Source organism: Oreochromis aureus, linkage group 19 (assembly GCF_013358895.1).
Source record: "Oreochromis aureus strain Israel breed Guangdong linkage group 19, ZZ_aureus, whole genome shotgun sequence".
In the NCBI taxonomy this organism is placed as follows: domain Eukaryota; kingdom Metazoa; phylum Chordata; class Actinopteri; order Cichliformes; family Cichlidae; genus Oreochromis; species Oreochromis aureus.
This window is the reverse complement of record NC_052960.1, coordinates 410,395-554,573: the sequence shown is the minus strand read 5'-3', so window position 1 is coordinate 554,573 and position 144,179 is coordinate 410,395. Positions and strand designations below refer to the sequence as shown.

General features: G+C 41.6%; 8 protein-coding genes across 11 annotated transcripts; 3 read left to right on the top strand and 5 right to left on the bottom strand.

Moving 5' to 3' along the window:
- Window positions 1-25,115: 25,115 nt before the first annotated feature.
- Window positions 25,116-26,759, bottom strand: LOC120434943 (interferon-inducible GTPase 5-like; the record flags this gene model as incomplete). The annotated part of the gene is made up of 2 exons (XM_039603614.1): window positions 25,116-26,202; window positions 26,312-26,759. Coding segments are annotated over 2 exons (1,062 nt in total), but the record flags the coding sequence as incomplete, so codon positions are not given.
- Window positions 26,760-36,712: 9,953 nt separating this feature from the next.
- On the bottom strand, window positions 36,713-41,976 carry LOC116334370. Of its 4 annotated transcripts, none has more exons than XR_005609316.1 (4): window positions 40,732-41,976; window positions 39,200-39,345; window positions 37,351-37,387; window positions 36,713-36,883 (listed from the first exon to the last, which is right to left on the bottom strand). XR_005609316.1 is itself a non-coding variant. In XM_039603051.1 (4 exons), the coding sequence occupies exons 1-4, from the start codon at window positions 41,957-41,959 to the stop codon at window positions 36,807-36,809; spliced, it is 723 nt and encodes a 240-aa protein (XP_039458985.1). In that variant the 5' UTR covers window positions 41,960-41,976; the 3' UTR covers window positions 36,713-36,806. The 4 variants fall into 4 exon arrangements, 2 of the variants coding, with proteins under 2 accessions (XP_039458985.1, XP_039458986.1); XM_039603051.1 differs by having other exon boundaries at window positions 39,282-39,345; window positions 41,415-41,976; XR_005609315.1 differs by having other exon boundaries at window positions 39,200-41,976.
- Window positions 41,977-56,317: 14,341 nt separating this feature from the next.
- Window positions 56,318-67,140, bottom strand: LOC116319564 (interferon-inducible GTPase 5-like). Its single transcript, XM_031738942.2, has 3 exons — window positions 67,033-67,140; window positions 57,604-58,169; window positions 56,318-57,521 (listed from the first exon to the last, which is right to left on the bottom strand). The coding sequence occupies exons 2-3, from the start codon at window positions 58,160-58,162 to the stop codon at window positions 56,899-56,901; spliced, it is 1,182 nt and encodes a 393-aa protein (XP_031594802.1). The 5' UTR covers window positions 58,163-58,169; window positions 67,033-67,140; the 3' UTR covers window positions 56,318-56,898.
- A 2,398-nt stretch (window positions 67,141-69,538) lies between these two features.
- On the top strand, window positions 69,539-77,264 carry LOC116319563 (interferon-inducible GTPase 5-like). The gene is made up of 3 exons (XM_031738941.2): window positions 69,539-69,645; window positions 71,038-71,585; window positions 73,313-77,264. Exons 2-3 carry the CDS (start codon window positions 71,039-71,041, stop codon window positions 73,939-73,941), a joined length of 1,176 nt encoding a protein of 391 aa, XP_031594801.1. The 5' UTR covers window positions 69,539-69,645; window position 71,038; the 3' UTR covers window positions 73,942-77,264.
- An 888-nt stretch (window positions 77,265-78,152) lies between these two features.
- Window positions 78,153-82,222, bottom strand: LOC116319562 (interferon-inducible GTPase 5-like). The gene is made up of 3 exons (XM_031738940.2): window positions 82,116-82,222; window positions 79,399-79,963; window positions 78,153-79,271 (listed from the first exon to the last, which is right to left on the bottom strand). The coding sequence occupies exons 2-3, from the start codon at window positions 79,955-79,957 to the stop codon at window positions 78,646-78,648; spliced, it is 1,185 nt and encodes a 394-aa protein (XP_031594800.2). The 5' UTR covers window positions 79,958-79,963; window positions 82,116-82,222; the 3' UTR covers window positions 78,153-78,645.
- Window positions 82,223-86,349: 4,127 nt separating this feature from the next.
- LOC116319561 (interferon-inducible GTPase 5-like) lies at window positions 86,350-91,454 on the bottom strand. Its single transcript, XM_031738939.2, has 4 exons — window positions 90,681-91,454; window positions 90,241-90,431; window positions 88,589-89,159; window positions 86,350-87,264 (listed from the first exon to the last, which is right to left on the bottom strand). Exons 1-4 carry the CDS (start codon window positions 91,195-91,197, stop codon window positions 86,627-86,629), a joined length of 1,917 nt encoding a protein of 638 aa, XP_031594799.2. The 5' UTR covers window positions 91,198-91,454; the 3' UTR covers window positions 86,350-86,626.
- A 7,322-nt stretch (window positions 91,455-98,776) lies between these two features.
- On the top strand, window positions 98,777-125,693 carry LOC120434700. Its single transcript, XM_039603005.1, has 5 exons — window positions 98,777-99,773; window positions 116,686-116,818; window positions 122,503-123,727; window positions 124,926-125,161; window positions 125,317-125,693. Exons 1-3 carry the CDS (start codon window positions 99,412-99,414, stop codon window positions 122,989-122,991), a joined length of 984 nt encoding a protein of 327 aa, XP_039458939.1. The 5' UTR covers window positions 98,777-99,411; the 3' UTR covers window positions 122,992-123,727; window positions 124,926-125,161; window positions 125,317-125,693.
- A 312-nt stretch (window positions 125,694-126,005) lies between these two features.
- On the top strand, window positions 126,006-131,036 carry LOC116334931 (interferon-induced very large GTPase 1-like). The gene is made up of 2 exons (XM_039602957.1): window positions 126,006-126,786; window positions 126,877-131,036. Exons 1-2 carry the CDS (start codon window positions 126,082-126,084, stop codon window positions 129,625-129,627), a joined length of 3,456 nt encoding a protein of 1,151 aa, XP_039458891.1. The 5' UTR covers window positions 126,006-126,081; the 3' UTR covers window positions 129,628-131,036.
- Window positions 131,037-144,179: the final 13,143 nt, after the last annotated feature.

Here is a 144,179-nt window from a genome sequence, read left to right as displayed (position 1 = left end):
ATATAAATTGAAATAAACTTTTCCCACAAGGCATGCACCCTGTATGTCTGGCCATACTGAACGTTACACAAGCACAAGTTTAACTAAGCACATTTATACTGGTTTAACACATTTTCACCCATAAACACGGAGCCCCCACAGAAGCACGGTCCCGAGTCAGGCGCGCAGGAAGCGCGCTTAGACACACAGGCGCGCCGCGCGCCCTGTGCACTCATGCGCTGTCATGCGCTGACCCACCACCAGATGGCATTCTTTAGGGAAAAAAAAGGAAAAAGTTTTTAATGGATTAAAAAAAAAAGAATGCTATTTGATATAAAACTTTTCTAAAATAAGCAATTAGTTCTTATTTTTGGGGGAAGAAAAGCAATGAACTAGCATATTTTGGATGAATATCATATTTTTATGAAAATCATAATTTTTATGAATATCATAATTTAATTATTATCATAATTTAATTATTATCATAATTTAATTACTTCCTGAGCTCATGAATAATTCATAGAACCTAACACTCAAAAAGCTCATGAATATTTTGACAGAAGGGGTCTATTATCACTCTCTAATGTCACTTGATCAAGGAGCAGATCTGCATCAGATGAGATCAGCTGACTTTGCGTGTGCGTGCGCTGTGCACAGCGGTGTGTACTCTGTGTGTTAACAAGAAAAACGCATATAAGAAAGTGGTGCGCAAAAGCAGGGTAGTGACAGAATTGATGCGCATTATTGATATTTGAAGCATGTGTACCTGCACATGCATGCTTATTAACTGTGTGCGGGTACTGTGGAATATAGTTTTACTCACCTAAAGCGCTCGTGCTCTCGTCCACTCCCCGCAAAAAAAAAAAATTAGCAGCTGTGCGGCGTCTGTGGCATCGGTGCTCTCATCGCATGCGATGGAGTAAAAATCAAAAGCACAGCTTTATCAGACAGTTGCAGTTTAATGTTGGCTGACAGTCTTCAGTGCGTGGCACAACTGTATTTCTGGACATGCTGACGTTGTTGAAGTCCTGCACTGTTTCCGCGCACATTATTTCGGTGACTTTAACGAGGCCGTGTTTTATGAGGTCTCCATCTGAAAAAGGCTTGCCATGTCTTGCGATGAGTTGGGCGACCTCATAGCTGCTATTGTAGCCTTTTCCTGGACAATTTGAGCACGAAATTGTCCAGGAAAGCTAGCTCCCCTGACCCCGCAGGAGAGCTAGCATTTGCTTTCATTTCTGCTCTCGCTCAGCACCAGTGTAGGATGCATAGGCCTGATGTTTGGTTTCATAATGACGTCGTACATTATACTCTTTCATAACTGCCACAGTTTCAGTGCAGATCAAACAGACACTTCCCCTTTAATTCTTTGAAGAAATATTCACTCTCCCACCGTGTCTGAAATTTTCTGCACTCACTTTCTACCTTTCGCTTCTTTGGTTCTGCCATGTTTGGTAACTTGGGGGTAAATTTCTTCTGTGATTGTCCTTTTTGGTGGAGCAACTGCCTTGATCAACAGCAGCTCCCCCTGGTGTTAAAACTAAGAAGTGCACTCAAGCAAAACTTGAAGTGCGGGCCATATTCTATTCTATTTATAAAATTACTTGAGGGCCAATTAAAAAATGGACATGGTCGCACTTTTGGACACCCTGCTGTATTCTCTCCGCTGGCTCACCACCATAGGGCATGTGAGTGAAGTTGCCCCCCCCACCTTCTTCAAATCCAACAAAAGTGGTATCAAACGTTTGTGCTACGTTTGTGCTGGTTTGTGCTGCTAAAATTGTTGTTTGTGCTGCTTCTGTTTTAAAGATATTAATGAAAATGTAAAGGTCAAAAGGTCAACCAGCCCCCCCACATTACCCAAATCCAACAAAAGTGGTATCAAACGTTTGTGCTACGTTTGTGCTGGTTTGTGCTGCAAAAATTTTCATTTGTGCTGCTATCATTTTAAAGATATTAATAAAAATTTCTACAGGTCATCAAAGGTCAACCAGCCCCCCCATATTAATGGAATCAAACAAAATTGGTGTCAATCAGTTGTGCTAAGTTTGTGCTGGTTTGTGCTGCTAAAATTGTCATTTGTGCTGCTTCTGTTTCAGAGATATTAATGAAAATGTAAAGGTCAAAAGGTCAACCAGCCCCCCCACATTACCCAAATCAAACAAAATGGATTGTTTGGACAAAACAATCAACCCAAATCAAAATGGTCACATTTGCGACCAAATTGGTCGCACTCTAGAGCCCTGTAGAGAGATATATATATATATATATTTATATTTATATCTTTTGTTTTAATTATTTATCGCTTTTATAGCCGTGGTCTCTCATCTTGATTACACAAAGTAATTTACTATTACTACTCTAAAATATGAATTACATCTTACATAATCAAATACATGAAATAGAATGATTAATAATACATTTCCCTTTTTTTGGGAAATGACCTGTATGTATCTGTATGAAATCAATAAAGAATCAAATACTGCATTATCTTTAGTTACATTGATAATATTTATTTATGGAAAAACAGTGGAGAAATATCGCTGTTGCTGTCATATAAATGCAGCGGACATACCTGAGTGGCAGCGATCTAATCCTGTTTACATAAAGTAAGCCTGCTCCCCGAGCAGGTTTACGCCACGGATCTGTTGCTATGACAGCAAGTCCCAGATGAGCTTGGAGAACTGAGCGATCCAAGATCACGTGAAATCGTCAACAATCAAATCCAATCCAGCTAACTTACTTAGCGAGGTACGAAGAACGGACCCCAGGTGTGGAGGACAGTCCCAAACATCACCAACTACAAACCCAGAACCAACGGCGTGGATGGCGATGCTACACTTGTAGAGAAGTTGAACTGCTTCTATGCCTGCTTCGAACAGAAAACACCAGAAGTGGCTACATCACATCCACCAGCCACATCTTAACTGTTGGGGAGGACGGTTTAAGGCATGTACTAAGTAGAGTTGGATGTCTCGAGACCGGTCTTGGTCTCGAGACCACTTTTACGTGGTCTTGGTCTCGTCTTGGTCTCGACTGACTTTGGTCTCGGTCTTGCGTTCTCAAATCAACATAGTGTTCGGGAGATTTGGAGTCAACCATCTACGGAGCGGGGGGGGGGGGCTTACTGGGCTTAAGCCCGGGTCATTTTTTCAGAAACATGGGGTCTTTTGGAGTGTAATTTGTTAGTTAGATGCCTGGCTGACAACTGTATAAAACAAAAACAACACACGAAGCGCAGAGCGCACCGTTGTAAATTCCCCCTAATTTTGGTATGATCCGAGCTCAGGCACTGGGCCACTGAGCGCAGCACCCATGTAAGCGAGGGGGGAGAAGCTGCTGCCTGCAAGTTTGCTGCAGACAAAGGAGAGCTTAAGTTTGACCAGGTACCAAAGCAAATCATTCGTACTGTACAAATAATGTAAATATGACGGTGTATCACAAAAGATGGATATCAAACTGATCAGTTGGTTGCGTTACTTGCTCTTCGAGTGAATCAACAAATGGATCAATAAAAAGCCGAACAACAACAATGCTGATTTTTTAGAGACTCTTAGCTTACATTTCATATTTTCAGTTGTTTCCCTCCACGGCTAAACAAACTCTCTAAATCGGTTTCAATTGTGTACTGATGAACACAACAATGGACATAAGGAGCTTCTTTCAAAGAAAAAACTCAGGTAGATGTTATTTTATATATTATGCTTTGTATGTTGTTCAGTATATTTCTATGCAAAACAAGAGGAATTCCAATACACAGCAGTATATTCACAGATGAAACCAGATATTTACACTTTAGGGAGAAAACAAACTTTTTTTTTACTGTTAAACATCAATTTAGAGTAAACTTGTTTTGTTTTAGATAAATAAATGTTGAAATATCTTTTGAATTAGTTAAATGTCAGAATAAAAAGAGGGAGCTGTCTATTTTAATCACTTTCATGGGCCACTCTGAGCCACTGAGAGCCAAACATGGACTCAAGCAACCTCAACTCCATCCATAATAACTGAAAAACATAAAAGCGAGTCATCTGGAATAAGGCCAGGGCTGACGAGGTGGATATGCTCATAAATCAGCCTGATGCTGTGACTCCTGACCATGAGACACGCTCACCCGTTTTCAGCGGAGGCAACTCCTCAAGATCCATGGAAATTTCTACATGAAGCTATGCATGCAGTATGGCCCTTATCCTGCCCCCTGGTGAGTCGCTGCCCATGCATGCACTGCTGGTAATCAGCCCACACGTGGCTGCAGCTGCATTTTATACAGTACATGCGTCTGTTAGAAGCAAAAGCAGTGGAAAAGAAAAAGGAGCCGTCATTTCTACATGTGCTCCATCTTTCTGATAATGGCATGACCGAAATAGATGAGTATTTCTCTGCAATTACAGACTCTGTCGTAAACAATGTTGAGTAGCCAAATTAAAAGCTAACAGCTTTCTTTAGAAGTGTAAACATTACAGCCAGATGTTACTGTGTCAAAATTTGCAGCAGCTGGAGCAAAGAGGAAAGCAAAAATATTTTGTATCACCTAATTTGTTTGTATATTGTTAACTAGGCGCTAAAACTACAAATACTGCTACCGATGGACAGCCAACTCCAGAAAAACCAAGGAATCTATGAACATCATCTGCTGCAAACACAGAAATGTCACGGTTTAATGAGGACACACGGCGATTGTGATTTAAAAGAAATGATTTAGAAATGATTTAACTTTATTTACAGGCACAAAAATGTTTGTGGTTTGAATATTTTCTGAAGAATTACCCTCACACTCAGTATGATGGGATGGTTGACGTTGTGCCCACTGATGACTAAATAGACTGGACCTGAGGCCCGTAACCCGAAACTTCTATTGGCTGATTTACATGAGCTCACAGTGAAATTACGGTAACATCACTGAGTTTCGTCAATCCCACCAAATCAAAAGTTGGAAGGTGAAATACATATGTGGCCTTAAATTTCGACGACTAAAGTCTAACCAGGCAGGCTAGAAAGCGGCTGTGCGTCATTATTGTCAAAGAACAAGTGTTCAAGAGAAGGGGCAGTAGCCTTTAGAAGATGGAATCCTGGCCTTGGAAAGTCTCACTTCATGTATTGTAGTTTATCGAGCAGTGAAACATGTTTGTGAGTCACCACTTTGAGGTTCAGTGACTAATTTTGGTCGGGCGTGATGGGAAAACCTGCAGTTTTGGGATCTCACGAGATCTCTGTTTGATAGTCGTAGAAATGTTTTTATGAGCTTTATTTGAGATTCAGGGTTTTGTGGATCCACACATGGCTGTATTTCTGTAACAGGTAACACAGACCCAGTCACCCGTTGTCACCAGATCTAACAAACAAAGCCTCGATGTACTTATTGGGTGTGACCGCATAGGGGATGTAAAAACCTTAGGTAAAACCGTAACAGTAATAATACAACAGTATTGCTAGTGCACATTGCCTGTACTGGAGTAATGTGTGTTCATAGTTCATGCTGATGCAGCAGCTTCCAGCAGAGTGCTGCCATTGTTAAAGTGTGGACTGATCTGTTATCGAGGGTTTCTGGAGCAGTGACTGACAGTCTGGAGTTTTCAGTTTAGGGCCAGCTAGCGTTTGAGTGGTTTTATGTCTGAGGTACAGCTGTTCAAACCACACACAGATCTAACACTTTGCATTCTTTTGCAGAAGGTTTTTGGACATTTTTCTGGTCAGTACAGCAGCTTTGTCACTCCTTTTTTTATCTACTATGGAAACTTTGCAGAGGAACTACAAACCCAGCTCAGAGTTTGATTGGAAACTAATTTAGTGTATTAGAGACACAGTTTCCTGCTCCAGTGATCATAATGTCTCCATTAATGAACAGTTTCATATATTATGTTCCTGTCCTGAAGGTCTTTCATGCACACGAACAATGACATCTGAGGTACAACATGAACTCACACATCAGTGCTCAATAAAACTAACTTTTGTGCTTCCAAAAGTCTGACCTCATGAGGGTCACTGACCTCCACAGTAAAGCTGCAGGAGCATGGAAACAGGTAACTTAATTTGAGGCTGCCTGAAGTAATCAGCAGTGTGTGTGTGTGTGTGTGTGTGTGTGTGTGTGTGTGTGTGTGTGTGTGTGTGTGTGTGTGTGTGTGGCCATTTCTTACATAGATCTAAAATACTAATAACCCAACATTTCTGTGTTCCTGAAATCCCTCCATCCAAACCTGCTGGGACGTGGCTCCATCGATCCTGCTGCCTGATAAGACTCAGCCACATCGAGGAGTCTATCTGTGCTCATGTCTCTACTCCTGTGACACCTCTGCTTATCAGCACATCTGAGAAAGTCATTGTTGGCAACGCACAGCAGTGTCACAATCTGCTGCCACACTTCTCCCTTTCACTGTTAATCTGATCAAGATCCTGGTTTTCCCACCTTCCTGTTCCATAGCCAGCCCAGTTTCCCAAGCTGCTTAAAGGCGTTCCCCAGGAGCCTACTGTGCTCAAGCCCGCTGCTCTGCTCAGGTTGCCACTTCTCCTCGAGACTTGATACTCAGAACTGATGATCTCTATCCACAGAGAACCCACGCAGATTAATATCTTAAAATACATTTTAGTCCAGCAAACTTTTAGCATCCAGTCAAATTAATAATTAATATTGATTAAAACCTCTGATATTTTCTTACAGTTTTATTCAAATAATGCACAAAAACACAGATCTACAAGTACCCAAATAACCAAAAGCAGCAGAGACTGCGATGTACATGCAGGGTCAAGAAAAGAAGATGAGAGTTCAAGTGACAGTTACGGGAAGATCCAGAAAATAAGGAAGTTTAACTTCTTATCTTTAAAACAACAGCAATTTAATCATCATACTACAAAAAAGAAGCTCCTGCTGGCGACACGAGAACAAGGAATAAGCGCCCTCGACTGTAATACAAAATGTTCCAACAAGAGCTTCGGTTCTCAGACTGCAGGATTATGTGTTTACATGTTCATGTCACAAAAGCTTTGGAAATCAGAAAACCGATACTAGATGCCTATGACATCCAAACCTGCCCGTTATAAAAGTTAGAGATGCAATCTCTAGCATCAAACTTCATTAGCAAAAGAGTACCAGTTAGCAACCTGCATGACACAGTTATACAAATCACCCAAGAACAATCACAGTGAAGTCAAAGTGTGAGATTCTGCTGCTGTGCTTATAGTTTTAACAAGCTACTGGCTGATCACCTGTGTTTCACCATGGACAAGAGTGTTGGACTTGCCACACACCTATGAATAAGAAAATGTCCAGTTTGTGTCTAATATAAACTGGATGCAGTTAGATGAGAACATCTCCACAGTCTCTATTATTAAAGCACAGTTTCACAGCAAAAGCTTGAGATGAGCACGGACGGATTTCCTTCATAGCTCAAGTGTTACGCACTGGAATGGCGACGTATTGTTGGAGCCTTCCGACGACTTCAGCCTGACATGCAGATCTCCGGACGTGCCACGCGTGGCAGGTGAGCGGTAGTAAATGCCTTTTGCTGAAGCACAACAGAGGTCCAGCATGATCTGGCGAGTAGTTCTAGACTTGACCCGACGAAAGGCGTAAGGGGAGGATTGAGACAGCAGTGCAGGTATGCGACAGTCCTGCGGATGATGTTGAGAAATTTGAGTTTAAGGTTCTCTGCATTCACGCTCCTCTGTGAACAGAGACACAGCGTGTGGATCAGCAGGGTCGTTATGCACGGAAGATGGCGAACAATGAAGATACCAACAACCGCCAGCACCACCGGACGGCCTTGCGCCACTGGTTTGCTCTGCGCCCTCAGCAGCGTGTAGATGATGGAGGAGCAGCAGAGATGCCATCACGCAGCAACGGCAGGAAATAGCGACCATCTGGAGGCTGGAGTACCAGAAGCTTCACGAGCGCGCGGTTTCAGTCTGGTTGAGCTGATGAGCGTGGGCAGGATGCGCCCTGCAAACACCCAAACAACGAGGTAGATCAGCCCGGCTGTAGACAGAGAACGCAGCAACGCACCGCAAAAGCCGCGTCTCGCCCGAACAATCATGATGTACCGATCACGCAGCTGATACGAGCGAAGCAGCAGCGGCGTACTGCCGCTGTGGAGGTTAATACTGTGGGGCGACCGGAGCACTTACAGGCCGCCTACCCATCGACCAATCGTGCTGCTTTCGTTGGCGTAATATGGCCGAGCGGGCGTAGCCCACGAAGATCAGGTGCGACACAGCAACTGATTGAAGGTGTAGACGTCCGTCATGGTCTTTAGTTCTCTTGTAGAGATGTAAGTCACCATCACGCAGGGGCGTTGCCAATCAGGGCCAGATCCACGGATGATAGAGGTGGATCAAAAGTCACAGGCGATATGACCTCACTGGGGTCGGATCCGCTGATGCAGGAAGGCGTCATCGATATATGTCTCAGCATCGTTGCCATAGTCACCGAATGTCGCGTTTGCAGGACTCTCAAGTCATGTTTGGGACATGCAGAAGAAAAGAAACATGATGAGTGGCTTACCAGGCTGGAGACATTTCAAGAAGGACCTGAAGAGCGTGCTGCTATTAATGTGAAGGTTTGATCGTTTGATGTTATTCGGGTTCAGCGAGGATCTCCGGCCTCCATTGTTCTCTGTAGATCTGATGTGTTATTTAATGCTCCATCAACTCAGAGAAACCAGAAGTTGTACACTGTAAGCAGCTTGTTTATAAATAATTCAAAACACAAGAAATGGTGAATTTTTCCTAAAGCTGTCCTGCTGCTGCGCTGCCTGGGTTCCTGTCCGGAAGGCTGCCGTCCTGGAGCTGACCTTTCTGGGTAATCTTCGGGTCAGTCATGTTTACATCGAGGATCTCTCCAGGCGTGAAGTGTCTGACGTGCTACATGAGCTGAAGCTTGTGGCGTCTGCTTCCACCAGTCAGTGAAGGTCTACGCCAGTCCACATGTGGGAGTTTGGGTCAAGGAACCTCCCTAACAGCTTCCTGTTTCTGCCATGTTTCCATAGACATACCACAGCTCCGACCTTAAACTTCAACTGATGTCTTTGGTGGTTTTTGTGTTTCTCCTGGCATTATATTTGAGATCAAGCGGGTGCGTGACGTGACCTGAACACTTTCTGACACCTTAGTAGTTAATGCCTCATTTGACCTTTTTGATAACAATTAAATCATCTGAGACTTCAAGCGTCACTCCTTAAACCACGTGACTCAGAACTATTTCAGTTTTCGTTGAGCGATATAAACGACCAAAGCGGTGGGAGCAGTGTGAGGAAGGCAGAGGGAGGGATGTCGAGGGAGGGAGAGATGGAGGCAACGTACAGGCAGACCCTAACCCCATATAAAAAGCAGAGACTGCATAAGTGTGAGATTTAAATGTCTCATGTTGATGTATTGATGAGCGATGAGTCTGTACAGGATCCGTCTGCAGGCTTTGAAACAGCTTCCCACAGGCATCGTTCAACGTGTCTTTGAACAACGTGTGATTGCAAAGCTGCTAAAAGCACAGATAATTAAACAGGAAATTTAGTTATTGGTTTTGTCCTGACAGTTAAATACTGTAACAAAATAAGCCCGTACTACTACCTGCTAATAATTGTGTGTAATACAAAAAATCCCAGAAATTACATGAAGTAAAACTAAAATTAAAACTTATAAATGAGCAACTAAATCAAAAAAACCTCTCCAGTTTAATTTAACTAAAAAATTCAACAATAATAATTCTGTTTACATTCTGATATTTTATAGTAGCGGAAACAGCCGAAGACCTTCAAAGTAAAAGCTTCAACCAGATAAACAAACTGTTAGGCTTCAGACTTCCAGTTCGTTTATTTAAGATGTATTAAGCATTAATAATTAATATTATTGTTTTCTTTGTTAATCACATTAGATTCATTGATCTGAGAGACCCACAGCACAGCGTCTCCACATTATGATCACCTGGAATGGCAGCTCCTATATTCACATTTCATATTTCGCTTCCATCATTAAAATGCTCTATGCTGCATGAAGCTTTACATGGACATGATAATAATAATAATATTTAGTGTAGAGGTGCTGTGGTTTCCTCCTGCAGGCCACAGGTTTGTTGAGTTAGTGGTGATTGTAAGTGCTGGGTGTTCGTCATAATCTGAGGTCCAACTCTGCTTTTACTTCATGTGTTTATAGAATTGGACTTTTAACCGTTTCTGTAGCTGTTAATAATGAAGCCTCTGCAAGCGTCATTAGTCTGACTGACGTAATGCGATCTCGGCCTTCTAATGTGTGGTTTGCGATGCAAGACAGTTTTGGTGCATTGTTGAGGTTTGAAACGAGTTTGGGGTTTGAGATTTGAGTCTACCTTGAGTTGTGGAAAAACCATCAAAGCAGATAGAAAGCGGATGGAACGAGTTTGGGCGGCGAGAAAAGCGTCAGTTATTTCACGCGTAAGTCAGAAGCGGCGTCTGATGGACCCGTCTGAAACATCGGACGGCTTCATATTCCAGTCATTTGTCCTCGTTTCCTTTTTCTCCACACAACATTAATTAGCTTCTTATAATTATGACAGATGACACAGAAGAAGTAGGGTCCGGCTCTCCCACCCAGACCCCCTCCCAATCTTTTTTTTAGGTACATTAACTCTAGTATTTTACAATGAAGCATTATTATTATTATTATTATTATTATTATTGTTTTGAGTGAAACATTGCGCTTCATGCTGTGGATATTTTCTGAGTTGGGTCACGAAATCCACAGCAGGTGGGTTCAGATTTAAATAAAAAAATTCCAGCATTGTTTTTAACAATTTCAGATCCATCAGTGTTCATAAGTCTTAAGCGCTAGAAAAAACACGGTGAAGCTCTGTTTAAAACTAAAGTGTTGGAGCCACAGGCCAGAGCTGAACAGTTTCCCCGACGGGCCCATGAGCGTCAGCATAAATGACTGCAGCAGTTTATGACACAGAGGAGCGAAACCAACATCGGTGTCCTGATGTTTGACCTGTTCTGATAAATCACAGTGCATTCACGAGGTGAAGCCTTTGAGGGCTCGTGATAGCATGTGGAACGGGTAGCAGTCAGATTAATCTGTATTTGACCCGATGGTCTGTTAAGTGATTACCTGGACCAGCCTGATATGCCATTTATTATTGTGCTATCTACTCTAAGCCGTCACCAGCCTTGGCGATGGGGGCGTCCTTTCTTTACCTGCACAAAGGTCACGTCTGACTACGAGGATTTCTACTCTTTTGTAGAAACTAACATTTTGATTAGCTGAGCTGTATTTGGCAAATGATAATTTGTTGCCTTAGAAACAGAGCAAACAGCAACTTTAGAGTTATGAGATACATTAGCTAAATAAGCAGTGGCCTGGAGTGTGATTTGGAAGGAGAACCCACAATATTTGCGTTTGGTGTCACTCTCACATCTGTGTGCCCCATACACGCACTGTTACAGTAACTTTTATTGACAGTGGTTTGTTGCAATAATAGTGAGAATAGAAATACACCGTTTCACTCTATTCTGAGGTTTTTACATATCAGATTATTGGAATTACAGGGATTGTACATAACCATCATCTTATCATTTACATTAATAATTATCATTTCATCCAAAACCCCATTTATTGAGCTGTTGGCATTATGTTATAATTTGTATTACTGGGGGTTATCATAATCAAATATTAACATGTTTATGACGAATGCAGTTATAACCACTTTAAAATGATTGGGTTGTCTATATATCAAACTCATGTGCTGAGTATATTATTTACAGGCATAGTAGCTGAGCAAAGGCCTGGATGTATTCAACTTCTTGTTGCGTTTGAGTTTACTAGATTACAGGTGACAGAAGGAGGTCAGTCCATGGTGACCTCAAGGCCTGAGATCATCGCCATATTTGAAAGAGGATGCCAGAAGGGGAACTACTGTGTCTGCATTTGACTGCTTAAATGATCATTGTCTGTGCAAAGGCGAATGTTCTAAGATGCAAACTATGTTAACATAAGCACATAAGGGGCGATGCATACCCTATTAAAAGCAATCCCAGAAGTATATTTTTGGGCGAGTTTCTTCGATGGTTCCAGTGTCGTCTCCCCGCAGCTCGTGTGATCATTAAATCAATTGTTTGATTGACCTCTCTTGGACCATCATTGTTTACTCTCGTCTCAATTTCGGTTCATGTTTATTTGAATTGCTGCATTGGCCGAGGTTGAGATAGAGAGTTGGAGGTTGAGACCGAGGAAGATCGCTCGACGAGCAGACTGCGAGTCAGTGGTGGTGAGTGGACATAAACGACCTTATTCAAGGTAAAGGCACTACCATTGAATTATTCCAAATAGTGCAGTTAATTTATAGCGAAATTAAAATCCTCACTGAAATTACTAGTAAGGTCTGTTTTGATTTTGGTGAAAAATCATGAGAAGTGAAGTTGATAATGATAATGAAAGCATTGAATTTATTGTGTGGTTGGCGATTTGATTGGAATTAGAGGCATTTAAGTACAATTGAAACTGGCCAAACTACTTAACTCTGCAGTTAGTTTCATAGGTACTACTGCAAACATTCTGACTGAATCAAGTGTGTTTAAGAGGCATGATTATATTTATTAGAGAGGTTATAAATAAAGTTTTGAGTTGCTGTGGTGGATCGTATGGTAAAGTGACTGAATTTTGATGAAAGTGTATATATTTGAGCCATAAAGGCTGTGTGTTTTAACTCAGTTATGTGTGTGTGGTGAGAAGCTGTGTGTGAGGCGATGAGAGGTTTTCAGTTTTTCTTTCTTTTCTTTTTGACTTGCTCTTTCTGATTATGGAAGGCATGTCCAAGATACTCATATAAAGCGTATCTTGAGTGAGTTTAACCGTATGAATGCCTGTCAGTATTTGATTTGAATGTCTCTGCATGATTTGTCTGAGTGAGTGAGGGAGAGTTTGAGAAAAAGGCAGTGTGTGTGTGAGGGCGAGTCATGGCGTCTGAAAAGAGGTTAGAACATTTAAAAAGTGTGTATGAAATATATTTCTTTTGTGATGTAAAATGGGATGTTTTACAAGTTTAAGTGCTTTTAATTCAAGAAATGCATGGTGATGTTATGAGAGGTTGAGTTTATTTTTATGTTTGAAGAGCTCTATCTAAAGGGTGTTGGAGTGAAATGAGGTGTATTGTTTTTAGATCAAGATTTAGTAGAATTAAAGGGTTTTTAGACTATAAAATACAAAGAGAGACAGACTCTGCAGAGAACAGGAAATAGTGAACAGGAACTTTGCATGCCCATAAAAAGGAACTGAGTGTGTGAAAAAGAACACAGAGACAGACGGAGTCAAACTCGGGGAGATGAAGCAAAATGGAGGTCTTAAGATGAAAAATGAATATGATACTAATTATATGCTTTAGTGTGCCAATACAGGTGGACTTCTCTCAACATTGGAACCTTGAGGTGCAGCGCATAACAATAGATTAACAGAATTGGAGAAGATAAGCCAGTCTTTGTGCTCCGAAATTGTCGTGACCGATCTCTCGCTTTTGTCCCTGAAACTGAAGAAACTCAAAGGACAGTCAAGGGACAGTCAATTTCCTGATGATCGACAGAACATACGTGGACTTGAAGAATTAACTGAAGCTAAAGCAGGTGCAAGTGAAAGCAGTAACACTGACGAAGAATGATGAGTCCAGCAGTATGAAAGATGCAACATGCATGCTGGTGAGAACAGCTGATGTGTCTGCTGAAGAGCACTGACTCTCATATTGCCATGAATGGAGAAGAAAAACAGAGCAAATGAAAAGTCAGACTGAGGCACTGAATGTGATGTTTGCCATGCTGGGACTTAACCTAAAAGAAAAGACTGTAAAGAAACAGAAGAAGACAACAGCGTGAGTTGAGAACTGTGTTTGCTGGAGCTGAAGCCGAACAGGACAACGGAATGAAAAAGGGACCAGTGAGAGATGAAGCTGGACGAGTTTGACTCTTGAGATATAGGATATGGTTGGATAAAACGAGACCCGGAACTCCCATGATTGTTTAGGGATGTCCACCACATCACAACAAAGAGGTAAAACAATACAAGGTAAAATAATCGAGAGAAATAACGACAACTATATTAATGAATTGAAAACACACATACACAAGTTGTTACATGTGAGATTATTTTTGAAATGAATCAAGAGGTGAGATAGTTTGAATCTAAACCTCAGTGGAAAAATGCACATGAAGTAAAAGCGGTTATAATTTAAGATACAATGAAGAAACAGCTTACGTAGAGGACATTAACATGAATACATAGAAATGCAGAAGAACTCAATGAATTAATTCAATGAAGAAGCGGCTTACATTCAATTAACATAAAATGCAAGGGAAAACAAACAGCTTACATGCATGGCATAGTGTAGTGTTCTGATCAGAGATAGAAATGGGTTATTAAGCACTTGTGATAATAATGAAAATGTCTTAGTTTTTATTATTTTCAGGAGTAAAAGCAGACTTGGACCAACTCTCCAGAGCGCACCAGTCGGAAGAAATTGTGGAGTTAACAGCAATGGATGAAAGTTAAAAGGCAAGTTTCTGGTTGAATTGTTGACAGAATCATGTGTCCATGAACCTGGAAAACAGGCTAAAAACTCCTGGCAGAAGACTAGAAAGTGCTTTATTTAAGGTGGGAAATCAAAACAGAGGGTTAGTAATGGTCGGGAAGGAAAACTGACTGTTTAACTGGAGGTTGGAAAAGGTGTCTGACAGGCTGCGAAGCCATAGATGCAAAATACCACACACAAACCAGAAAATGTATTAACGGACAAAGATCAAGCTCATGAAAGCTTGTCTAATCAAAATGCAATGCATAGAGAGCATTGATTGAAAACCTGACTAAGAACACAAGCATATGCAATGAAGATCTGCTGGCTGCTTGTATGGTGAAGAAGAATGGTGTACATGTTTAATAAAATAAATGGAAAACAAAGAAAGTGATTAAAGTAGTGTTTAAAGAGGTGACTTAGAATTGCTCTCGTACTGAGTGATTAAAACCAGTGATTAGTATAGAAAGAAAATGAAAATAATTCAATAGTGTGTTAAGGGTTTAAACATGTATTTCTCTTGTCAAGTTGGCTGTTGAGCTATGACTTGGTATGCAAATTAGCTGGGCAGAGACACTTCCTGTGTGCTGTGTCTCGGAGGCTTTCAGTTCAAGAGGAAAGCGGTGGCTGTTGAAGATTATTTGGCGAAAATATATAATGGTAAAGCATCAGGATATTTGATTACGGTGGTCAGGTCTGTTCAGAGGCTGAATTTGGACAGGAAATTTATAATGTAGTGATGACACGTTGTCAAAATCGGGTTTTATATCATATGCTGAATAGAAAACATGTGCAAAGTGGGAAGGGTGACATTGTACTAGCGGTCTTTGATCTTGTGAGGTTTTCGATTGTGTTGAAGGGTGAGACTGAGATTGTTTTTGATTTGGGGCTGTTGTTTCATTTTGAATAGAGGAGTTTTGATAAACATGGACATGTCTAAAAGGGCCCATAGTTTTATCAACAGTGCATAGACCTATCCAGTGATTTTGTTTTGTACTTTGATGAGCTAATAATCAGCTCTTTTTCTCATTTTTGCTCTAAGCAGGCCTGGAAAGGAGAGTGAACTGGCGGTAGCGGACAAATTACCAAGTAAGGATTGCAGCGAGTCAATCCAGTCAAAAGTATGAGAACTATTTTTCTAAAAAGGAAAAGCGAGATAAAACAAATGATTGAGCTCATTTTTGCTGATGTGGAGCATCTGATGCGACGAGAGGCTGCAGTAATCAGTATATCATAATAATGAATGCATGTAGGTGAATCTGAGTGATCGGACCAAGAGGAAATAAATAAAGGTTGACAAACAGGAGGTGGAAGACTTAATTCTGGGGATGTTGATGTTTTGTTTTTGAGAAAAGGTATTTCACTGAGGGTTGGATTATGTTATTACATTATAGAATGCTAAATGCTAAAAAGGAAACATTGTTTGAGGTAACTCAAGTTACCATCAACTGTGAGGTAACACTATGATTAATAACTGTTCTCGATGTGAGATTTATTTTGACATGTTTCTAACACGGGATTGGATCATAGAGTGGGGAAATTGATTGTAAATGCAGCAGAGTTCCTGGTTAACACACAGGTGTTTCTAGGGCGTTCCAAGGATGCTGAGGCTGTGGATGGAGCCAAGAGAAAGGATTTGACATGATGATTGTGGTTTCATTCCTTAAAAACAGGTTTGAAGGTCCGGGCATGTGAGACTCATGTGATATGACTAACCTTTTTAATGCCCTAACCTGAGTGGAAGGATTTGGGTTTGTAACACATGAGATGTGTCACAAAAGAGTTACCGCGATTTGGGGTTTAGTTGAAAGGGTTTTAGGATTGCGAGTGATGTTTGGGTTTTTGATAATTTAGGTATCGGTAAAACTGAGGCAAGAAAGTGTTATTTTCAGGTTATTTTTGATTTCTAGAATGAAAGTTTATAATTTAAGCGTGCACATACAGACTATGTCAAAGAGAAAGGTGTGTATATGTGATTAGCTACATGATATGTGCTCTTCTAGTTACTAAGCTTAAATGTCTACGTGATGACTACCCTAATGACTTTTGTGATGATAAACTTGTTTACCGACTAGCAGCTTGCTCTCTTCTAGAACATACAGACTTGGGAGGGAACCTCAGCTCTGAGTTCTGAGAGCCAACTGTAAGTTGACTAGGAAACGTCGAGACAGCCACATAAGGCAAATGTGTTGAAACATAATTAAATGTGGGCTTGAAAAGAAGGCTAAATTTGGTACAGGACATTACATGGATGATCAGATGAAAGAAAGGAAGGTCAGGAATAGTTTAAGATTAAGATGAGAAAATTAGATTGGGTGAAAGGGGGGTGTATGCTTGATAGATTCAGGGCAACTCACAGCACGGTACGTAAGCATAAAGTGCTATCACTCAACAAGTATTTGTTTGATTTGTTTGTGACCGTAATAAGGAAACAATATAATGGATAGAGCCTAGAACATGATATTGTGAACCAACTTTGAATAATGACAGGAACCTGAGATGAACACAGTAAGTTAGTAAGGTGTAGCAGAGAAAGGTTGTTTGTTTTCTGTCCCTTACAGGAGAAGATTTCCACTAGAGAGGGACCTAGAAAAGGAGCAGAGACCACTTAAGCATGAAGTGTTTTCAAGTGGGAGCTGGTGTTTTATTGCTGGACCACCTAGAGGACATGAGGTTGTTGTCTGATTTGCTGAGTCAGGGGGCCGCTAGAGAGGGTCAGAGCGAAGGTAGTGGACCTGGGAATAGTGTAGTGACGTCTCTGGAAGACGTCAAGAGAGGGAATTGTGGAATTACAGGGATTATTTTACATAACCATCATCTTATCATTGCATTAATTATCATTTCATCAAAGCATTTATTGAAGCTGTTGGCATTATGTTATAATTTGTATTACAGGGGTTATCATAATCAAATATTAACATGTTTATGACAGGTGCAGTTATAACCACTTTAAAATGATTGAGTTAAATATATATATCAAAACTCATATGCTGAGTATATTGTTACAGTAAAATAGTAGCTGAGCAAAGGCCTGAATGTATTCAGCTTCTTGTTGCATTTGAGTTTGCCTAGTTACAGGTGACAGAAGGAGAGGTCCAGTCCATGGTGACCTCATAGGCCTGAGATCATCACCATATTTGAAAGAGGATGCCAGAAAGGGGAACTTCTGTGTCTGCATTTATTTCTTAGAATAGATCATTGTCTGTACAAGGGGCAAAGAATGTTCCTAAGATGCAAACTATGTGCTTGTAAACGCAAGAGGGGGCGTCATAATACCCTGATGTTATAAAAGCAATCTGAAGTGTATTTTTGGGCGGGGATTTACAACTGATGGTTTCCAGTGTACGTCTCCCCACGCTGCGTGTATTCATTAAAATCAATTGTTTGATTGACCTCTTCTGGACCATCATTGTTTTACTCTCGTCCTCAATTTCGGACCCGTAACACAGGGAATCATGAAATGAATCCTTTATCAAACACAGCAAGAACGAAATTCAGCGTGGAGATGTTTGCAGCACCAGGCCTGGTGATTTGGGCCCCTTGCAGTCGCCGAGTGAGTCAGTCACGCACGCGGTCCGGCTGGTGCATCTCCATCTGAACACCCCCGGTGCCGTGGCACAGGCATCTCAGATGGTCAGCAGTCCCCGGTGGCATCTCCTCTCTCCACGCTGGTCCTCGGAGATTCCATCGTCAGGAACGTGCGGATGAGGGGGCGCCACGCTGTCGCTCCCCGGAGCCACCGTTGTCGACATAGTGGACAGAATTCCCAACATCCTGGCGCCCCACCCGCAGGCCAACCGCTCATCATCCACATCGGCACCAATGACATCCCCAAACAGCAATCTGAGCTGCTGAAGCTGGACTTCCTCCAACTCTTCAGCCTCCTTGGTCAGTTGCAGGTGAGTGCTTTTATCTCCGGGCCCACCCCACCTGCGGCAGAGGATAGGCCGTTTCAGCCGGCTGCTCAGCCTTAACACTTGGCTTTCCTCCGCCTGTGTCTCCCACGGCGTGGGTTTTATTAACAATTTTGATGCCTTCTGGGAGAGGAGACATCTTTTGGGGCAGACGGACTCCACCTCAACGCCTGGGGACGCCGCTTGCTGTCCGCCAATTTGGTATTTGGCGACAGCACTCCCAAGACACGGCCCTGTCATTACCCCAAACCGACACTACCCGCTGATCTGTCCTCCACTGACTGATGTCCCGTGGTCCCAGCTCCTACATTTGTTCCACTTTTAACAGTAATACACAAAACTCTGGACTCGGACCCTCTCTCCCACAGTCAACACAATACCCGTCATAATCACAAACAGAGAGCAACACAATTATCATAAATCCAGTAACTCCAAAAACATTAATAACCTCCGGCCTCTTCAAAAATCTCAGACTTCATTGAACTCTACTGTCAAAAATCCACCAGTCTCAATTAGTATGGCACTTTTTAAATGTCCGCTCTCTGTTGAATAAGTCTTTTATTATTAATGATTTAATTTTAGATAATAAACTTGATTGTTTATTTTTAACTGAAACATGGCTGGGTTCGGATGCACCAGTTGTTCTCACTGAGGCCTCCCCACCAAATTTTAATTTCTCTTTTTCCTTTAGAAGTGGTAAGAGAGGTGGTGGGACTGCATCTTTAACCAACAACACACTCACCACCAAACACATTTTATTTGATCATTTTACCACTTTCGAATTCCACGCTATTGTTTTTAGCAGCCCTCCAGTTTTATCTGTCACATTTATAGACCACCTAAAGACAGTGCTGCTTTTATCAAGGAATTCTCAGAATTTTTAACAAACATACATTCAAAATATAACATGATAATTCTAACCGGTGATTTTAACCTGCACATAGATAATCCTTCTGACTCTGCATCAAAAGAATTCTTAAACATTCTTCACTGTATGGATTTTACCCAACACGTCACGCAGCCGACTCACAACAGAGGACACACTCTGGACCTGGTCATCACCCATGGGCTGTCCACCAGTGTGTCCTCTGTTGTTGACTTAGCTGTCTCTGACCACTACTGTGTGTTTTTTAACATCACCGGTTTTATTCAGCAGGAGACCTCGGTGCGAACTGTGAGGAGGCGCTATCTAACCTCTGAAGTGGCTGCAAATTTTACCAGGGTTTTAGACCAATGCCCCCCTGTGATTCTACCTGCACCCTGTGATTTTATTTTTAATCATTTTAACAGCAAACTGAAGAAAAGCCTTGACTCCGTTGCTCCACTCACCACCAAAAAGATTAACGTAAAACGTGTATCACCCTGGAGAAACGAAGAAGTCAAAAAACTCAAAAGAAATTGCAGGGCAGCAGAAAGGAGATGGAGGAAAAATAAAAATGCAATCAACCATCAAATACTTTGCGAGCAACTTAAAATTTACAATAGTACACTCAGGAATTCAAGAAATTCATACTTCGCCAAAATAATCAGTAATAACAAAAATAATCCCAAGGTCCTCTTCTCCACCATAGATCACTTATTTAACCCTGATTTTAACAGCTCCCAAAGAACCCCACAGACTCGCTCTGTGAGCAGTTTGCAGACCACTTCAGGGGAAAAATCAACACCATCAGATGTGATATTTTATCTTCTCGTGATATGATTTTAAACACATCTGAGGGCTCGACTGTACCTGAGGAGACACTGGACAGCTTTGTCCTGGTTAATGCTGAGAACCTTAAGTTTTCTCCACAGTGAGACCCACCACATGTCTTTTAGATCCAATCCCTCTTCACTTTTTAAAACACTTTATGGATTTTTGAAGCTGAGCTTTTATACATGATGAATTGCTCTCTTCAGTCGGTGTCTTCCTGCTGCCTTTAAACGGCGGTGGTGAGGCCCCTTCTGAAGAAGAGCAATTTGGATTGCAATAATTTTAATAACCACAGACCTGTATCCAACTTACCATTTTTAAGTAAAATTTTAGAAAAACTTGTTTTTACTCAGATTAATGATTTTCTGAATGATAAACAGATCCTAGAAATATTTCAGTCTGGATTTCGGGTGAACCACAGCACAGAGACCGCTCTCCTAAAGGTTTTAAATGATATTAGATGTAACTGGGATTCCCAAAAGCTCTCAGTCCTGGTGCTACTGGATCTAAGTGCAGCCTTTGATACAGTAGACCACGCTATACTTTTAAACAGACTGAAACACATGGTGGGCCTCTCTGGTGCTCTACACAACTGGTTCACTTCCTATCTCTCAGACAGAACTTTTATGGTGTGTATGGATACATGCTCCTCTAAGATCCATAAAATGACATGTGGTGTGCCTCAAGGGTCGGTTTTAGGCCCTGTACTTTTTAATTTGTATATGCTCCCTCTTGGCGGTGTCATCAGGAGGCATGGAGTGAACTAACACAGTTACGCTGATGATACTCAGCTGTATATCTCCGTGTCTCCTGATGACACCAGACCAATGGATGCCCTTTTTAACTGTATTTTAGATATAAAATCTTGGATGGCAGAAAACTTTTTACAGCTTAACCAGGACAAAACTGAAGTTTTAATCATCGGTCCTGAGGCTCAGAGAGAGAAACTCTTGTCTAAATTACAGGCATTTTCACTATGTCCTTCACTACAAGTGAAAAACCTGGGTGTTATTCTTGACTCTGAGCTTGGTTTTATCCCACATATTAAACATGTAACCAAAATTGGATTTTATCATCTAAACAATATAGCCAGAGTCCGCCCTATTCTCTCTCGGGCCAACACGGAGATGCTGATGCATGCTTTTATTACCAGTCGCATTGATTATTGTAATGCCCTGCTCTCTGGTCTCCCAAAAGAATATTTCACCTTTGCAACTTTTGCAAAACTCTGCAGCTCGTGTGCTGACGAAGACCAGAGGGCGGGCCCACATTACAATCGGGTTTTATAATCGCTGCATTGGCTCCCCGTGTGTTTCAGGATCGATTTTAAAGTTCTTTATTGGTTTTAAATGTCTTAATGGTCTTGGGCCTTCTTATCTTTCAGATCTGCTTTTACCATACGAACCCTGGCGGACCCTGAGGTCCTCTGGTACTGGCCTTTGATTGTCCCTAAAGTCAGGACACATACTCACGGAGAGGCAGCTTTTCAGTGGTATGGTCCTCGACTGTGGAACAGCCTGCCGGAGGAGCTCAGGGCCGCAGAGAGAACGTTCATGTTTTTAAAAACAGGCTCAAGACCCACCTTTTAATTTAGCTTTTAACTAACGCTTATTTATTTAATGCTTATTTATTCTATCCTGTTATTCTATTTATATTAATTTAGTTTACCTAATACCTATTGATTGTATTCTTATTCATTTTTATCTTCTTACTCTGTTTATACTTATATTTATATTATATCCCACTCTTATTTATTTTATCTTTTATCCTGTTTATATTCTTATTAGGTCATATCTCCAGTGTTTCCTCGGAGGGGCTCTCTGCACCGGGCTGTGATCGACCGTGGCTGCTGGGGCTCTGTGGGTCCTCTCAGCCTGGCTGGGGGGCTTCTTTGCCTCCCTCCTGCTGTGTGCCCAGCCTGGAGGCTGCGGTCTGTGACTGGCTCCCGGTGCAGACGGCTCCCTGCGATAGTGTTTCCTCACTTGGCTAATGCGTACCCAGCCCAATTTTACTCTTTAGGTGTGTGTGTGTGTATGTGTGTGTGTGTGGGGGGGAGATGTGTGTATCATGACCGCTTCTGTTAATGACAGTGTGGGGAATGAGTGGGAGGGTGGGGTGGGCTGCTTTTAACCATGTAAAGCACTTTGTGCTACAGTTTGTATGAAAAGTGCTTTATAAATAAAGATTGATTGATTGATTGATTGATTGATAAATCCTGTTTACATCAAAGTATTCTTTACTCATCTGTGAGGTCGTCTGTTCCACAGCTACAACTGGGACCACACTGGGACCAAACTGGGACCACACTGGGACCAAACTGGGACCAAGCAATCAACAGAACAATGATCCCACACACAGGAAATCTAAAAAGCATTTCTAGGATTTTTACTAGTTTTTTATTAACAGCATTATTAGTGGAAAACAGGTAAATGTACAAATAAATACTGGATACCAAATCAAACATCCAGAAGAATCCAAGTTTCTTTCTTTCTGTATTTTTAATACAATTTTATATAATATAACATATTATACTTTATTTAATAAAATAAATTTCATTCAAAATAACAGTTAATAAGTAAATAAACTTGAAAACATTTGAGGTTTTTACAGGAAGTTTGCCTCCATCTCTGTTGTTTTCTAACTTTGAACAGAAACTGATGATGTCAAACGTCAGCTGCAGGTTTTCTGAGAGCAAAGCTGAACTTCTGTATTTACAGGATAATATCTGAGACAAAATCAGTGATTGCTCCACAAAGCACCAGGTTCACCAAACTCTAACTTTCAACTCTGAGTTTCCAGTTTCACAGAAACGCATGTAGGTGACAGGACAGATTCACCATGGCAACGGGTAAACAACGAGCAGAGCTTCAGGGAACTGAGGAAGATGAAGATGATCAATGTGGGGCATGGAGTGTATCTTTAAAATTCATCATCATCATCATCACTTAGTCACCATCTGGCCAACTTGTAGATTATAGATAAAACTGCAGTTCTGCCAAATTTCACATCTGAGTTTTAAATCCAATGATTCAGCTTCACGGACATGAAGAGCAGGTGGACAAAACTGGAGATAATAATATGAATCAAACAGATGAGACCCAGTTTACTGACAGACCTGTGAGATAAATGTCAGTCTCATCTTCACTAAGATATTCAGATCATCTCCACCTCTGATTATTTTCCATCCCTGTAACTGATCACAGCCCCGTAAACGATTGATCCCTGATCAGCGTGTGCTCCGTGTTTAGATTTCTCCTTCTCTGTGTGAATGTTCACTGCAGTGCGTCTCCTGTTTCCTCTCCTGCTGCTGTTTGTGGCTCCAAAACAAACTGACAGTATTTGGTAGTGAAATGGCGCCACCTCGTGTCTCTATGCGATGCATTTCACTGACGTCACAGCCAGTTAAAGTTAATCCTTCCTGTCTTTGTTACAGGTGATGAGGCTGTCATTGAAGGCCTCGGGACAGATCTGATGGCTGCAGTCTGTTCTGTTATCTCCTAGATGCGTTAGTATTCTCCACCATTAATCCTTATTCTGTTTTGTGCATAACGTAAATCTACATCACAGAGTCAGGGTATCTAATATTGTGTCCACATCTTATGCAGAAGGTGCACTCTGAAACAGACAGGAGACTGTAAGGTGGAGTCAGGGGAGAGTGTAGGTGGTCAGGTGGAAGCTGAAGAAGGAGGAGACAGTCTCTGGGTGGTAGAGTACCAGATGACTGAAGTGCTGAGGTAAGTTATAAATGATATAGTGGTGCATAAACACGCAGAGAGATGCTAACCTGCACACTAACACTGATGTTTATTTATCAACAACATTTTATTAATAATAAACAGGTGTGATGGTGATAAGTAATCAGTGTTGGGAAGGTTACTTTTAAAATGTATTCCATTACAGAATACTGAATACATGCCCCAAAATGTATCCTGTAACGTATTCCGTTACGTTACTCAATGAGAGTAACGTATTCTGAATACTTTGGAATACTTAATATATTATCATGCTGTTTACAACTACATGAATGTACTATTGCTGTGATTTATTACTGTTACTGAAGGTACGTAGTACGAAACGTAGTAAAGGGACCTCTGGCTAATACGTCCGGTTCCGTGTCGGGCTGGTAGCCGAAAACTAGCTTTACTTTGTTGTCTGGGTCAACTTTGATTGCGGGAGACAGAGAGAGGCGTTGAAAGGCTGCTCCAACGGAACTTATTTTTTCCGGAGGAAAACACGAACACAGTGTACAGTTGAGTCTTAATAGCTTACTTATAACTGGGCTCGTCAGGCACTCTTCTTGGCTGCGGTGGTTATTATTATATTTACATGCTTCCAGCTCCCGTTTTTGCTCCGTGACAGCTCGGACTTTTCCTTTCTCTCCCTCCCTCGCTCACAGACACATAACGGGTATGGTAGTCCATTCTCCCTGCAGCACGGACTACACTGCCCATCAGGCTACATGCTTTAGAGCTATGCCTGTAGCATTCTGCCTTTTAGCTTAGCACAACAACAACAACAACAAAAAAGCGCTCTCTCACCCAGGAAACACGCAGAGAGAGAGCGCGTCACCCTGTAACCATGGCAACCGTGACGCTGCCGCCTGGAACAACAGAACATAGCTGTCAAACAAACCCAAACAGTCCTGACCCGCTACAATATGAAACAGGAAAGTACCGCCGTGTATTCCATGTATTTCAACAAAGTAACTGTATTCTGAATACCACCTTTTTAAACGGTAACTGTAACGGAATACAGTTACTCATATTTTGTATTCTGAATACGTAACGGCGGTACATGTATTCCGTTACTCCCCAACACTGTAAGTAATATAATTCATATCGTTATTATTTGTATTGTAGTTTCTCACTTTGACCACCAGAGGGCAGTGAACACTCATCACAATCACAGTCAGCTGCAAGTAAAAACAGAACAACCTCTGATTCTCACATTACATCAGTCTGTTTAACTCAGTGTTTCTGATGCTGGAAGCTATGATGTGAAAATATAATACAGCAAAACAACCAGTTTCATCACAATTTATTCAAACAACAAGACACGTTTGAGTAAAGGTAGAAACAGCTCAGATAAATTAGGTTCAGTTAAGTCCCTACAAATCAGAGAAAAGCCCAACAATCAGACATCACTCTGTGACCAAAGACCTGGTGACAGAGGGAAGGAAAAACTGCCTTTAACAGGAAGGAGACCCAGGAAGTGCAGCCATCTGCCGCAACTAGTTGAAGGTGGGTCATCGTATCTCCTGATGACTGTCCTGAGGAAGCACTTACACAAAGGAAAAAACATGACAATGACTCAGACTTCTACACTTTACACAGTTCATATCTGAATAATATGATGATGTTTGTTTCTGTATTTATGTGATGATGAGAAAAGCTTGAGTGTGTGAAGCTGACCAGCTGTACAAGGAGACTGGTTTAATGAGTTTCATGTGTGAATCCCAGTTTCACTGAGTTTCATTGCCTTTTACTTCCACGCTCAGACCAGAGCCTTCTTTAACACCTTCTGAGCGTCTTCAGCGAGCTGGTTGAGGATAAAGTTCAGAACTCTGTAGGTCGTGACGAAGGAGAGGCTCATGGCTACCGGGATTCCCACTATGGGAATGAATCTGGACACTTCCTCTGCTCCAATTAATCCAGCTGCTCCTCCAAGTTGGGCGAACACCTTCAGGAAGAGCTCTTTAGTAATTTCCTTCGCAGCCACTGGTGAAATGATGACATCACGCAGCTCAGTGTATGACACAGCTGTTCTGATAGCGAGTCTCTTCAGAGATTGGACATCGAGACCAAACGCATGTACAAAATGTGTGACAGCACCAATCAGCACAGCAACATCAACAGCAACAGAAAGCCCGGGAACGGGAACAGCTGCAGCAGCTGCAGACAGAGTGGCCAAGAGATATAAGTGTACCTTTAAAGCTTTTTTCTTCTTGCTGATGACGTCGGGGTTGACGTTGGGCATGACATACAGCAGGGTGTCCCTCTTATCTTTGGGAAGCTCTCTCTCTAAGGTCTCTTGTAAGAGAGAGAAGTCGAACTTGTGGAGCTGAAAACTCGACATGAGGAAGACTCGTGGAGACTCGATGCCTAAATCTTTGAGTAATGCGTCACAGAGGAAACATGTCAACACGATCAGGTTCATAAAAATAAAAAACGATTAAAAACTAGATTTAAATGATTTTGAAAACTCGACCTCACTCACGCTGAATGCAGTCGTCTCTGATTTTTGTGAGAGTTTTCTCTTTGCTGGAGTCTGAAACACTTTCCTCGGCTCGGATATCGTTGTCGATCTTTGAGCGAACAAAGTAGAAATTTTTCTTCATCTTCTTAATCTTCTGAGCGAGTTTCACGTCGTTTTCTCTGAAGCGAGTGTCTGAGATGATGAGGAAGAAGTCATACTTGTCAAACCCAACAAGCTTCAGGTATTTCCTTGCTGGGAAGTCTTTGGTTCCGATTCCAGGAAGATCCCATAAAGTGACGTTGGGATTATCTGGATGGGGGTACGGTGTGACCTCTGACGTAGTTTCTGTGACACCAGTAGGAGCAGCTCCCTCGTCTCTGTTCTTTATCCCCCTGAAGGCATTAATAAAGGTGGATTTACCTGCACCACTTTCTCCTGTGATGGCGATATTTAACGAGACATTGGTTTGTTTTCTAAATATTCTTTAATCCTTTTGCTGCTCCGCCGTGTCGTTGTTCTTCAGGGCTTCTTTAACTCCAGGAATTTCTTCTGGGCACGAATCATCTGGATCCTCCATGCTGATCCTGACAGAAAGAAAAACATAAAGACTTTTATTCTGGAATGCAGACACATACTATTGATTATCAGTAATGTTCCTGACGGCACACGGACACAGCACATGTGGGCAGTAAGTCATTACAGGTAAAACGGTAAATGTCGGTAAAAGACGTGTTTATATGAGAAAACACTGAGCCCACCAAAGTCTCTTCCTGGGGTTTGTTGAGTATTTTTACATCCAATATTAACATTAATTTACAAATAATATCTTTCTATAAACCTGAAAGTTTGCCTTTTCCTTGACTTGAAAAACTAATTTGTGCTTATTCTCATTCTTGTTCTGATAGGACAGCAAACCTGTCACTTAGTTTAAGGTAACAGCAGGTACTCACTGGATTCCTCGTACTGTTGACACACACACAGCTGGATCAGCAACAACTGCGATCGGTGCTTCAGTTTGTTCTCACCGGGGGGATGTTCTTCGTACCTCGCTTACTACATCCAAGATCAAATGACACATCCAAGATCAAATCATCGCGCTAACCGTGAGCTCGCTAATTCGGTTCTCCGAACGCACCTGTTGTTGACGATTAGTACAGCTGGATGAAGTAATCTGAGATCACTGGGTGACTTAAAAGGGGCTACGCATCGATAGTAGAAACATTGATCGGCAACCCTGTGATTGGTCGGCGAAGATGTGGAAGGAGCGCACTCAGTGTATTACGGCAGCAGAGCAAGAACTCTTGATTTTGGGATATCAGAAGTTTCAGAGTTTAATTAAAACGCAGGGGAACACTGCAAAGGCTGCAAAAGCAAGGAGAGAGGGCTGGCAGAAAGTTGCTGACAAATTACACTCGTAAGTGATCCATGATATTACATTATATCATGTGATATTATATTATACCACATTATATTATATTACACCATATCCTCTTCCACATTAGAACCACAACAGGACCCACTAACATGGGAACAAGTAAAAGTGAAATATAGGAATATTCTACAGTATGGTAATATTTATCACTTATATTGCTTTTAGTCTATGACCCTGGAATAATCTGTTTGTTTGTTCATAACAGCAACCCAGAAAAGGGCAGAGCACATAAAGACAGGTGGTGGTCCTGCACCCCCTCGTCACACCCCTTTACGTACTGTGCCATTTATTGACATTGTGGGTTTTTTTGTGTGTAGTTTGACATAACACTCCATCACTTTTACCTGTTCCCATGCAAGGGGTGACTGAAGCATGCACAGTAAGTTGGGAGATATATATATATATCGATCGAGAGAGAGAGAGAGAGAGAGAGAGAGAGAGAGAGAGAGAGAGAGAGACAGAAGAGTAAATAATACCCTCACGGGAGAATCAATATCTCTCTATGAGCAAACTGTCGCGCTGAGCTAAAGGATCCCGTCTATCCCGCAATCTACGCTGAATTCTGTAAACCCTCCTTATCAATCTTGCACCTTCCGCAATGGGTTGCTCGCGTACAAACGGACAGGACATGGCTGCAACAGACTTCCCAACTCCACCTTCGCTTTTGTAGCGTGGTCTCTGATCTTGATTGCACGTAGTAATTTACTATTACTACTCTAAAATATGAATTACATCTGGAATGATCAAATACATGTAATAGAATGATTAATAATACATTTTCCTTTTTTTCTGAAATGACCTGTATGTATCTGTATGAAAGCAATAAAGCATCAAATACTGCATTATCTTTAGTTACATTGATAATATTTATTTATGGTAAAACAGTGGCGAAATATCGCTGTTGCTTTCATATAACTGCAGCGGACATACCTGAGTGGCCGCGATCTAATCCTGTTTACATAAAGTAAACCTGCTCCCGAGCAGGCTTACTCTTACGGATCTGTTGCTATGACAGCAAGTCCCAGATGAGCTTCGGAGAACCGAACGATCCAAGATCACGCCAAATCGTCAACATTCAAATCCGGCTAACTTACTTAGCGAGGTACGAAGAACAGGCCCCTAGTTGTTATACAGGTGCAGTACAGGTGAGGGCAGATCCTTAGAGAGCGACCAATGAAAATGCTGCAACCTGAACCAACCAGTTTGTTTTTACTCTTTTTTTTAACTGCAGGGCCCTGTTTCAGAAAGCCGGTTTAGAAAACTCAGAGTTAAAAATGATACTCAGGGTTGAGTAACCCCGAACTGTCCAACTCGGAATATTCGGTTTCAGAAAGGCTGATAACAATTAGTTCAATCAACGCGGAGTTGCTTTAACCCCAAGTTAAGCGCGCGCACGAGGATACATAAAGCCCTGATTAGTGGAGCACAGATTAAGCGAGTCACCATGGAGACGGAGGGAAAGAAGGCGCGGTCAATGTATTTTACAGCGCTTGAGGCCGAAATTCTGATGGCAGCATATGCCGATAACATGCAAATTTTTGCGGAAAAAAAGTAACACAGCCTCAGCTGCAAAAGAAAGGGAGCACGCATGGCAAAACATAGCCGACAGAGTCAATGCGTGAGTGTTAATTTAAACATTGATCTAGGGATTTCCACCCATTTAACACGTTATTTTATTATATTTCATTTTATTTTTATGTTATACATTTTATTTTGTGATGTGATGTGAGCACAGGTGCAACCCAGCAGGCCCCAAACGTTCCTGGCAGCAAGTAAAATGAAATATAAAAATATAGTCCAAACAGGTAAGGTGTAATTGCATTATGAGCCATAGTGCTTGGTCTGTTTGTCCTATGTAAATCAATTGCAGTTAGAGGCTACATTAATTTTCTTTCTGTAAGCACTTATTGAAATTATCTGAGCACATTACAAGTACATATTTGCTTACTCTGTATGCTCAAATGTGACCCGTTATAGCCAACAGAAAAAAGCGGAGGGCCGAAAAACAGGTGGGGTCCTCCACCACCACCACTCACAAAGGCTGAGCAGTTGGCCCTCAGCCAAAACAGTGGGCGCCCTGTGGCTGAAGGCATCTCTGCGGGGACATCCTCTGAGTCAATAACCCCGCAAGACACAAGTGCCTACATAAGAGGTAAATTACTATACTCCATTACTATAATGAAATAATTTGTTAGTTTGAAATGCTACAGGGAACTATGTACCTGTACATTAATGCTGTGGAAAGACTTCCTGTTCACATAGTCTCCTTCATTTACTGAAGGAGCAATGATTGGAATGTGAGTGCCATCTATACAGCCAATCACGCCTGGGAACCCTGAAAATAAATGTAAAATTTAAGTAGTAGTTCAAGTATCACCACATCATGAATTAAGTTTTGTTCATCCTGATACCTGCAATTTTGTGGAATCCCTCTTTGATAAATCTTGTGGGTCTATGACCGGGGAACACCACAAACGAGTACAGGAGACGTTTCAGTGCAACGGTGTTGTTGGAAACAGAGAGGACATCTGTGTGTGCATAACAGAGCTGCACCTGCAAAGAGCAGCAAACTGCATGGTTAGCTTCAGGAAGTGAACCACAGACACTGTTTGGACAATTAGAGTTTAATATTTATAAATACCAGAGAGCACACCGCTTTCTACAACAGAGCTCAGCCAATAAGATCACTGTGTTTGCTGCTGTGATGGGCGATGAGGAAAAACCAAAGAATGACAATTTCGTTTGTTTTTTAAAGTTGTGATGGGCGTTGTACCTCATTTTGTTGTTTTTAAAGTTTGACTGGTTGTGGGCGACACACACACACACACACACACACACACACACACACACACACACACACACACACACACACACACACACACACACACACACACACACACACACACACACACACACACACACACACACACACACACACACCTGGTTACAGCAGGATGAGTATGTGAGTTTAATGAGTCACCTGACTGTCAGGCTGAAGAGTGGCAGCATTCTTACACTCATCAATCAACCAAAAATGTAGACGTAGTTTTAATTCACTTGAAAGCCAGAAAACTAAAAAACCAGTTTTATTTGTTGTTACCGATCGTCCATCTGGGCCTTAGAGTTTCTGATTTTCATACTTTTATCTCATTTAGTTCTCAGTTCTGATAAAATCCTCATTGTAGGTGATTTTAACATCCAGATGTTGAAAATCAGTTACAGTAGCCTTTCCATTTAGAATAATGGATTACACATGAGGACTCTCATCACAGTAGGTGTCTTTCTGAAAGTGCTGTAACTAAGTTTAAGGATCTGCTGTAGCTTCTCTGAAAAAAAAGTCTCAAATGAGAAGTGGTCATGGGCCGGCTGAGTCATCTGGATTTTTCCATGGTGTCCCTGTGGTCCCTCCTCTGGGCGGAGCCCTCGTCAGTACACCTGTTATACTCACCTGTGGGAGATCCAGGCCAATCTGCAGGCAGTATTTAAGACTAGAAGAGGAATCAATCTGTTTCACCGTCCCCAACCTCAGCTTCTCCAAACCTCCATTAACCAACCTGTCCCTCTGTTCATCGAGCCCCCACTCCAAACACTCACTGCTGTGCTTTAGTTTTACTGTCACTGTTACACACTGAAGGAGGACGAGGTTCATCCAGGTGCACACTGAGGTTTATTGCTCTGAAACACAGCAAAACAGCAGTTCTGTGTTACTGACGGCTTCTGTTACCATAACTGGCCTGTGTTACTTTTGTAAGGGATTACTTGGCCAGTCACTTATTTGTCAGAGTGACTGTCTGCCACTGCCACCTACAGGTTACTGAGTTAAAGCAGATAACTCGTAAGCTGGAGAGGAAATGGTGCGTCACAAATTTAGAAGATGATCATTTAGCCTGGAGAAATAGTTTGTTGCTTTATAAGAAAGCCCTCCACAAAGCCAGAACATCTCACTACAACCCTAAGAACAACCCTAGGTTTCTCCTCAGCACTGTAGCCAGGCTGACAAACAGTCAGAGCTCTGTTGAGCCAACCATCCCTTTAACACAGAGGTGGGGGAACTCCAGGCCTCAGGTCCCGAAGGTTTTAGATGTGTCCTTGATGCAACACAGTTGATTTAAATGGCTAATTTACCTCCTCAACATGTCTTGAAGTTCTCTAGAGGCCTGCTAATGAGCTAATCATTTGATTCAGGTGTGCTGACCCAGGGCGTGTTATCTAAAACCACCAGGACACCGAGCCTTGGTACCTGGACTTCCCCGGCCCTGCTTTGACTAGTAATGATTTCATGAACTTCTTTACAAATAAAATGTAACCATTACTGAAAAAAAAATCCCAAATTTGATAACTGCTGATATTTTAGACTCTTTCTCATTGATCTTTCTGAGTTAACTTCAATAATTACTTCCTCCAAACCATCAACGTGTCTTTTAGACCCCATTCCTACAAAACTGTTCAAAGAAGTCCTGCCATTAATTAATGCTTCAATCTTAAATATGATCAACCTATCTCTAATAATCAGCTATGTACCACAGGCCTTCGAGGTGGCTGTAGTTAAACCTTTACTCAAAAAGCCGTCTCTAGACCCAGCTGTCTTAGCTAATTATAGGCCAATCTCCAACCTTCCTTTCATGTCAAACATCCTTGAAAGAGTAGTTGTCAAACAGCTAACAGATCATCTGCAGAGGAATGGCTTATTTGAAGAGTTTCAGTCAGGTTTCAGAGCTCATCACAGCACAGAAACAGCTTTAGTGAAGGTTACAAATGATCTTCTTATGGCCTCTGACAGTGGACTCATCTCTGTGCTTGTCCTGCTAGACCTCAGTGCTGCGTTCAATACTGTCGACCATAATATCCTATTAGAGCGATTAGAGCACGCTGTAGGTATTACAGGTACTGCAATACCTACAACCCTAACCCTATCTAATTAGTACATGTAAATGGAGAGTCCTCTTCACACACTAAGGTCAATTATGGTGTTCCACAGGGTTCAGTGCTAGGACCAATTCTGTTTACATTACACATGCTTCCCTTAGGCAGCATCATTAGAAGACATAGCATACATATTCACTGCTATGCAGATGACACGCAGCTCTATCTATCCATGAAGCCAGGTAACACACACCAATTAGTTAAATTGCAGGAATGTCTTAAAGACATAAAGAGCTGGATGGCCGCTAACTTTCTGCTTCTTAATTCAGATCAAACTGAGGTTATTGTACTCGGCCCTGAAAATCTTAGAAATATGGTATCTAACCAGATTCTTACTCTGGATGGCATTACCTTGGCCTCCAGTAATGCTGTGAGGAACCTGAGTCATTTTTGACCAGGACATCAATCCTTCAAAATGTAAGACATATTAAACAAATATGTAAGACTGCTTTCTTCCATTTGTGCAACATCTCTAAAGTTAGAAATATCCTGTCTCAGAGTGATGCTGAAAAACTAGTTCATGCATTTATTACTTCCAGGCTGGACTACTGTAATTCATTATTATCAGGATGTCCTTGAATTGATCAATGGTCATGAGAATTTGCATAATTATGATTAAGGAACTGACCTCCCAGCCCATTGTTCCTTCAGTGGGCTGGTTTCAGTCATTATGCAAATGTACTGTTTATAAGATTTGGGGAAACCTGCAGTCAGCTGAGACTGAAGAAGTCACTTGGACGAGTGACAAAACGTTTCTCCCACAAAACGCTACGTCCAGATGAACAGAATCAACTTTTGGAGGTTTCTGTGCTTGTGACTACTTGATGTTGGTTGATGTTCAGTTTTACCCCCAGGGCTATATGACCGAACTCCTCATTTTCATTTACTACACAAGGGACTCTTCCCTGCATAAAAGCGTGATATATACAAGGGAAAAGTATTCAGAGCATGTGACAATATATACTGATGCATCGAAGTTGTTAGAAAATAAAAGTGTTTGTTATTCCAGAAAGAAGGTTTGTGATTCAAAGGAGTCTCCAAAATTACTGCGAGACATTCCCATTTCATTTGGCCCAAATTCCTGTCAAAAGCACCAACCATACATCCAGCAAGACATGAAACTGTTCCACGCTTGTTCTGGAGGGCTGAGTAGGTTTTCAAAACATCCTTATCGTTCATTCTGCTTAACACAGAGGGCACAATGTGAAATCTTTAAACTTAACCTCCTGAGACCCAGTAATTCATTTTTGTGCACTGTAGCCATACACACAAACACCAACATTGGGGAGACAGGTAGCTTTTAGAAAAATAAACAATGAAACACAATAGGGGAGAGGAGGAGAAAAAAGAGAACTCTACCCAGACTGTTTGAGGACAGAAAACAAAAACTCCTGAGCACAAAAAGCACACGGGTCTTCTCACCTTTACACCATTAAAAAACACATGACAAGCAACAGGTGTAGACAGCAACATCCGGTCCTGCAGCATGTCTGCCGACTGTATCGGGAGGGAGCAATGTGCGTTTGTATCCTGTGTCCAACTCCAGAGAGGAGAGTCTTAAAACACAAATGTGGGCCAGAAAATGACTTTTAAGCTTTGCTGCCATTTTGTCTTTCTTTTTTTTAAACTTTTGAACTAGTCAGCAGCAGTCATGCTTGTGTTATAGTCAGCATGCCAATCACTCTGTCTCAACAACATGAAAAAAGAAAAAAAAAAGAATGGCAAACAGGCAGGTCCGTCTGCTGATATTGTGTGTTTCATGAAATTTATCGTGTTTGATAAAACGCTATAAAGTCAGACTGAAGTCATGATGTGCAAAACTCTTTATTTGGTGTCTGAACACAGCAGCATTCCTCCTGAGTACAAAAACAAAATGAGGAACAACTGGGCCAGTTCAGTAGGTAGCCTTGCTTCCCCATGATCGGAAGGACGGGGGTTCGGATCCATGGAAGGATTAGATCACTGCTTCCCAGGCGCTGCATTGGTGCTTCTTTGTATGATCATTGACATGGTGATGTTTCCCCTTTTTAGTCTTCCAAGGACGTTTTCAGACAAGAAACTGGAAACTGCCTGCAACATAGTTTCAGTTAGCAGCACTCCTTCTCTTTATGAAACACGCAGTAACAACACCCCAAGTGTTTAACTTCAAACTTTTAAGATTTTCATTCAATTTAAAAAATACAATTCAGTCATACATTTCTAACCCTAACCCTTTCCATCAAGTGCTGCTCGCTGGAGTTATTTGCTGTGTCCGAATTCAGGGGAAGGATGCTCTGAAGGATCCTACCTATGTCACGTGGGTAGGATGCTTTGGCGGACAGGTAGTCAGGAAGTGAGCGGCTGTGGACAGCCCCCATAGAAACTTTATTATTGAACAAACAAGAGTATACAACTAAACAGTGGACAGCCTTCTAGCCTTTGTTCAAGTCCGCCCTCACTTCTGTGTATTTCGGTCACGACCCAGAAATGTCGCTCCGTTTTTTGTACATTTTAAATTCTGGAGGAGCTAGAAAAACTTCGCCAGCATGTTTTGTACCTTAGGCTTATCAGAGACAATCATATCCAGGTAAAATAATTTTCTTTAATCTACACACATTTAGGAGTTACTTGGCTAATTTCATGGACTCTCCATTTACATCAGCAATTAAAGGAGATTTAATTGCTGATATTCCTCACTTGAAAATTTGGCGTGAAAACTGGTGGTGTGCTCAAGTGGGTGCTATAGGAAACAAAAGCTCAGGACAGAACAGTTATCAGTCATGTACTTCATACAGAATTTGCATATATTTGATTTCATGTTGATCCTCTGAGTGTAATGGTACATTTTAATTTGAATTTATGAAAACTAAACAATGGATTTTTCTTTCTTTACTCTTCTCTTCTTCTTTGCAGTACCACATCCTAGCACATGCCCCTGTCGGTTGTATTCTACTTTTAATAATTGTCTACTTTAAGGGAGAACCTAAATCACGTGGCCCAGTGTTTGTTATTACATAACTCTATTTTGAATGTGACAAATCTACCATTCCCTTATGTTATTCATAAATATTGTTTTGGTTTTGGCTATTTTCCTCTATAAAATTTAATTGATTTTTTTGTTTTGTTTTTTTAACAGTAGTGTGCTATGGTTAATAACATATTCCAGTCATGAGTGATATCAAAAGTTTTCTCCACTCTTGCATTTGGCATTCCCGACAATATGAGATGATACTCTCATCAAAACACAGCCAATTAAACACAGTTTTCTTAAAGCAAACATCAGTAACTCTAAATTAGCATCTAAAGGGTTCAGTCTGCAGCTCCACCTCTCTTGGGAAGCTACCGTCTCCCCTCTGGTCTCTCTTGTCCTCCTGCTCCTGCAAAAAACAAAACAAAGCATCCAAGCTTTTCTTACCAGCTGGGTAAATTGTTGCTCAACATTTACTAATTCTAAAGTTGGTGCAGTCTTTGTGTCAGTATCAAGTCAGTCTAAACTTTAGTCCACATCGCCAGTCCATCACAGTCCAGTCACACATATCCATACCAGATATTGCTGATAGGGGTCCTGCCCTCCTCTTCAGTCTGTTTGCGTCCATTGCTGCTGCTGTTCAAAGTTCAGTCTGTCCTGGTTCTGACCCCAGTTGGTGCAGTCCTTTCTCCAGTGTCCATGCTCGCCGCAGGTGAAACCTAGATCTTCTTCTGTGTTTGTCTGTTCTGAGGTGCCTTTTGACCTCAGTTGCTCCTTCTGTCTCTGGCACGCCCTTTTCTCTGCTCTGCGTTGGTCCGTCACTGCCCTGCACTGTTAATCCAGAGTTATCAAGGTCAGCATTCTGTTGCTCGGCCTCACTTTTCATCCGGGCTTGGTGGGCGTGTCGTCACAGCTCTGTCAGCTGAAGCTGTCTGGGAATTTCCCCATGTAGTGAAACCAGCCTAGGGTTTAGGGGCCCTCCGTCTCCCTTTCCTGCTGCTGCATGAGATCCCTTTCCTGCTGCTGCAGCCAAGGCACACTGCATGTTTTTCTCTCACCACATCTCTTGTTGAGACAAGAACTAATTTAGCTAAGTGACAGAGGAAATGCAACTTTTTCTGGTTTAATTTCAGAAAAAAAATTGTGGCAATTTGGGTAGGAGATTCATATTAATCACACTCACAGACCTGCACAGTTTTATTTTTCATTTGCTTTTATTTCATTAGTTCTGCCAATTCAGCAAAATTTTTTGATATCCTTTTTAACACTGCCGCCATTTTTTTGCTGGATCCTATAAAAGTGAGCAAACAGAAGACAGGAGAACAGGAAAGAAAAAAAATACAAACATTGCATGAGTAAGTAAGCATCACCAGCAAACATCTTATAAAATAACCTCCAATGAACAGGGTTTCTCTTTGAATACTCTTTGTGATGGAGCACAAAACAGCAGCTACAGTGTCACATTGTTGTTGAAAAGTCTGGAAACACCAAATGTAGGTCGACTGAAAGTTTTACTGCCTCTTTCTGCAATCTGGCCTCCCATGTTGCCAATGAGCCTTTCATTCCACTGCTGTGTTTTAGTCATTGGATTATTTAAAAAAAAAAATAATAATAATAAAAATGCATCAATTATTTTGCTTAGTTTTAAGAATGTGCAGTTGGTACCTCCAGGACAATAACAGACATTATTTTAAACTCTCCAAACCTTCAATGTATGCTTTTATTCTAGAACAAAGTATTCTAGAGCTGTATACTCACGGGGCAGAGCAGCAGGTGCTGTTTGGACAGCATCACTCTGTAAAAACAAAGAAGTCATTCTAAGCATACTCATCATCGCATCATCACATCATACAGCTCTAATGTAGAGTAAAGGCTAAGCAACATAGCGTTCTCAGGGCTCGCAAAATTTCAAAATCTCTGGTAGTCCTTCGGGCAGGCACTCTTCAGTTTTTAGTAGCCCAAAATAAATTTAAGTAGCCCGAATAAAAAAGAGAGCAATTTAATGTTTTGTTTCCTTTACAATATTATACATTAAAGTATAATATTGTAACGGAAACAAAAATTAATCAGAAAATTGTTAAATACAAATCACAACTGTATAAACATTACAATCATCAACTCAAATACTTGTTTCTAATTGAACAGAAATTTCTATGAACTTGTAAGAACTGTGTAGAACATGAATCAGTCTGTGTCAGATCCTGAATCTGAAATTTCCACTGAAATCACAGGTAAGAGGCAAGTGGAACCAAGATCGAGGCCATTTGCTATTTGAAGTTTGCAAAAACTGCTAAATTTGGCCAATGGTAGTTCACTCTTTGCAACATAGTACGCTTTTGAAAGATTTTTCAGGACTTCTGCTTGGTTTATTTTTAGTATGGTTTTTGCAATTGCTGTTTGTTCTGGGAAAGATATTGCAGACTGGGTGCAGTATAATGCATTTCTTGCGTTTCTCATGGGTTCTTTCTTAAAATTACTGGTCCCAGTTACAAAGGCGCTTGTGGACTCAAATGAAATGAAACTCACGACACACCCGGCAGAACATCATGTTATTTAGCTCGTCATATTCCAGCCACAGAAATTCTTTTGTCCATGAAACCAAAAAAGCTGAGCTTTCTTTTTGCCTCATAGTCTGATTTGTCATAACTTTTCCGTTTTGTGGTCGGCTTTTATTTGGCTGCCCCTTCTTCACCCTGACCTGTCTTATTTGGCTCAGCAGAACTAAAATACCGGCGTAAATCCTGCTGCTTTTACACACGTACTTACATAACGGTCAGCGATTCTCTGCGCAATCAACCTCTCACGTGTTTAAGCTTGCTGTGGGAGATTTCACTTGTCACGTTTGAATAGTAGCTAATGAGTGATAAGACGATGTCAGAGGAATTGGTGCGCAATTAATCGTCACTCACCAATCAGTGCTGCCGCTCTCTACACACCGTTCGCGCGATCGCAAAGTGAACGGATCGCAAAAAACAAGCACAAATTCAAACGCGATTTCAATATGTCACATATTGACAGTGGCTCATCGATGCCAATAACATAATTACTCAGCTACATTTGCGAAAGAAAATGCAAAAGCATTGACACATATTTTCCCTTCCTATGATAGCCCGACGGGCAGGGCTGAGATAGATTTTGGTAGCCCGACTGGAAAAATCGCTGCCCCGGGACGTCGGGCTAGCGATTTTGCGAGCCCTGGTTCTTCTGCATAGCATTGTTCTGTGGAACAGCAGCTGTCCATTAAACACTGCTTTGAAATCATTAAGGAAATAACGTATACAGATATCTTGAAACAAGTCATTGTAACAGCACATTTGACTGTGACCTCCCTCTTACTTTCAGGGGTCCACCATTGCCTCCCCCGCCCCATAAACAAACAGTTCTGGCCTTCTGCCAGCTGTGAATAAATGCACCCTGAGGAGGGTGCATTTATTAAATTTTTGCCCAACTTTACCTTGTCCACAACCTTTGTTCCAAGTGACTCCAGCATGGTCTCAAACAACACTGTACAACCCCCCAAAGCTGCAGTGGTCAAACAAAATGACACTGCATCCTGTTTTATCAGCTCAAAAATGACATGACATGAGTCAGTCCCCAAGCCTGATACCTGAGCTTTCCCTTTCGGGTCTGGAAATCAGGCTTTGAGGGCCTGCCATTTATTATTTCATATCATACGGGATGTTACTTCCTGAAACGGCAGCTCTTCTGAATTTCGCCCTCCGACCCCGGCGCGTTTTGCGTTTCTTCTTTAGCCTGCGGGCAAAGTTCAAAAAACTGTCTAAGCATACTTTAACAAGCTGTTAGAAGACTTAAGAAACTTTTTTGCACTGCCCTGTCCATTGCATCTTACATTTTTACTTTGTTGTGATTTTGTATTTTATTTTAGAGCAGGAAGCTCAAAAAGCCCCTGGGGCCTTAACAAGTTTTCACTGGCAGCCATATGGCACTGTATCCTTGGATAAAGTAGGCCCGTGCTTCCAGTAATGTCAAGAAGCCAAAAAGTGACCGAACAGAAAGTGAAATAGGTCCACTTTCTGTTGCAACAAAGCAATAATCCTAACATACACACAGTAATGTATAACAAAGGGGTGCATTCAGTAAATAGACAGGCCCCAAATGCATACCATCTTTATTTAACATAAAACCAGAGTTCACAAAGTGCTGTACATGCTAATAGCATAAGTAAAAAAATATCGAGATATGAATTTTGGGTCATATCGCCCAGCCCTAATTGGAATACTTCTAAAATACCGTGTTCTTCTAAAAAGGACATTAATTGCTTGTAAACTACCTTTTCAAGAATCTTTGAGATAACAGGCAGTTTGGAAATAGGTCTGTAATTTGCAATAATATCAGGATCAAGAGCAGGTTTCTTGAGTAGAGGCTGAATCACTGCATGTTTATGATTGACAGGTACAACACCAGAGGACAGACAACTATTTACAATGGATTGTACAACTGATGCTATAGTGAGAAAAACCTCTTTGAAAAAAAAAAGAAAAAAAAAGAAAAAAAATAATCGAGGAGGGAGAGCATCATAAGGGGAACCTGAGGGCTTCAGGTGAGCAACCAACTGCTGCAGGCACAGCAAAGAAACTGGCTCAAACCTGTCAAAGACAGCAGAGCTAGGGACAGGGATAGAAGGGACGAGAACGGACTGGGAAATCTGCGCTTTCACAGAGAGCACTTTATCAATAAAGAAGTGTAGGAAGTTTTCACAAATTTCCTGAGAGGACTCAACACCAACAGTCTGTGGAACATGAAGGATAATGTCAATAGTCTTAAATAAGACATGAGGCTTACGACAATTTGCCTGAATAATAGCAGCAAAATGTTTCCTCTTAGCATCTTTTACAGTCTTCTGGTAGGAATTCCAGTAATTTTGTAATATTTGGTATGCCACCTGCAGTTGATCCTTCTTCCATTTACGTTCAGCTCTCCTACACTTTCTTCTGGCAGCACTGGTGTCTTCATTCTGCCAGGGTTCAGATTTGGCTTTAACTTGCCTAAGCTTAAAGGGGGCCAGCGAATCTAAAACAGTTTGGCAGACAGAGTAAAACCATGTACTCAGCTCTTCTGTATCATTACATATGGAATCAGGAAGGCTGCAATTCTGATTAAAAACAATAGAGAACTGACCTGCAGAGGAAGGATTAAAAATACGACAGCACCGAGCAACAACAGGAGGAAGATTAACTTTGGTACAAGGAAGGGAAACCTCAAACAAGACAGGCTTATGATCCGACCATAGCTCTAAGTTAGAGACAGGTAAACTGAGTTAAAACAAGATCCAACGTGTGCCCATATTTTTGTGTAGGCACAGACACGGGTTGCACAAGATCAAAAGAGTCAATAAGATTTAAAAAGTCCTTTGCCATTGGCTGGTCAGGGCAGCACACGTGAGCATTGAAGTCCCCAATAATAAGGACATGATCGTATTTTGGCATAATTTCAGCCAACAGATCAGAAAAGTCATTTAAGAAGTCCTTATTGTATTTGAGTCTGTAAACCACAGCACAGAGCACTGTGTGAGAGCGACCCAGCTCAAACACAGTTCAAAGCTACTACGTAATGTTGATAAGGGCAGTGGTTTACATTTATACTGCTTCTTAAAAACAACCGCTAGTCCTCCTCCTCTGCCTGATATTCGAGGAGAGTTTAAAAAGCAGCTGTCATCAGGTAAGAGATCTGTGAAAACGCTGGACTCACCGGCCCTCAACCATGTCTCAGTTATACAGAGGAAATCCAGTCCTTGGGTCATAAATAAATCCCTTGAAATAAAAGTTTTATTACTCAGCGATCTAGTGTTCACCAAACCAAACCTGGTGGAGGTCAGCGTGTTCGTGGCTGACTGCGAGACCCGACACAGCGGCCGCAGGTTCTGTAGGTTCGCACCGCGCCGACGAAGATGAGGGAAAATCTTTCGCGGCTGGGACATCTGATCCGAGGCAACAACGGGCACCAGCCAGGCATCGATGGGCTCCAGAGAGCGCGGAGAAAAGACATGATGAGGCACAGATCCACGTTTGTTCCAAGGAGCCGGGGAAGAGCGCACCAAGTACGCCTTAAGTTTCACGAGCAGACCGCTACGTTTGCCCCGGCGTCTGAAACGCTTTCGCCGTGAGGCTGGGGCCAGGGTCCGACAAAGGTTAGCTGGTATCCCACATAGGAATGGAGGTAACGTCTTATGTCCAGTATAAGTTGTATTGGTAAGATCACTGGCAACTAGTCGGAGGTCCAACAGAGTTTGGCGATTGTACATTAAAAGAGGGTTGACTCTAGCAATAAAAAACCCAACACAAACAAACACAGCAGGGGAAGAGACAGACGGCGAGCCACACACACTGGCGCCATCTTGTCTATTCATCACGGAACCTTCATGAATGGACTTACCCCAGCGTGGGCTGGGGCGAGTGCTGCTGGGGGCGAGTGCTGCGAGGGCGGCTGCGCTGCTGCTGCTGCTGCTGCTGCTGCTGCTGCTGCTGCTGCTGCTGCTCCTGCGGCTGCTGCTGCTGCTCCTGCTCCTGTGGCTCCATGCTCTATCCTCCATCCTTTGGAAGCCGAATTTAAAGGCCGCGCTGGCCCTTGTTCTTCTTCATCTATCTTTTTGTGGCGGTTGGCAAACAACTTCAGGTGCATTACTGCCACCTTCTGGACTGGAGTGTGGATCAGAACAGCTTTTACGCCTATACTCTCATATAAATACCTGTTGCTCTTAAAAACCCAAATATTGCCCTCAGCCATACTGTTTGTGGCTTTTCATTTCCTTCCCTGCTCCAATAACAGCAAAAGGAGTGAGGCACTGAATGAACTGTATCAGCACGTCAGTGAGCAGCAGATGGCCCACCTAGATGCTTCTCTCGTGCTAGCGGGGGATTTCAATCGTGCAGACCCAAAGACTGTGCTTCCCAAACTGCACAAACACAAACATTTCCCACACGGGGAAACAACATTTTGGACTATGTTTTCACCACCCAGAGAGGAGATTACAAAACATCTTGCCAAGTGGTGCAGCAACAACAACCTGTCCCTGAATGTTGAGAAGAGTAAGGAGGTCATCATAGACTTCAGGAGAACTCACACCCTGCACACACGACTAACCATCAGTAGTGCTGCTGTGGAGAGGGTAAAGCAGCACTAAGTTCCTGAGTGTGCACATCTCAGAACATCTGAGTGTGTTTGTAATTGTCTGATTCAAACAGGCTCCTGATGTCCAGATTGGACGATTGAATGGACAGCCACCTACCTCTCCTTGTCTCCTCTACATCCAACAAAGAGCAACCTGTTTGTACTTCTGAGCATTTGTGTGAAAATCCTGAGCTGTGGTCTTTTTTGTAACGTGTGAGCCATTTGTAATTAAGATATGTTGATTGAGATAAAAGCACTTATGTAAATAGTTGTTGTAAGCATTCCTTGTAATTTCTTATTCACTGTACATATTGAGCACTGCAGCAGGCTCCGGGCTTTTACATAAAGATATTCTATTCAGTCCTGTAGACAGTTATATATTTAAATATATGATCCTCTGTGGTTACTCTGGTATGAATGACTCGGAATTACTTTATTTACTTTTTAACACACTACTGGCAAAAACAGTGAAAGAATTCCAGATCACAAGTTTGTAGTTCAAACCTGACCTTTGACCTTCATCAGGTTTTATTTAATTGTGTCAGAGAAAATCTCATGTGCTCTTCATGCAGCTGAGTAAATTCAGTGTTTAAAACAGAAGCTGTGCAGGTCTGAGATCAGCAGCTCTCTGAAACACCAAACTGAGGTCCTGTTAATGCTGATATACACAGTAACAGCAGTGATGAATCCTTTTGAGTCTTTGCCTTTATCAATAAAACAGCTGCAGCTTTCACTGATAGCACATGTGGTACTTTAACCTTTGTACTGTTTTCATCCGTTAATTTTGCAGTGAACACGATGGATGATTTGTCTGCTTTCACTGGGTGGTGCTGAGGTCTGAATCTGAGGGCAGCTCCTGTAATCACAAAAAGAACACAATCATCACAAATCTGAATTCACTAGCTGGGCCCACGTCCTCATTTTGGGTTTGACAGCGATTTAGTAGGTAGAAGTGAATGCTTTGACATTAATTGAGGTGCGGTTTGGGGAAGGCCTTAAAGGGGGCTGGCGATGGCTCCCGGGCCTGGCAGATCCCCGTGTACTAAATAGAAGTGAAGAAGTTAAAGTATAGAGACCAAGGAGGGAGGGTGGGTGAGGCACATAAACGAGAATGATCAGCTTGCAGAACTGGGGGAACAGCCGGAAGGAGCGTGTTTGGAGGCGTGGTCCTGCTCCTGAAATTCCCATACATAATCTCCAAATAAAGCTGATCCTTCTCCGTCCTCCCACACTCGGGATTTGAAGTTCTTCTCTTACATTTTTTCATTTCTACAGTTATGAGCTGTTTATTAAAAAGGACAAAGCTAACAGATTTTCCAGTATAACGTTTACCTTTGAGTTGTTGCTGCTTCTCAAATGGAGATCTCAAAGCTCTCACTGCAAAAACCCACCTCCATAATACTAGATAAATACACTTATTTTTGGTGAAGATTTGCTTAAAACAAGTGAAATATCTGCCAGTGGGGTAAGTGTTTTTTTCTTACTAAGATTTCTTGAAATAAGAACAATATCTAGATTTAAATAAAGCTAAAAATAAGCCTTACACACTTATTCCAGGCAACAACAATTTAAACTTAAAATAAGATTTAACCACTTATTCTAGGCAACAAATAAGATAGTTAAATCTTAAAATGAGCCTTACACACTTATTCCAGGCCAACACGTTCTCACTCCCAAAGCGTAACATTTTACGCTAGGTGATGTCAGGAAGAGGAAGATATTATTTGCTGCTATTTTTATAATCATCATTACCATTTCATTATTAAGAGTGATGTTGCATTCAGATGCATTCAGATGTTCAAATATATTGGTATCATATCAGTCTTTATTACAGGTCCAGTTATAACCACGACACAGTGGTGTTGGGTGCCATCTCCAACAGCGATGAGGCGGCCTACATGGACGAAGTGAAGAATTTGGCATCATGGTGCCAGGACAACCACCTCCAGCTGAACGTCAGCAAGACCAAGGAGCTGGTGGTGGACTTCAGAAGGAGTCAGCACAGAGACTACAAACCCATTTTCATCAATGGAGCTCCAGTGGAGAGGGTGCAGTCCTTCAAATATCTTGGTGTCCACATCTCCTCAGACCTGACATGGGCTGCCCACATTCAGGTCCAGACCAAGAAGGCTAGGCAGCGCCTGTATCACCTCCGACAACTAAGGAAGTTCAGGGTCTCTCCAAAGATCCTCAGGATCTTCTATACAGGCGCTGTGGAGAGTATCCTCACACAGAACATGACAGCGTGGTTCGGGAACAGCTGTGTGAAGGACCAAAAAGCTCTCCAGAGAGTGATCCGTACAGCAGAACGCTGCTGCAGGATTGCTCTCCCCCCACTTCAGGACACCTACACCAGGAGATGCCGGACTAGAGCAACGCAGATACTGAAGGACCCGTCCCATCTACAATCTGGTAGAAGGTTCCGCATCATCCGGGCAAGGACAGAGAGACTCAAGAAGAGCTTTTATCCTCAAGCCATCTGGGCCCTAAACCAAACACACACACACACACACACACACACACACACGCCATCTCACATCATCTATAATTGACTGAGACTCTCCTCCAGACACTCAATTCCTTTAACTTCCTTTAACTTTAAATATGTTTATATTGTCCATTCTGTAAAATAGTCAGATGTCTATTCATATTAATGTACAGAATTCACCTGCTGCTGCTTCTACTGCACATTCACCCAATGTATATACTATATATATATTTATAATGTTATCCCTCTACCCCCCCCCCCATGTTTTTGCACATGTCGAGGATCGTGTCAGGATACATTTCACTGTGTGTTATACTTGTATAACTATGCATGTGACAAATAAAGAACCTTGAACCTTGAACCTTCAAACTGTTGAGTTGAATTTATAATCTTAAATGTTTGTATGCAGACTGCATGGTGAAAGAAAAGGCCCCACGTAGAGTAACTCCAAAATGAGACAGGAAGTTATAGGCTTTTGAAGTTGCAGGCTTTGCAAAAGTGAAACTGAAAGCCGAGTCTGAGTGTAAGCCAAGAGCAGGGTGTTTTATTATGCATTTATATTTCTGATTAAGCTTTGATTAAGCTTCAAGTAGTTGTATTAGATTGAAACATTTGTTTTATATATTTTATATATCAGTCAAGATTATTACACACATACACACACACACATAGTTTCAGTTGTGCTGGCCTTCTGTCTAGTGGAAAGGTTACAAGGTCTAGCTGGGGAGCTGAGAGGTGAAACAAAGGGCAGCAGAAGCTGACACATACATACACACATATTAGATAGACTCCTTTGAGTAGGTAAGAGTTTAATCATGTTTTGCTATGGCTGCAAAGTGGGGGGGGGGGCGTACGTGTTAGTCTGTTCCAGGAAGTACACCAGATGTCCCAGAGATAAGCGACAGTGGAGGCGAGCGTCCGAGGATGGAGACAGGAAGCACCTGGCTTCGACGCGAAGATGATGTTCTGTTTAAAACTGTGTTCAAAGTTAACTGAACGTTTGTGGTTTTGGAGTGACGTATGCTTTGTTTGAGTCTGCCTGGCAACAGGAAGACTGCCAACCCTATAAAGTCTTTGTCTGACTATTGTAAGGTAGTTCGACGCTGAAATCTGCACAGCGTTCGGACTCACACGTGTTCATTAAAATGTCGTCTAATTGCACCCGGCTGGATCTGTGGTTATTTTGGATTTCCCCTCAATATCTGAACCTTAACAGTGACAAATCGTCAACATATTGCGTTTTCGGGCACCCAACGACATCGGAAAACTGAGGACACATGAGAACCGTTTGCACTCAATCTACACATTTTTGCTCTTTTCCTTAAAATCGCTTCGGAAAACACTTTTTCACGTCATTAAAGTGCTGGTTAAGGTTAGGAATAAGGTTATGGTTGAGCTTAGGGATAAGGTTAGGTTTAGGGCTGAAAAACAGAAGTGGAACCTGGCGCGTACCATAAGAACGTGGAAGGTCACCTTTCGCGTTCCTCAGGAACGCCGCGGGACGTGACAAAACGTCGGGATGTTACGCCTCGGGAGTGAGAACGAGCTCTCCAGGCAACCAATCATGGCAATTGAAACCTAAAATAAGCTTTAACCACTTGTTCTAAGAAAATGTTGAAGAAATGAAATCTGAAAATAGGCATAAAACACTTATTCTAAGGAACAAATCAAGGCAAATAATTTAAAAACTAGTACATTAAATCATTTTAAAGAAACACTGCAAAAATTACCCATCTTAAAATAAGTTAAAAAATAATAGATTGTAGTCTAAATCTTCTTAAATTTAGTGAAATAGTCTGCCAGTGCAGTAAGAGAATTACACTTGGTAAGAATTCTCAAAATAAGAAAATATATCTAGGCTTTAGACAAGTAAGAGATATCTTAAAACAAGTCGTGAATTAGCTATTCCAAAAACTCTGTTAAGTGAAATAAAACCAAAATAAGTCCGTAAGTGCTTTTATTAAGTTTTCATTTTTTGTTACTTTGAGAGAAAAGATCTTAAAACAAGACCCACTAAACAAGATAATTCTTCTTTTTAGGTGTTTAATATATTTATTATTTTCCACAATGAAATACAAAAATACAAAGCATCAAATAAAAGTAAAAGAGGGGAGAAAAAATAAATAAATAAAAATAAAAACCCACCCTAACAAACAACACCCCTGTTCGCTGTCAAGTAATCAAAAGTTTAAAAGGAAAAACTTACAATCAGTGCAAAATAACACCAGCCAAGGTATACAGAACAAGAAGGAAGAAAAAATAAGCAAACAAATATAATTAAAAATAGATAAATAAATAAATGTCATTCCTGAACCTGTGTAGATGGTTGGTCAAAAAATATCAAAAAGGGTTTCCAGACTTTATTAAATTTATTTACAGAGCCTCTCAAAACGAACCTAATTTTCTCTAATTTAAGATGAAATAATACATCCTTAACCCAATACGAAACTGTGGGCGGGGCTGCGTCCTTCCACTTCAAAAGTATCAGACGTCTTGCTAGTAGTGTAGAGAAGGCAATAAGTCTTTGACCACCTGCTGGTAGTGCCAGACCATCGGAATTGACCCCAAATAAAAATAAAAGTGGATTGAGTGACACTCTCATCCCAAATATGCATGACAAAGCCCCACAGACATCCGTCCAGAACTTTTGTATTTTGGGACAGGACCAAAACATATGGATCAAGGTCGCCTCTGCCAATTTACATCTTTCGCCCGTTGGGTCAATCTGGGGATACATTTTTGCCAATTTTGATTTGCTAAGATGAACTCTGTGCACTATTTTAAACTGCACACATGGAGGACGAGTGAATATTACTTAAAACATTGCCCCAGTCTGCTTCAGTAATACAGATTCTAAGATCCTCTTCCCAGCATCGCTTAGTTGCAGACAGAAGAAGAACCCAGGCACAAAATCAGAACAAGTATTGATGATATGGCCTTTTTCTTAGCCGGGTTAAAACACATAATGTCATCCATTACATCATTAGGGGGTTTATTCAGGAACCCTGGGATGGAGCCTGAAAGAAAGTGTCGTATTTGTAGATACGTAAAAAAATGAGAGGGGGGTAAGTTGTATTTATTAGTCAGCTGTTCAAATGAGGCGAACGTGCCGTCAATGAATAGTTCTTTTAAAGATCTCAGCCCTCGCCTCTGCCAGCCCTGAAATGTGGCATCAGACATTGAAGGGGAAAAAGCATAGTTGGAAGCTACTTGGCTCCGTAAGCAGATCTTCAGAAGATTAAAATGTTTTCTAAACTGAAAGCAAATCTGGATAGTATTATTAACTACAGGATTCTCAAATGTCAGGCTTTCACGGGCGATCGTGGCTCAAGAGTTGGGAGTTGGCCTTGTAATCGGAAGGTTGCCGGTTCGAGCCCCGGCTTGGACAGTCTCGGTCGTTGTGTCCTTGGGCAAGGGCCCGGTGGCGCCAGTGTCCGGCAGCCTCGCCTCTGTCAGTGCGCCCCAGGGTGGCTGTGGCTACAACGTAGCTTGCCATCACCAGTGTGTGAATGTGTGTGTGAATGGGTGGATGACTGGATATGTAAAGCGCTTTGGGGTCCTTAGGGACTATTAAAGCGCTATATAAATACAGGCCATTTACCTAGAACCAGAAGAGAGCTTCTCCATTTCTACCCAAACGGGTCCACTGCAATCGTGCTGATAGTGCAGCCAGTAGGTCAGACAGCGTAAATTGGAGGCCCAGTAATAATAACGGAAATTCAGTAGAGCCAGGCCTCCGTCTTGCTTTGACTTTTGCAGATGTGTTTTACGCAAACGTGGTTTCTTATTGTTCCAAAGGTATGATGTAATTACAAAGTCCAATTTCTTAAAAAAAGCGTTTGGAATGTATATTGGGAGGCTTTGAAACAGATAAAGATATTTGGGTAATACAGACATTTTAACTACATTCACTCTCCCAGGTAACGAGAGAGGAAGCGGCGACCATTTCAACAAGTCTTGTTGCATACTGAGGTGTAACTTAGTAAAATTTTCTTTAAAGAGATCACTGAAGTTTTTCATCACAGTTATGCCTAGATAGACAAAGCTGTGTGTTGCAATCTTGAAGGGAACAGTAATGTTTGCTAAAGTGGAAAGAGGCATATTTAGAGGCAGTAATTCACTCTTGTGTAGGTTCAGTTTAAGCCCAAATGTATCAAAAAGTTCAAGAATGTAAAGAATTGTTACCTCAGCCTTGGATACAACCAGCAGGAGATCATCGGCATAGAGAGATCATTTATGCTCAGTTCCATACCGCGAAATGCCTTGAATGGCATGATTACTTCTTATAGCTATTGCCAACGGCTCAATAGCTAATACGAAAAGGAGGGGGCTGAGGGGGCAGCCCCGACGGGTTCCACGATGTAAGCGAAACGGTTTAGAATAATGGTTATTAGTGAGTACCATAGCTGAAGGACAGGCATAGAGTAATTTCACCCAGGATAAAAAGCAACTTCCAAACCCAAATCTTTGTAAGGTCTCAAATAGATATTCCCATTCTACTCTATCGAAAGCCTTCTCCGCATCCATGGAGAGAAGGCATTCGGAAGCAGCTTGACTGAGGGTGTACATTATATTGAGTAGTCTACGAATACTAAAAAAGGAGTGCTTGTTTTTAATAAAACCAGTCTGATCTGAAGAGATTATGTTGGGTAAAACTTTCTCCAATCGGTTGGCCAGAGCCTTCGCTAGTATTTTATAGTCTGAATTCAGGAGTGAAATCGGCCTGTAGGATCCACATTCCAAAGGGTTTTTATCTTTTTTGGGAAGTAATGTTATACAAGCTTGATTTAGGCTATCAGGCAAAACACCTTTGGCAAGAGAGTCAGCATATAACGTAGCTAACACAGGGGCTAGCTTTCCAGCAAAGGCGGCATAAAACTCGGTCGGTAAGCCATCAGGGCCTGGTGATCGGCGAGACTGTAACGATTTTATTGCCGCTATGATCTCCTGCTGCTGCAGAGGTGCATCCAGGGTGGAAACCTCGTCTGGGGACAATGTTGGAATCTTTAGGTCTCTAAAAAAAAATCAGTGAGGAGGTTAGAATCATTGGTATTATCGGAACTATACAACTTATAATAATAATGCTGAAAAGCATCATTTATCCCCTGTTGATCTGTAACAGTTCCACCATCTCGGGTTGCGACCCCATTAATAGTTTGCCTGGCTCTTGCACATTTCAACTGTCTTGCTAGAATCTCTCCCGCCTTATCTCCGTGCTCATAGGTATCACTGCGGTTCTTTAACAATAAATATTCTATAGAATGTGAGGCGAGCACATCATATTCTGCACCCAGTTTCAAACGCTCTTTATATAATTTTGGTGAGGGGTTCCGAGAATTCCTATTATCCAAGTCTGCTATTTGCTTTTCCAAATCCTTTAATTTAGAAGTAGAAGTGCGTTTCTTATTAGCTGTAAACGATATAACCTGGCCACGAAGAGAAGCCTTAAGAGCCTCCCAGACCGACGAGATGGAAACATCTGGAGTCAAATTAAATTCCAAAAAGTGGGCAATTTGATCCGAAATAAATTCTATAAAGTTTTCATCACTTAACAAAAGAGAGTTAAATCTCCACATCCGTTTAGGAGACTCCATACCGGGTATTTGCAGTGTCAATATTAAGGGCGCATGGTCAGATATTACAATAGGCTGATAGTCACATGACTAAACAAGAGAGTTTAGTTTATTATCAGTAAAAAAAATAGTCAATTCTACTGTAGGTTTGATGAGCATTTGAAAAAAAGGAATATTGTCTGTCTTGTGGGTGTAAAAAACGCCAAATGTCTGAGATGCCGTAGGTTGAAAAAAAGGACTGTAAATAAGAAGCTGACTTTGTTGTCGAGAAACCAGTTCTTACAGACGATCCATCCCAGGGTCCAAGCACAAATTAAAGTCCCCACCCATAATAAGTAAATGGGTATTCAAACAAGGCAGGAGGCCGAGGACGCGTGAAAAAAAATTGGGGTCGTCACAGTTTGGGGCATGTATATTTGCTAATGTAACATTAATATTAAAAACTTGATCCAGTCACTATAACATAACGTCCGTTTGAATCAGCTAGAGTCGAGGAAGGGGTAAAAGGAACCCTTTTATTTACCAATATTGCTACACCTCTTCCCTTCGCTGTCAAACATGAGTGGAAGAGCTGCCCCACCCAACTACATTTTAAACGAGTATTATCTGACATTTTAAGATGGGTTTCTTGGATAAAGGCTATATCAGCACCCATATTTTTCAAGTGAGTGAGAACCTTCTTTCTTTTAATAGGATGGTTCAGGCCTTTAACATTCCAGGTCACTAAGTCAATAGAGGTAACCATTGAAAATATATCAAAACTTTTAGCTGGTTGCTCAAACAAGAAACATAAAACACTTGGTTCTTAACTTGGACAGTCGAACACAGAAACCCTCCCAGAAACCCCCTGAACCCCCAGGTGACACTAGCTGTCAGAACAAACCGCACACCTACCCAATCTAACTGAAAAACTTCCATAACTATCCTACCTAAAGCTCCTTAAGCCCGCATAGTGTAAAGGTCGGAATAAGACCCGCCAGGTGTAATCGCACTGCACAATTAGTGATACAAAACAACTGTTTTATCCTGTGAGTAAAAGTATATGTTTTTGTCAATGTACCGTGGTAATAACAGAAGCGAAACGCAATATTGTGTCAGGACAATTCACTATTTATCCACAATAAATAAAGGAGCATAGCGCGACAATTTCTGTTCAGCCAGACTTGCTTGTAACCTATATCACCAATTATGTTAAGAAAAATGACGTATTAACTACTACAAAACACTGACCTTTGTGGGAATGCTTGGAGCAGACTAACATGTGAGCTGGAGTGTTCTGAGACGCAGGGCCGTGCAGAGACGTTTAAAGGGGCGGGTGCTCAAAGTTAAAAAGGGGCACACTGAACCAGGCTGAATAACAACAACACACATTCATCAAGAATCTAATATGGGATCGCATCATACTACATTACTGTTGTGAGGTGGCAACAAGGCAAAGCAAACGTAGCCTATGTTTTACCTGATGGGTACAATGTTGCTGTTGAGGGGTTGTTGCTGCTCCTGCTGCTGATAGTGCTGGAGGGTAGGGCTGTGCTGATCTGAGACTGTAGATATTAAAATGTTCATAGGAGAGATGGTAGCTGATTAAACAAGTGTTATGAGATAATAACTAAATGCAAAGAACATAAGAAAATGGGCTTGGAACCACAAAGCAACAAAAAACTGTGAGAAATAAACAAGGCTCTGCCTGTGAATCACACTGCTTCTCTTCTTCTTTCCATCCCCTCATTTCACATATCACTCTCCACTTGCTGTCTATCTGAGAACAAGGCACAACTTGCTATTGCAATAAACTATTATTTAATTATCCACACCTAACAACTGCTGCATTTAATCTATAATAAAATGATGACAGAAAAATGTTATAGAAGCAAAACATTCCAGTTGTGCTTATTATTATTTTTATACTGGAATACCTCTCCAACAACTGGTACATGTTAATGTTACCTGTGTTCTTTGTAATCCAGCTGCTGAGGGATCCACTGCCTTTAGTAGCCTCACACAGCTCCTACTGTTTCCTCCTCATGTCCTTACCAGCCATGTCTGGACAATGTTATATCATGAGTAATAATTTAAAAAAATCCATATACATAAAACACACACATGCACGCACACACAGGGACATTTTAGACCTTCAGAATACTGTATATAATGTAGGCATCATGGTGCTGATCCAGAATCCTTCCATTATTATTTATTACTAGAGCTACAATAATAAAGCAATGAGGGAAAAACAATAATAAATATGAAATAATGTATTTATGATGATTCCATTTGTTTCACTAACCACTCTGTGCAGGCAGAAAGCTTATTACATTTTTTAACTGTAGAGATACAACAGTTTTACTGCTATAAAATCAGCATTTTAAAATATAAATCTACTATAATCTGTGTCTTAATGTATGTTCTTTAAAATACAGCGTATGTTTTTTAAATATTATAATTATAATAATCCATAATTATGTGGACATGCATATTAGATGGTTTTTAGTGAAATATTATCCCTCCAGAAAGGCAGGAAAAGCCCTGTAACTTACTTTAAAACTAAATATGTTCCCTAAAACGGTGACAGAGCTACAGACCCATGACGGCCTTACCCAGTGAGCCAGCAGCTATGACCAGCACTACTTGTGCAGTTAATAAAAGGACCGGTAATGTTTGTCGCGCTGTTGCACACACAGCACGCTCATTTGTTTCAGTTCGTCAGTTGTCACAAGACAGCTTACCAACGTGTACGTAATAAGCTAATACTCCTGTGTGCTGTAGACTACAGTGTGCGCTGTACACCTACTTACTGGTTTTGTCGCATCAGTCTGTGTGCCTGAGGTAATTTGTGTTTCTCCTACAGCTCCGGACCGCTAAAAATGCGCGTGCTCTTTATGAGCTCGTTCCCGGCTCGTAACCAGCGCGTTCTGCCGTCAAGGGCGATCATTGGTTAATGGTGATCATGTGACTGATGCAAGCCAGATCCTTTTATTTAGCAAATTGTGATTAATAGTTAAATATTATTGTCGAGGGGCACAGACAGGACTCCGCACACACACACACATTAAAAAAAATATATATATATATATTTTTAAAAAGTTGCCTCAAGAAAAGGGCACTTTGGGCACCCATCAGGAAAGGGGCAGGTGCTCAAGCACCTCTAGCCCCCCCCTCTGCACGTGCCTGCTGAGACGTTATATTTGGTATATCCAGACCATCCATCGGCTCTTACTTCAGAAACATGGCTTAAAAAATTTCTCTTCAACGACATAATCCGATAAAAAAAACGATCTCTTTACCCGTCGGCTTCCCGTGGCTGTCATGTGACCGGCTATTGCAGTTAATAATACAACAGCTTCTTGCCATTTTTTGGGTTTCTTTTTATCACTGTGTAACTGAGTTCAACTGAAAGCCTGCGTGCGCTAGTACCGCTTGCCTCAAGTTCCCAGAATCCTTTGCGGTTTTACCCCTGAATGACGTCACATTTTCAATCTCTATCCTGGTGGGCCGGTCTCTAGTCAAAATGCCCGGGCCGATTTTTTGTCCCAGTACAGCCCTGCATTTGACCGTCCTGTTGCTCCCATTGAAATTTATATAGCCTATTTAAAATCTAAAACTTAAAATTGTCCGTAGCTACTGTTGTTGCCACTGTCCTGTTTGAAATGGATACTAACTAGTTAACTGACTGAATGCCCATTAACCTTATAACTCCTGTTGTGTGGGGTGTGTGTGTGTGTGTGTGTGTGTGTGTGTGTGTGTTTGTGTACAGAGAGACAGCCAGGTTCATAATGGATATAAGGAAGTTTTTTCAAAAAAAAGGAGCCACATTCAGGTAAAAGTGTAAAATCAAATGATCCATCAATCAAGGATAATGTTGGATCAGTGTTTCAATATTTATATCTTTTATTAGATGTTCATGTGGTTTAGTTATTTGCCTTTTGGTTGAAAGTAGACTGAGAGAGTACTTTTTGTTAGTGATCTTAATAGTATTTTTTTCATATTAATGTAATTTTTCATCTAATTAAATCTATTTGTGTATGATTGTCAGTCCAAAGAGGGAGAGAGGAAAGAGGGGAATGTGAGGAGAAAGTAAGAACCAGGTCAGAAAACGGACAGTGAACAGTGACGGGCACAACAGAAACTGTTAAACTGACAAAGAGAAAAAACCTAATTTTACTCACACAATCAGGAAGTTGTGTTCTCCCTATATTAAAGCTGCTATACAGAATCTGCAAAACAAACTGGGTTGAAACATTTTTGACCCTCTTTAACAACATTCCAACATAACATTAGAATTGATTGGGGAGATTAAAATTAATGATATATTTTTATGTGGTTCAGCCACAACTCTACTAAAACCTCAGCCAGTAATAGGTAGGCCAACTTTTGGACTATCTAGTTGTCTGTGTGACTGCCGCAGTACGTACGTGAGGAGCTGTAAAGAGAAGCAGATGCTCTGTTTATATTCTAAAAATGTTTTAAGCTTGTTTCAAAGATTCTGTACTGCAGCTTTAAATGTTTTCCAAAAGCACACATACACTTATCAGTGTTTCTCAAACTTTTTACAGTGTGTACCATTGGGAAAATGTCAAGCTCTCCTAAGTACCACTATGAAAGCATGAAAGTCATAAATCTTACAAATGGTAAATGGCCTGTATTTATATAGCGCTTTGATAGTCCCTAAGGACCCCAAAGCGCTTTACATATCCAGTCATCCACACATTCACACACTGGTGATGGCAAGCTACATTGTAGCCACAGCCACCCTGGGGCGCACTGACAGAGGCAATGCTGCCGGACACTGGCGCCACCGGGCCCTCTGACCACCACCAGTAGGCAACGGGTGAAGTGTCTTGCCCAAGGACACAACGACCGAGACTGTCCAAGCCGGGGCTCGAACCGGCAACCTTCCGATTACAAGGCCAACTCCCAACTCTTGAGCCACGATCGCCCCATACAACACAAAATTATTATTTTTAAATTAGTAAAATTAGTATCTGCAATAAAGATTTTTTCATACATTGTATAAATTCTACCACAGGCAAAGTGTCCTCCATCTTAATAGTTTTTATTAATATTTTGTAATAATTTATTTGTAATGATTTATTCGGTTATGGGAGTGTTTTCTATGTATCTGTATTATATTATACATACACATTAAAAGTGAATCTCTGTCCAAAAAATGCACTCAGTTTACTTTTTACTGAGCATCCTTCATTATTCTCCCAGTAATTAAGGTTAGGATATGTATTTTTTCTATTCCAATCCATTCTTGTTTTGCAGCATTTAAATAACCTTTATCAGATTTGATGGTTTTGTTACAGACTTTTCAAAAAAGTGTTTTGCTTTTCTTTCACAAATGTGGGGATTCAATTTTGTTAAAATGTACAAAACAGTGATGTCATGTTTTGTGACGAGGACCCAGGCACAGAGAGACTTGAATTTAAGAATCTTATGATTTAATAAAGAAATTTGCAGACTTGCACAGAGATGGTAAAATTATGATGACTGATAACGGAGACGAAGACAACAGATGATGAGGACAGGGAGGAACAGGGGTTTAAATGCACCAAGGAGACAGAGACAGGTTTATCTTGCCTGGCTGGGCAGCTCTCTGGGTGCTCATCACCCCCAAAGCTCTGATCCTAGAATCACCCCTGTATTAACATTAATGTTAATGTGTATATCAGTACGGTTCATGTCTGTATTATTGATGCTGTAGTTTTACACCATGACCACTGGAGGGCAGCAAACACAATCTACAGTCAACAGTTTCTGTTCCACACGCCTCTGCTTATCACATGACATAAAACACTCTGCATACTTTGTATTTATGACGCTGGAAGCTACAACATGATAACAAAGACTAGTTTAATCACAAAGATTAAATCAAAGAAAAGTGGAGATGTTTCAGCAGTAACCATCACCTCAGCCGATCTCTACAAAGCGCTGATGTTAGCAATTAATTCAAAGAATTAGAAAAACAAACCAGAGCAATGATTATGCAGGTCTTCTGCATTGTACACAGTTCATATTTGAAAAATAAGATCACATTTGTTCCTTTATTGATATAATTAAAGGAACGTTTCAGTGTGTAATTTGGTTTTTATTTTTTTAACCCCAATGTGTGATTCAAACCAAAGTCCTTTCAAACACCCTCTGAGCATCATCAGCGAGCTTTTCAAGGAGCAAATTCAGAACTTTGTAAGTTGTGGTGAAAGAGAGACCCATGGCTACTGGAATTCCAATAAATGGAATCCACCTTGTTGCTTCCTCTGCTGCAATTAAAGCAACTGTTCCCGCAAGTTGGGCTATCACCTTCAAGAGGAGATCTTTAGTTATTTCTGCTGCAGCCAGTGGTGAAATGATGACGGCACACAGATCAGCATAGGGCACACCTGTTCTCGCAGAAAGTCTCTTCAGAGACGGGACATCAAGACCAAACGCATGAACATAATGTGTGACAGCAACAACCAGCACAGCAGCATCAACAGCAATAGAAAGACCAGGAAGTGGAACAGCTGCTACAGCTGCAGACAGAGTAGCGTAGTATTTTATTTTGGACTGAAAAGCTTTTTTCTTCTTGATGATGATCTCTGGGTTGATGTTGGGCATGACGAACAGCAGAGTGTCCCTCTTGTTTTTAGGAAGGTCTCTCTCTAAGGTCTGCTGCAAGAGAGAGAAGTCGTACAGGTGGAGCTCAAAGCTGGACACCAGGAAGACCTGCGGAGACTCGATGCCTAATCCTCTGAGTCCTGCATCACAGAAGGAACACATGTTAACATTATATAAATCTATAAAGTGATCAAACTCGGGTCTAAGTGATCAGAAACTCACTGTGAACACAGTCGTCTCTGATTTTTGTAAGAGTCTCCTCTTCAATGAAGTCTCTCTTTCTTCTTTCGGCGCGTAAATTGTCATCAATCTTTGACCGAAGAAAGTAGAACTTTTTCTTCATCTTCTGAATCTCCTGAGCGAGTTTCACGTCATTTTCTCTGAAACGAGTGTCTGAGATGATGATGAAGAAGTCAAACTTCTCAAATCCAACAAGCTCCAGGTACTTCTTAGCTGGAAACTTTGTGGTACCGATTCCAGGAAGATCCCATAAAGTAACATTGGGATAGTTTGGATGGGGGTACTCTGTGACCTCTATGGTGGTTTCTGTAACACCAGTGGGAGCAGCTCCCTCATCATCATCGGACATCCCTCTGAGGGCGTTAACAAAGGTGGATTTCCCAGAACCAGTTTCCCCTGTGATGGCGATATTTAGTGGAATATTATTTTCTCTTTCTAAATATTGTTGAATCCTTGCAGCTGCTGCTGCAGTGTCGTTGTTTTCCAGGTTTTCTCTCACTCCAGGAATTTCTTCAGGATGTGAATCATTTGGATCCTCCATGCTGATCCTGAAACAGAAAAGGAAAACCTGAGAAAACTTCACTTTTATCTGTGACAACAGAATTGAAATCACATTATAAAATCAAAGCTGATGTATCAGATTTCACAGACTACTGTAGAAAAATATGTTTGTACTTCTTTTGGGGAAAACTGTCAAACAGTTGAAATTGTCTGTGTAACGGGCCGGAGCAGGACCCAAACACCGGACTCAGAAACCCGAGCAATAAACTCAAAAGTGGTTTTATTCAATAAAGTACAAAATAACTTGGTTAACAAAACAAGGGAAATCAAACCTTCAGCTCAACAAGGAAATGGAAACACAACCATGAAGGACAAAACACACAGGACAAGGGACTATCAAAATAAAACAGGAAATAAGAAACACTGAGACACGAGCTTGACACGGAAGAGGAAGACTGAACACGTGGACAAGATGGAGGAACAGAATGGGAATGAACAACCTCCCAATAACTGAATGCACCGATAACCAGAACATAACCTTTCATATGAAGACAATCAAAACTAGAAAACCCATAAACATCTCTAAAACTGCTGTTACGGGTTCGAAATTGAGGACGAGAGTAAAACAATGATGGTCCAGAAGAGGTCAATCAAACAATTGATTTTAATGAATACACGCAGCGTGGGGAGATGTAAACTGTAAAACATCAGTTGTAAATCCCCAACCAAAAATACACTTCAGATTGTTTTTATAACATCAGGGTATTATGACGCCCCCTCATGCGTTTACAAGCACATAATTTGCATCTTAAGAACATTATTTGCCTCTTCTACAGACAGTGATCTATTCTAAGAGATAAATGCAGACACAGAAGTTCCCCTTTCTGGCATCCTCTTTCAAATATGGTCTCAGGCCTTTGAGGTCCCCATGGACTTGTCCTCCTTCTGTCACCTGTTGCTAGGCAGACTCAAATGCAACAAGAAGCTGAATACATTCAGGCCTTTGCCCAGCCACTATTCCACTGTAACAATATACTCAGCATATAAGCTTTTAAGATTATAGATTTAACTCAACGATTTAAGTGGTTATAACTGCACCTGTAATAAACATGTTAATATGTGATTATGATAACCCCTGTAATACAAATTATAACATAATGCCAACAACTTCAATAAATGCTTGGATAAAATAATAATTAATCTAATGATAAAGATGATGGTTATGTAAAATAATCCCTATAATTCTACAATTCCCTCTCTTGACGTCTCTTCCAGAGACGTCACTCCTCGACCCACTCTGTCACCTCTAGATCCATTAATGGCATCATGGGCCCCGAAACCACCATTCCCAGGTCCACTGCCTTCGCTCTGACCCTCTCTAGCCGTCCCCTGACTCAGCAAATCAGACAATAACCTCATGTCATCTAGGTGGTCCAGTAATAAAACACCAGCTCCCACTTGAAAACACTTCATGCTTAAGTGGTCTCTGCTCCTTTCCTGGGTCCCTCTCTAGTGGAAATCTAGTGGAATGGACCCTCGTCATCAATCACTAAGTAAACTGAATTGGCGCAGGTCTCAAATAAGAAGTAGAAGACACTTGGGCCCTCGCTCAGGCCTGCTACTAGATTTATGTGTTTTGTAAGCATGCATGCAATTAACCTGCTATGTTCTCATCTTCCCTCAACATGTATCACCTGGACACTCTCACCAGTGAAGCTTAAAACCCTCTTGGATAGAACATCAACTCTAAACAAGCACAGTTATGCAATGTGTATAAAATGAACTAAACCTGTGAATAGAATGAATGTGATGACAAACATATTCAATATGCAATATGAACCCTGTAAACAATATTACTGATAAACAATGCTGTAAAACATGTTCTTAATGCAATCATAATAATGCAGATTATATAATAGGAATAAAAGAATTTCTGAATCCCCACATTTCTTCTGACATTCCGACAAGGAAAAAATAAATCAAACAAATAACTTAAGCTGTGTGACGGCACCTTGCGTTTACGCCAGGCTGTGAGCTGCCCTAAATCTACTTGCTACACCCCCTTTTTTCACCTAGTTTAATTTTTTCAATCCTAGTTTAAACTATTCCTGACTTCCCTCAATGCACACTGTAAAGTGTAAAAGATACAATTAGCTTTCTCCTGGTAAAAGGTCCTACATTATTTTCTCAACCTTTGGAAACCTCCTCTATCGAGTTAACCCATTTCATTTTTCAAACTTAGGCCTGATTTCTTCGCCCCCTTTAACGGGTAGCGCATATCCGGTCTGAACACTGTGTTTGGGCAATTTACGAATTGTTGCAGGATTTCTATGTTATGTAAAGTTCCTCTCATCCCTTTTATGCTTCCATTATAACCTGTGTCTAACAAGCTTTTGATCTTCTTTGTAACATAAACAACTAGGTGTGTTTGTGCTCTGTTTTTCTCCTTTCTCTGGTTGGTTCCGTTCGGTCTGGGGCTTCCAGGATTCTCGCCCCTATGGTCGCTGTGGTCCTGAAATCTTCTCCTGTAAAGATAGAAAATAAAAGCCTCTCTCTGCTACACCTCACTAATCTACTGTGTTCATCCAATGTTCCTTTAATTATTCAAACTTGGTTCACAATATCATGTTCTGGGCTTTATCCTTTTTATTAACTTTACTTAATCTCAATGCTCTTTATGTGTGTGAGCAACGCTTTTAGTTTTATTAAACACACCCCGGGTAAAATATACATCATCCCCATGTCAGCCTAACTCTCCGCTAGAAAGCACGCTTCAAACCTTCTCTCAGGATTTATGCCTCTTTTTCTTCAAGCATATACATAACATGTGAAAATTACTGTTAATGCCAGTTACACAAGTTTCCATTATTTACAACATTTTGTTTCACCCGTCTCACCCTCACATGTTTCCTGTTCACTTATTACATACTTATCTTTAACACCGTCTGCCTCACTAGTTGCTAAGCAGAAACAAAGCACCATGTGTTCCACCTTTGCCCTATAAAATAAATCTATGTCATGTTTGTGTCTGTAAGCATGTTTTGCATTCATTCATTACACTCCACGCCATCCATGCAAGTTAAGAGCTATACAGTTAAAAGCTACAGGCCTTTGGCCTCGCCCATTTTAAATCAAGCAGGGGAGTTTCATTTTACTTTAAAAATAACTCTATTTAAAAATAACAATTTCTGCCTCAGTTTTACCATATCTAAATTATCAACAACCCCAAAAGTCATAAAATGATCCTAGAACCCATCTCAAATTACCTCTTAAATTCCCCCTTTATATTTGGACACACCAGATGTGTCCAAATAAATAAAAACTCAAAAAACTCAAAATGCATCACCCGGGCTTAAGAAATTAAAGGAAAACGGTTAGTCATATCATCTCTCCAAACTCCTCAGCCATCCTCCTCTCCGATGGATCTGCTCCAGCCCTGTAAACCCGTGTTTAAGGAATAAAATCAATTTAATCATCATGTCAAATCTTCTCAAACTCCTTGCTCCATGCAAAAGTCTGGATCCTTAGAATTTCCTGGAAACAAAACCTATACTTTACATTTCATACTCAACTCTCCCCCTTTATGATCCAATTTGTGTCATAACAAAAACTAAACTTAAAACAGAACAGTTATCAATCATGTGTTTCTTCAGTTAATGGGAACATGAGTTATATCAAAAAATGTTTCCCTTTTAGCATTTAGCATTTTATAATGTAATAACATTATCCAACCCCAATAAATAAAACAAAAATTCCCTCCAAGCAAACATCATCATCCCCAGAATGAAGTCTTCCACTTTTCCTGTTTGTCAACCTTTTATTTATTTCCCCCCTGGGTCCAGTCACACACTCAACTCACATGCATTCACACATGATATTTTTTGCTGATCTGCAGCCTTCTGCGCTCGTCATCAGATGCTCCACATCAGCAAAATGAGCTCAATCATTTGTTTTATTTCGTTTTCCTTTTTAGGAAAATAGTTCTCTATTACTTTTGACTGGATTGACTCGCTGCAATCCTTACTTGGTAATTTGTCCGCTACCGTCAGTTCACTCTCTTCCAGGCCTGCTTAGAGCAAAATGAGAAAAAGAGAGCTGATTGTTACCTCATCAAAGTACAAAACAAAATCACCTGACAGGTTTTTTCTAAGTGCACTGTTATAAAAACTATGGGCCCTTTTAGACATGTCCATGTTTATCAAAACTCCCTCTATTAAAATGAAAACAACAGCCCCAAAAATCTTAAACCATCTTAAATTTCACCCATTCAACGCACTGAAAACCTCGTCAAAACTGCACTGCTTTTACACACAACCATGTCCCCTTAGACACTTCACCATACTTAGATTCAGCCTAAAATATAAACACGTTATAACAATGTGTCAACACTAAATTATAAATTTCTTGTCCAAATCTGCACCTTCAACAGAAATACATGTTGAAACCTTAACACCTTATTGAATTATTTTCATTTTCTTTCTATACTAATCACTTACTTTTATCAATCAGTGCAAAAGCACTCCTAACTCACTCTTATAAAACTGCTTTAATCACTTTTCTTCTGTTAATTTCCATTTATTTTATTAAACATTCACACCATTCTCTCACTCATACAACCAGCAAGCTGATCTTCATTGCATATGCTTGTGTTCTTAGCCAGGTTTTCAATCAATGTCTCTATGCATCAAGCTTTGATTAGACAAGCTTCATGAGCTTGTCTTTGTAAGGTTAATGCATTTTCTGTTTGTGTGTGGTATTTTGCATCTATGGCTTCGCAGTCTCCCAGACTCCTTCCCAATTCTCCAGTTAAGCAGTCAGTTTTTTCTTTCCCCGAATTACTAGCCCAAACTTTTGATCTCCCACCTTAAATAAAAGCACTCCTGGTCTTCAGCCAGGAGTTAGGGCTTACTTTTCAGGTTCCTGGACACATCATTCTGTGAACAATTCAACCAGAAACTTGCCTTAACATATCCATTGATGTTAACCTATAATTTTCTTCCGACTGCTGCTGTGGAGAATTGGTCCGGTTCTGCTTTACTCCTGAAAATAACAAACTAAGAGATTTTCATTATTATCACAAGTGCTTAAAGGACCCACTACTGTCTCTTTCCTGTCAGCAATACCAGTTATGTCATGTTTGTGTCATGAATATGAATGTAAGCGTTTCCCTCATTGCATTTCATGTTAATTCAGTGTAAGCTGCTTTCTTCGTTGCATCCTATATTGTGCTAATCATTGCATTTTTATGTATTCATATTTAATTTATGTATCTTTTCACTGAGCTTTAAATTCAAACTATCTCACTTCTGATCCATTTCAAAAACAATCTCACATGTAACAATTTGTGTATGTGTGTTTTCTTTTTGTGTTTACCTCTTTTAAACGTGATATGGTGGACATCACTAAACAATGATGAGTTCCCGCTTCAATTTTCATTCCAATTATATCCTATATTCTCGCAGTCAAACTCGTCCAGCTTCACCTGAGACTGGTCCCCATCCCTTTCTCATAGTGTCCTGTTCGGGCTTCAAAGCTCCAGCAAACACAGTCTGTTTCTTCTCTGTTTTGGTCTTTCCGTATTTTTCTTCGACGTTAAGTTCCCGTCCGGCTTTTCAGTCTTCTCTTCCAAGATTACTTCAAGCATGGCAGATATCACACTCAATGTCCAGTGCTCTTCCACAATTCTTTATCCCACTGTTCAACTGCCCAGCCTGTATTTTCACAGTACATGTTGCTTTTCTTACATGCTGGTGCTGGTCGTCAGTCGTCATCAGTGTTAATGGATCGGGGGCACTGTCGTTTGCCTGCTGTATTCGAGTCCGCGATGTTCTGTCGGTCTTCATCAGGAGATTGACTGTCCTTTGAACTTCTTCTCAGTTTAGGGACAAAGTGACAGGTGAAGCTGTAGAATTTCAGCCAAAAAGTGGCCTGTTTTTCCCAATTGTTCCTCTATACTTTCTGCCGGTTACTCAAGGTTCAATGTTGAGAGAATTCCACCTGTATTGGCACACTAAAGCATACAATTAGTATTATATTCATTTTTTATCTTAAAACCTCGATTTGCTTCATCTTCTTAGAATTTAACTCTGTCCATTTCTCTGGGTGCTCCCCTGACATCATCAGTCACACACACACCTTCCTGTCACACACACAGCAGCACAGTATTTCCTATTTCTCTTTCCTGTTTCTACAGATTAATCAAACACTTGTTTTTTCATATTTACAGTCTACAAACCCTCTTTAGTTTTACTAAGTCTTGGTCTAAAAACAATACACCTTCCTTTCATACACACTTTTAAATAGAGCTCTTTCAAACATAAAAATAAACTCAACCTCTCATAACATCACTCATGCATTTCTTGAATTAAAAGCACTTTCAAACTTTAAAACATCCTACTTTACATCACAAAAGAAATATATTTCATACACACTTTTAAATGTTCTAACCTCTTTCAGACGCCATGACTCGTCTCACACACACTGCCTTTTCTCTCTCAAACTTCCATTTTCCACTCACTCAGACAAATCATGCAGAGACATTCAACTCAAATACTGACAGCATTCACACGGTTAAAATCACTCGAAATAGGCTTTCATACGAGTATCTTGGACATGCCTTCCATAATCAGAAAGAGCAAGTCAAAAAGAAAAAAGAAAAAGAAAAACTGAAACCTCTCATCGTCTCACACACAGCTTCTCACCACACACACATAACTGAAAAATAAAACACACCAGCCTTTATGGCTCAAAATATGTACATCTATTAAAATTCAGTCACTTACTATACATCCACTACAGCAACTCAAAACTTTACTTACAATATTGTAATAAACAAAACCAGCATCTTAAATACAGGCGTTCAGCAATGTGTAACAGTCTCTATGAACTTCCTAAAACTCTAGGGACCTCACAGCTGCCTCATTTGCATTTTCACACACACTCCGTCTAAAAATGGCCTCAGCACTTCAGCTCAGTGCTGGGTCAGACTCCTTTTGACGCCAAACCTCTTACTTTATATTACACAGATACACAGACGTCTTATAATTACAGTAACAACAATTATCAGGCCTGAGATTACACAACCTACAGAATTTTGACAAATTTAAATTAACCCTCCAAGGGACAAACTCCAAGTTTTTTGCGATCAATTAACCAGTCTCGGCCCCGGACCGTGGTCACATATCTAATGCCCTAACACAATTTAAAAGCGTCTAACGCCCAAGCTCCAAGCTTTACTACCCAAAAAAGCGCAAATACCGTTCCAAACGGTCAAGTGGTCCAACCACTAGTTATTCTGGAGTGCCCCAAGCTCCACAGTGACCAACTGACTATCCCTCATAGAGGACGGAGCCTAAGCGTCCCCGACTCCGGCAAGCGTTACCTCTGGGCGATGCGCTTCCTAAGACTATCCCATAGTCCCGTCCTAAGATAATTTAATTACTTTGAAAACACCCCATAAAATCACACACGCAATTCTATTGATGTCCAAGCCCGGCTTTATATTCAATTAGGACTTCACTGTCACAAACTCTTCGCCAATAACCTATAAATCTAAATTCACTCTGCAGTCCAACTGCTTTAAATACACTTATTCTCTTTACTCTTTACTTATTTTCTCTTATTCTCTTTACTTATTTTCAACGTTTCATTATCATTACTTCAATTTCAATTCTCATGAGATTTTCACCAAAATCAAAACAGACATTTAGCAGTAATTTCAGTGAGTAGACTTTCAATTTTGTCAGAACCAATTCAGCACTGTTTGGAAATAATTCAACAGGTAGTGCCTTACCTTTGAATAAGCCGGCTTATGTCCACTCACTTCGACCACTGACTCGTGTCTGCTCGTTCGAGCGCCTCGGACCCTCTCTGTCTCAACCTCCAACTCTCTCTACTCAACCCTCGGCCAATGCACCAAATGTTACGGGTTCGAAATTGAGGACGAGAGTAAAACAATGATGGTCCAGAAGAGGTCAATCAAACAATTGATTTTAATGAATACACGCAGCGTGGGGAGATGTAAACTGTAAAACATCAGTTGTAAATCCCCAACCAAAAATACACTTCAGATTGTTTTTATAACATCAGGGTATTATGACGCCCCCTCATGCGTTTACAAGCACATAATTTGCATCTTAAGAACATTATTTGCCTCTTCTACAGACAGTGATCTATTCTAAGAGATAAATGCAGACACAGAAGTTCCCCTTTCTGGCATCCTCTTTCAAATATGGTCTCAGGCCTTTGAGGTCCCCATGGACTTGTCCTCCTTCTGTCACCTGTTGCTAGGCAGACTCAAATGCAACAAGAAGCTGAATACATTCAGGCCTTTGCCCAGCCACTATTCCACTGTAACAATATACTCAGCATATAAGCTTTTAAGATTATAGATTTAACTCAACGATTTAAGTGGTTATAACTGCACCTGTAATAAACATGTTAATATGTGATTATGATAACCCCTGTAATACAAATTATAACATAATGCCAACAACTTCAATAAATGCTTGGATAAAATAATAATTAATCTAATGATAAAGATGATGGTTATGTAAAATAATCCCTATAATTCTACACTGCAAACCAGTGACCCAGAGACTGACAGAAATGCTAAATTCTCATTTTTAGCAGCTACTCATTAAGAAACTCATCAGTGCTGACCTACACTTACGTGATGTAAAGGGTCTGTTGTTAGTTAAACTGAGACCTCTGGACCAGTAAAATCCTGTGTACAGTACAACTGTGTAACTCAAAAGAAGCTTAAAAGGCAGCAAAATATCCACTGAGATGTTTTTAAACTGAGTCCAAAAAGTCTTGCGTTAGGTGAACACCCAATCATCTGATATTACTATTTCACAGAAAATATTATTATATAAGCCTGAAACTTCATCTTAAACAAAAAGTACTCACTGCAGGTACTCGCTGGAGTCTTCGTAACGTTAAATATTGAGAGCTGGAGCAGCAACACTGACGTGTGATTTTCAGTATTGGATTTCATCCAGTCCAACCACAGCAGCCAGTTTATACCTGCCCGTTTATTATACAGGAGTTATACTGGTGTTTATCAAGGGTGGCTCGTTACACAGTGGGAACCAATGAAATCTCTCTTTTCTTTCTTTTTTTTTTTAGTCAAACTGATATCTGTGAGATAATAGGTGATTTATGACAAGAGGAGGGCTGTGTGATCATAAAGAGCTGCTCATGCTCAGCTTACTCAGCACCATGTTTTTCTCTGTTTGCCTTTGACCTGGTTGTTTTAGCTGTTACGCTGTACAGTACACAGCACTGTGTGTATTTAACATTCAGTCACCGATCAGCTACTGACACAATGTAACACTGGTTAGTGCACCTCATGGAGGACCATGTTTTTCTACTTTTTTGTTAATAAATTGGTACATTTTGGTTTGAGTGGCTCTCCCATTATTTTTCATGGCTCTAAAGCCAAACTGTGACATCTCAAACAAATGTTGTCTGAGATGTCACAAATGAGTGCTTAGCTTTAAAACACTAGTTCATATTAATAGATCCACAATCAGGAGAAGACTGAGCGACCATGGTGTGCATGGCAGAGGTATAAAGCGAACACGCTGCTCATCTGCAGAGGAATGGCTTATTTGAAGAGTTTCAGTCAGGTTTCAGAGCTCATCACAGCACAGAAACAGCTTTAGTGAAGGTTACAAATGATCTTCTTATGGCCTCTGACAGTGGACTCATCTCTGTGCTTGTCCTGCTAGACCTCAGTGCTGCGTTCGATACTGTTGACCATAATATCCTATTAGAGCGATTAGAACATGCTGTAGGTATTACAGGTACTGCACTGCAGTGGTTTGTATCATATCTATCTAATAGACTCCAATTTTCAATGCTATGCAGATGACACCCACTATATCCATTCATGAAGACAGATGTGTCAGAGGTGTGGTCCCTGGCTCAGCTGCAGGGGAGGATGGTGCAGTGAGCTCAAGGGGCGGCGCCAGGGTGGTTGGTGGGACAGGTGTGTGGTGTTTCATTAATGAGCTCTGTCTCTTCCTTTATGATTTAGTGAGGCCAGAGCAGAGTGTTGGAGTTCAGCTGGAAAGCTGCACGCGTGGGCCCCGAACCAAAGTCGAGAAAGAAACTGTCAGTAGTGTGCCCTTATCCACTCTAATCCATCTGTTTTAGGGTGGAGCCTTTAGTTATCAACCCTGAGGCAAAGGCTTAGTCACTAAAGAAGTTAAAGAACCATGTGAAGCAGAGCACATGAGAAACATCCACAACACTATTTCAGTCTCTTAATCACAAAGAGGAGGTCCACCAAATCATCAAGCACTTGAAGCATTATTCAAAGCAGACACTGGAAAATCAACCTGCCACTCCACAGACCTGTACATGAAGCAAACTGGTAACAGCTGTTTTATATTAAAGTTTGTGAATTCATACAAACGCTCCCTTATGCTGACTCAGCACGGAGCATCGTGTACCCTAATTTCACGAGAATACATTTGCAGTCTGTCACATGAGTGTAGTGGGAGCCATCCTGAATGCTACCAGTCACATTAATGTGGCCTCTTTACAATGTCCACTGGCATTTTTAAGTGTGCTACTAAAAAGCAGGAAAAGCATCCATGAAATACATGAAAAATCACTTTGTGAAAAATGATTTTGTTTTTCAGCCAACTTTACTGTTGCTCCCTCATTCTTCCTGTATAATCTCTCTGTCTTTGTGCCGTCACCCAAAAGTTAAATGTTACAGTAAATAAAAGACAAACTGATCCATATCAGTTTGTAGCAATGCTCAAACTGAATGCATCCTACTGCTGACATAGACAGGTAAAAGCATTTGACCTGCTGTCACCTGGATCTGGAGCTGTGCTGTAAACAAACACTGAAGCCCAATTAAACCAGAACAGGAACAAAAAACATTTTAGCAAACTAAAATAATAAAGTACATCAGCTGGCAGCTCCTGATATCCCAGCAGACTTGTGGATCAGAAGGTTAAAGGTCGCTTATATTTTCTAATATTCGAGCTATATTAACAAATGTTTCTGACCCTTCCTGAGTCACAGTAATGTCTCCACATTATCAGAACAGTTTAAACTTTTTCTATATTTCAGTTAAAGTATGTTTAAAATCCGAGTCACCTGTTTGTGTCATGAAATTGCGGCAGCAATAAAAGTCTTTTTTTTAGTTTATTAATAACAAACCAGCCTCTGTGTGAGAGGCAGTGACGTCACGACACCAACAACACTGGACATGAAACCAGTTTTCATTTTATCCTGTGCGCGTGAAAAGCTTCCACACAAAAATATTAAAATATTCTATTATTATTACTATTAATACTTAACAGTTATTTTCGGGGTGCTCTGATAAACTCGCCTATGGCCCTGTGTATCTTCTTCTTTGTGCTCAGTGCTCTGGCTCCGCCCCTTCTATCGAGGGCACGTCCAGGTGTGTTTGTACCTGTGAGGACTGGACGCTGTCAGATATCCCAGAATACATTTCAAACGGAGGTAAAGCAGTGATGGACGAGAGGCCGCGAAACTGTAAGTACAGGTTTGAAATATTCATTTTTCTGTGGAACAAAACAACTTTTTAGCATGTTTTAGGTTTCACGTCACCACAGCCACGAGCCGCTGCCGACAAACCAGGAAATGAACACTGCGCATGTTTCATCTAAAAACAACAAAAACAATCATTTGTTTGCTTGTTGACAGCAGACTGCTTGTTTTGTTTTGTTTTATTAAAATGGGTTTCCGGTGTAACGATGGTCGTCCCCTGACTGTCTGTTCAGAATCAAGTTGTTGGGAGATGCTCTTGTTGCCCTCATTGTCCTGCAGTGATCAGCGAGGATAGTCATCCTACAACCAAAGCAGACACCGGATATTAAATCCACTCAGTGTCTCTACCGCTGACAGAGTGAATCAATTATTTTCAGTTTACTAAACATCCAAGATTATTTCAGGGTAAACTGGCTGTATAGTTGTTCTTCAGTTAAGATTGAAGCTCTTTTATCATAAACACTGCAGCAGCTGTTTGCTGTTGTGTCATACTCCCAAGAAAACAGATGGATTTTAAAGATGAAATATTCACAGTGTTCATTTCCTCTTTAAAAAAAACAAAAACAAGTGAAGGCACATCTGTTTCAGCCTCACCGGGCAATCGAACAGCAGTTAATCTGGAATCAGCCAGAAGTTGATCTGTGAGCTAGAAGAAAACAAAGGACAGAACTTTAATCTGGTTTCTCTTCCTGTTAATCAGACCGGCTAATGTGACGTATTTATTCAGCAGTTTTAGAGGGAACAGGCCTTGTGTGGCCATGAAATTCTGACCCTCCGAAGATGGAGGACTGTGAATAAAAACTGTCTGTAATTCATAAACAGTTAATTTAATCTCATGTCAGTTATTTGATTTAAAACTGTGTGTCTTTGTATTTTTCCAGAAATTATGGAGCTGAGTACTTGTGGTATTTACACCCCAACCACATCCTCAACTTTCAACCAAATTTGGGCGGAGCAAAGCAAAGAATGTTCTCATCAAAAATAGGTTTTAGGCCGTTAATACCTCTGTTAACATAAATTAAAAAATTCAGAAAATTTGGGACAACAGTGAAAATGAAAAAAGTCTGATGTCTGTCCCTCCCACATAAAGAAATTCATTGTGATCTCAGTTTTAACATCACAAAATCGTTTTAACAGCAGTGTGTACACTTTTTCTTTCCACTGCAAATCCTTTTTGGGTTGCATCAGGAAGGACAGCTGTGAAAAACCTGACAAATCAAACGTGGGGAGCTCCCCGCTGTGGCGGCCTTTTCTGAATAAAGAAAGTGACCAAAAGTAGATAAGATGAAAATGAAGAATTCGAAGTAAATTGTAAGATTATTCAACAGTGTCCTGATCTTTGATATATGTGATTTTTACACTTTTTTTTTTCTCAAGGATGAGCATGGAGTCCCGTCCAGGAGAAACTGCTGGAGTTAAAGCAGACCTGGAAAACACTGACTTTGGTGCAGCAGCTGCACCAAGAAGATTAAAGCAAAGGAACACGCCGCTAAATGTTGCCATCACAGGAGAGTCGGGTTCTGGGAAATCTACTTTTATTAATGCTTTCAGAGGTGTCGGTGATGAAGATGAGGGCTCTGCACCCACTGGTGTTGTGGAAACCACCTCACAGGTTACACCGTACCCCCATCCAAAGTATCCCAGTGTTATCTTGTGGGATCTCCCTGGAATCGGCACTACCAGATTTCCAGCTGATGAGTACCTGAAGCTTGTTGGATTTGAGAAGTTTGACTTCTTCATCATCATCTCAGACTCTCGCTTCAGAGAAAATGATGTGAAACTTGCTCAGGAGATTCAGAGGATGAAGAAAAAGTTCTACTTTCTTCGGTCAAAGGTTGACAAAGATATACGAGCCGAGAAAAGAACCCGGAGAGAGTTCAACGTGGAGAGGACGCTTTCAACCATCAGGAAGAACTGCACCCAAGGTGAGCTTCTTCTTTTCTGTGTTCTTCTCTGTAGATTAGAGTTATTATATTTGTTTCACCCTAAACACCATTTCCATTTACTAATAATAATAATAATAATAATAATAATACTACATTTTATTTGAAAGTGCTTTTCAAGACACCCAAGGACACTTGCCAATAGAATAAAACACACAATAGAACAATAACAATGAAGAAAAATAAGAAAACAAAAGCACAAAGTAACATAAACAAACAATAGGTTCACAGTGAATATGCAGATTTGAACAGATGGGTTTGAGTTGAGTTTTAACCTGGGGGAGAACCAGTGTTTCTTATATCTGGGGGCAGAGCAGCTGAAAGCTCTGCTTCCCATGGTGGTGAGGCAGAAAGAAGGCACAGCAAGCTGGATAGAAGAAGAAGCTCGAAGTGAGCGGGTGGAAGAGGTGGTGCTTAACAGGTCAGAAAGGTGAGGAGGAGCGAGGTTATGAAGGGCCTTGAAGGTGAGCAGAAGAAGCTTGTATACTATCCGGATTTTCACTGGGAGCCGGTGAAGTTCCTGGAGAACTGGGGTGATGTGCTGGTAGGAGGGGTTCTGGTGATAATGCGGGCGGCAGAGTTTTGAACCAGTTGAAGCATATGGTGGGATTTTTGGGGGAGACCATGCAAGGGAGAATTACAGTAATCACTGTGGGAGGCAACGAGACTGTAGACAAGAATGGACGGAGACTGGGTGGAAAGAGAAGGACGTAATCTGTTAATGTTACGTAGATGGAAACAGGCAGAACGGGTGAGATCAGTGATGTGAGATTTCTCATATCTACACTCTGGCTGCCGAGCTTTGGCCTTCAATGCTCAGAGGTCAGAGGTGAACCAGGGAGCAGAGCGAGCGAAGGAAACAGTGAGTTTTTACAGGAGAATCAAGGACATTGAGTAAACAATTATTATAATATAACAACAGATCATCAGGGGTAGAATAGAGGTCTGGAATCTGAATATTGTCCAATCTGGTAGTGAGAATGTCCATATCAATGGACATTTACAATTTAGTTATATGTATCAGGTGTAGTGATGCAGCGTGAAGGATCACAGTAATAATCACATAATAACTCACTGTATGAGTAGATTGCTCTTAACATGGAGCTAACTAAATACAACAATATATAAGCAGATATTTTATATGCTGTATGGTTCATTTCTCCCCTGTAGAACCCGGAGAGATTCTACAGGGGAGATTCTTTCAGTTAGTTTTGCACAATGTTTCACAAAAACAAAAAATTCAGCAACACATCATGTAAAACTCCAGTATCTGATTTAAAAACACTGGTGAGCCTCTGAGTAGATGCACCTATGGAATAAATGTGAAAGTCCAAGCTGACTTCGTTCTTCTGTTATCATCTTTACAAGACTTTTAGAAAGGTTGACCTCTGACCTTCAGCTTGAGGTTAAGGTCACTGAGATTTGAACTCATCTGAGGTTTTTACTAGATGCCTCTATGGTGTCCATCTGAAAATCCAATGTCACGTCGTTCTCGCCGAGATGACGACAATCCTCCATCAGCCTTTTACGGCTGAGGGGTGAAAGCATGTGTTGGTGTAAGCAGGCCGTGGCATCAATTACTGAGACAGTTTCTCCAAGCATTACCAGAAGTTACACCAGGATGCAGCACACAAAGAAATCCACATTCAGATGTGTTAGTCTGCATTTCTCATTTAATCTTCACACCGTGTGTTTCTTCTGTGACGCAGGACTGAGAGATTTAGGCATCGAGTCTCCGCAGGTCTTCCTGGTGTCCAGCTTTGAGCTCCACCTGTACGACTTCCCTCTGTTACATGAGACCCTAGAGAGAGAACTTCCTGAACACCAGAGAGATGTTCTGCTGTTTGGTATATGCAACATCATCAGGAGGAAGAAAGAAGTTTTTCAGGCCCAAATAACACTCTATGCTACTCTGTCTGCAGCTGTACGTACAGCACCTCTGGGGATTTCTGCTGTGGTTGACAGCACCTTAAAGGCTGCTGTCACAGCTTATGTAGCTGGGTTTGGTCTTGACAGCCCATCTCTGAAGAGACTTGCTGCCATCACAGGTGTCTCCTACACTGATCTGTGCGCTGTCATCAATTCACCGCTGGCCACAAACACCATAACTGCAGATCTTATCCTGAATGAGTTGACGACACTTCCAAGCACAGCTAAAATAATGGGAGCAGATAACGTGTGCAGGTTCATTCCACTGTTTGGATCCCTGCTGACAGCTGGTTTCTCTTTCACTATAACCAGTCGAGCTCTGCAGTTTTTCCTCAGTGAGCTCGCCGATGATGCTGAGAGGGTGTTTAGAAGGGCTCTGAGTTTGACCACCTCAGTGTGGTATTGTTAAAAACAAGCAATCCTCACGAATTTCACCATTTTTAGACGAGCTGTAAACTGGAGGAAAACCAGTGTTTCTCTGAGCTGTGGGTCGTTTGGTGTTCCATATCACTCTATATCTGGAAAAGTGCAGCAGTTTCCCCTCTCATCCAAGAGATTTGCTTCTATCAGCATCCACTGGTCTGTTTGTTTGTTCAGGTAGATCATCGCAGATGAAAGTGGAAAAAGATTTAGAGATCCCAGAGTGCTGCGTGTTCCCAGAGTACGAGCTAAGTGACCGACAGCAGGCATTCAGATAAAAACCAAATGTCAGCTCTTCTTTGGAAACAAGGTTGTACATCAACTGTTTACAGTGCAGCTGTTTAATCATTGTGGAGCTTTTTCACATTCTTTGTGTGTCTGTTAAAATCTGCACTTTGTATATGAGAAAAAGCGTTCTGTTCTCTGTCGAGATGATCCCACACTGCTTCAGTAATGTTGAGGTCCAGGCTCTGGAGAGACCCATCCATGACTGATAATCTTCCATTGTGTAGGTTTTTTTTTGTGTTTGTTTGTTTTTGCTTTTACTGTACTGGTAGAGTTTTTGAGATCATCGTAATACTGAGAAATGAAGCTGTGGTCACTTCAAATTATGACGTTACTTTTGTGACCCGATCCCAAACACCACTGGCTAAACTTCATATCTACCTAAGTACAATCTCATTTAATATATTGCAGTGTGTTTGTGAGTCTTTAGCACACACAAAGTTAGTGATGGACGATGACCTGTACTGTTTATGTTTTGCGTGCTTCCCTTAGGCAACATTATTAGAAGATATATATACAGTCCCGAAGTTAAAGACCACCTGAAAAATGGCAAAAAATCATATTTTGCATGGTTGGATCTTAACAAGGTTCCAAGTAGAGCTTCAAAATGCAATAAGAAGAAATAGGAGTGAGACAAAAAAAAAATTTTGAGCGTGCGATTTGTTGAAAACAACACTTAAACTGAAACAGGCTGTTTTACAGCTGATCAAAAGTTTAGGACCACACCTCCACAAAAATCTGTAAACCCTAAAATAAAAGTTCCAAACATGAACTCAGTAATGAGGAGCTCCACCATTATTGTTGATCTCTTCAAAAATTTGTAGCGGCATGCTTGATGCAAGCGTCTCCATGAGGTGAGTGGGAACATTTCTCCAAGTGGTGAAGAGCCGGCTCGAGGGTTGGTGTCCTGGGTCAACACACCTAAATCAGATGATTAGTTCATTCCCAGGCCTCTGGAGAACTTCAAGACATGTTGAGGAGGTCATTTAACCATTTAAATCAGCTGTGTTGGATCGAGGACACATCTAAAACCTGCAGGACACCGGCCCTCGAGGCCTGGAGTTGCCCACCCCTGGTCCAAACAGTCACCTCTGTGACGTTCAAGGAGACGAGGCCTTGAAGACGTTTTTTGTTTTTGAAGCCCTTTAGCCTCAGATGCCCACTGATGGTTATGGGGCAACAGTAACGGCCTTAATTTGGGTCGAGGTTCATCCAGTGTCTTGACGGACAGCCAATTGGATCCTCCGGCTCAGTGCTGGTGACATTTTTTGGGTCTTCCACTTGACTTTTTTGTTCCATAACCCTCAGGATCATTTAAGAAATTGCAAATGACTGTTTACTGCGTCCCACCTCAGAGAGGAGCAGTTCAACAACCCAACCACGTTCAAAAAGGGAACGTTTTTTGCCTTCAGAATGTAATAACAGTGGTACTACTGACAGAAAATGACAATGAATCCACAGTTTTGCACAAATTTGGACTTTTTAACCTTGTTAAGATCTAAACATGCAAAATATGATTTTTGACATTTTTCAAGTGATCTTAAACTGTATTTTCATCATTTTGCACATGATTCCCTGTTATATTTATCTTTGAAGCCAAATCACATAAATGTCTGAATGAATTGTATTTTTAAATTCAGAAAAGAACCAAGGTTTCCAAATTTGTCCCTAAAAAATCAGATTCGGATCCCATTTCCTCTCCTTCCAGTAACTCTAAGGAACGTTTAACCATCGACTTTCAGTGCACATATTTAAAAGATATGTAGGACTGCTTTCTTCCATTTGCACGATATCTTTAAAATTATAAACAGCCTGTCTCAGAGTGATGCTTACGAACTAGTTCATGCATTTATTACTTCTTGGCTGGACGACTGTAATTCATTATTGTCAGGATGTGCTCTCTCTCAGCATCTCGAGTACTGAAGGGGACTAAAGTAGAGATCATATTTCCTCTATACGAGCTTCTCTTCTTTGGCTCCTGTTAAATGCAGAATTTAATTTAAAATCCTGCAGCTCAACAATAAAGTCCTGAATAATCAGTCGAACCAATAGGAGGGAACTTGGAAACAATAAGTTCAAAACGAGGAACTAAACCCACGAATGCAAACTTCAGCAGCACCGAATAATGTAAAAGAACCAAAACTCAAATATTACATCAAGAGCTAAACGCTCACCATCCTCCAGTGATAATTAAACTAAATGAGGAAGTTAAAACTCAAACAAACAAACATCAAAAATGTAAATGTAAATATTCCATTATACCTCACTGAGTTTCCTGCTTTTAGTCTGAACACCAACAGACATGAACTCTCTTTAATAGCGGGTGCTTTTAAAGGTTTTATGAATGAACTGCTTATTTTAGGGTTCTTGTTTTTAATGATTGTGATTGTTCGTTGCCTTTGACTCATTTCAGGAATAAATGTAAACACTTTTCATTTAATAATTAAACTTCAGACCTAGAAGAAGAAATAAATTTGTGGTACATTGTCAGCTTCTGTGTTTATGGTCAAACCTTTTCCTGCTTTCAGCTCCTGAACTCAGAGCTCTGACACACTGTGACATTGTTCTCTTCCTCATCGCGGTTTGTTACCACTAATCATTAACTGGGATTTGTCATTAACAGAGTTTTTTCCATCATTCTCTGTGTTGATATATGTGAGCAGCTGCTGAGAGTTTTTCCTTCCTGATCAGCGGTTAAGATGCTCGTCCTCCCCTCAGACTCTCTGATGTTCAGCTTTCTTCCTGACATGATGTTTGCTGGTTAAAGTCTGTCTGTGGGTGAACAAAGATCTTTGCTGATTTTGTGGTGATGTATTCACTTTTGGTCTGATTCAGTGTTTTGCATATAACTTTTTCCTTATATATAAACAAGCTGACAGGATGCACGTTCCAAGTTTGATGGTTATTTGGCTGATCTTGGAGAGTAAAGATGAAAATAAGCAGCTTGTTAGATGCATGTTTATAATGGGACTTTCCATTTGGAGTCGGGGCAGATGTCCATCTGGAAACAGGAATAAGAATAAAGAAAAGTTTCCTCCACTATTTGTGTTGTTGATGTTTGAGATCAGATTAGAAAACATGAAACATGAGGAAGCTTCAGTTTTCCTGTGAAGGATTCCTCTCTTATTGGCTTTATTTAGTGAGTTATATTTTGTGTGTGCGCACAGAGTCACAACTGAATGTTAGATTAAGAACTGCAGTCAGACCCAAACACTGTTTACCGGCCAGACAATCAGCTGATCTTCCTCAACGATCAGCACACCTGCTTCCACTTCCTGATCAGCCTCTCAGGATTTATATCGCTGCTCCATCATCATCCACCTTTTACCAGAGTGTCTGTAAAATACATTCCTGACATTTCTGTGCTTTTCTTACTGATGAATAATTCAATTCAATTCAATTCAATTCAATTTTATTTATATAGCGCCAAATCACAACAGAAGTCGCCTTAACCTCCTAGGACCTGGCGTCCACATATGTGGACATCACATTTTGGGTTATTTAGACCAAAATACTCAATTTAGCTCCACATGGGCCTGATATCCACTAACGAGGACATTATACTGCTACTGTTCTATCAAAATTTTAAACAAATATCCTCATATGTGGCTCTCATTTTTCTTAAACACAAAAATAAGGTAAAAAAAAAAAAAAATCTGGTAATTCTTTGTTTTTACATTCATCAGGCCCCAATATGCCTAAATATCAAAGAGAAATTAAAAATACATGCTGTGGAAGAGTCCGGGTCTTAGGAGGTTAAGGCGCTTTTAATTGGACAGTTGTGAATGAGCCATATAAATAAAATTAAATTTAAACTTATTCAGTGAAATCTATTGTTGAGTTAAAAACAGACCAAACACACTTACACTAATTCTAATATGTTTATAAACAGCATTTTATTAATAACATGGCTGATGGTTATAAACAGTTTATATTAGATGTGTTGTAGTTCCTGATGCAGCCCACTGGGGGGCAGTGAAAACAAACTGTTTTATCATTTTACTAAATCACAAATAAAATACAAGTTCAGATAAAAACAGCAGCCATCATATCAGCTGATTACACACACACAATGTCAAAAAGCATCACAGCAATGATTCAGCAGCTCCTCTACATTATAAACAGGTTTTATCTGTAAAACAGGATCAAATTTATTCTGATCACTGTGAAAGAGAAATGTGCAGCTGACTGTGACTCAGTACATATATATTGTTTTGCCTTTGTTAAATATTGCAGTGAGAGCGAGAGTGTGGAGCAGACACACAGCAGGGTCAGAGGTCAAATCCAGGACTCTGCATTTAGCCACACATGTGGTCACCTGTTCAACCTGTGAGCTAATCTGGTGCCTGGATTCAGTCATTTAGGAAAATTTACACACAGCACACAGTCACTAAGCTTCATTTGAGTTTTACTGACCCAGAGCTTTTTCAAACACCTTCTCAGCATTTTCAGCGAGCTCACTGAGGATAACATTCAGAACTTTATAAGTTGTAGTGAAAGAGAGACCCATGGCTACTGGGATCCCAATGAATGGAATAAATCTGGATGCTTCCTCTGCTACAATTAATGAAGCTGTGCGTCCCACTTGGGTCATCACCTTCTGGAGGAGCTCTTTAGTTATTTCTACTGCAGCCAGTTGTGAAATGATGACAGCACGCAGATCAGCGTAGGGCACACCTGTTCTGTCAGAAAGTCTCTTCAGAGACGGGATATCGAGACCAAACGCATGAACATAATGTGTGACAGCACCAACCAGCAAAGCAAGGTCAACAGCAATAGAAAGACCAGGAAGTGGAACAGCTGCTCCAACTGCAGACAGAGTGGCGTAGTATTTTATTTTGGACTGAAAAGCTTTTTTCTTCTTCCTGATGATCTCTGGGTTGATGTTGGGCATGACGAACAGCAGAGCATCTCTCTTCTTTGAAGGAAGGTCTCTGTCTAAGGTCTCATGTAAGAGAGAGAAGTCGTACAGGTGGAGCTCAAAGCTGGACACCAGGAAGACCTGTGGAGACTCGATGCCTAATCCTCTGAGTCCTGCATCACAGAAGGAACGTGTTAACATGATTACACACATAACAACAAATAATGTAAAGCTAAGAGCCGAATATTAAAGTGAATCTATAAAGTGCTCCCACTGAGCTGTAAGTAATCAGACACTCACTGTGAACGCAGTCGTCTCTGATTACTTTGAGAGTCTCCTCTTTATTGAAGTCTCTCTTTCTTTTCTCAGCATTTATATCGTTGTCAATCTTTGAGTGAACAAAGTAGAACTTTTTCTCCATCCTCTGAATCTCCTGAGAGAGTTTCACGTCATTTTCCGTGAAGCGAGTGGCTGAGATGATGATGAAGAAGTCAAACTTCTCAAATCCAACAAGCTTCAGGTACTTCTTAGCTGGAAACTTTGTGGTGCCGATCCCAGGGAGATCCCATAATTTAACATTGGGATAGTTGGGATGGGGGTACGCTGTGACCTCTGAGGTGGTTTCTGTTACACCAGTGGGAGCAGCTCCCTCCTCATCATCACATAGTCCCCTGAAGGCATTAACAAAGGTGGATTTCCCAGAGCCAGATTCTCCTGTGATGGCGATATTTACTGGAATATTATTTTGTTGTTTTAAATTTTCTTCAATCTTTGCAGCTGCTGCAGCAGTGTCGTTGTTCTGCAGGGCTTCTTTAACTCCAGGAATGTCTTCCATATGTAAGTCATCTGGGTCCTCCATGCTGATCTTTAAACAAAAGATGAAAAATGTGGAAAATATGACTTTTTTCTTGAACTGCAGAATTTGTACTTAGCTACTTTAATTTGACATTAAAATGTAATCATATATAATGATCAGATTAAACTGAAACCTCAATCTTTAAAGTTGATTTTGAGGTGGGATCCCAATTTTTGGAATATGTCTATTTTAAGTTTTGGGAGGCGACTGGAATAAAAATAAAACTAGTTTAACATGTTGCTCCATGAGAAGCACGAGCTGTGAGTGTATCATCAGTCATGTAGTGACTGTTCTTCTTTAAATGTGAGGCTTTTAGACATGAAACAGATCATAAACATGGATGTTAGAAGAAAACTAGTAAAGGTCATGAATAAGACTGAAGGCGGGTCAGTGCTGATTCATATTAGTTCATAAAGCACAGTTACTGAGACGTCTGTAGATTATTCAGCATTTATTTCAGTGTGCTGTGCAATTTTTTAATCACATTTAAAGATCGCTCCAACGTAAATTAATGAACAAATCAGTTATTTCTTATTTCCACATTATCTCCCATGATGCTCCTTTTATGGCCGATCATTTAACAAAGTGCTTAAAATGATAGTTTTGACCTTTCTTAAAAAAAAGAAGAAGAAGAAGAAGAAGTGTATATGTGGCTAATGAAGCGCATTGTGCACAGTTTGCATTGTAAATATTAACCACAGAGAAATGAGGAACAGCAATAAAAACACGTACAGCTGAGCTGTGATGTCATCAAGTACACGGGAGCTCCAGCTGTGCGTCCTGGAAAGTCTGGACTCCCGAGTCAAACTGCCAAGTACAAACCAGGAAGTTCTAACTGAGCAAAGCTATCTGATACTGAGGAACACCTCGTACCTGTCTGAGACATTTAACCATCGACTTTCAGTGCACATATTTAAAAAAATATGTAGGACTGCTTTCTTCCATTTGCACAATATCTTTAAAATTATAAACAGCCTGTCTCAGAGTGATGCTTACGAACTAGTTCATGCATTTATTACTTCTTGGCTGGACGACTGTAATTCATTATTGTCAGGATGTGCTCTCTCTCAGCATCTCGAGTACTGAAGGGGACTAAAGTAGAGATCATATTTCCTCTATACGAGCTTCTCTTCTTTGGCTCCTGTTAAATGCAGAATTTAATTTAAAATCCTGCAGCTCAACAATAAAGTCCTGAATAATCAGTCGAACCAATAGGAGGGAACTTGGAAACCATAAATTCAAAACGAGGAACTAAACCCACGAATGCAAACTTCAGCAGCACCGAATAATGTAAAAGAACCAAAACTCAAATATTACATCAAGAGCTAAACGCTCACCATCCTCCAGTGATAATTAAACTAAATGAGGAAGTTAAAACTCAAACAAACAAACATCAAAAATGTAAATGTAAATATTCCATTATACCTCACTGAGTTTCCTGCTTTTAGTCTGAACACCAACAGACATGAACTCTCTTTAATAGCGGGTGCTTTTAAAGGTTTAATGAATGAACTGCTTATTTTAGGGTTCTTGTTTTTAATGATTGTGATTGTTCGTTGCCTTTGACTCATTTCAGGAATAAATGTAAACACTTTTCATTTAATAATTAAACTTCAGACCTAGAAGAAGAAATAAATTTGTGGTACATTGTCAGCTTCTGTGTTTGTGGTCAAACCTTTTCCTGCTTTCAGCTCCTGAACTCAGAGCTCTGACACACTGTGACATTGTTCTCTTCCTCATCGCGGTTTGTTACCACTAATCATTAACTGGGATTTGCTCAGTCTGAGTCTTTAGAAGAAGAGATCAATGAGAATATAGCAACAAAAACTAGCTGTGACACTTTTTAATTTCATTAACCGGTTATTTAAACTAACCTGCAGGTGTGACTTCAATCATTTTAGAATTTTAGAAAGTTTATGGTAACATGCAATCATCTGAAAAACTCTGAAAATATTTATTCTCATAGTTGGAAAGACCGAGACTTTTAAAATCAGATTGTGTGTGTGTGTATGTGTATGTGCTTTCTCTGTGACAGCAGAATGAAATCTGCTGCATTAATGACACTGAAACACAAGAACGACCATCTAAACCAATCAAGAGCAGGGACACGTGACAGCAGCAAGAAGTTTGCAGAAAGTGTGATCACATGATGGAGGTTTACCTGCGTGCTGTTGGATGATAAGAGCTGTACGCAGCAGTGAGTCTGATGATGGATGGAGCTGGTGGAAGTCAGTGTGTGTACTGGTCTCTGAACTCTGAACCTCTACTTATATGTGTGTCCTGTAGCTCCGCCCCCTGAAAACAGCAAAGCATGTCTGATCTTTGGTCCTTCCTGTAGCTGTGAGTGGTCACTGCTCCAAAGACGAGCGTGCACAAGCAGGATTCTGCAGAGACTTGAAACTCAAAGTAACTTGTGAGATTGGAATTTATTCCTGGAGCCTGTGAACTGCCAGCTTTTTGTAACTGTGTTATTCATGTATACATGTTCTTCATGAATTCAGTTTTAGCTCTGTAAAATGCAAAATGCCAGTGAACTGATGCCTGTTGTCATCAGTTATGTAATAATTTATTTTTCTGAGTGTGTGTTATGTTCAGCAGTGGAGTGTTATTTATGTTTAGCAAGTCGAAGCAGAAAGGAAGTGTGAGAAGATCACCAGGACTCTGGATGTCAGCAGGCTGTCAGTGACTCTGCTGAGCCTGAAAATGAGGCTCTGATGGAGCATCATGGCTCTCACATGCCGACTTGTTGTTTTGAAGGAGTTTATGTTTTTGTAAAGAATCGAAACATTGTTACCAATTACATGTTGAAAATATTCACTTATACTGTAGTGTAAGTAGAATTATTCTTTACTTACGTGCAGATACTTGGGGTGGGGGGGACACCTTTCTGGTGGCTGCTGACAACAGAGCAGATGGGACCCCTCTGGGGGCTTTGGAGGAGGCCAGGAACAAAGGTGGCAAAGACCGTCTGAGGGCTGGGCAGGCGGCCGGTGATAAAGATAGTGGAGAAACCTGCGTGACTTGGCAGGACGTCTGCCATCCAGTCTAGGTGCTGGAAATCAGGGCCTCGACTCAGGCAACACCCTCAGGCTCAGACTCTGACAGCTGGAGCTGTGCAGGACCCTCTGGAGGCTTAATTCCTCCAGAAACACAATTCTTTGATTCTTAATATGCTTTTAAAAAAGTGATTCTTAAAATCCAGACTGTTTTTCTTTTTTTCTTGTTTTTTTTCTATTTAAATGATCCAGACTGGCTCCATAACTACTTTGTGTTAAATAACCACTGAGTAGTTAGTCTAACTGCGACTCCTCAGTAAATCTGTCTTTCTACCATCATCCACTGTGAAATATCCACTCTGATAAGTACTTTAGAGATGCTCCTCACCCTGTGGGATCTACTATCTAACCAACTTTTAACAGGACTGCTGCTGACTGATGTCTTGTGTTGTTCATGTCTTTAATTCAGTATCTGTGATGAAGCTGACTTCCATCTCTCAGTGAAGAAAGTGTGCTGTATTGATGGTTTCAGCAGTGGCTTCGACTGATTATGTCCTATAATGTTGAAAAAGAAAGTTAATCATTGAAAAAAGTCAGTTAATGATGAACAGTAAGAGTAATTTGAGTTTTAGTATCAGCTACTGTAAACACTGAATGCTTAAAGCCTGGTTTTACAGCCAGCTGTATGAGTACAATGTAGAGTCTTATCATAGTTTCGATGACGGGGCAGTAACCATTCAGTCTGGGTCACAGCGATATCTTCACTGACAAACTGCACCATCTACAGCAGATGAACCCAGACTCACTGAGTGTCAGTGAGTCTGGATGAAGAGAATTAAGAATAAGAATAATAATAATAATAATAATGAATCATAAATGACTCATGTGGTCAGTCTTCATGCTGTTTTTGTTTTCACTTTGAGGCTGGAGGCGTTATTGACAGGATACAAAGCAGGTCTCCTCCTGCTGTGGCTGACCAACGAGATATTTATTGACATTTACTCCAATTTTATTTATACAGCACCAACTCACGAAAAGCTCAGTGAGATTTATATTAAAAGGCAAAGACCCTACAATGTTACAGAGAACACCTTAACAAGCAGATGATGAGGAGCACTTTGGTACAATGGGGAGGAAGAACTCCCTTTTAACAGGAAGAGACCTCCAGTAGAACTAGAATCAGGGAGGATGAACTCTCTCCTGTGATTGGTTGTGGGTGGAGGCAAAGGAGAAAGAAAAGAACGCAGCACAAAACAGAAAATGGAGAAGAGAAAATCTAACAACAATTCAATTAAAGTTTTATTTATACAGAAGAAGAAACATTCAGTGCATCATGGGAATCCCCCAGCAGCCTACAGCTATTGCAGCGTGTGAAAGACTCGGAGCCACACAGCGTTCTGTAACTGTTTCTTTCTTTTATTTAACGTTATGCGCACACAATGCTTCCAGCTCGCCACCTCTGATTTCTCTGTGGCCAGCTTTCCAGTTGGCTCCACTGCGGTCCTCCGCGTCACTAAAGAAGGAACAGAGTTCATCAATGTGATTCCTTCCACCTGACCCTCAGCTTCCCTGGCACTGCCCCTCGAGCCCGCTGCACTGCCCCTCCACTGCAGCGGAGCCAGAGACCAAAACCACACAGCGTAACTTCAGGCTCACCTGATCCAGCCCTAACTATATGCTTTACCAAAAAGTTTTAAGCCTAATCTTTAAAGTAGAGATGGTGTCTGTCTCCTGAAAGATTTGAGTGAAATGTGTGTCTCAGTCATCCCGGTAAGGAAATCCCGGAAAAGTTAACTCTGTTTAAGTGGATGTTGTGTTTGTCAGTGGAAGTGAATTGCATCATGGGAAGTTTCCCAGCATTCTTGTAGCAGCATGGCTACTGGCAGGGTCTCCTGATCCAGCCCTAACTAAAAGCTTTTTAAAAGCAAAGTTTGAAGTCTAATTTTAAAAGCTGAAGCTGAAGAGTTGAAAGGCTTGTCCAGATGACATAGTAACTTTATTTAAAGTTTTTAGTTTATTTCAAAGAGACAATGCATATTAATTAACATGAAAATATGTCAGATTTAGCTACACAGGCAGTTAAATTTATGTGAAAACATGTGAAAATAAATCAGAGAGAAATGCATACATGCATGCGGTGGGTTCAGAAACTAGTTAGACCTTCACTTTTTTCAGCTTTATTATGTTGCTACAACGTAATACAATTGCTTAAATTTATTTTTCTGCTCATAATTCTACACTCACTATTCTATAATAAGCAGAAAATTTTAAAGAGATTCTTTGAAGTTTTAAAAATTTTAGAGATATGTCACCATTATGAATCACATTTGGACCCTTTCACCTTTGGCAGCAACTAGCAAAACCTCAGCATACAGGAGATTTTTTGCCAGGCCTGAGGGTGTTTTTAAGATCCTCATTTCATATTTAGTGGTGACTCGAACCAAATTCCATCGCAGATGAAACATTTTGTCACCAATAAGTTAGGTACAGATGAAAGTCCAACATAACACGTGAATAAACAGTTTGTAAAATCCTGTCCACATCACATCCAGTAATTATAGAAATAATTTTTGTTATTACATTATCACATAATAACTTCCAACATAACAAATACTGAATTATAACGAGTGTATGATATAAAGTACTAGCATTAGAAATTCTGCTGTTTTTGTTGTGCACACAGGTTATATATAAATGGAAGGAAGGAAGGAAGGAAGGAAGGAAGGATGGATGATGGATGCAGGATGGATAGATATATGGATGATGGATGCAGGATGGATGGATGATGGATGCAAGATGGATGGATGGATGATGGATGCAGGATGGATGGATGGATGATGGATGCAGGATGGATGGATGGATGGATGGATGGATGATGGATGCAGGATGGATGATGGATGCTGGATGGATGGATGGATGGAAGGATGATGGATGCAGGATGGATGGATGATGGATGGATGGATGATGGATGCAGGATGGATGATGGATGCTGGATGGATGGATGGATGGAAGGATGATGGATGCAGGATGGATGGATGATGGATGGATGGATGATGGATGCAGGATGGACGGATGATGGATGCAGGATGATGGATGGATGGATGGATGCAGGATGGATGGATGGATGGATGGATGGATGCAGGATGGATGGATGGATGCAGGATGGATGGATGGATGGATGGGTGCAGGATGATGGATGCAGGATGATGGATGGATGGATGCAGGATGGATGGATGATGGATGCAGGATGATGGATGGATGGATGGATGCAGGATGGATGGATGGATGGATGGATGCAGGATGGATGGATGGATGCAGGATGGATGGATGGGTGCAGGATGATGGATGGATGGATGGATGCAGGATGGATGGATGCAGGATGGATGGATGGATGCAGGATGGACGGATGATAGATGATGGATGCAGGATGGATGGATGGATGATGGATGGATGATGGATGGATATATAAGGTCACATTATTGTGTTGATGTGTAAAGGTGGGAGAGGTTCCTCTGTTGTTTCTGAGGACATGAGACCTGCTGAGGCCTCTGATACACTGATCAGCTGTAAGGATGCTGGTTTACAGCTGGATTCACTGCATATTCAATGATTTAGGAATTTTATTTCATACCCGTCTGTTTCAAACGTGTCACTTTATCGCCTTTCACTATTTAAATCACACTGAGGTGTTCAGACCCAGAGCCTTTTTAAACACCTTCTGGGCGTCTTCAGCGAGCTGGTTGAGGATGAAATTCAAAAGTCTGTAAGTTGTGGTAAAAGAGAATACCATTGCCAGCGGGATTCCAACTATTGGAATGAATCTGGAAACTTCCTCCAGTGCCATAAATGTAGCTGCTCCTGCAATTTGGCTCAACACCTTCAGGAGGAGCTCTTTTGATATTTTCACCGCAGCCAGCGGGGAAACGATGACGGCACGCAGATCGGCGTATGGCACGCCTGTGCTGGCAGACAGTCTCTGCAGAGACTTGATATCAAGACCAAATCCAAAGACGTAATCTGTGACAGCCCCGACTAGCACCGCTATGTCAACAGCAATAGAAAGCCCAGGAACTGGAACAGCAGCTACAGCCGCAGAGAGAGCGGCCAACCAATACAGTCGGCGCTTGAAAGTTTTTTTCTTCTTGTCGATGATCTCCAGGCTGATGTTGGGCATGGCGCGCAGCAGAGCATGTCTTTTGTGTTCAGGAAGGTCTCTGTCCAAGGTCTCATGTAAGAGAGAGAAGTCGTACAGGTGGAGCTCAAAGCTGGACACCAGGAACACCTGCGGAGACTCGACGCCTAATTCTCTGAGTCCTGGCACAGAAAAAACACAGTATGATGATAAGATACAAAATAATAAAAACATCTAAAACTGGACTTTATCATTCAGCAGATTCAGTGAGCCGAGTGACTTTATAGATGTGTAAAGGATTTGAACTCATAGTGTAACTGTGTAAGCCACCACATACAGACTGGGGTCATCTTTTCATATTGGTGATTTTATAGCTTACTGTTGCTATATATTCCTTATTAAGCTTATTATATAGTTATATTTTAAAATACACTGTGGCACTTTATCTATCTTAATACAAACTATCTTAATACAAAATCACTTGTCAGCCTTACGATATCAGACTCCAAGAGACAAGAGCAGCTCCTCCCAAACACTATAATAAAGTTTCCTTAAAACAAAGTTCATCTATCCAGCATCTGCCTGACTTCTTCAGCAGCTGTGTCACCATCATCAGGACAATCATCCTCCTCCTGTCTGGGTTGTACCTCGTCTATCACCCTGTGACAGCTGACACAGCTTCAGCCACCCCAACCTGGGTTGTTGGTAAGAATGGATGGTGATGTTCAACTAGGGCTGTGCGATATGACCAAAATCTCATATCCCGATATAAGACATCTATCATCCAGATAACGATATAAAGCACAAAAAATTTACATTTTCTGTAAATTCGGTGAATCTCGGGCAGCTCGACTTGCGTGAAGTGTTTCCAGCTGGGCGTCGCGTACCTGGAGTCGAGTGTTTGAACCGATGCATGAAACAATACATTTTTAGACATAAGTTGTAACGGCCGCCGTTTTCTTTGTGAGTATTTATTACACGGCGTGCTGCGGGGAAAAGCCTGTTCTAACATTTGAGTCTAAGGTTTATTTTTAAGCACCTGACGGCTCTTTTTTCCTTCTCATCTGTAAATAATCCGCATACTCTTTCACGTGATTCAGTTTATTTTGAAAAGTCTCAACAGGATCTTGAGCTTTATTGTGAAAGGTTTATGTGGAAAATAAACAAGCGGACACGCGACGGTTTTACCGTCGTTGTTGCTAACGACAACGCATAAAAACAGGCGCTTGTCCGTCAGTAGTGTGGTTATATTAAATATAAGAGAAAGAGAGAACTTTAAGAAATTAATATAGCCACTACAGTGACCATCAAAACGATGAAACGTAAACGTTTATTTTGCGACACCACGAAACAAACGATAGCGTAAAATGAAACGATAGATGCTTTTATATCGTCATCCGATATATATCGTTATATCGAACAGCCCTATGTTCAACCAGCTTTCTCTCAGTGAGCATTTATGAACAAACATTTTTTGGTATGGGATGATGAATGAATCAGTCTCACCTTGAATGCAGTTTTCCCTCATTTTCCTAAGAGTCTCCTCTTCGCTGAAGTTTCTCTTTCTTCTCTCGGCTCGTAAATCGTTGTCAATCTTTGATCGAACAAAGTAGAACTTCTTCTCCATCCTCTGAATCTCCTGAGAGAGTTTCACGTCATTTTCTCTGAAGCGATCGGCTGAGACGATGATGAAGAAGTCAAACTTCTCGAATCCAACACGCTCCAAATATTTATCAGCTGGAAACTTGGTGGTGCCGATTCCAGGGAGATCCCATAAAGTAACCTTGGGATAGTTTGGATGGGGGTACGGTTTGACCTCTGAGGTGGTTTCTACAACACCGGTCAGAGCCGCTCCCTCATCTCTGTTGTCCATGCCCCTGAAGGCATTAACAAAGGTGGATTTCCCAGAGCCAGATTCTCCTGTGATGGCGATATTTAGTGGAGTGTTCCTCTCCTTGTCCAGTAACTCCTTGATCTTTGTGATAGCCAGCGATTTGTCATTGTTCAGCAGAGCTTCTTTAATTTCTTCTCTCACAGTTTCAATTTCAAATTGGTTGTCTGTGCTTGTCTCTGATACCTGGAATGAAAAAAGAGGATAAACTTTAAACTTTGGGGCTTTTTTGTTTTCGGGTTCATTTGCTTTATTTAATCTTACATCATCATCACACAAAACATGACACACACTGCTTAATATTCCACAAAGAATTGACTACAATAGCTTAGCATGCTGTGAACTGAGCCACTTTATTGTATTTTATTATATTCATGTTCATCACGCACCTTTAGGACCGTCTGTGTTTACCATTAATATATTATTGAGTCAAATTATGTTGATACAAAATTAACTTACACTTTTTCAGTTTTAAAGCACTGAAATATTAAAATTTATTCTAAAAACAAATTTCAATAACAGTTTATAAAAATTTCCCCAATCAAAAGCAAAAGTTCTGTGTAATTAAAAAGAATTTTAATGTATTTTATTTGAAATTACAATGTTATTACTTACAAATACTTAAGGAAGGCACACTATAATAAGAGGCAACGAGTAATAATAATTATATAATAATTATAGCATAGTAGAAATATTGTAGTAATTTTAATTTGAAATTGAAAATTCATGGTAATTTTGCACAAAAACAAACAACATTAGCCCGTCTTACATCGTATGTTGTGCTTTTGGGGCTTTAAGAAAATTGAGATGTTTATTATGATTCTGCTGAAAGACAGTCAGTGTCTTCATGTAGACACAGTTATATCAGATTTATAAAAGGTGATGTCCCCACAACAGAGGTAAATATTTTCACCCATAAACTGTATAAGCCTCTATGTGAACCTCAGACTCGTCACATGGGTCATCTCACTGAGATCATCTGCTTCTGCTTCTTCTGCTTCTTCTCTTCGTCTCTTTGTATGTTTCTAACATCATAGTTTTCTCTTTATTTGTAGAATCAGACGTGTTCAGGTCTGTTGCATGGTGTCACCATGGCCTCTCTTATATGAATTTGCTGTTAGACTGATAAACCTTGGCTGATAACCTCCTTTGTTCGAGTGAATGCTGACGTTATGATGAGGGAGGGCAGATTAGGAAAAAAAGCCTTGAGTATGCTGATCAGACTCCAGTAAAGCTGTAGACAGAGTGGCTGACAGTACAATCATACCTTGAAAGCTTCTTTCTTCTTGTTGATGATCTCGCGGCTGATACTGGGCGTGGCCAACAGCAGAGCATCTCTCTTGACTTCAGGAAGGCCGCTCTCTAAGGCTTTGTGTAAGTGGGGGAAGTCATACTGGCGGAGCTGAAAGCTGGACACCAGGAAGACCTGCGGAGTCTTGATGCCTAATCCTCTGAGTCCTGTGTCAGAGAAGGAAAGAAACGTGCATGTGCGTGTCAGTGAGGGGCAGCCAATCAGCAGAAAGTTGGCCTAAAGGAAGGAGATTAATGGAGGATGAACTAAAGCAGTCCATCCTCCAGCATCCTGCAGCCACACAGTCATAAGACTAACAGAGTTTAACTGTGGCCTGAACTCTCCAACATCTGCATCACCATCATTAAATCCAGAAACTGGTCTCACTCATATAAATGATCTCATGTGACACTCACCTTGAATGCAGTCTTGTCTGATTTGTGAAAGAGTCTTCTCCACCTTAAACTCTCTCTGACTTCTTTCTTCAGCTCGTAAATCGTTGTCAATCTTTGATCGAACAAAGTAGAACTTTTTCTCCATCCTCTGAATCTCCTGAGCAAGTTTCACATCATTTTCTCTGAAGCGAACGGCTGAGATGATGATGAAGAAGTCAAACTTCTCAAATCCAACAAGCTCCAGGTACTTATCAGCTGGAAACTTGGTGGTGCCGATTCCAGGGAGATCCCAAAAAGTAACATTGGGATAGTTTGGATGGGGGTACGGTTTGACCTCTGAGGTGGTTTCTGTAACACCAGTAGGAGCAGCTCCCTCGTCACCATCGGACAGCTCTCTGAGGGCATTAACAAAGGTGGATTTACCAGAACCAGATTCTCCTGTGATGGCGATATTTAGTTGGGTGTTGTTGTCCTGTAGTGACTCCATGATCTTTCCAACATCCGATGGTCTGTCAGTGTGTTGCAGAGCTGTCTTCATTTCTCTTGTAAGTGATTCACGCTCAGGCTGAAGACTCTGGTCCCTGATGGCTGTAGAGAAGAAACTACTCGTGTTACATTTTTGTTTTCTACTTATGAAAAACAGTCTAATGTAAAGACTGAAGACTGTTTCAGTGAAACATGATTGAAACTTTGTGATTTTTCTTATTTTATTAAAACTATAATTTACATTCTTTGTTTATCACAATATTGTTTCCTTTGATCTGACAGATGGTGTAACATAGTTTTGTGGTCAGATTGTTTTGTATTTGTGTGGATTGAAGCACGCACTTGTGAGTCCTCAACAGTTACACACAAATGATTGTACACATCGTACGTATTTGAGACAAACACGACATGTTCAGAGTAAGAACAGATGAGACGATATCACAGTCTGTGAGGCAGACCGTGTGGAGATGAGAGAGGAGGACCCAAACACAGACACACGGGGATGAGGTGGGTATTAACAAAAGGCGAGCCTTTATGTTGGCTGAACAAAAACATGACAAAGCAACAACGACGAGGGAACGGAAAAGCTAAACTAAAGAACATGAGGAAAATATGAAACATTCTAAAAGCCTGAAACTGTGAACACAGAACCTGAGACATGGAGGAAAGCAGAGGATGAAGAACGGGATGAAGAACAGATGAACCAACAATAAACATGGAAGACGCAGGGCTTAAATACACAAGCGGGACACTGAGAGGATGGGGGACAGGTGGGAACACAGATGGGACAAATCTGACATAATGAGCTGCAGAGAAGCAAAACTCAATACACTGAACGCAGGACAAGGAACTAGCACAATAAAACAGGAAGCATGAGACTTTCAAGATGACGCAGACTAGACACTGAGACATGGAAACGTGAGGCGAGGCACAGAACCAGAACAGAAACCAGGAACAATAAATATAATACGACAGAAAACCATCATTCAAAGAGTAAAACGTAAACTGACCCAGGACCGTCACAGTAGATGTGACGTTTTGGAATTTAATTCTGCAGACAGACAGAACTTGGAAAGTTGATGGAGGTTTACCTGCGTGCTGTGCTGATGATGTACTGCATGCAGCAGTGAATCTGATGGTGGAGGTCAGTCTGTTATAGAGCTATAGAGTGAACTCTGTTCCCACCTGTATGTGTGGCCTGTAGCTCCGCCCCCTGAAAACAGCTCACAATGATCTTTGCTCGTCTCTGTAGCTGTCAGCGGTTCTAAAATCACCAATGCTCTAAAAACAAACATACATGCACTACAAACACAATCCTGCAGAGCCTGAAACACTGAAAGTGACCTGTTAGATGCTGATGGATGAGCAGCAGCTACAGGTGGAGCACAAAGAGCTGCAGGTAATAACTGCAGACACAGAGGAGCATCAGTGACACTGCTCATGTCAAACAGCAGAGGCCTCCTCCTGTGTTCTTCATTCCTCAGTACAACTTTGTTCACTTTGTGATGAAGAGCAGCTTCATCACAAAGTGAACAAAGTTGAAACTTTTGTGTTAGACTTACACTGAATTTATTCTTTACCAACATAAAGTTACAGACCAGCATGCTGCACTCAGCTAATGATTAACAATTAATAACTGCAGTAAAACCGGTTTTTACAGCCATCTGTGTAAAGGCCATTTAGATGCTTATCATATGTATCAGACCAACATCTATATGACAGCTGCATCACAGACAATTTCTTCAGTGGCAAACAGCACCACATGCAGGGCAGAGGCATATTTACACAGAGCACCCAACAACGCTGAGTGCAGTGAGTTTGAATAAATATGAATGACTTGTCCATAAATAAGTCACGTCCACTCTGAGGCTGGAGGATACAGTCTCCTCCATTTATGGGTGACCAACAAGGACACATTTAATGACATTTACATTTGATTCAGTTTGATTTCACGAGCTGAGACCACATCCTCATTTAGATTTGACTGTGACTGATAGAGAAACATGAACTGAGAAAACAGTTTGGGGAAGGCCTCAGTGGGGGCAGGCAGTGGCTGCCAGTTCAGACCTGCTGTTTACCTGCCAGACAATCACCTGATCTTCCTCAGCTTTGCTCCACCATCTTCCTCCTTCTACCAGATTCTGCTTGGTTACCTCTTTGTGTTACTGCAGAGTCGATATTAGGTTGCACAGCATTGCCATTTTAACGCAGCTTCGTGTGGTTGTGGTTATACCTGTTCAGGCATGTGAAGATTAAATGTCACACTGACACTGTACTCCATGACGTTATGGTGGCAAGATTATATTTAGTACAAATTCAATAGCAGTGGCCACGATAATTACATCCAGCTGTATTAAGAACATTGGTGTAACTTTGTGCTGCACATTGTGTGTGTGTGTGTGTGGGGGGGGGGGGTCAAGATCTCTGTCTAAATAAATCTGGGTAAATTCCCAGATGATTAAACATGCAACTATTTTGCTGGTAATACCTGAAATGAGTAAAGAAGATCAACAGCCTATTTATGCGAGATAATTCATTATTTTATTGGGGGGGTTATATTGGTTGGGTCTCATTATTAGGGGGGGTCATAATCCCCCTAACCCCTCTGGAAATGACGCCCCTGATTAAGAATGAGTTAAAGGACCGTTCCACTGTTTAATTAAACAGTTTTGCCACCACGTGCTATTTAAGGTCTACAGTGACCTCTTGTGGACATTGTGAGTTATTGCTTGTGCCAAGAACGTGACGCTGTTGTGACTGTTTCTATAGTGATCTATGACTCCGTTGACTCCATTCAACTATCTCTGCACTGAATTAAGACTGGAAAGCACTTGGATGTAACCAGTGCTTCTGTGGGACTTTATTAAAGACAATAAGTCCAACTCCTGGACTGCCCAGTTAGGCCAGACCTGCTTACCCCAGTACTCCAGCACGTTGGTGTTGTCACACACATTGTGTACTCGGGCTTAATGTCTCATTTCTGCAGAGACTCTTTGACAGCATGGTTTGCTGTTCACCACTGTCTGCATCAAAAAGCCTCCTGCAGGTCCCACAGCTGCATTGACGGCAGCAGAGGAAGCACACAGTAACTGCAGCATCAGTGGCCCTCTCTTTCATAGCAACCATAAAGACTTTATGATCATCATGCCTCCTGATGATGTTCAGGAAGTGTTTTTAAACAGTTCTGGATCTGAACACCTCAGTGCAGTGATCAGTGATCAGAGGCCTCGGCAGGTCTTGTTCCCTCTGATCAGACCAGAAACAACAGAGTCAATCCCAGTTTTGAAATCCATCCATCTTCCGGGAATCTGTACACTCAAGTTTCAGCTGACGAATACCTGCTGAAAAAGTTTTTTGTGTCTCAGAGACGACAGCGATGTCAGTCCTGAGGTAAGAACGAGAGACTACAAAGTCAGAGAGCTGCGTTCAAGGTGAGCTTCTCATCTGTTCACTTGTATCTGTGTGTGATCAATATTTGGATTTACTAAAGTAAAAATATTCACACTTTAGTTTAAATGTCTTCAATATCATATCTATTTATATATAATCGACCATTAAAAAGCATCTCTTGTGGACTCCTGCGTTGAGTTTATTTCAGCCACAGAGGTTGGCACTCCGACTCTGTTCCACATATGGGCTCATGCTGCTGCTGTGGAGGTGAGAGCATCGCGACACGAGGAAGCTGATGGCTTCACACTCAGTCATGAACTGTCCAAGGAGACAGTTTCTTTGGCTCTCGGAGCAGGCGGACGCATCTTTCACCCTCTCCCTCCCTTATCTTCCCTGCTGCTGCTTCTATGTCTTTATCTAGTCTCGTCTAACTCTAACCCTCAAAGAGTTTCTCAGTCTTGTTCTCTAAAACCTAAAGAAGAATTATGGATTCGATCAACTGGTCCCGTAACGGAATTGACCCCCTGCTGGGCTTGGGAGAGCCCGATTGTCCTGTGGAGACGTTTGCTGCCGGATACTCGATGGTCGGTTGTGTCGTGTGTCTGGCGACATTCTCGATGGAGGACATTGAACGACATCTACCAATTTGGAACCACGATAACAGAGATCTGGCTGATTGGAACTGGCTCGGACCTGGCTTATCGAAGAACAAGAAGCGGCTACAGCTGTTTGAAATCCCACAAGGCTGGCCGACATGATAGATGATTGGCTGTGAGGACTCAGACTGTGTTTTGAACGCCATATGGATAAGATCTTGAAGAAGAACAACGGAAATTGAGAGACTTGTTGACCAGTGATGGACATTAGACCAACTGTAGAAATTGGATGCAGTTGTTTGCACTAAACCCAAACATTCACCATCTTCACTCATGCGACAATCCCACTGGCGCCAGCTGAAGGCCTGCCAAGGTGGAAGCTGACTGGAGCAACAAACACTGAAGACTGTTGACCTTCGCTTAACTGGGCGTGATGACACTTTCTCTCAGCTGAACACGGGATACACACACACACATGCACACGCACGAAACATGTACACTGATACTGATACGCACTATCACAGTCCCTCCCCCGAATCAACGCCTTCTCCCATGCTTACCTCCCATCTGATGTGGACAGCAGATCAGCTGGAGGTGCGATCGAAGATTGCAGCGCTCCCAGATCAGCTGTACACACTGGAATACTCTCCCATGTTGCTTGTCTGTGTTTTGTTGTGTTATGGCAGTGGTTCCCAAACTTTTTTTGCCAGGCCCCCCTTTTTTACAAGAAAAATGTTCGCGCCCCCCACCACCTAACCCCCCGCACAAACACATCCTCCAAACACACACACCCATATTTTGTTTACAAACTCCATTGCGGTTTATTTCACACCTCAAACATTTAGTAAACAATTAAGCAAATACAAGTAAACGGCAATAAATTACAGGTAGTAATAAAATATACTACTAACTCGTTTACGCTGCGTCCACACCTACACGGGTATTTTTGAAAACGCAGCTGTTTCTATGCGTTTGGGCTTTTCGTCAACACGTAAACGGCGTTTCGATTCACCGAAAACGGAGATTATTTAAAACTCCTTTTTTGCGTTTACGTGTGGACGAGGATTACAGAGTTCGTCACGCAACGTCAAAGCTATGTGCCTCTTTTCACGTCACGCTGTGCGCCACGTTATTGTTTACATGAGATGAATTGCAGAATGGCAGATAGAGACGAAATACTGTTAATCTGACTATCTGCAGGTTTTACACGCTTACATACACACACGCAGTTACTGTCCCTCTATTTAGAAAGGCAGAGGCGTCACGGTGTGATTATTTTACGTGTAGTTGTTTTTTTCCTGTGTAATAATATTCAACATTGCTGTCAATACATTTTTCAAAAAATGCCTCTCTGTGCAAAATGGGTTCAAAAACAAAAACAGCTGTGGGATACTGTTTGTCCGTGATTTGAACCGGGGAAACAAATCGTGGCAGGATCAGCCTGATATTATTTGTATCCCACTGTAACTTTACTGCATAAAGAGCTAACATCTCCAAAATGTCAGGAGTAGTTAGTTATTACAAGAAGTGTTTGTGAACTAAAAATCAAGAATGTGGGATCCTGTTTGTCCGTGATTTGGAGAGCCCAGCGCTGCTCCCGACGCAGGGAAAACTAATTTTGCAGGGGAGACCTACCTTGGCACTTGTGCAGGTGAAGCCAAAGGGAAGATATGCTTCACCATATTTTCTAGTCTTTGGCCTGGAAGGAAGTTGGTTTGGAGACATATTCAGCGATGCTTCATCTCCTGCTTTGCGTTTGTGTGGGAGCCCCGTTAAAAACCTGTCCATTATGCTAGCAGTGTCCAAGCATTCTTTTTTTTTTTTTCATACCGCGCCCCCCCTGCAATGGCTCTGCGCCCCCCCTAGGGGGCGGGCCCCACACTTTGGGAACCTCTGTGTTATGGTGTGTTGATATTTGTGCATTCCTGGATTATCCTTTTGTGTTACACATTTCGATGTTTTTTTTCCCTTGCTACCCAGCCTGACCTGTCTCCCCAATGTGATGTTTGTGTATTGTATGTACGGTCGGCAAGGCCTGTCATCTCGGTTGTGAGCAACTGCAACTGACAAATAAAGGCTATCTCATCATCTCATCATCAAAAACAAAAGCAGTATATGAGAATAAAGTTTCATGGAAACTTAAAGGTTTCATCGACCTGTGACAGACTCGTGCTCATGGATGGAAACACTGACTGCAGCAGATGATTGAAGTCAAATTGAATCATTATAACACCATAACTCAACATAGCTGCTGTGTTCTCACATGGACTCAGACAAAGACCTGCATGTACTCCTCTTCATCAGTCCTGTGCTGCTATGACCAGCAGGTGGAGGTGTTATATTACTGAATAATCATCAAATGTTTTAGCCAAATATTTTGCAGCATTAATAAGTAATGTAATTAAATGCTTTATAAATATAATGTCATCTGCTAAATGCTTCATTGTTATTTATTTAAATGTTTATTTAAATTAAATTAAATCTGTTGGTTAAAAAAATGCAAAACTAAGGTATGATTATTTCGATATTTCATTTTATCCCCATTTTTATTCTCCTTTAGTAAAAGGCTAAAGACTTCTAGCTTAGGGCTTTATAATATTACTGTTTTGTATTTCAGATTTCTTTCTATGGTTTGTATAAACTTTTCAGAATGTTATTATTACTGCTTTATTTCTTTTTAATTATTTGACCATTTTTTTTTATTTTGTTTTTTTTGGTTATAGCCTATTTTTGTCCCGCAGGTCACAAGTCTTGCTGAGCTTTTCATCCAATATTTTAATGTATGCATTTTATCTTTTACTCTAAGACAATTCATCCATCTCTTTAGCTTTAGGATCCTCAACCCCAAACAACCCCCACAGGTGTAGTTACCTGTATTTTTTAATAATTTAAAAACCTGATCAGAAAGAAATTAAATCCGCATGCTGCTGCTGCTCTCTTTTCTCCATGAAACAGAGAGAGGGCGGGACCTTAAAATCACACGTGACCCCAACAACATCCTGCACACGTACGAGCTGATGGCCTCAGGAGGAAGGTTCAGGTATCCAAACTGTGACCTGAACAGATTTATGTTTCTCTATTTTCATATTATTATTTTTTTATTATTGAGTGAATGAAAGCATCCAGCTGTTGCAGATGTGTTTGCCTGTTTGTCAGTGAAGCTCATTCTGATGGCTGCCAGTTTTAGTTTCAGCCTATCTGCAAATATCAGATTTCTTCCTGTAAATTTGAAACTTTTTTAACCTCACGGTGCGTTCAGCTCTCGAACCTCCACGGAGGAACGTCTCCCTCTGAAACGAGCTGAGCTGCATATTCATGACAGCAGACATCATACATGTGTTAGTGAGACATGCAGTTATGATCTGTCTGAAGAAATATGTGTGCAATAAGACAACACAGCAAATGGTCAATTAATCAAATTAAGAAAAATTAATAATTAAAATTAAATTAATTAAAATTTAAAAATTAAATATTTTCAGAACCAAGACAGTTAATTTACAAGTACTGGTGACATTTTCTTAAATTTAATACGTGAATAGAAATATTTGGGTTTTAATGGCTTCAACTAGAAATGAAAACAACTCCCAGTTGCTACATTACAAACGTTCATGTGTCTCAGAATATTTATTTTGTTACAAACTTTAAACAATTGAATCAATAAATTATTTCTATAAAGCATCAGTTGATAATAGTATAAACACAGCTTAAAAAAAAAAAACTTTCATATTTTTTTAATTAGCATTAAAAGCTGCAGTTCCTCCAACATCCACCAGAGGCTCCAGCAGTGAGTCAGTCCCACAGATTCCCAAGTTTAAACTTACAGCAGAAAGAAACACGTTCAGTCTGATTTAAAAAAGAAAAACCTGATTTGGTGTCTGTAGATAATTTCTACCTTTATGACACATGTTTGTTTATTTTTTAAAGTCATCTGTTTAAAGTTCAACTTTATTGTAAAGTTTCAAACATATAAAAATTACAGCGGAAACCAGTTGGTGATGGTGCCTACTTCCATCTTTTATATACAGTCTATGATATGCGCGTAGAGAGAGAATAACAATAAAATATGATTTTATTTGAACTGTTAAAGTCTGAGGTGCAGTCTTGTGTGTTTTCCTTTTGGGGATCTCTTATTGGTTCACCTTTCTTCTACCTGATTGCGCGCACCCGGTGTGGGCACGTCCGAGCGCTCGCGGTAACCCGCTCTGCAGGTTCGCCCGGAGAGTCAGTGCCTGAGTGCTCCTGCAGCGAGCAGCTGTGCTCCTGCTCACACGGCGGACACCATGAGTAAGTCCAGCACGCTCAAAGTCCGGAAACTATTCAGCCTCAAATCACCGGAGAAGGAGAAGAAGGAGCTGAAGAGGTCGGGGTCCCTCAAAGATGCCGTGGGTACAGGGACCAATCCCGCGGACATCCCGGGGGGGCTACCCTGGAGCCCCGGCTCTCTCAGCCCGGGAGACAACCCCACTCTACCCGGGGACTCCTCACTCTATTCCCCGAAAGAAAAGAAGAAACGGCGGCTGCTGCCGTTCAAGCTGAAACGGAAGAAATCCAAAGACAAAGACCGAGGAGGAGGAGGAGGAGGAGGAGGGGGAGAGGTGTTCTTCCCTGACACTGATGAGCTGGAGAGTTTCAGCAGCTACAAGTAAGCCTGAAACTTTCACTGAAGTTATTGTTCAGAGTTCAGCTGTAAGCGCAGGTCACACAGTCCGCAGTGATGGTGCTGATGCAGGTCACAGTGCCAGACGGTGTTAATGTTTAGCCCACATGTGGCGCACACGGGAGCTCCTTACCCGGGTTAGATTTGTTTTTATTTTTATTTTCATCTCATCCAGCACTGTCCCACATACACATCCATGTTTGTTTTTGTTTTTCGTTATTTTACAGATTCTTGTGTTTATACTTATTATGTTTATATTATGATCATATTTATCCTTTCCAAAATAACAGACCTGTCTTTGTCCCACATCTGCATCTTTGGACACATTTGGGTCAACAGTAGTGGAGATTAGGCCAAAGTATGTCTGTTATCTGGGATCTGTCTCTTTAATGTTTTTAGATTTGCTCACATTTAGACTAATTTAATCTATTTGAAGATTTAATTATGATCAAAGGCATCAGGGCAGCCTGTTGAATAAGTAATGCTTGAATATATTGATCTTCTGTATATCGATCTAAAATCTAAATAAGACCCCCGGTGCCTGGCTTTGGCCCCTCACTGTCCCAGGACCTCGCTGTTGGTAGTTACAGCTCCGTGTTTGCAGAAACGAGGGAGCTGCTGAAGTGAACGTCTCAGAGTGGCTGTTTACCGCCTCTGGCGCTTTTTAAAAATCAGAACGCAGCAGCTCTGAGCTGAGCTAGTTTAGTCATGCACGGCTTTGTGTGCATCAGCAGAAAAATGTAGAGGGAGTTAAACAGGCACCGCAGGAGAAAGGTGGAGGCTGTGTTGTAGAAATATGGAGATTAAATGGTTAATTTGACACATGAGATCTTCTCTGTGTGGGACCGTGATGAGTGACTGACCCCGTGCCCTCAAATATATCATTCAACCTCAAACTGTTCAGGTCAGGGTGGGCCTGGGGTGGTACTGACCCCCTCGTACTCCAGCACTCAGCACACGTCTCCTAATGCATGTTTATGGAGTTATTTTGACATCCACCTTGAGAGGATGTTACTGAATCTGTGGCACCCTGCTGGTCTAGTTGTTGGGGCGATGGCCCCCTGTGCCTCCCCATTTAAAAACAAATCTCGTAAACTCTCCTCTGCTTTGCAGCACTGCTCGCCTTGAGCTCTACGAGCAATTATCCCCTCTGAGTCACTGCTCCCGGTTAAATTAGAGATTCAAAGAGAAACCACTCGACCTCAAGTGGTTACGATGACTTTCCAGCTCTTTATTTAACCCAGATATTTCTGTTCTCTGTCTTTTCTCTTAAGCACGCTGATGGTTGGAGCTCTGAGTCAGCTGTTGTTGTTGCACATTGTCAGGTTACCTGCAGGATGTTTGTTGTGAGGCAGTAATTAGAAAACATTAAAAACCTGCCGTGCAGGGCGTGACACATTTACCGGTGAAGTCCAAATATAGATGGTGCTCGCCACATTGTATCAGAAAATACTGAGTCACTGAGTAACGAGACTAAATAAAGCTTCAGCCTGATCTTTGTTATGATGAAACTAAATCAGGCCGTTCGTGCTGCTGAGTGTTTGATTGGATGATTAGTAGGATCTGATCGTTCACCATCAGGAGCTGAAGTGTTAATGAAACCTGTTTTGGTCTCTGTAGATAATCTCAGGTGATTTGTTTTATAAGTCACCTGTTTAACTTGGAATAAGACACATTATCTGATCAATAACATGGCAGCTGTGCTAACAGACCTGAGCTCCAGTTTGTCTCCAACAGTTTCGATAACCAGACTGATATGATGAAGATGAGCACCATCCTCTTTGTCAGACCTGGGTGTTGTGCAGCATCCGGCCCTCACGCTCCGTGTGAGGTTAAAGTGAAATTAAGATTCAAACATAATCCAAACCACGCAGCTTATTAATGACCTCGTGCTGTGATGGATCCTCTCAGACGTTCTCTTGGCTGAAGTTTGTTTTGTTTTCATTGTCTTCTTCCTGTCATGTGACGGCGTTTGTCTCGTGCTGTCAGGGACCCTCGACATGAAGTTTAACCCCGTCCTCTGTCTGCCCTGTTCTCAGGTGCTTATAGCTCTGCAGCTGATAACAACCTTGCACATTTTTGTGTCTCAGGTTTTTTTCTAGTTCATTTTGAACGTTTTATATCAAATTTAGATGGAAACTAGCAAACATCCTGCTAATCTCATAATCCTCTTACATGCATGTCTGACAGCTGGAGAACAGAAACACTGATCGTTTTATTAGAGCTGAAAGAATCTGGATGATTTTTAACTCAAACTTTGGCCTTTGGGAGCTGAACGTACTTGGACCCGGATATAATAATGAAGTAATTCCCCTGCCTTTAAATGAAGCCTGCACACCTGTCTCACAGGTAGATTCTGAAGAAGAGGACAGACTTTGGTATTTTTCCTCTCGACACTAAAGCTTTCCGAGTTCCTCGTGTTTCTCTGACTCTGAACAGGCTGTGACTTCCTGCTTCCTCCTGCCAACATGAAAGTTTCAAAGTGCTGCTCTGGTTACAGATTCCAGCAGGAATTCATCAGCACTCGGATGCAGTTCTCATCTGTCATCATAAACATACCAGGGTCTGCACGGTGATCTCACTGCAAGGCAATCTGTTCACTGACAGCTTCACTTTGTTTCTGTAACAGGTGAAGAGTGCAGGTCACGTTTAGACGAAGGCTTCAGGTGAGGATGTCACAGCAATCCTTCACCCGGCTTTCCTCTCTGACTGATTCAGGGATTATATTTTATCCTCACATGCAGACATGATTCACTCTTTTCTTCACTCCTCACGAGTGACCTGCATGTTTCCTCCTCTTACATTCGTTCATTAGCTGCTCGACAGATCAGACAGATCTCATGTGTGTTAGGATGAGTTTTAGGCTCCATAAGGAGAGATTATTCAGGAAAACAGCCACAGCACATCGAAGTTATTCCTCTGCTGCTGTCATGTTTACATCAGAGGATAAAAATGCATCTATCCTAAAACCTGCAGCTGTGTACCTGCCGCAGTCATCACCATGTCTGTAGAGTAGAGAGATTACACAGTCCTTAAACATCTCAGCTTATTGCTTCCTTTCATCATGGCGGCGTTTTTGTGACAGCAGCAGAGCAGTGACACGATGACATGAAGCACCAGAGTCACACACCGGCCTCTTTTCGGCTCTGTTTCGATGTCGCATTGATGCTGAAACTGGACACGCCTCCTTTTTGAAACAAAGCAGAACCAAAACTTACTAAATGGATTCGACGTGCGGAGGCGTTTCAAACCTGCCAGATAGAAAATGTTTCTTTTTATGTTCTCAGTCGTTTCTACAAACCAGAGAGAGAAAACCAGGGAGAAAAGTAAAGACTCTCCAAACACACTGAAAGCAGATGAGTTCTGATGGAGTCAGAAAAGCAAAGTTTAAGTTGAGTTTGATGTTTCCTTAAATATAAAAGAACAGTTTTGAAGGAATAAACCTTCTTTTATCGCTGCAGATATAAAAAGACAAGATCTAGATCCTGGAAAAGCATCAGGAATCAGAAAGAACTGAGCCTATAAATAGAATCAGCAGTCGCTGAGTTATCTCTAAAGTGTTATCTGTACATTTGTCTGTGTGGAGTTTCATGCTCGCAGCGTCCTGAGGCGATCTGATCGTGCAGACTGGGTGAAGTCGTCACGCCCTTCAGCAGGAGCTGCTCGCACTGAGTGCACAGCCCCGATGGTGGAGGTTTGACGCCAGAGTGAGCGAGCCCTGTGGTCTCAGTGCAGGATTTAACAAGTAAACCAGGCCGATGCACACACTCGTAGCTGCTTGTTGATCCAGGTGAATTTTGGTGACTCATCAGTTTGTGTAGTTTTGTAAAGACGACTGATCTTTCTGGGAAATGAGTTTGTTTTTCTGTGTTTAATTCATCGTCACTGAGATGATTCTGATGCTTGTTGTTGTTTCTGAGGATAAAGATGCTTCTCATAAATCTGATCGATTTACCGGGACTAAAGATCTTTATCAAACACGACTGAGTCACCACCTCATGACCCGTGCACAGCAGGGATGAGCTCGGAGAGCTGACGGCATCTTTAAATGCTGCTTTGTTTGCTCGTTGGCACCAGAAATACTCGGCTGAGTGTTTTACTGTTATTTCATTGATGTATGTCAGCAGTTATTAGATTGGACAGTAACAGCCAAGCTAACCTGTGATGTAAGGAAATAAAAAGAGCGGTTGTGTGTCGGCTTTGTCAGAATAAACTGGAACATCACAAAATCACCAAAGCAAAGAAACCAGAGCTGCTGCTAAGGTTAGCCTGATTCTGCAGGCTCGTGTGCGTGTTTGCAACGTCATACATGACACAAGTTACAGAAACATTTACAACGATTAATGAAGAATCTGAGTAAAATTCTCAAACAGTGCATGAAACACACCTTAAATATTTGTAAGGCCACAAATATTTAAAGTTTGCTAAATTTTAATGTTTTCTGATCATTTTTTCTCTTCCAATTTGATCAAAAAGTATCTTTTTTCTCTCTCATTTAAACAAATGAACGTCCCTGCTGCACACGCTCAGAGTTTAACACGTTGCAGCCAAATCTTTTGTTTTAAAGTTGGAAAATCAAAAGTTTGAGCTCAGTATTTCCTTATTCTTGTTGATGATTTGTTGCATTTCTAGTTTGGATTTATTGTTTCTCTCTACACATGGCACAGTCTGTTCACTGTCGCTTCCTGCTCCTTCTTTTGCTGTTATTTTTCAGACTGACTGGAAGACAGAAAATCGTAGGTCCATAGATTCCCTGCAGAGGTATCGATTAAGCTTTAGGCTGTACTTTTTTTCTAGAGGAAGGTAATCCAGATTATAAACATCAGACACTAATTCTGACTTGCAGTAAAACCGTCTGAACCTCAGATTTTACGATGTGTAAACTCTCAGGTGTACCCGAGACTGTGGTCAGAGTGTGATTTGTGGATTCGGAGAAGTCGGTACATCTTGGTTCTATTAAGTATCATAAAATTGCTGTATCAGCAGGTAGTGTTAGGCCACACCCCCAGCGAACACAGAAACTAAAGCCGTCTGCTGCTGTGGACGCAGAGTTACTCACCTCAAAGAATCAGTTTGGGCGAAAGTCTGATTAGTTTCTGAATCTTTTTTTGTTCTCGTCCTTCATCCAACCAATGGTCAGTGTAGCACAGCGGTCGTGGTAGCAGCTGTGCTGAAGGCCGCAGCGAGCACTGGATCAGTGTTTGGATGATTGTTGGTGGTTCCCTGGAAATGAATCTCAGACTTCTGCAGAGTTGGCTGGTTGTGAGTGAATCATGTGAAAGGCTTTGGATGTGTTCCCATCACATGTACTGCAGTCATGTCTCTTCAGGTTTTATCGATAGTGATAATAAATCACATATTTGCTGAGAAGGGATTTCCGTCTGCTTTGAATATTACAATTCTCACTTTGGATGAGAAAATATTTCCTCTAAAGGAGGAAGAATCAAGAGCTCACAGGTGATCAGTCGATGCTGTCAGAGGTTAAATCAGGGACTTCTTTTTCTTTCTATGAAGGTCAGAGGTCACAGATGAGTGAAGCTTGAACCGTCTCTGCAGCTGAAAAGTGTTACATGATTGGATTTTCAGCTCTTTTTAATGACTCTACCATAATTCATGTTTTTCTTTTACTTGATTTTATTGCCTCTGACTTAATTTGACTGAAGCAAATCTTAAAGTGGGGAAAAAAGAAATCATCACTCATAAATAAATATGCAGTCCTGTACCCAAATATCCAGAATATTCCTGTTATTCCTATTGATTGTCTGTCAACACTGATGTTTCTGCTCTGTATTAAACCACATTCACACTAACAGTAAACTACAGTAACTTACAGGTTCTTGTCTCGTGTATTCGGCTACAGCTGAATCGTTTCAGGCTTCTAACTTCTGTGAACCTTGTGTAGGTTTTTGTTTTTTCATACAAACTTAATTTTTGGTTCATTTTTAAATGAGACATGTTGAATAAATAAAATCTGATTAAATCTCACATTTTTTAAGCTTCTATTTGGTCATTATTCTGTGCAAAAAGTAGAAAATCACAAAAGAAAACAGGATTTGGAGGCTCAGACCTGAGCTTCAGCTCGCAGCTGAATGCATGCAGCTCACCTGTCCACACCTGTTCATTCATATAACACTGACGAGACACAGCAGGAAACACTCTGTCACTGCGACTCGTGCACAACAACCTGCTCACATTATAAAATGTTTATATTGACTTAGATTGACTTGGTTAAATGCTGCCTGTATTCTAAAGCATCAGTGGTAGAACTGACTTATATGTGATGTTAGACAGTATTGATTGGAGCCATCAGTAAATGATGTAATGACACGTGGATTTTTAGATCGGGCGTCTGCAGTCACGTCTACAGTTGTTGTCTTTTCGTAATGAATGTATTGATTTCTGCTTCTGCTGACTGAGCTAATCTTTGACCCAGTTCTGATAGTGCAGATTGATTGGGAGGAAGAGGGTGATGAGGCGATGACTCAGGTTAGCTGAAAACAAAAGAATCAGCTCGTAGGTCGAGGATGTTGCTGCAGGGAGCAGGCGGTGAAACGTGGGGCCTGAAACAGGTTTTGAATGTTGAGTAATACGTCCTGTTTCTGCTCGTAAAGTCACCTCTGTCATGTTGTTGGGGCTTCTGAGGAGCTCTGTAAAACATGATTTGTCTTGACATAAAACCACCTTCTTAACCACTTTTTGACGAGCCAATTAGGCGGATATTGTAACCTTTGTTCTGGCCTAATAATCCAGAAGGTTCTGAGAAACGTCTCTTGTCCTGCTGCCAAACTCTATTGTTCATGAGGGATATAGGATCTTTATTTTAACTGACACAGCTGAGAGGGAGGAACAGCCGTTTGATCCACATCACATGTTTTTACATGATAGAAGAGCTCAGAGACACATTTATTGACTCTTTAATTCCTTTGCTGGAGCATTTTTTGGCCACTGGTCTGCCCAACAGGTGGAAACGTTTTATTACCAACCTCGATGTTAAAGAGCTGCCGTAGCGAATCTGCTCTACAAAGACTGAATTGGTTCACCAGCAGGTTGAGAACCATTAAATTTCCGGGGCTGAACTGAAATATTATCACACATTTGAGGTGCGGTCAGGAAAATGAAGGCTCATCTTCTTGTCCAGGTCAACATGATGTTCTTGTTCGGTTTAAAGAGCGTGGCTGCAAACACGTGTTCACAGACGTCTGTGGTAAAATGACCCTCAGCTCTGACCTCTGTGAACAGTTTCCTGCTCAGTTTTGGGATCAGTCACTCATTTCTGGTCATATTGAAGAAAACATGAAGCCCGTTCCCTGAAGTGATTCTGGCTTTCACAAAAGATGATCACCCAGAGACCATTGGGGAACCTCACAGTGGTGATGTCCACCTTTAACAGGATTACTCGCTGCAACGATCAGCTTCTCCTACATTTTGATGCTAAACCAAACGAGCGCCCACCTCACTCGTTCTGGATGTTTGCAGGAGATGATTTGATTGGTTAATGGTAGCACTCAAATGTTTGAGTGAACGTAATTGGATTGGCTGACAGCTGTGGTGGCGTTTGAAAAGTCTGACTTTTCAATTTTTTGGCAAAGCAAAGAAACAAATCCACAGCCACAGGAGTCGCCCCCTGCTGGACATTCAGAGGAATGCAACCCTGAGAAACTGCTATGTTGGCTTCTCTTTTTAGACACTTTTCGTTCCGACATTTTTCAGGCTGTTTAAGCTTTTTCAGCTCTTCTGGTTGTTTCCACTGTGGCTGCTCGTCTTAAACATGTTAAACCTGCAGCTGAATGCAGAGCTACAGATCGCTGCCTTTTCCCTTGGAGGAGCATCTGTGGTTAAAAAGTAAGAGCTCAAGTTTGTTTAGTCAAAGTTTATTTTGTTTAAGCACTGACACAAAACCAGTTTTGTAAAGGATACTGGACGGGTCCTCCATGTCTCTGTTCAATCGCTGTTTTGATTAGACTACATCACCACGCCTGTGTGCAACAAAACAACATTTTCGTTTTCATTTTCTGGTATGCTGCAGATGATAATGGTTTAATGCAAACTGTGAAGAGGTGGAGATGTGATCAACGGAAGAAGTCAGAATGAATTGTTCTCACCAAAGGGAGATTGTTCTCTGACCATAAATATTTTCCTGTTGCAGTCAGCATGTTGGTGTTTTCACAGCTTTAGAGCTGGATGGCCAGAAACTGTGAAACGATAACTCAGTTAAAAGTCAGTCAGTGAAAGTTATGCCATGTGTGATATCCTTGGAAGCAGGAAATGTGCCTGAGCAGTTTCTTTGTGATTGTGCATGATGATGCTGTCGAGGCCATTGAAGGAAAAGACTGTATTAATCTCATTTTCCATGTTTCACAGCTCGCTGAGCTCAGCAGCCTGTTTAAGAGTATATGCTGCAATCCCTCACCTCGATACAGCATCTCTGGATCAGTCTAGTGAAGCTTATGAGACTAGTGGGATTTCTAAATATATTTATATACTGCAGTACTCCTCAGCTCAATTACAAAGTAATCTAGTATCCACAACTTCAGTCCCAATAGGAATTACTAACAGCTAATTCAGCGTGCAGTTATTGTCGATGGAACATGAACAGATTCAAGCTAAAAACATGCGACTGAACTTTCAGCCTTTACAGCAACACTTTTTGTTTACATCCTCCAAAATCTCCAGATTCTAGGAATCACCACATTCCAGGTGGAAGTGTGACTGTGACTATTTACTGACTGTAAATAAATCCAAATAACTGGATTTTGTGTGCATATTGTTGCAAAGTGCGCTGCTACATGAGAAAACCAGCTCCGATTGTTACAAAAGGAAGTCATCTGATAAGCTGGAAACACGCCTGCTGCCAAAGCTCCAGCTTCAATAATAACTGGATTCTAGAAGAACAACAACAGCTGCGACTGGTAAATCTGGAAATGCATCTTCACCATCAACACAACCAGCATCAGCTTCACACTCCTTTGTTGAATGTGTTGATAATGTTATAATGGCTCGATAAAGCAGGAGGATTATTGGTGTAAATGTAATATTGTGTGGAGGATGTTTAGGTTTGTAATGTGGAAGCTTTGCTTTTATTTTCAGCATGTGAGTGTGTTTGTGTACCTGCAGCCATTATTGTTGTTAACATGAGAGATTAGCCTCTGAGATTGGGTCAGTCAAATAATGAAAACATTGATTGTTTGTGTGATTGTGGAGGATGGATTATTTTAAGGAGGCTGAATGATGCTGTGTGTGTTTGTCTCTTTCTGTCACAGTTTGTGTGTGCTGTGCATTGAAAGGCTCTCAGGTTGGCTGAGTGTAACTCCGGCACAAACACAACGTTGTTGCCCTGGTTTGTGTTCATAGGAAGACGAAACTTGAGTAAATATGAAATATCTTCCGTCCTGTGACACATTTGCTGTTGAACTAGTGTGACCCTGTTCATGAACACAAAGGCTTAAGTGAAGCGTGCTCTCGTGCAGCACGCCCCCAGGACTGTAAAAGAAGCTGTTTTCAGCACATTCGAGATCATTTTGTACTACTGCACATAATCTATGTCATATGATTGAGAGGGCAGGATACACTCACAGGTACACAGGTACGCCTGTTTAACTGCTTGTTTGCACAAATATCTAATCAGCCAGTCACATGGCAACAAGTCAGTGCATAGAGGCATGAAGGCATGGTGAAGATGACCTTTGACCTATTCGGTGAGCAGCAGTTCTGAGGAAAACCTTCCTTGTTGACGTCAGCAGTCAGATGAGAGTGGGCAGACTGCTTTGAGCTGATAGGAAGGCAACAGGAACAGATAACCACTCGTTAACCACTCGCACAACACATCAAACATTATGGGCTGCAGCAGCAGAAGACCCCACTGGGTACCACTGAGGGTATAACAAACCCAGACTGGGTACCACTGAGGGTATAACAAACCCAGACTGGGTACCACTGAGGGTATAACAAACCCAGACTGGGTACCACTGAGGGTATAACAAACCCAGACTGGGTACCACTGAGGGTATAACAAACCCAGACTGGGCGATGGAAGGTCTGAAAAATGTTGCCTGGTGTGCTGAGTTTCTTTCTGCAGCAACGTTTGGATGGTAAAGTTTATATAAATGATGTGATGGATCCATCCTGCCTTGTCTCAATAGTTTAGGTTACTGAAGGTTGCGCAGTGATGTGGGGCATGTTATCCTGGCTCACTTACCTGAATGTTGTTGCTGACCATGTCCATCCCTTTATAACCACAGTGTACCATCTGCTGATGGCTGCTTCCAGCAGGATAATGCACACTGTCCCAAAGCTCACATCATCTCAAACTGGTTTCTTATCTCAGTCCAACAGAGAACCTTTGGGATGTGGGGGAACAGGAGATTCTCACCATGCAGCTGTCAAGTCAGCAGCAGCTGTGTGATGATTTCATGTCAACATGGACTAAAATCTCTGAATGTTTCCAGCACTTTATTGAATCTGTGCCATGAAGAAATGGGGCAGTTCTGAAGGCAAAAAGGGCTTTAACTGATACTAGAAGTGTACCTAATAAAGTGCCCGTAGCCATTGCAAACATGAGATGAGGCTGCCCTTCCCCAGAATAGTTTCAGCTGGAACCTCCCTTTCTCTTATCGCTCTGCTCCAGCGTTACGAAAGCTCAGACACAGAATAAATTCTGACTGTGAAAAAGGTGAAATCTGCCTTTCATGCATGTCGAAGCTTCAGTAACTCTGAGTGCATAACACAAGCATATGCATGCACAAACTCCCACCAAACTATCAGAGTAAAATTCATCCACAGCAGAGATTAATATCTGTAATGTTAAGAAATACTAAGGAAACCAGCAGCAGCTACTGAATAAACTAAACAAGGGATGGACAGGATTCAGCAGCTGACTCAGCCTCTGTTTGCTGTACGAGGGCTTTAATGAGTCACCGGGAGCTGCTGATGGAAGATGGACAAAAAGTGAAAGAATACAGGCCACAGTGGAGACGAGAGCTGGACTGAAGCCTTTCTCCAGGGTGAAGTTGCCCAATAGAAACTTGGAGCTGAACACTCAGCTAAAGTGTGGCAGAAGAGTCGCCCTCTGCAGTGCTTCTGTTTGCACAGAATAATTCATGTTAGAAGCTGACAGACGAACCCAAAGTGCCGTATAGAAATACAAACAGGCGCTTTGCTCTGAGAACCCAAACCAGCTGTTGTTTGTGAAATTGGCTGAGCGTTTAGGGAGTGCCTGGAACGACCGCTGCAGGCTGAATGTTTGCCAGACACGGGGCGGGTCTGCAGCAGCCAGTAAGCTGCAGCCGCTCTGCTTCCACTGCACCAATAACTGCTGCTGCCGTGGCGTGCAGGCAAAACCAGCCCAAGTGTTTGTGAACGCTTTCGAGCGTTTTAAAGTGCAGACATGTTCCATGTTTGGAAAACGAATCCTGTTTTCGCCCGTGCATCTCCGTCCTGCACAGGAATAAAATACACAGAACATTTCCTCTTTGGAAGAAAAACTGTCAGTACGACGAGTACACGCTGCTAATAATGCTGACATGTTGACTTTGGAAAGGAAGGAGGAAACACATATTTATAAAAGCGTATACGGACGTCTTTCTGTTTCTCCCCTTTCTATAGAAGGAACTCAGAAAAAGATGAAACCTTATCACACACAAGAGTTGAGAAAACCACAACTTCTGACCTGCTTTGTCATAAAATTAGCCTAAAAATGCAGTGCAGCATTTTTTCATGTGTTAAATGCAGCTTATTAACAAATAAATAACATGGTTTGTGTTAAAATACAACAGTTTTAATCAGCTGTTTTAAAGAGCTGCAGACATGAAACATACATCAGTATCAAAGTTTTCATGAATAATTACAACACGACTAAATTAAGCCAATTAAACAAAAAATAAAAAAATAAAAAACTTTATTATAGAATAGAATAGAATATTCCTTTAATTTTCCCACAGGGGGAAATTTGGTTGTAATAGCAGCAAAAAAACCCCACATACACAAACAGAACAGGACACAGGACAGAACAGAAACACATAAAAGTTTTACATATTTACATCATGGATCAAAAAGTTACCAAAACAGTAATGTACAGTTATTAAAATTAAAGTACAGATAAGTGACAAACCCAGGTCGTAGTGTGATATATGATATATATGATTAACAAAGTCTATCAAAACATGCTTTAAAAAATCATATCCAAAGCATCCGTGTGTTGAGGAGACGTCAACTAAAGCTGAACTAGGTCCGTGCAGTACTTCCATGTAATACCAGATTGTACCAGGAGATGGTGCTGTGAGCCAAGCTAACTTTTATTTAACAAGCAAAAAGAAGAGATTTTATTTATAAAGATGAAAAGCAGAGCCTCTCAAGAAAAAGATGGAGGAGTTAAAAATAAATATCAGGAGTTAAACAGCAGCAGTCTGAAAACATCGCACGCCTGTACCTGAGAAACGCTGCCCCCTGCTGGTGACAGTTTCAGTTTAAATTTGCAGAGGTTAACTACAAAAAGCGTCTTTCACAGTATCAGAGTCTGTGTGCATGTAAAATTCAGCCTGAGGTATATCGAACAAGAATAGATCATTCTTGAAAAGTAATTAAACCTTTAAAATAATCATTTAAAATAAGCATGTTTTCATTTCCTGTGCTAATGAGGGTCAATAATTATACTCATCTTCTCTTAAAAACCCTCCTCGGGGGTCGGGGGCAGCACTGGTTTGAAGAATGTGGAAACACAGCCTTTCTACACCCGCTCGACCTCCACCCAAAGTCCGTCATTCCTGCGCTCACGCCGGAAGCCTGCTCTTTCATTTCTGCTCTTAATCCAATCCACGCTGTGAATTCTAACCCTGACACACTGACATCTGTTGCCTTGGTGTATTAAAATCATAACTGCACACATTGTTTTTAACATCAGTAACAGTAGAGCTTTGTCTGCTGCAACAAAGAGAAGATTCACACAAGTCAGGGCTGGTTTGTGCCGATCGCTGACAGTGTGGGAGACGCACACCCTCAAGTCATTCTGCAACATTTCCTTAACAGGGTCAGAGGTTACACTCACTTTTTTTCTAAAGTAAGGATGCACAGCTCAGAGTTTCCCCTCTGTGTGAGGGTTCTTTGTTCTCCTGACATCTGCTCACAGATTGTTCCAGCTGTGTGGAAATACAGGCAGGAGGTGGTGTTGGACTCGCAGCAGGCTGCAGAATGTGCAGGACACACAAAGCTGTCTCTGAACTCAGTCATGTGACCTGTTTTTGTTTATGGAGTCATTTTGGTTTAATTCGACTGAAGTTCAGCAGAAACAGGAGCACATCTGCAGAGCGAGCTTCCACGCTGTAGAAAACTACGATCCTTTAAATGGACGACTCAAACTGCCTAAATACATAAATACGTTTGAGAAACATGCAATCTGTTGTTAGCAAAGCTGTCATGCAGCGGCTGCATGCGGCTCATCATATGAATCTATTTATGGAGAGGACAAATATTTGACCTGCTTCTGTTTTCCCCCTGAAAGTTTGCTTCCCTGACAGAGTGCAGGGACCGTGAACATCCGTCCTGTTCTGGTGAAACCACCTCCAAGTATGTACATGTCGCATCACTGCAGGGCACATCTATCTGCTGCCGCGGTGACGACATGACAGCCAGCGAGTGAAATCCCACCGCTCCACGCCGTAAATCAGCTCTCGTGCTGGAGGCGAGCACAGAGGGGCTGCAGAGATGCTGCTCCCGTTCCTCTCTCCGTCCACGTGTGCCGGCACGATCACACTCGAGGATTCGGTTCCCAAAAGGCTGATTGGAGGCAGCACGTCGATGCTTGTCTGTTGATGAGATGTTGAGACATTTCAGGAAAAATGAGGAAACCCCAGACAGGCTGAGGCGAGACTGTTCAAAGGAATCTCAGTAAGGCTGTGAAGTCTTACCTGGATATTTTACTCAGAAGGCATTTTTGCCTTGTTTGTTATTCTCGTCAGCCATCTTGGATAGAGATGCACAGATCGATCGGCCAGGGACCGGAATCAGACGATTTCCAGTGTTCTCGGCCCCGACCGGTGACCGGCCGGTCAGTCTCACACGTGTCCAATCACAAAATAACAAGTCGGTCCCTTTCATGCCGACGCCCACAGCGGCACAGGCAGCAGCAGCAGTTTGCTCACAGCTACATGCTAACATGTCGTTAGTGTTGAAGCGGAGAGTTACCTGCTGAACACGAACTTTTTAAAGAAGTTAAGAGAGCAAAGGCAGCTGAAGTTAGTGAGCCTCCCAGCAGCCTCGGTATGAGCAGAGGAGGAAAATGACCTTCTGCTATCAGCCGAAGTTATAAATGAAAATTAGTTTTGTCTATAAATCTGTTGCACGTGCTTTTGCTTGCCCAGGTAAAATTATTATTCATTTAGCAGAGCTTTTTATGACAGAGAAGAACCTCACTGCAGTCTGTTTTTTTAACTATGAGAAAACTGCATTAACTTTACTTTGTACAGTTTAAAATCTATATCTGCAGAAAACAGAAACCGAAATCAGTTTAAATCTATCAGTGAAACTTCACAATAATGCAAAATATTTCCTGACACAAGAAGAGCGTGCTGATTGGTTTGGACAGTTTGTGGTGAAATAATAAAGTTTTTGCAGGTTTTTCAATGATTCATCTGCGTTTTCCCCCCAACTACCTTAAACCTTTCTGAGCTTTATCAATAGAAAACTCCTCACAACAGGAGTTTGGATCAGAGTGAACAGATTGTCTTTATCAGACACATGTAACACCACCAGGCGCTTATCAGGGCGCTATCAGCTGATCAGCCTCTTTTATCAGGTTTCACACCACAAAGAAATAAAGATGGTGGATCAGAGTGTGAAGCACAGAGGAGTCCCGCCTGCACAGCTACACGATTCATTTTAACTTTATTTACAAAGACAGGAGTCTGTACATGACGACGGGTCCATGATACAGTCAGAGGTTTATCTCACTGAATCATCACAATCTGACCGACAGACAACAAACTGAGTCACGTTACCTGATGTGAGTTCCTGCAGCAAGCAACAGTCAAACTCTGCCTCCTTGTGGGTTAAGAAGGTATTACAGCCACTCGTGTCCTGCTGTTTGTGTTTAAAACCTCGTAGTGTAGCAACTTTATGAACAGTTATTGCCATTAGTTATTATACTGCTTGTTTCCAGCTCCATGTCTTTACACTTGGACTCAACCAGAGCAGCTTTGCATGAGTCACAGTTCAAAATAATCCTTCTTCATATTATACTGGGCTTTGGTGTAGCCCCTTAGTTCATCCTCTGTCTGAAACAAGCTCCTCCCACTTTAAGCCAGCTGTCTTCTACAAGTTTATTTCATCACTTAGCAGCCATCTTGGTAACACCTTTGGGCAGTTATTTTAAAGGACAGAGTGTCAAACTCAGTTTGGTTTGATTCAGTGAAAAAATGAACGGATTAATTTAGAAAGCAGTTGTGAGCTCAGGACAGCTGCAGGTACAGAAAGCTTGTTGTGGTCAGATGATGCCGACCAGACGTTCTTTCACTGATCTGGAGCTGAACTAAAGTGTTAGACGAGACTTTGGGAGTCACATGAGGGACCAGCTGAAGGCTCATCCCGTTCCTCCTCACACAAAGGAGCAGATACTGATCCTGCTGATGGGGTAGGTCCTGTCCAGCTCCCAACATGTGATGAGCTGTCTTCTGGTATCTCCTCCTCACTCATGATGACACCTATGGATGTCCTCACCTGTTCCACCTGAGAGGCTGCAGGCACCGTCTCATGCTGTCAGCAGCAAAAAGCAAAACTAGAGAAAACTCAGCAGGGATAAAGAGAGCGCACACAATGGTCTCTGCTTCCCGGACAGATGGATGTCCAGTTAGGAAAAGTTTAACTGACTTTGTGTTGCACTGTGATGATGGAGTGAAACTCTAAGTGAAGACGAGCACAACACATGGAGGCATGCTGACGTCCTGCACGACTGCAGCAGCGTTCAGTCTGTAAACGCTGCATGAAACCACTCCTCCTTGAAATACTTGCACCTCCTCATGCCTCACACGTGCTCTACAATCCTCTGCGGCGCTCTAATTGCTCGGTCTGAGCGGCGTGCATGCAGGGAGCGAGCGTTCCTCGTCAGGTGTCATTTTTCTGGCTCGCCTGTTTGTTTGTTTAACCTCTAAAACAATCAGAGGTGTGAGAAGAAAACCAACACAGCAGCTTTGACGTGAAGCTGTGTGTGTGTCTGTGTGTGTGTCTGTGTGTGTGTGTGTGTGTGTGTGTGTGTGTGTGTGTGTGTGTGTGGGTGTGTGGGTGGGTGGGTGGGTGGGTATGTGTTTGCACTTGAGGACATTAAATAAAATATGCATACATGCTAGTCTGATATGGTGCTTTATCTGTTATGTGGTGTTAGCAGGACACATTATCATCATAATGACAGATGTAGTCACCATGATGTTTTATGCAGAACTTTGGTTTTTAGACGGAAAATTAATTTTAATCCTTCATTTTTTTTTAAAGTCCATCATTTTTCAGAGTAATTGTAAAACTTACACTTGATAATGTGAAAGAGAGAGAGAGCAGCTGCTGTGCACAGCTGTTCATGTTTCTGTGGTGTTGTGTGTTTTAGGTGGAGGACAGCAGGACGTGATGGCTGGGTGGTGTTTCTATCACTGCTGCATGTTTGTGTTTACTTCAGTTAACTGCTGAGTTTGGGTTCAGATTGGAGGATTTGAGGATGTGCTTTGCTTCGTGGTTCATCTGCTGGGATGTTGTTGTGTTTTTCTGTTGTGAAGTATGTTTTTAATGAGAACACACACACACACACACACACACACACACACACACACACACACACACACACACACACACGCACAATGAGAGCAGAAACAAAGGTCGGTGACATAACATCCTCTCCCCTCTGTTTCCTGCCTCTGTGCACCAGGAGCCTCGACCACGACCAGATGAGCGTTTCCACAGAGTGCAGCTACCAGACCGAGTCCGACTGGACGTCCGTGATCAGCTTCGACATGAACGCGGCGCCGGGAAGCCCGATGTCACCCTCCAAACACTCCAAGGTGGGTCTAAGTTAATCATCAGAGATTAAAGATTCATATCTACGTGTGCATAACGTCAGAGCAGCTTATGTTCCACCCTGAGAGGAGAAGCAGATCAATATTAAACATTAAAAATATAAAACTGAATTTATCTCCACGTCTTTATTGAACTCTGTGAGTCAGTGCAGAAACTCTGAGCTGCTGACGATCACTCGGAATGATGACGAGGACTTTGGAATCGTTTTTCCTTTAAAACTTTCACTTCATTGATGATTCTGGGCGATATTGATCAATCAGCTGTCGGCTCATAGATCAGGAGTTTTGTTCTTGTTGCTTCCTTTGGATCATCAGTTATTCCTCTCTGTGTAGTCCACATGTGGAACATCCTGGTGGTCTATGGAAAATCTGGGAGTCAGATCATTAGGAGCTCTGCCGTCTCTCACAGGAGAGTGATGTTTTACACTTTCACTCCAGATGTTGTCAAATCTGTTTTTTTTTTCTTTCAAATTTTTATTTTTAGCTGTTTTGAGATTTTCTGGTTTTTCTGTGGCGCCTGGTCCATGAGGTCCAGATGAAAGCAGAGAGGAGATTATGTGTCGTGGTTTCAGCTTCAGCTCTGATTACTTTATGTTCCAGTTATTCAGTTTTTGATTTCTTGAATTATTGAGGCCTGGTTCTTATTTTGTTTTGGGTTTTTTTGTTTTTATTGTTTGTCCATAACTGTGATTTAGGTGAAAATTAGTGGCTAAATCTGACATATTTACACGCTGAATTTAAGTGTTCATGTTAATGAATATTCATAGTCCCTTTAAAATAAACAGAAACATGAAGATGAGATCATTTTAAATGGTTCAGAGTTTATGTGACTCGATCAGCTGATTGATCACATTATTGTTTAATGAGCCATCATGTTTGCTGCCAGCTAACTGTGTCATCGTATTCAAACACGAGCAGATGTCTTTATAAATCATCACTGTTGGTTTAATAAACGGCGGCACTGACGGCTCTGTGAGGCGTTTCCTCCAAATCTAACTGTGCAGCACTTCTTTGTTAGACACTCTTTTATTTAAAAATCTGCAAGATGTCAGAAAGTTTGAGACTTTAGAAACATAAAAACGACAAGTTCAGACGCGCGAAGTGGAAGGAATGGATCAGAAGTCCAGATTAGCTGCATTAGCCGTGTTAGGCGGTCAGATTTCCTCTGATTTTATCTTCATTGAAGCAGCAAACGGCGCTCGGCTGGATTTGACTGACTAACGAGTTCAACCTGCTGACATTGTTCACCTGTTAAAAACACGACTCCAGTTTCCTGCAGAGCATTTGCTGAGTAAGCAGCTGTGACAGAGGGAAAAGGAAGTGAGGTCGTTATTCAGAGCATCAAGGCTGCACTGCGTGGAAACACTGTGCATCCAAACATCACGACAAAGATGGACGCTGTGGTCTCAGAGGACCAGGAGTCTCTCAACTTCTCAGAGATGTTGATTCGAACCGAAAGCTTGCTGCTCATCAGAGATACACAACCAAGATCAACAAAACTGGATCAGCAAAGCCTGAGAGTCTGAGATGATCACGATACCACAATGGTTATTAAGTTTCTCTGTTACGCCGGCTTTCAGATTCAGGATCTATGTGGGTCACGTGACCTTTGTCCTGCACAAAATGCTGCTTCCTCCAATCAGAGACATTAGCAGATGGTGACGATGAGAAGATGATGATTAAAAGTCACAAAAACCTTTAAAGAACATAAAAAAATCAAACAGTAAAATAAAACACTGAGAGATGAATGCTGCAGAAAATCATTAATCTGCTGATTTTGTGCACGCAGCGGTAAAATAAACATTTAATTTCCAGTGGATGATTTTATGTCTGAGCACGCTCAGTGCTGCTGTTTATTTCTAAGGTGACAGGTGAAGCTTACAGCTGTGAGACTGGATCCATGTAAAGCAACAATCACTGCTAACATCTGCCTAACATCACACACACACACACACACACACACACACACACACACACACACACACACACACACACACACACACACACACACACACACACACACACACACACACTCGCCCAGCAGATAATCTGTATCAAACTTCAAACACGCTGTAAATAAAAGAATCTGACCATAACCTGCTCCCGGCTCAGTATCAGTTACCATGGTGATTAAGCCAGGTAGCAACTCTGAGTTTAACCTTGACGCGGCTCGCTAAACCATTAATCTGACCTGGTGTTACACCCTCTGATCTCTGAGCTCAGTAAACTGATGACTTCATGTTCTCAGCTGCTTTCAAGTCGTATAGAGTCAAACAGGAAGTGACAAAAACACAGTGGATATGTGTTCATTACTGTGGAAGAGCAAAAATGCTAAAATCATTAAATAAATGCAGATATTATTCAGCTCTCAGATTGTGACTTAACAGGTGTTGTTGCATTTAATGACACATTCATTAATTCAATCAGTTATTAATTTGGGACTTTGTTCCTCCATAGATGATTTTCCTGATGTCAGTCGAGACTTTTGTCAAATATTTTATTAGCACAGATGTTTACAGACTTAAAGAATATGAAGAATGTTGTTTGTGGACATAGTTTTTAATAACAGTTACTGTAACAACGTGCTTCTCCTTTAAAATGACATGCACATAATCCTGTTGGATCCTATTGGCCCTCGGCTACTTCCCATAAACAGAAACCTGCCAAACCCGTCCTGCTGTGCTATTTGTGTCTGTGGGAGCACCAAAAACCTATGGGGGACATAAAATGCCAAAATTACTAACAATAAAACCCCTCAGTAAGTAAATGACGTTGGGTTAAATGCATGAGATTCATATAAAATTAATGTCTTCATTCATATACAGTATAATATAAATGTATAAGGCTTTTCAGATTTGGTGTGTGAAACGATGCTGAATGATTGCTGCAGTTCATTTCTAACTATAAGAAGCTTTAATTAGCTCGTGTTGGCGTCCTGTGAAGCTGAAGCTCGGGCGTCCTGCACTGTTTAATTTTGATCTGCGTTATCTTTCCCGCGTGTTTTATTACAGTCTAACAGATAAGGACGTGGGGCATAATTCACACTGATATGGAGCTCAGTCCCCACCTACCTGACATTTGTCCCTGCTTTGGGTAAACAGAAGGGCAGCGGGTGGTGGAGGACTAATACATGGCGGGCAAAGGTGGAAGGAGAGTAATCCCTCTGGGTTTCGACACGCTCTGGATTTCAGGCCCTTAAAGTAGGTAAAGTAGCAGCGTTTCCACTTTGTTTTCCGTGGTTTGTTTCTGTTTGGATATGAACTGGAAAAACTGAGCCTGAGCTGCTGTTTGCTCAGTGAAAATATGGAATTGCTGGAAAGCACAGTGAGGGTGTTGAAATGGGTTTGTCTCACAGAGAAATGCTCCTCTGTCACAGCCGTGTGGTTCCTCTACACGAGACCGAGACTTAAATGATTTGTTCGTGAGGCCGGCAGCAGATAACAGGCGTCCCATTCACACGCACGCTTTAGAATGAGGAAGGGTGTGCTGCTCTCCGCCAGCCTCGTCCACACCCTCTCATTTTGACTGGATTGAGAATTCCTAGCTGGCTTTCACAATAGTGTTTTTTTTTTCACACACTGTCTGTGATGTAGGAGGCAAAGCCCACGTCTCAGAGCCATGACACGCTCAGGTAGAAGCACTCAGTGCTGCCCGAGGAGGAGGAGGAGGAAGCTTTAAGGGTTTGATTTCTTCTACAAGGTGTGATTAGTCGTCGGTTCTCGGCGCAGTTCTGTGTGATTTTGGGACTAAGTTTGACACAGAACTTGGAAGGATTTCTGCAGTTTGGACTCCAGGAAGTCAGAATGGTGTGTAGCTGCTGTGGCTCCTGCTTCTTGTTCTAACATGTGCTCTTTGTTTTTGTGACAGCCGCCAGCTTTGGTTTTGCAGTGCGTGCGTTATGAGCAGCCCGGGGTTCAAACTGCACTGTGTGGAAGTCTCTGCTGTTCTTTCACCTGCTCTGATATTCCATGTTTGTTTTCGGGTTTGTTCTGAGCCGTTTGAATCTGTGAGCCGTGAGAATAAAAGTGTTTGTGTCTTAGTCATTCAGTTTTACTGCTGCTGGGTGTCTGCGTTTAGTTTAGTTCAGCTTTTCACTCTTAACAGGCACCAAAAATGGTCAAAAATATTTTCATAATAAGAGAGAATAACGATATTAAGAGAGGATTCGCCTTAATGATGCTACTGCTTTTGTTTGACATTCCCATATTTCCCGACTTTCGGTATAAGTAATGTAAATAAGCTCAAAGTAGAACAAATATTCAAAATAAAGGAGCTCAGGTAAGAAATCTAAATAAAATGTAAAAAATGCTTTTTTTAAACATGAGTATGAGTAAAAAATCAAAGTGCGGTAACGATAAGCTGTTATAAGAGCTTGTGTTCACAGCGTGGCCGTGCTGACTGTACAGGTTACCTCACATTACACAGAGAGCTGTTCCTGTTCAGAGTCACTCAACCAGTCCATCCATGTGTTTGAGTAAATGAAGCCGATAAGATCAATCAATTCTGAAACGTTCAATAAGCCTCCAACATTTAAGCTTCATTTTGGGCAAACCTTCAAAGCTCATGTGGGATAACTGGCTGCTTAAAACCAGTTAGTTTATGAAAGATCTGCTTTTACCTGCGTTTGTGTATCAGGATCAGATTCTGTCAGAATTATAAAACATGTTTCCTTTTCAGCTGAAATCGAAAGAGCTCTTATTGATTGATTTAAAGGAAGATAAATTCCAACCATTTGAGTTTCTGACTAAGTGAGAAATAATATTTATCTAGAAAATCTTTCAGGTATTCTCGTCTGTGACTCAAAGGTATGTCGATGAAGGCACCTGCCAGTTTTCATTTCTACAGAAAAGCCGACTGCGTCTCATCTCAGCTCGACTGAGAGATGAACCCAGTCTGATTTTCACTTATTAAAGCGTCAGGATGAAAGAATCAGCTGTTCGATTTTTATACACACACCGTATAAACAAACACATCCATCAGTGTTCGCACACTGAAAAAATACAAAAATACTATTAAAATTTAATGGCATGTACAGAGACTCAAAAGCTCAGACTTTATTTTCGGTTTAGTGCTTCTGCAGAAATATCCAACAGTCTTTTTGTGTTAATCCTGCTGCGACAGTTACTTTACATTTATTTCCATTGGCTGCTGTTTGTTTTTGATGATGTCACTCCGTCGCCGCCTCCTCTCTGGCTGCCATGTTGTAGTTCCTGCTGCTCAGCAGGTGACAGTGATTTGCATTCGTTGGAGCTTCTGACCAACACTCGCTCTTTCTTCTCTCCTCAATTCACCTGACGAGGATCGACAAACGTTTAAAGCTTCAGTTTTTACTTGGAGCCAAATAACCTGCAGCCTGTTCTTTCTTTTTCTTTGCTCTGATTATATAACAGGAGCTCTTTTTTCAGGGGATTTCCTTGAACTTCAAAAATGATTCAAATGTATAAAAATGGATGAAAAGGAAAAATGAGGTGATGGTGGTGGGATAACGTTAGACCCAGACTTGTATGTGTTTGTGGAAAGTACAAAGAAACAAGAACTCCAGGACAGGCAGAGCACAGGATGCAGCTCAACCTCAGAGGAAGTACACCAGGGTTTTTGTGCACATGTTTCTTTAATGAAGTCTTACATCTCAGCGTTCATCTTTCCTGCCTGTCCTCTTTTCTTTTTAGAGTTCGGAGGAGAAGAAGTCAGTGTTCGGCCGTCTCACCAACTTCTTCAGCTCCAAGAGGAAGAAGAGCAGCAGCCGGAATCATTCGAGCACCTCCACCGACAGCTGCCCGGCGTCCCCCTTGTCTCCACATTCACCCCAATCTGAGCCAGAAAATGGGTTAAACGCTTCACTTCTGTCGGACTTTGCCGGAGCTGAGCACAGCGACACCGTGAGCCAGAGCTCCAGCCGGAGCGCCTCCAGCAGGGCCTCACAGGTCACAGTAGAGGCAGACATGCCCTTTGCAGACAGTAACAGCACCGGGAGAAGCAGCGTGAAGGAGCTGGATGCAATCATGACTTCCACATCCACAGACCCTGCATCTGCCACCGAGCCAGATCCAGATCCCGGTTTGAAGTCAGAACTGGGCTTCGCTGAATCCGTGGTGGAAGAAGTGAGCAAACGGCTGCAGGTGCATTTGGAACAGAGATCATCAGCCCGACCACACTGACGTCACTTCAGATCCCCCTTTCTAAGGCTGCGGAGTCCCCAAAGTCTCCTAACCTAACCTCCATAAGCTTAGCATCAAAGAAAGCATCGGTGAAGGTTGGAGAGAAGGGCCACAGCACGGCGCTGAGAGGAATAACTCTGGGCAAACAGCACTGACCCAGGACGAGCACTCGCATATCCACCAGCAGCCTCTCGGGGGAAAGTGCAACCACAAGAGAGGAAAAACCCCAAGGCGAGTCTCCTGTCCTGTTCCACAAAGCCATATGGGTGGAGACACACCTGGGAGAGGAGGAGGTGGAGTGGGAGAAAGAAAGGGATGTAATGAAAAAAGAGGAGGAGGGCTTTAGAGCAGACTCGCCTCCTCTTTTGGCCGTACCTGCCACGGTAATTCCAGAGGACGACTCAGAGGCTGAGAGAGCACCAGAGAGCCCTCCCACCCCCTCAGAGACTCCTCCGCTCAGTGGCAGCCTGCCACATTCACTCTCCTCCCTGTCACAGACTGTGGGGGAGGTTCACACCTCCACGGAGCAGCCGGAGGGGCCGGACACAGACTCAACAAGGAGTTTTCCTCAGGTTCAGGAGCGACATCGGCCGAGATCAATCCGGATCACACGCAGGACCGTGAGTCTGCCTTCGAAGAGCAAAGGTGTTGCCGAGGTGAACGCCAGGCCCGAGCCGAGCGTGGACGAGGACGAAGGTTCAACTTCAAAGAGCTCAAACACAACAGAGGCGAAACCGTGAGTGTCTGTCTGTTTTCATTTTCCTCTGCTTTTACAGCCTCTTTGATCCAGAGGAACAGAGCTCAGCCTGCATGCAACCCGAGCTCCGAGTTCCCATGGTGCTTTGTGCCAGAGCTGAACAATGGGGCTAAAACCTGCGCTGAAATATTCATCCACCCAACATCCAGCCACTCAGAAACACCTTCTTTAAGCTTCTGACACTTTACTGGATTTGTCAAATGTAGGTCAGCCGTTCTGTGTTAACCTTTGGTGTTCATTCACTACCTCCAGTTAGTCATTACAACCAGCAGCTCTCACGTTTGACCTCAGGATGCCGTGGAAACGCTCAGCCTCGGGAGGAGTGCCTAAAGTTTCTACACATGGTTAAAGGAGTTTGATTCTGCAGGTGGTTTTACTGACAGCACAGTTCATCCAGGTTTACCGTCATCGTGCAGGAAAACAGTGGAAGCTCTGCATGTGTGAAGCATTTTTATGGCATGATTAGAGACACAAAATGTTTGAGTGATATTTGAACTGAATCAGGTCAGAAAGCACTTTCACATGAAGGCTCGCAGATGCAGTTTTCCTGTTGTAAGTTTTTCCTTTGGTCGTGTTGTGCAGGTGAAAACTGAGGAAAACATTTGGCATTTACAGCTGCTGCTCTCATGTTCGGCTGAAATCTCCCTGCTAAGTGTCTGATTTGTAGTTTCAGGCCAGTTCTTCTGCTTGTTGGACAGCACAGAGTTTTAAAAGTAGTTTTCTTATTTGCCGTCCTAAAAGTGGACACTCTATCAGGCAGAGGCTCAGGTGGCTTTACCCACTCTGGGAGGGCAGAAGTGCTGGTGAGCTTAGCTCCAGGTCTTCCTTTGTCCTCGTCTTGTGTTGCTGTAATTTTTGCACTTTTTTTTTCTCTGCTTCGTGGCTGCTTTGTTCTTTCTCGTGTCTGTTGCAACAATTAGGCCAGGAAATTTTACCTTAATAATATCAAAGGCCTCCAAAGGCACAAAGAATGGTCTAAATATGCTGCTTTTAATCAGTTTTCAAACATTTTTTTTATCCTTTATGCAACAAAGTATTACAAAGCCAGAATCTATTTTGCTATAATACTCAGTGGTTTTTACAGGGAGAAATTCAACGTAGGGTCTAATATACTTGTGGATACATAAAGTGTGTCTAGAGCTGTCATTAAATATTTTCTCTCTGTGTCTTCTGACAGACGGCTGATCCTCAAAAACAGCAATGATGCTGACTTTAAGGACACAAACGTCGATCGACCCGCACATGAAGACGAGTCTCCACTCTCTGAGGCAATTACTCTTGAAGCCATAGTTAAAACTATGATGAGAGGAGGTGAAACATCTTCAAGCCACTTAAAGAAGTCCAGACGCTTTTCTTTCCAAGCTCCTTAGACTACGATGACCTGGATGACTGAGAAACTTCACAGACATGCATGTATTACACACAGAAGAGTTATTTTTGTGATTTAAAACTAGTATTTACTCCTAATCGTTTAACCTGTTTATTTTTGATTTTGGCAGTGTCTGTCCTCCATAATAAGATGCTAATTAGTCAAATTTCCTGTGTTTGTCTGTGTTTTTTTTCCCCAGCAGGAATTGTCCCACCAATGAAGCCACCCAAAAACTTTTCTAAAAGAATCCATGTTGAGAGCGATACTCCGACCTCCAGCATCTTTCCACTTCCCACCAAACAAGAGAAAACTGTCTCATCAAGGATCTTTAAATGGAACGAAAACATCAAACAGCATCAAAAAATGCCTGCAAAAGATTCACCTGAGACCTCGTCGTCTGTGAGCAAGCTTCCCACAAGAGGCCAGAGAAGCTCCAATAAACTAAAACCCAGACAACGTTCCCAAAGTGGGAATTCTGAGGACTCAAATCACAACACATCGACAGAGACGGATGTAAAAGCACCTGAAAGCATCACGGCGAATGAGCGTGACAGTGAAGACACATTTAAATTCAAGTCGGAGGAGAGGAATGCATTATAAAAACACACCGATGAAACCAAAGTGAAAAAGAAAAGAGATCGGAACCAGTACAGCAACTGAAGACATTTCAAACATCCAGCGGTTGCAAAACAGCGACGCTGTTATTACAAAAAGTGTTCCGGACACAGGAGCCGAGGTGCAGTCGAGCTGCGAGATCGACAAAGCAATTCCATCTCAAGTTACTGATGGAGGTCGAGCGGAAAATTTGTCTGCTATTCAAAATAAAAACACAACACGAGAACCAAAATCCCGTCACTAAAAACACTGAAGCTAACAGGAAAGCGTGAAACTGGGTTTAATCCAAGATAAAAACGCGGCACCACGAACTCGCGACACAAAACAAGCTCCTGAAGATGAAACTGACATGCCGAGCAAACCCGCTGAGGGTGACAGCGTTCAAAGGGAGATACGTGGACGTATTCCTGCTAATAAAATAAATGCATTCACTTCCAAGCAAGAGATAAACAGCAGCAGTATTCCTACTAAACTGATTTCAAAGGATGACTCAGATCAGTCTAAACCAGCCAATACAGAGCAGCAAAAGGATTTATCAAGGGAGGATCAATTCACAAACGAACGGGACACGTCCCTGACATTAAACAGGGCCTTAGCAAAAGATGTTGAAGTAGAGGAGAAAAGCAAAGAGGAGGGTGGCAGGAAACCAGCAGAGAGGTTGGGCATTCAAACAGAGGCTGTGACTGTTTGTGAATTGTCCAAGAATGTTGAAAATCAGTTGCACAAAGAGGCTCTTTTACTCGCAGGAGGATCTGAAGGGAAAGGCTCAAAACCAAATGAAACACTTAGTGACACAGCAGTGGAAAGCACTGAGTCACAGAATGGTTGCAAAGAGGTGCTCAAGGGCATAACCACAGAGAGAGCCATTACAAATTCAGAGAAATCAGCACATCTGTCATCAGAGGATAGAGGTTTATCAGCTGAGTCCAAGGAAGAAACGCAGACAGGGGTTACAAACGCTCTGAAAGAACAAACGAGGGAGGAGCAAGCAATACTCCATGAAACTACAAAACAGCAGCCTGGTTCCTTGGATGAGGACATGAGTGGAAACATGGTAGGAAAGTCCCAATTTATACCAAAGATCTTATAGTTTCTATGACAGTATCAGTCCTTAACAAACTGTTTATTTGCTTGTTTCCTGCAGTCAGTGAAGGTTTCTGATGAACTCACCAAGAATCCATGTCAAAGACAAACTGAGAGACTGATTAATAGACTTTACCTTCAAGACAAACTGCAGCAGAAGTTCTCACCAGAGGATTTTCTTCAAATCCGTCCACCTGTGACACGGCACCATGTCACATCTGAGAAACATCTGGCTCACACGTTTGTCCGCAGGCTGATGATGTTAGACTGCAGGGCCAGATATATGCCTGTAAGACCAGACAGTCCTGAGGGGACAGAGCCAAAGCCCAGGCTGGTGCCTGACATCACTGAGAAGCATTACAGTGATTGGGAGGTTTTTCTGAACGCCAGCGTGGACACAGAACAGACTTGTGTGCATCCAATGGATGTTCAGATGGCCGTGTTTCACTGCTCAGACAGCTTCCTTAAACAGATGATGGTCACAAAGCTCTCTCAGTGTCAGTATGCTTTACCTTTGCTGGTCCCTGACCCAGTCACAGTGGAGATGGAGTGTCCTCTGTGGACTTTCAGACAGATAACAAAAACCTGGACGGTGACTCAGATCAAAGATGGCTCACCCATTATCACCATGAATGTTCCAGTCTGCAAAGCTCAGACACCCTTGGTGTCATTTTTCCGCCTGGGTTCTCTGTCAGTGTCTAAATCTCAGCTGATGAACACTTTGATCAACGACCGCCACAGCACCTTCTTCCACAGGAACTGCCCAGGAAGCACCAGGTCTCGCCATCTGATGGATGGTGTGGCAGAGATAGCCTGGTACTGCCCTGCTGGGAAACCCACTGATGCCTTCAGGGACTGCATTGCTTTCTGTAATCTTCACGGAGATGCTCTGTTAACTGAAAAACAGCGCGACATACTGATTGAAAAATCCTCCATCAACGTTTTTCTTGTTGCATCTCTGCAAAAAGATGAAGAAAGCAGATCACTTATAGCCGCCCTCTTTAAGTCTCATAAACCTTTAATATGTGTGAGTGTTGATGACAGCTGTGATGCTGTCAGGACTAAAAAGGGAAAATACAAAATGGGTCTCAAAGGCAGAAACCAGTCAGATGTATCTGAAGAGCTGAAAAAGATCATTAGAGAAGTTTTATCTTCTCTAGAAGTTTCCAGTGTGAAACCATCCTTCCAGCTGGAAACCCTGGCTGAGCTCTCTGGAGTCAGAGTGGATGAAAGTGACCCAGCCTGTCAGAGAGGCAGATCTGCTGCTCTGGAAATAATGCAGCTGATCACAAAGGATAACCTGGATATCTCAAAGATTAAAGAGGAATTCCTCCCTTATCAAAACCATCTGTGGCATCAGTGGATCAAAATACACAAAGAACTGAATCATCTCAGAGGAAACAGTGAAAAGAAGAAAAGTGAAAAGCAGCAGAAACTGATGGACACGCGTCAGAAACAACGTGCTGCTTCCTGCAGTAAACTGATGGAGCTGTTCATCAACAACCTCTCAGCACTGCCACCAACAGACAGAGAGTATTTCCTGAAATGGACTCAGATCTTCATGGATGCTCTCTCCACAGAGAACGTTTCTTCTGTTCTCCAAAGTTATGATGAAAAGTGGTTGGAGGTCTTAGCTCTGAAGAACAAACATGACAAATCTGGTCTGTTATTAATGAAACAAACTGAGCACCAAGACTTGTCCCAAAAACTGCAGTCTGCATCCTTCGGCTTGGAGCACATGTTCAGAGAAATGGGACACATCTATGAAGCCCACAGAACAACAGACAGAGAGAGCAGAGACGCTGACTGGTGTAGATACCCTGAGCTGGCTGCACAGCTGATGATGTCAGGACACCCAGTGGAGCTGATGGACGGGGATGCAGGTCACCTGCCTTTCACATGGATCTCCAGCCTCTTAGAGGAAGTCATCCAGAAACTGGGGGACCAGAGAGTTTTTGTGTTGTCAGTGTTGGGCCTCCAGAGCAGTGGGAAATCATCACTGCTGAGCTCCATGTTTGGACTGCAGCCTGCAGTGGGTGCTGGCAGGAGTACCAAGGGTGCCTTCATGCAGCTGCTCAAAGTATCAGAGAACATGAAGACAGACTTTGACTATGTTCTAGTGGTGGACACTGAAGGTCTGCAGGCTCCTGAGCTGGACGGTAACACCACCTGTTACCGTGACAACGAACTGGTGACATTTGTCGTTGGTTTGGGAAACCTGACACTGATCAGCATCTTTGGAGATGATCTGTTGAAGATCCAAGGCGTTCTGCAGATTGTTGTTCAGGCTTTGATGAGGATGAAGAAAGTTCAGCTTTCTCCCAGATGTGTGTTTGTTCAGGATGTTCCAGATGTTGCAGCAGCAGAGAAGAACGTGCACGCAAAGAGACGCCTGCAGGAACATCTGGACCAGATGACCAAACTAGCAGCTAAAGAGGAGCTTTGTGATGCTGAGCGCTTCAGTGATGTCATTGAATTTGATGTTCAGGAAGATGTGAAATACTGTGGGCAGCTGTGGGAGGGCAGTCCACCCATGGCTGCTCTTAATCCAGCTTACAGTGAGAGCCTCCAAGAAGTGAAGAACACCATCCTCTCTAAAGCTTCAAAGTCTGCTGGGATCACTCTCTCACAGCTCAGAACCAAAGTTCAGGACCTGTGGAACGCCCTCCTCAGTGAAAACTTTGTTTTCAGTGTCAAGAACACTTGTATTTGTAATTATATTAAAAAAAATATAAAAGTTCCTAAAATAATTTTTAAAAAATTGTACAATTATAGAATAATTTACAATAAAAAATATATTTTTAAATTGTAATAATAATTGTAATACAATTACAATTATTATTACAAGTGATTGTGATACAATCACTCTACCAATGGACTGCAAGGTTTATTTACACAGTGAACAGGAGAAAATACTGAAGGACAACTGAAACACGAACATAAAGTCATAGGGTCATGTATTGTGCCTTGTAATATTTATGTATATACAACACGTGCTCACTCAGGCATATGGAGTGGAAATATTTTTTGTGTAATGTGGGAAAAAATTAGAATAGTGTCACGGGCCAGGTGAATGGCAGTATTTTTCCGTAGAGCTATGGGTCTCCTCCTCCGGGTGGAGCCGACCTCATTTCTTCCCTGGAGCTCATTATCATGGCTGTATGTAATACCAGCGATGACCGCTATTCTTTCCCAGATCGTCTGCTACCCAGCTCTTCCCCACAGACCTTATCCACTAACTGCTTGCAGTAACCTATAGCTTGGTTGCTGCTTTCATTTATCACCATCACCATCCTCACCTGGACCTTCACAGCCTTCCCTTCCCCTCTCCCACACCTCCACCTGCAAACAAATAATCCCTGTACCATAGTCATGTTCACATTGACCCAATTCATGTAATCACTTACAGCATTTCCCTCATGTCCATGTAAATAGTGCTCACATTCATGTCTATAGCTTTCTTCATGATTCACTGCCTAAGCGTTTAGCTCTCATATTTATATATCTGTTGTTGCCTTCACTGAAGAAATAAACAGGTGGAGTGGTCTTTATCAAAAGTATAAGTTGCATCTGTGGCTAAACCGCTGTACCCAAAAACTTTAAAAATCTACTGTGTGTGAGGCTGTGTAAGTAAAACTTGCCCTTCACACCTGCGTATAACAAACCATCTGTTGGGGGTTGTGGATTTGACACCTCAGCATTGTGAAAGTGGGGAAACATGTTTGTGGCTGAGCATAAGATTTCTGCTTACAACTTAGAATCTTAGTTCTAAATGAAATTCAGATGTTTTTTAAGTACGGCTAATGTATTATTTGACTTCTAAGGCACACACACACACACACACACACACACACAGAGAGAAGAAGAAGAGGGGGTAGTTTTACTATGCATCATAAAAACGCAATCATGCATCTTCCAACTGTATCTTTCTGTTCTGGCTTTAGAATCATTGGTTGTTTACTGATCCGTACTTTGGGAGTCATACTGTTGTGATACTGGGGAGAAAAGGGTAATGTTTGATAGACTAAACCATCACACACAAAACTTCAAAAATCTAAAGCATGTGTGAGACTGCTAGCTGTGTGATTCAGCAATAAACTTATCTACAAATGTGTTAGTAAAGAGTGACGTGTACTTCTGTCACATTAAGCAACGGTTTAACAAATTTCACTGCAAACTATAAAAGGAATCTGGATTTAAATAGAACATAGTAGTGTTGGATTAAGTGCAGGAAACACTAGTATAAGGTGTCTATGGAACAAATCTCCTTCAGCGTTCAAAATGACCAAAGTGAGGACTACAAGCGTTTCTCTCAGTTGGTTGTGTTTAGGGAAAAAGCAGCTAAATACACTGAGACTGCTCCACATTGTTAGTGAGTTAACTCTGGATGTCTGTGGGTTTGTCAAACTTGGTGTGAACAAAAGCAGAAAAACAGTAAAAGATGCAGACGGTGAAAGTCTGGTTTATTTTATGAACACAATGAAACATTTTACAGTCCACAGAGCAAAGTAGCATACATGATAAATAGATACACATAACACGGACAGTGTGAAGTAAAACTCGTCGTCTTACCACATGTTATATTCTGTAAACTTAAAATAAACCACAGAAATTAGAGTTTAGTGTTTTAAAGTCATCTATTAAAAACATGAGTCAACATTACTGAAGTGACACTTTAACAATGCTTCATATCACCGTGTTTATGATGATAAAACATGTTCTCTCATTAGTAGATGTCTGCGCTGTCACTTGTCATGAAAATGTCCAGAGCCTGGGTTCAGCTTCCTCTTCAATCACCATTGATCATTAATAGGGTCACAAAAGATTTGTCACATTATCCCCATAAACAACATGCTTTTATAGAAATCATTGTGACACAAATATTTAGATTCTTGTTTCACAATGTGCATGAACTCAAATCTTTAGAGTTTCATATTTATAAAGTATCGCAAAGAATACATTTATACCATCGTATGAGCTACACTTCTTGTAAAAAAATGATTGGAAATGCGTTTGAAAAAGCTCCTGCTGTGACCTTCCTTCTGTGAGGGCACACACACTCACACTCACAGACGCACTCACACACACTCACACACAGAGAGAGAGAGAGAGAGAGAGAGAGGGGGAGATCATTAATACAAAGGATTGGAGTCAGTTTTGGATTTTCACTTGTTGTTGGCTTTAATATGAACAGTCACATAAAATTCATTCCAATTTGTTGCCTTTGCTTCAATTAGGATGTTTCTTTAAATCTACAACAGCTTCCTTTTCAAAAGGTTTACTGACATAGTAAAGAAGTAGCTAGGGAACTCAGTAAGTATGAGCAACAATAGCTTAAGGACACTTTCTCCAATAAAGAGGAATTCATCATCTGCAGTTCGTCAAAAAGTGCCATATTAAAAACAATTCAGCAGACCCTCAGAGTGCGGATACAAACTGTTTTCAGCTGTAGAGGTAGAGGTACACTTCATGTACTTATCAACATACAGTTCAGAGGCTTGCTTTAGAGTGCTTTGGTGCTTGGGCATCTTTTATTTAGCACGTTTATACCATTGTGAATGTAGCTATATAAATAAATACGCTCAAGAGTCTATCGTATGTTTGTCATGCAACTAAAAATTCGAAAATATATTTTTAAATCAGTAACTTTGCAAATTTAGAGGAATTGTTTTCGGACAACATATGTGTCACATTTTAAACAGGGTTTGTATAATCAGCACTGACATACAGACATTTATGCGCTGGGTATAACAGACATGCTTACTGTGTGAAAGGCCCCCCGATGTCTTGGAGCAGAGAAACACGCTGTGTTGTTGCTTTTCTCTGTTGTATAAGCAACTCGCGACTGTCAGAAACGCTGTGTGCGGGTAGCAAAGGCAGCTCCAACGCACATCCAGGCATCCGTGTGAAAGAAAGGTGTCGCTGCAGCTAGGCTGTCAGGATAGTCAGGCTTTTATTTATATTTGCATTCTGGTGCGTTAAAACTAGCAGCCTCTGTGTCCCGCTTGGATCATCATTCCGAAAATTCAGATATTTAAATAAAATGGTGAAATGGCTAGTGATGAGGAAAGAATATGTGGTTTTTTTTTTTTGTTTGTTTTAGAAGTATCACAGTTTATTTCTAAAGGAATACCTGTTGTTTGTGGTATTCTGTTTAAAAACTATTAGCCTCTGTGTGTTTCAGAGCGCTAAAGAATATGAAATGCTCCTAATGCAGTTAAATCATCTATGTGTAATCAACAAGTCTTACTGTTACAGGGTGTTTGTGACTAGTAGATAATTAGAGGGCTAGTTGCATTAAAGGAACATTGGGGATTGATACAGTGCTAGTGTGCCCAGTGTGAATATGTGTTTTTTAGAAGTATCACAGTTTATTTCTAAAGGAATACATGTTATTTGTGACACTCTGTTTGAAACTATTAGCCTCTGTGTGTTTCAAAGCGCTAAAGAAAAGTAAAATGCTCCTAACTAGTTAAATTAACAGTAAAATGCTCGTGCTGATGAACGAAGTGTTGTGCTCTCAAGGGTCGTTGTAAAGGGTTAGTGTGCCTGGTTAGGGTGTTTTTATATAGGTGGGGCTAGTTTCAGTTGACCTCTGAGATGCAGAGATAAAAGAGTAGGATGTAAAGATAAAAGGTGAAAAAACCTTTGGTGGCTCTGTTGGACCTGGTTTCAGTTGACCTCTGACATGATAAGATAAAGGACACTGTTTGTAATGAAAACTATGGAAGTACAGTTGAGATGCTCTTGATAAGGATGACCTCTTCTGCTGACTGTAGGGGGTCTAACTGTAACCCCCCTCTGTCTAGCTGTTGCAGAATTAAGAATCTGAAGTTTTAGAAGTATCAGAGTTTATTTCTAAAGGAATATCTGCTGTTTGTGGTATTCTGTTTGAAACTATTACCCCCTGTGTGTTTCAGAGCACTAAAGAAAAAGCAAAATGCTCCTAACTAGTTAAATTAAATCATCTATGTCTAAATAACAGTGCGGAGACCTATACAATCCTTTAAAAAAGAGTTTAATTAAAACACATAATGGTTTCATTAAATAAAACGCTATTAAACACATGTAAGCTCACATGTACGTGCAAAAAGTCCGTTCACGCGCACATGCCCTCACATGAACGCGCTGGGGGATAGGGGAGGGGGTGAGGGGATGCGGGTGGGGTGGGGTGGGGGGGCAAAAAAACCTACAGCTATATTACTACTATTGTCCTTCAGGACGTTTTGATAGACGACAGAATTCCTACTTCCATTTACCACAGAAAGTCTTCCAGGTCCTGAGTCACCAAAACAGCCTCAGACCATCAAACTACCACCACCATATTTTACTGTATGATTTTCTTTTTCTTCATTTTTTTTTTTTTTTTTTTTTTGAGGTCCAGGCCAACCACCAATGGCGGTGGGACAAAGACCACACTAAAACTTTTCATCCAATTTAAATTTTACTGTGTTGTTTTGTTGTGTTTAGATGTGCTTGGTGCTAACATGGATTAATTTTCCAATTCCATCTTATGAATGGCCTTATGCACTGTGACCTTTGAGATCCACGACCAGAGATGGGAATTGATAAGCATTTAGTGAATCCAATTCCTTACCAATTTTAATTGGCTCCATTTTGAGAGTCACCACCATCTCTAAGCAGCATGTCAGATACATTTGTGCAAATTAATGCCATGGTGCCATGGTGATTCTGCTCCAGAAACACGAACAGGTAGAAACAGGTAGGAACTGAGGCTGCAGTCTGACTGCTCATCAGTTTGTTACCTGTTGAAGTTCAGCAGCGGCTCATTTATCACAGTGCTGGGCTGGGGTCAGCATTCACTCAGCTTTAACATCAGTCTGGGCTCTTGGCTACCTTAGCGTTAGCATGCTATCTGTGCAGGTGCTGAAAAAAGTCAAAGTTGTGTTAACAGTGTAATGCAGTTGTTTCTGTCTTGGAGCAGTTTCTTCTTTACCATGATGCTCTCGTCCCTCTGTGCAATAAAAATAAAAGTAATGTCCATTTCCATACTGTAGACTGCACCACTATTTTCCTCCTCCGACACACAAATTAAAATTGGTTGAGGGAAAGAACCGATAAGCAGGATCAATAGGCAAGCAGACTAACAATTTCAAGGAACTGGATTACTGGGAACCCATTCTCTACGAGAACCGTTTCTTGTTTCCCATCCCTATCCATGACCCCGCCCTTCAAGACCTAACATGTGTGAGTGCTGTGTTATATGAGGCAGTGGGGAGGAGTGAAGGCCAGGACAGGTAAGACCGGGGGTAAAGGACTATCCCTGGAAGGAGAGAGGTGAACTGATTTTGCCTTTTCATCACATATGACTCCGGATACTGTAGCTCCTGTGAAAACTAAGGCCTCAAATCCAAAGTCCCTGACTCCGTGGTATAATTCTCAAACACGTAGCCTAAAGCAGATAACTCGTAAGCTGGAGAGGAAATGGCGTGTCACAAATTTAGAGGATCATCATTTAGCCTGGAGAAATAGTTTGCTGCTTTATAAGAAAGCCCTCCGCAAAGCCAGAACATCTTACTATTCGTCACTGATTGAAGAAAATAAGAACAACCCCAGGTTTCTCTTCAGCACTGTAGCCAGGCTGACAAACAGTCAGAGCTCTGTTGAGCCAACCATCCCTTTAACGTTAACTAGTAATGACTTCATGAACTTCTTCACAAATAAAATTCTTATCATTAGAGAAAAAATTACCAATAATCATCCCACAGATGTAATATTATCTACAGCTACTTTCAGTACCATTGATGTTAAGTTAGACTCTTTTTCTCCAATTGATCTTTCTGAGTTAACTTCAATAATTACTTCCTCCAAACCATCAACGTGTCTTTTAGACCCCATTCCTACTAAACTGCTCAAAGAAGTCCTGCCATTAATTAATTCTTCAATCTTAAATATGATCAACCTATCTCTAATAATCGGCTATGTACCACAGGCCTTCAAGCTGGCTGTAGTTAAACCTTTACTTAAAAAGCATCTCTAGACCCAGCTGTCTTAGCTAATTATAGGCCAATCTCCAACCTTCCTTTCATATCAAACATCCTTATTTAGAACAGAATTTTGTGTTTGCTTGTTTTAAAGATGCTCCTGCTGCTTTTCTTCCTCCTCATCCTAAGCTTCCTTCTCCTTGTCCTCGACTTCCATCCAATTGTAATTCAATCTAATTGTTTCTCCCTCCTCTTCCTCATTTTGTTGGAGCTGTGAAAAGAATTAGTGTGAATCTGAATTAATTTGTGCAAACAAGAAAATTCTACAACTTTTTGGTCAGAGGTGGTCTTGTGATTTAAGCCAGGTAGAGTAGATTTATGTGTTGATGCCTCCTCTACGACTGGCTGCTGAGTGATATTTACACCCTGGCTGGATTACACACTTTAACCACGTGCTGAACTTTGGCCCAGCTTTGATACGTCTTGTTAGTATAATGACCTCTTCTTGGCTTAATGTATGATGGTGGATAAATGAAATTTAACTGAATTTCAGTGACTTTAACAATATTATAAATTTTAATATCGGTCTAGCTGACATTAGGTTATGTACGCCGCAATTGAACCACATATTTTAGAAGCCAAAGGTTCAAATTAGTTGGGAGCACCTTCACTTAATTATAACAGTGGTTTTGTTAGGAAAACAGTTCTGTATACCAATACTAAATTGCGTTAACGTCAACGGCTAATGTATCTAACATAGCTAACCGTTATTTTTAGCACAGCATTAACAGCAAGCTACAATGACGAGTAACAAAAACAAAACAGTAAAAAGGTTTTAATGAAAATGTTTTACCTTTTCCAACAGTCCCAGAATCCAGAGCTTCAAAGACCAGCAGGTACTGAAGACTGTTATCCGTTTCGCTGTCACCGTCCGTGAGAAAGTGTTTTTTCCCTTAGAAAGTTCAATGCCTGGCGGTCGCGCAATCTGCCTGCGCATGCGCATCCCAACGATTGACCCCTCCCCCCCTTCCCTTTCGGGAGGTTGCCATATTACACGTGTTCTAACGTAACGCTCTCTCTCTCTCTCTCTCGCTCCCTGTCATTTATTTGGCTCGAAACACATATTAACAAATTGCTCAGTGATAAACAAGTACTCATATCATTTACCTAAGCAGCGTGCTTTGTCAAAACTAAGTAAGTGTGTCGGTGTTACGGCCTCTGGCCTCAGGTGGCCCCGCCTTCCTCCATGGAAATCAGTGTTCCAGGACTCACGGGGGATTGGCTGGCCCCGGATCTGTGCCCGCCTCAACTTCATGCAGATCAGAGTGTGCCAGACCACTCACACCATTGGCTGCTGCAGGAGCCTTGAACACGATGGACCAATGACACGGCTGCCTGCATTTACCGGGGAATACAAAAGGCTGGAGGTCCTTCACTCAGTGGCTGCTGCTTAGGACTGAACATGCAGTTTGCCCTTCGTGCCTCCCTCTTCAATCTTTGTTGAACTTGTTTCTTTGTCAAACCATGATGCATGCTTGAACTTAGCCTGATTAGAGCTTTGCGCTGCTAGCTGGCTGTGAGTAGAAATTGTGATGCTGGCTCGCCTTAGTTTTCCCTTAGCTTTTATTTTGTGTGCCGCCAGCTTGCCTTAGTTAACCTTTGGCTTTTACTCTTGTCTTCTTTTTTTTGTCTTTATATAGTAATTGTTTGCCCAGAGGTCTGTTGAACAGCCCTGTCGGTTTAAAGTTTGAAATTAAAACCTTTCTTTACTCAGTTTTGTGTTTGGGGCTTGTGTATGTTACTCCTCCCCTGACGCCTAGCAGAGGGGGTCGTAACAGTCGGTAATGAACACAGAGTGTTTGTTTTGCTTTGTTTATTTGTCTCTTTGAATTCTATGTTGTTGTACTTTTTTAACATGTTCAAAATAAAGATTCAATCAATCAATCAATCAATCAAATATTAATCGTCAATTTTAAAATCCTATGCACAAGTTTTGCAAACAACAAAGTTATTTGCATCCATTTACTTTTTACCCGCTTTTAAAATAACCATTTCAAATTATTTACAGAACAATCAGCTGTTCTTCAATAAGATGCCACACAAATTATTTGTGCCACTCCAAAAACATAATTTCTGTCCACTATAAAGGAGAACATCACAGCCTGATACCTGCAGGTCTGACAGCAGCAGGTGTATCACTCCTGTTTCTACCTGGAGACAGCAGTCGCCTCATTGTTCTGACACACAACACAAAAGTATCCACAACACTACACACTAACTACCAGTGTTGGGCAAGTTACTTTGAAAAAGTAATTCAATTATAGTTACTAGTTACTTCTTCAAAAAAGTAACTGAGTTAGTAACTGAGTTACAATATTCTAAAAGTAATTAATTACTTGGAAAAGTAACTATTGCGTTACTTAAAAAAAAAACAAAGAACGTTTAACTCTCTGGCGTCCAGGGTATAATTGGCCATTTTTTTACTACCCTTGATTTTCTCTCCACATTTTACCTTTAAAAACTATTTGCTTTGCCTTGTTTGGTATCATTCTTTTTAGCACAACCTCGCGTGCCTGAACTTACAGTTATGTTCTCATTTTGTCATACTGTACAACCAGAATTGATCTAAAATCAGACAAAAACCATAAAATCAGAGTAGAAAAAGTTATATTTTTACTGTAACAACCACAAACATGTTTAATGAATCATATTTCATAACTTCAAATGCAAATATTAATTGTCAATTTTAAAATCCTATGCACAAGTTTTGCAAACAACAAATTTATTTGCATCCATTTACCTTGATTTTTTTAAATAACCATTTCAAACTATTTACAGAACAATCAGCTGTTCTTCAATAAGATGCCACACAAATTATTTGTGCCACTCCAAAAACATAATTTCTGTCCACTATAAAGGAGAACATCACAGCCTGATACCTGCAGGTCTGACAGCAGCAGGTGTATCACTGCTGTTTCTACCTGGAGACAGCAGTCGCCTCATTGTTCTGACACACAACACAAAACTATCCACAACACTACACACTAACTACACAAGACAACACATTAACTACACACTCCAAACACGCTAAACGTCACAAATCTCTCACATCTCAAAACTCGCTCTCTCTCTTTTTCTGCTCTCTCTCTTTCTCTCGCCGTCACTCCTAAAACTTCCCCTGTTTTGTTTTGTTTTTTTGCTCATAAGCAGAGCATGCTTGCTAGCGCTAACGTGGCGAAACTATTGAGGAAAAAACGCCGCGTATATCTTGTTTATCACGACTCTGGTTTTACGTGGCCTATCGACACAATTTAAAAACTGGTATATATCACCTTGTTGCTTTGTCTTTAAGTGGTCACGTGATTGACTTACCACGACTACTTTATTCTTCCTCAGTCAAACAGCAGCACTCGATTGTTTTGCCCCCTTAGCTCCAGGTATTGTGCTAGACAGTGATCGTGATTGCCGTCCGCGGGAGCGCGCAGCTGCTTAAAGCTGTAGCGTCCAGATTACTTACAGCTACTTCCGTGCAGCCGATATAAGATGCGGTAAGCTGAACACAGCTTCAACCGTCTGTTTGTTGAAAAATAGTAACGGACCGTGTTTCCTTGTTAGTAACTGTAACGGCGTTGTAACGATAGGAATAGTAATTAGTTAGATTACTCGTTACTGAAAAAAGTAACGCCGTTAGTAACGCCGTTACTTGTAACGCCGTTATTCCCATCACTGCTAACTACACAAGACAACACGCTAAACGTCACAAATCTCTCACATCTCAAAACTCGCTCTCTCTCTGTAATACTCTGATAAATATCAGTGGTATTTATTTTGTGTTTTTTCATGGGAATAAGTTAAAGATAAAATTACAGTTTATGGTGAAGCTAAAATTTGCATAAATATTTGATATAAATAAATGTATTAAAATGCATAAATAGTTGTGTTTGAAATCAGTTACTTTAAAACATAATTTCATGGAATGTGAATGTCTTTAAAAGAGAAGAGGTTTAAAATTATTTTTTTCACGCCACGTTACGTGAGTTCATGACCTTGAGTTTTTTTCACTTCCGGGGGAAGACTCAAAAAAACAAGAGAGGAGAAAAAGGAGTAATGTGCAAATGGCGTAGACAGAGCAAAGACTCCGGGACTGCGTATGTCGCCAATGTTGAGGTTGTTCAGCAACAACGAAACAACAGACTGTGGACTTTCCGGTGATTGATCGGAGCGTTTGAGCTGGATTTTCCATATCCATTCGTGCTTGGCGAACACGAGGCAAGTTGGTTACGTTAGCTAGCTGGAGCTAGGCTAACGCCCCGGTCCTTGCTGAAGGAGATACCGCCTGAACGGACAGCAGGAGTTTTGAGAGTCGTCTCGGGAGAGGGTCGTTGACGGAGGACGATTCGCTACTACCGAGGGAACCGGAGATTCGTTGCTGGCTGCTGCGGGCGGAGACGGTTGCTGCCGCGACGAGCGAGTGATTCATCGGATGCGGGCGAGACTTCATGGATACACGGAGGTATCGTCATTAAAAAGAGCTCCAACTAAAGCGCGCCAACAAAAATAGACTAAGAGTGCACTCAAAATAAAATCAGACAGTTTTGAGAAAAAGACTAAAACCTATCCCCCAGGGTTCTATTTTATTTTCTATATTCGTTCTTCTTCATGAAAAAAAGGGTTTGAATGTGAATTTCCTGCAGATGTTTAATACATTTTCTAAAACTGAGATCTCGTGTTGGTTTTATTGCATGGTGTTTTAACATTTAAGTATTCAGATACATAAGCGTTTACAGGCCAAGTGTATTTCCCATAGCCTCCAATTGATTATTTAGACGTGAGAATCATACGATACCCTAGACTGATATTTACTTTTCGAGATGTATCTTTTATCACAGAATGTTTAACCAGGGTTAAGACTTCACCCGAAGGCATAAGGTGGGTTTTATTACACGAGCCGGTGGTAAAAGTGTTACATTTTTGGGGGCTCGTCCGGGATTGATGTATTTTTGTTATGACTGACCTGGTTTTCCTTTATTCAACAAAGAGAGAGAATTAATTTCTAATTATTATTTTTTTGAGATTGCTAAGGAAATTATTTTCATTGCTAATAGCAGGGAATTGTCAAGTGTGGTTACCTTTATTTTGAGATCTTGTACTGTTTGGAAAAAAAGAGAAATGGAAGCCGTTGAAATTGAAGCCTGGTGCAAAAAGAAGCAGTTAGCTTATGAACATGCAGTTGTCTTGAGTGATGTGGACCCAGATGTCACAGATGCAGTTCTGCTATCAGCTTTGAGTCAGGTCAAAGTATTTGGGAAATCCGAGATAGTTGACCGTTGTCTTGACGTAGCTTCTAAGACACAGTTTGTACTGATAAAGACTTCAACTGACTTGACCAATCAAACCTTACCTGGTGTTGTTGGACTTCCTGGGGAGGCCGGTCCATGGCCAGCTCATGTGCTCACTGCTCCTGCAGATAATGACGGGTTTCAATCTAAGCTAATGTTATTCCTGAAGACTGAAGGTAAAACTCTTACTGATGTTGGTGGCTTACTTCAGCCTTCACCCCTTGACGTGAACACTGCCCTGATACATGCCATCAGTTCCTTAGTGGATAAATGTAACACCACATCTGTTGATTCTCAGAGCTATCGTAAGCTGCGCATGTTCTCTGGTGTGAAACCTACGCCCAACGGGGAGGAAGAGTATGATGCCTGGGCAGAGCAGACAACACATCTGCTAGAAGAGTGGCAGTGCAGTGACAATATAAAGAAACAGAGGATAGTGGAAAGTCTGAAAGGTCCAGCTGCTGACATTGTGAGATTCCTAAGAGTGCAGAAGCCCACTGCAACTTCTTATGACTACATGCAAGTTTTGGAGACAGCTTTTGGAACAACTGAGAGTGCATCTGATCTTCTGGTGAAATTTAGACACACATACCAAAATGTTGGCGAAAAACTGTCTACTTACCTGTTGAGGCTGGATAAACTGCTGCACTGTATTTTCAGAAAAGGAGGCGTGGCACTGTCTGACATGAATCGATTACGGATGGAGCAGGTTGTGAGAGGAGCACTGCAACAAGACATGATTGCACTTCGTCTTCGTATGACTCACAAGCTGCGAGAACCTCCTTCTTTCAGTGAGTTGCTAAAAGAAGTAAGGGAGGAAGAGGATATGCTCCAAAGCAGAAACGATCTTAAGAACCCAGTAATGTCACAGTCTGTAACTCCTGTTTCCAAGTCGGCACCTGAACAAGAAGTCGATCCTGAAGTAGCAAAGCTGAAAAAAGAGATAAGTGTCATGAAGGCTGAGATGCTTAGTCTTAAAGCTGCTACAGTTGCATCACATCCAGACACCCAGATTCCACAACTAGAAATCCCTGCCAAGACACCTTACAAAAAAAATGCTACCCCACAAAGGTCTGGCTATCAAGAGGATAAACCTGGAATATTTTGCTATAGATGTGGGGAGGATGGACATTTTAAGAGAGAATGTGAGGGTGAAGAAAACCTACTCAAAGTCAATAAGCGCCTCATTAAACTGACAAAGAAATCGGGAAACTACCGCGGGATCCAGCAGAGGAACGGCCTGGCATCCCGGTGGTTGTAAAACGTTCCACCAAGTGCAGCAACTTAGATGGAAAAGTGAACGACACTGTACCTGCAGGCTTAGTGGGCCCTAGCTCTGTAGTGTCAGTACAGATTGAAGGCATCTACTCTAAAGCCATACTCGATTCTGGTTCTCAAGTAACCCTGCTGTACAGATCCTTCTACGACAGATATTTGACACACCTGCCATTGACGTCTATCGACACTTTGGCAATATGGGGTCTTAGTTCCGCCGAGTACCCTTATGATGGCTATTTGTCACTTAGGCTGGAGTTTTTGGAAGCAGACGTAGGCGTGAGTGAGACCATTGATGCACTTGTGTTGGTATGTCCCGACCCAGTTGTGAGAGGTGAAGCTTCCCTGCTTGTTGGCACAAACACACCCACTGTGAGGCGCTTGCTTAGCCACTGCAGGGAAAAGGGAGGAGAAAACTTTGTGAGATCCATGCACATTCACCCAGTCTTCAGAAAAGTTTTCAGTGAGATCTCAGTTCTACCACCCGATACTGACAATGACCAGAGAGGAACTGTGTGGTTCACTCAAACCAAACCTGTCACCATACGGCCTGGGGGAGTCGCCAAAGTGACTGGGGCACCAAAGTTTCAGGGAGTGCTGAGCACTCAGACAATCCTTGTAGACTCACCTGATGACCCTGCGAATGAGTCACGGTTTCCCGATGGACTCCTGGTGAGACCAGAGTTGCAGACCTCCACTGGTGTGACGGCTAAAAGAATCACTGTTCTAGTTAGAAACATGTCAGCACGGGAAATTACCTTGACCAGAGGGACGCCAATAGCTCATCTGTTTCCAGTCGATGTTGTGTCATCTCCACCTGGAAAGGAAGAGTCTGAAGTTGAGTCACCTGGAAAGTTGAGCTCCTCTTCTTTCAACTTTGGAGACTCACCAGTTCCTAAGGAGTGGAAAGAAAGATTGGTGACAAAAATGATGGAACGGAGTGAGGTTTTCTCTCTGCATGAGTTTGATGTAGGATGCAGTAAGAGCACCCAGCACACTATCAAAACCACAGAGGACAAACCATTTCGTGAGAGGTCTCGCCGGCTGCCGCCTGCAGACGTGGAGGCATTGAGACAGCATCTATCGCAGCTAAAAAACGCTGGTGTTGTTACAGAGTCACGCAGTCCTTATGCCTCACCCATTGTGGTCGTGAGGAAGAAGAATGGGAAAATAAGGATGTGTGTGGATTTCCGGACTCTAAACCGCCGCACTGTCCCAGACCAATACACGGTGCCAAGAATCGAAGATGCTTTGGCCTGTCTCAGTGGAAGCAAGTGGTTTAGTGTGCTTGATCTTGAGTGGATATTATCAAGTGCCTATGGCAGACTCCGACAAAGACAAGACAGCATTCATTTGCCCGGCTGGATTCTTCCAATTTGAAAGAATGCCACAGGGAGTGACAGGGGCTCCTGCTACATTTCAGCGGGTAATGGAACAGACTGTTGGAGACATGAACCTGCTTGAGGTATTGGTTTATCTCGATGATCTCATTGTGTTTGGAGCAACGCTTGAGGAGCATGAGACCAGGTTGCTAAAGGTGCTTGACCGTTTAAGGGACGAAGGACTGAAGTTGTCACTGGATAAATGCCAGTTTTGTCAGCCATCAGTAACTTATGTTGGACACATTATATCTCAAGATGGGGTATCTACCGATCCAAAGAAGACTGAAGCTGTAACCACATGGCGAGACCCAACACTGTGACTGCATTACGGTCATTTCTTGGATTCTGTGGGTACTACAGGCGCTTCGTGAAGGATTATTCCAAGGTAGCTCACCCATTGAACCAACTGTTGTCCGGTTACCC

Excerpts from the sequence above, each read along its gene's own strand:
- LOC116319562 (XM_031738940.2), bottom strand. The coding sequence starts at position 79,957 with ATGGAGGACCCAGATGACTTACATATGGAAGACATTCCTGGAGTTAAA. Across the intron at positions 79,272-79,398 it reads CAGAGACGACTGCGTTCACA|GACTCAGAGGATTAGGCATC; the intron begins GTGAGTGTCTGA and ends TCTGTGATGCAG.
- LOC120434700 (XM_039603005.1), top strand. The coding sequence starts at position 99,412 with ATGAGTAAGTCCAGCACGCTCAAAGTCCGGAAACTATTCAGCCTCAAA. Across the intron at positions 99,774-116,685 it reads GAGAGTTTCAGCAGCTACAA|GAGCCTCGACCACGACCAGA; the intron begins GTAAGCCTGAAA and ends TCTGTGCACCAG. Across the intron at positions 116,819-122,502 it reads CACCCTCCAAACACTCCAAG|AGTTCGGAGGAGAAGAAGTC; the intron begins GTGGGTCTAAGT and ends TTTTCTTTTTAG.
- LOC116319561 (XM_031738939.2), bottom strand. The coding sequence starts at position 91,197 with ATGAAGACAGCTCTGCAACACACTGACAGACCATCGGATGTTGGAAAG. Across the intron at positions 90,432-90,680 it reads CAGACAAGACTGCATTCAAG|GACTCAGAGGATTAGGCATC; the intron begins GTGAGTGTCACA and ends TCTCTGACACAG. Across the intron at positions 89,160-90,240 it reads AGAAGAAAGAAGCTTTCAAG|GTATCAGAGACAAGCACAGA; the intron begins GTATGATTGTAC and ends TTTTCATTCCAG.
- LOC116334931 (XM_039602957.1), top strand. The coding sequence starts at position 126,082 with ATGCCGAGCAAACCCGCTGAGGGTGACAGCGTTCAAAGGGAGATACGT. Across the intron at positions 126,787-126,876 it reads AGGACATGAGTGGAAACATG|TCAGTGAAGGTTTCTGATGA; the intron begins GTAGGAAAGTCC and ends TGTTTCCTGCAG.
- LOC116319564 (XM_031738942.2), bottom strand. The coding sequence starts at position 58,162 with ATGGAGGATCCAAATGATTCACATCCTGAAGAAATTCCTGGAGTGAGA. Across the intron at positions 57,522-57,603 it reads CAGAGACGACTGTGTTCACA|GACTCAGAGGATTAGGCATC; the intron begins GTGAGTTTCTGA and ends TCTGTGATGCAG.
- LOC116319563 (XM_031738941.2), top strand. The coding sequence starts at position 71,039 with ATGAGCATGGAGTCCCGTCCAGGAGAAACTGCTGGAGTTAAAGCAGAC. Across the intron at positions 71,586-73,312 it reads CAGGAAGAACTGCACCCAAG|GACTGAGAGATTTAGGCATC; the intron begins GTGAGCTTCTTC and ends TCTGTGACGCAG.
- LOC116334370 (XM_039603051.1), bottom strand. The coding sequence starts at position 41,959 with ATGAATAGACAAGATGGCGCCAGTGTGTGTGGCTCGCCGTCTGTCTCT. Across the intron at positions 39,346-41,414 it reads AACACGCTGACCTCCACCAG|GCTAAAGAAGAAACGCAAAA; the intron begins GTTTGGTTTGGT and ends CTTTGCCCGCAG. Across the intron at positions 37,388-39,281 it reads TCAGAAGAGCTGCCGTTTCA|AGTGATGCTGTCCAAACAGC; the intron begins GGAAGTAACATC and ends TTGTTTTTACAG.